The sequence below is a fragment of the Capra hircus genome, chromosome 8 (genome assembly GCF_001704415.2).
Source record: "Capra hircus breed San Clemente chromosome 8, ASM170441v1, whole genome shotgun sequence".
NCBI classification, from domain to species: domain Eukaryota; kingdom Metazoa; phylum Chordata; class Mammalia; order Artiodactyla; family Bovidae; genus Capra; species Capra hircus.
Genome location: NC_030815.1, coordinates 65,182,679 through 65,316,058, shown reverse-complemented (window position 1 = coordinate 65,316,058; position 133,380 = coordinate 65,182,679). Strand labels below are relative to the sequence as shown.

General features: G+C 43.4%; 1 protein-coding gene across 1 annotated transcript; it reads right to left on the bottom strand.

Moving 5' to 3' along the window:
• LOC102189209 (testis-expressed sequence 10 protein) lies at window positions 57,661–114,090 on the bottom strand. The gene is made up of 9 exons (XM_018052248.1): window positions 113,925–114,090; window positions 102,575–102,710; window positions 101,004–101,179; window positions 99,289–99,466; window positions 94,957–95,063; window positions 93,572–93,705; window positions 87,077–87,157; window positions 85,115–85,296; window positions 57,661–60,171 (listed from the first exon to the last, which is right to left on the bottom strand). Exons 4-9 carry the CDS (start codon window positions 99,342–99,344, stop codon window positions 60,015–60,017), a joined length of 717 nt encoding a protein of 238 aa, XP_017907737.1. The 5' UTR covers window positions 99,345–99,466; window positions 101,004–101,179; window positions 102,575–102,710; window positions 113,925–114,090; the 3' UTR covers window positions 57,661–60,014.

Below are 133,380 nucleotides of genomic sequence, written 5' to 3'. Positions count from 1 at the left end.
AATGTTGTGTTAGTTTCTGCTGTATAACAATGTGGATCAGCTATACATACACATATATCCCCTCATTCTTGAGCCTCCCTCCCAGCCATCCCCCATCCCAACCCTCTAGGTCATCACAGAGCACCAGGCTGTGCATATGTGCTATACAGCAGCTTCCCACGGTTTATTTGACACACGGTAGTATATATGTGTCAGTGCTACTTTCTCAGTTCCTCCCACCTTTCCTTCCCCTACTGTGTCCAGAGTCCATTCTCTATGTCTGTGTCTCTATTCCTGCCTTGCAAATATGTTCATCAGTACCGTTTTTCTATATTCCATATATTTGCATATTATATTTTTTTTCTTTCTGACTTTCATTCTATATGATCAACTCTAGATTCATCCACATCACTACAAATGACCCAATTTTGTTCCTTTCTATGGCTGAGTAATGTGTGTGCTTAGTTGCTCAGTCGTGTCCAACCCTGACTCTAGGATACCATGGACTGTAGCCCTCCAAGCTCCTCTGTCCATGGAGTTTTCCAGACAAGAATACAGGAGTGGGTTACCATTTCCTACTCCAGGGAATCTTCCCAACTTAGGAACTGTAACTGTGTCTCTTGCATCTCCTGCATTGGCAGGCAGATTCTTTGCCACTTTGCCACCTGGGAAGCCCATGGCTGAGCAATGTTCCATTGTATATAAGTACCACAACTTCTTTATCCATTCGACTGTCAGTGGACATCTAGTTTGCTTCCATGTCCTGGCTATTGTAAATAGTGTTTCAGTGGACCGTTGGAGTACATGTGTCTTTTTGAACTATGGTTTTCTCAGGGTATATGCCCAGAAGTGGGATTTCTGGGTCAAATGGTAGTTTTACTCCTAGTTTTTAAAGGACTTTCCATACTGTTTTCCATAATGGTTGTGTCAATTTATATTCCCACCAACAGTGCAAGAAAGTTCCCATATCACCACATTCTCTCCAGAATTTATTGTTTGTAGATTTTTTGATGAGGGCCATTCTGCTGGGGTGAAGTGTTACCTCACTGTAATTTTGATTTCCATTTCTCTACTAATGAGCAGTGTTATGCATCTTTTCATGTGTTTGTTGGCTATCTGTATGTCTTCCTTGGAGAAATGTCTGTTTAGTTCTTCTGCCCATTTTTTGATCGGACTGTTTCTTTTTCTATTGAAGTGCATGAGCTGCTTGTATATTTTGGGATTAATCCTTTATGAGTTGATTCGTTTTTCCTCCCAGTCTGAGGGTTGTTTTTTAATCCTATTTATGAGTTTATGATTTCCTTTGCTATGTAAAAGCTTTGAAGTTTCATTAGGTCCTATTTCGTTATTTTTGTTTTTATTTTCAATTACTCTAGAAGGTGGGTCAAAGAGGATCCTAGTGCAAGTTATGTCAAAGAATGTTCTGCTTATGTTTTCCTCTAAGAGTTTATAGTATCTGGCCTTACATTTAGGTCTCTCAATCCATATTGAGTTTACCTTTGTGCATGGTGTTTGGAAATGTTCCAATTTCATTCTTTTACATGTAGTTGTCCAGTTTTCCAAGCACCACTTATTGAAGAGACTGTCTTTTCTCCATTGTTTATTCTTGCATCTTTTTTCAAAAATAATATGCTCAAAGGTGCCTGGGTTTATTGCTGGGCTAGCAATAAACCTGTGATGATATTTGCTACCAATAATTTTTGGGGAACTAATTATTTTATTGAAGTACATGCTCAAACTACCACACAATTGCACTCATCTCACAAGCTAGTGAAGTAATGCTCAAAATTCTCCAAGCCAATGCATGAACCATGAATTTCCAGATGTTCAAACTGGTTTTAGAAAAGGCAGAGGAACCAGAGATCAATTTGCCAACATCTGCTGAATCATTGAAAAAGCAAGAGAATTCCAGAAAAACATCTATTTCTACTTTATTGACTATGCCAAATCCTTTGACTGTGTGGATCACAATAAACTGTGGAAAATTCTGAAAGAGATGGGAATACCAGCCCACCTGACCTGCCTCCTGAGAAACTTGTATGCAAGTCAGCAAGCAAGAGTTCGAACTAGACATGGAACAACAGGCTGGTTCCAAATAGGAAAAGGAGTACGGCAAGGCTGTATACTGTCACCCTGCTTATTTAACTTATATGCAGAGTACATCAGGAGAAACGCTGGGCTGGAGGAAGCACAAGCTGGAATCAAGATTGCCGGTAGAAATATCAATAACCTCAGATATGCAGATGACACCACCCTTATGGCAGAAAGTGAAGAGGAACTAAAAAGCCTCTTGATGAAAGTGAAAGAGGAGAGTGAAAAAGTTGGATTAAAGCTCAACATTCAGAAAACTAAGATCATGGCATCTGGTCCCATCACTTCATGGGAAATAGATGGGGAAACAGTGGAAACAGTGTCAGACTTTATTTTTTTGGGCTCCAAAATCACTGCAGATGGTGACTGCAGCCATGAAATTAAAAGACGCTTACTCCTTGGAAGAAAAGTTATGACCATATTGATAGCATATTGAAAAGCAGAGACATTACTTTGTCAACAAAGGTCTGTCTAGTCAAGGCTATGGTTTTTCCAGTGGTCATGTATGGATGTGAGAGTTGGACTATAAAGAAAGCTGAGCACTGAAGAATTGATGCTTTTGAACTGTGGTGTTGCAGAAGACTCTTGAGAGTACCTTGGACTGCAAAGAGATCCAACAAGTCTATCCTAAAGGAAATCAGTCCTGAGTGTTCATTGGAAGGACTGATGCTGAAACTGAAACTCCAATACTTTGGCTACCTGATGCGAAGAGCTGACTCATTTGGAAAGACCCTGATGCTGGGAAAGATTGAGGGTGAGAGGAGAAGGGGCCAACAGAGGATTAGATGGCTGGATGTCATCACTGACTCAATGGACATGAGTTTGGGTAAACTCTGGGAGTCGGTGACGGACAGGGAGGCCTGGCATGCTGTGATTCATGGGGTCACAAAGAGTCGGACACGACTGAGCGACTGAACTGAACTGAACTATTATATCATTATTTGAAGAACTGGCACCAGTGATAAAGAACCCACCTGCCAGTGCAGGAGACATAACAGACTGGAGTTCAATCCCTGGGTTGGGAAGATGCCCTGGCAAAGGGAAGGGCTACCCACTCCAGTATTCTAGCTTGGAGAATTCCTTGGACAGAGGAGCCTGGCGGACTCTGGCCCATGGGGTCTCAAAGAGATGGACATGACTGAAGCAACTTAGTATACATGCACCTATTCATTCAACCTGTGACTTAGTATCACCTTATTATACCATTGTTTGAAGCAGTGTTAAATATTCCAGAAAGCATTCAAAGTCCCACAAGAGCCCCCTATGCTATAGGCTTCTTTGACTTCCTTAAAAGGAAACATATAAGTAAGCCAGTGAGAAGAAAAATGCTGCTTGGGAGAAGCCTGTGAGTCCAATCGTGCTTTTGTGGTTTAAACATCTGGTTATCCAACCATCCAGGCCGCCTTTGTGAGCCCAGTAACCCTGGAGCTGAGTGAATGATCCCGTGGATTTCTGTGGGCCTGCTGATTTCCATAAGCAAGAGTTGTTTTCTTTTAAAGGGCTGACTACCACCAAAGAACTAATAATGCAGGAAGCTTAAAACTTGTGAGCTAATTTTTTTCCCTTTGTTCTTTCTGGTCATGAGAAAATCTTAAAGTTCATTCGAAATATTTTTGTCATTTGGACTATGAGTTGAAATGCCACAGGGCAAAAACCAGCTTTCTGCTGAAGCTACATTCCCCAGCCTGGCAGTCAGCTGGTTTGTTTTCATTTTGATTACTCAAATACTAGATTATAGCCCATTTCATAAAAGTTTACTTTTAGTAAAATAATGATGAAATACGTTATCATCTGGGATATTATGATGAATAATTTGTGCCCTATGAACTTGAATAGCACAGTGTGACCTTTCTTGGTAAAATCTATATAGCACTTAAATAACATTCATCTGAAATGTCCAAACTTGTTTCTGAAATAAATAGATTTTTCTCTTCATCTAGATGGAATTTCTCATGATGGAACTAGAGAGGAAGTCCCCACTTCCCCTAAGAATGCACTATATTATATTATGTGAATATTTTAAATATATTGCAATTTATAATATATTGAATTCTGAGTTTATTGGGTTATCAAGAAACCTGTGTGGGAGACAAAAAGATATAATTCATTTTCATGTTGGTGAACTTCCCAGAAATAAAAAGTGTTTATAACTTTAGTGATTGAGTATTACTCTCCCAACTCAAGTTGCTCCCAATTTTTTTTTTATTTTAACCACATGTCGGCTGATAGATCATTTAAAATATCTTTGATTTAGATAATGCCATGATTTTCAACATGAAAACTTGGAGGAGTTATAAACCATGAAGGAAGGTGCCATAACAAAGTCCTGCTGTCTTCAAGTTCTGAGTCAGAGTTCACTGTACTTGGGCTTCCCTGGTGGCTCAGACAGTAAAGAGTCTGCCTGCAGTGTAGGAAATGCGGGTTTGATCACTGGGTCAAGAAGATCCCCTGGTGAAGGGAATGGCTACCCACTCCAGTATTCTTACCTGAAGAATTTCATGGACAGAGAAGCCTGGCAGGCTATACAGTCCATGGGGTCACAAAGAGTCAGACAAGACAGAGAACAACACTTTGGCTTTTCACTTCACTTAATGGTATTAGACTGGAAAACAAGAAGAAAGTCAATCCTGAACCCTGTCTCAATTCAGCAGTGAGTGGCATTTATTCACAAGTTCATTAACTAACTGCAAAATAAGCCCCAGCCCTTCCGTCTCATCATGAGAAGCATTTTCAGTGTGTTTTACTTTTGCATCATGCTCGTTTGCCCTGTACACTTCACTACTGAACTTGTGGAGCTCAACAGTGTTTTTCTTTAAATTAGAAACCTCTCAACCCAAAAGGAAGAGAGATAGACTGCACATTGGGACAGAATCCCCTGAGGGTTGGGCCCTGAACTCTGTCTTCTACTGCCACGGCTGCACAGACACCAGGGAGAAAAAGTAAATAATCATTATTAATGTGACCACAAAGTACCACACTTTATATTCTTATAGAGAGGCATCATTCACTTATTTTGGAAAAGGTGTGTTTAATTGGGATAGGAGGTATATGCCAGTGGCTTCTCTGCTCACCTCATTACCGGGTTAGTAACAGGACTGGCTGTTAAGAAAGGACCACCACTCCCTGGGGACGATATATGAAAACTTGGGGCAAAGTGTCTAAGTGGACACAAAAATACCTGCTGTCCTGAGCAAGTATAACAAAATATAGTCGGGGGGCTTAGACAACAAACTTTTTCCCTCACAGTTCTAGAGAGAGAGAAGTCTCAGATGAAGGTAGATCTGGTGTTTGGTGAAAGAGCCCACTTCCTTGTGCATCAGTTCAGTCCAGTCACTCAGTTGTGTCTAACTTTGCAACCCCACGGACTGCAACACACCAGGCTTCCCTGTCAATCACCAACTCCCAGAGCTTGCTCAAACTCGTGTCCATCGAGCTGGTGATGCCATCCAATCATCTCACCCTCTGTTGTCCTCTTCTTCTCCTACCTTCAATCGTCTTTCAGTGTCCTATCTTTTTGCCTTTTCATTCTGATCATGGGGTTCTTAAGGCAAGAATACTGAAGTGGTTTGCCATTCTCTTCTCCAGTTGACTATGCTTTGTCAGTACTCTTCACCATGACCTGTCCATCTTGGGTGACCCTACACTGCATGGCTCATAGTTTTGTTGAGTTAGACAAGGCTGTGATCCATGTGATCAGTTTGGTTAGTCCTTGTGCATAGAGAGCCACTTTCTTATTGTGTCCTCACAAAGAGGGAAGGAAGACAAATATCATACAATATCCCTTATATGTGGAATATAAAGTATGACACAAATGAATCTTGCCTGGAAAATCCCATGGACAGAGGAGCCTGGTGGGCTATACAGTCCATGGGGTTGCAAAGAGTCGGAAACAACTGTGAGACCAACGCTTTCACTTTAACAAAACAGAAACAGACTCAAAGACATGGAGATCAGACTTTTGGTTGCCAAGGGGGAAGGGGTTGGGGAGGGGCTGGAGTGAAAGTTTGGGTTAGTGGATGTAACCCACTAGAGTGGATAAGCAACAAGGTCCCTACTGCACAGCACAGGGATGTGTAGCATGTCCTGTCCTCTTGGATGGCCCCATCGGCCTAGATAGGTCTATGCTCTTCCCTTCCTCAATTTCAGTCTGGGCTACAAGCTGAGAAAGAATTTTTCTCAGGTCAGTTCCATTTGTCTCTTAGTCTCCTGCATTGGCAGGCAAATTCCTTACCACTAGTACCACCTGGGAAGCCCCATTCATATCTAAACACCCAAACATTTCAGCCACATCAGGTTCTATGGATATTATTTACAGACAATGATTTCCCCCACTGATTCTTTCTCTATATAGTGGAGGTTTAACAAGAACATGTGTCCTCCCTACTGTGTTTACCACTCACGTTATTTTCACAGTACAATTCACCCTCAAGCCTGTGGGATCCTTTCGCTAAACTGTGAGTCACTGGAAATGCAGGAGGGCGGGGGTATCAGTCGTTATTGGTTAAGGTAGAGAACAGAATATAGATGAAAATTACTTTTAAAAAGTCCTGTAGGAGGAAAATCAGACTAAAGCATGCAAGACATAAATATACTATGGCCAGTTTGAAAAAATAGGGAGAGTGATGGAGGATTTCATCCACACTTTTATCAGTGTATCTACCAGAAAAGAATGCCCTTCAAGTGTTTGTGGGCTAGCTCCCTGCCTCCCAAATAGCCTTGAGTTGTGTTTATTGTCAAGGTGTGTGCACAGTACATGAGCATTTAGCACACACACTAAAATCACAGCTTCAGGTCCCAAGTTTTGCAAAATGCTTCAAAGTCAATGTGTTTTCCAACTAAAAACAACTTACTGTATCATTTGTTCCATTACTCCCTCTTGTCCGTCGGTCCCTTCCAAAACTCCAGGAAGAAGGCACTGGTGTCCTATAGAAACGCCAAGATGAGAGAAAAGGAAAAGTGTGAAAAAGAAATGCAATTTTATGGAAAGGGTGTTTATTTTAGTATAGGATAAAGTCAGACAACTAAGATCATGGCATCCGGTTCCATAACTTCATGGCAAATAGATGGAAAAACAGCAGAAACAGTGGCTGACTTAATTTTGGAGGGCTCCAAAATCACTGCAGATGGTGACTGCAGCCATGAAATTAAAAGACATTTACTCCTTGAAAGGAAAGTTATGACCAACCTACACAACATACTAAAAAGCAGAGAGACATTACTTTGTCAACAAAGGTCCGTCTAGTCAAGGCTATGGTTTTTCCAGTGGTCATGTATGGATGTGAGAGTTGGACTGCGAAGAAAGCTGAGCACTGAAGAATTGATGCTTTTGAACTGTGGTGTTGCAGAAGACTCTTGTGAATCCCTTGGACTGCAAGGAGATCCAACAAGTCCATCCTAAAGGATATCAGTCCTGGGTGTTCATTGGAAGGACTGATGTTGAAACTGAAACTCCAATACTTTGGCCATCTGATGCGAAGAGCTGACTCATTGGAAAAGACCCTGATGCTGGGAGAGATTAAGGGTGGGAGGAGAAGGGGATGACAGAGGATGAGATAGTTGGATGGCATCACCAATTCAATGGACATGAGTTTGGGTAAATTCTGGGAGTTGGTGTTTGACAGGGAGGCCTGGCGTGCTGCAGTTAATGGGGTCGCAAAGAGTCGGACACAACTGAGTGACTGAACTGAACTGAAAGTCAGACAAAGAAAAACAGAATTTCTAAGGTAAATTTATACTGCTCTCTTCCATGAGTGTTATGAATACACCAGAAATTACAACATGTCATGTACTCAAGTGCAGGTTGTTTCTGATCTTCTCAAAATAATGTGTGAACAATTTTGACCCACAGGTTTAATTCAAGCAGCCAAACCAATCATGAATATGGACACAGCATCACTCACAGGTACTGATCACCATTGCTGGCTTAGGAGGGATCAGTTTGAGGTGTATTGAAGCTGGGAGGGAAGAAGTGAAAGGTGTGCCTGACTTAAGAAGATTCACTCCTTCATTAATTCATTTGATGAATACTTCTGGGTTCCTTTCACCCACTTATAGGCTGTACCAATAGGTGCCAAGTAGTAACAGAGAGATCCAGTTGGGACATAGGTGGTACTCCGAAAATACTTGGCCCTGATGAGAAACTGAATGAAGTAGTCATAGCCCAGGCATACTAAAGAGTTGTCCATCACCCATGGAGGATCTGGTCTCAGATGCTTTCCTGCACTGCTGAGAACCTGAATTTTCTCTGAACTGTATCAAACAAATACCAGGCTATTTGAAACAACATCTGTCACCTGCAACTTAATGGTCTCAAGTTGTTCCCCCATGTAACTCTGTAACCATTTCAGACACCAACCAATCCTTGCCGGACAAACACCCCTACTTCTTGCCAGCTCCAGGTACAATTCTTGACATATAACTTATGTAACTGTGACTTTGCAGTTTTTGCCTTTAAAAGCTTCCTCCATTCTTAGTCCAGCTACAAAATGTGCTTCTTGAATCCATCTTCTCCAGGCTGAGGTCCTAACAAATCCCAAATAAACAGCTCTTTATTTCAATCTAGATTCTACTTCTGAAATTTGGAGTAACATTCCACATAAATGTAATATAGGTGCCCAATCCCTGGCTTAAATGTGCTGAGCCATGGGCTCTTGCACTTTGAGTATGAGTCTTCTCATGCAAAGGGAGAAGACAGAGCCCTGCTGGCTAGCAAGAGAAATGCTGCTCTCAGAATCAGAGGCCCACGGTGAAAGGATCCAGGAGCTGCCCAAGAGCATATCTGTTGTTGAACTATTAGATAACCCTGTCTCTGGCTTAGCTCCAGCCTGCAGGCCATCAGCCTCTTTGAGTCTATAGTTAGAAGCTGCATCAAAAAAAAAAAAAAAAAAAAAAAGTGGCTTGCAAAAAGCCAGCACAATTTCTGACAAAGGAACAAGGAACAATATACACTCACTTTTTCCGCAAATAGAGCACATTTGGGAACGCATGTAAGAATTAAAGATTTTAAAATTTAAAAAAAAATAAAAAATAAAAAATAAAAAAAATGAAAGTGAAAAAAAAATAAAAAAAAATAAAGTCAAATTCAAGTAAGTTAAGAACTAGAACCAACTTTTCAAAGTGAGAGCATTCTTGGGATTAAAACAAAGGAGGGGAGAAGGAAAAAAGATGGATCTATTTGATTATATGAAATGTAATACATTTTATAAGTGAGAAAATATAATACGCAAAGTTAAATTATAACATATGGGGCAATATTTGTAATAGCCAAGAGGGGGGTGTATAAAAAGACCATTCCAATAAATTAAAAGTTATAATGATCCTAATATATAAATGAGCAAAAAAAAAAGGCAAATTACAAAATCTGCACTAAAAATGGCAAATGTGTATTTAAAAAATTGCCTCAAAGGGTTAGTAAAATTAAAACTATAAAACAAGTGTGTTTTTTCTTTCATCAATGACAATGAAAAGACACAAGACACCCCCAGGACTCAGTACTGGTGACGAAGTGCTCGTGAACATCGTAGTAAAAAGGAATAAACTGAAAAGTATAACTGCTGAAAGGAAGTTGGCAATGTACTTGAAGAGTTCCAAGAATGTTTAGATAGTTCTACTTCTGTGTGTGTTGTGCTTAGTCGCTCAGTTGTGTCCAACTCTTTGCCACCCCATGGACTGCAGCCCGCCAGGCTCCTCTGTCCATGCGGATTTTCCAGGCAAGAATATTGGAGTGTGGTGCCATGCCCTCCTCCAAGGGATCTTCCCAACCCAGGGATCGAACCCAGGTCTCTCGCATTGCAGGCGGATTCTTTACTGTCTGAGCCACCAGGGAAGCCCAGTTCTACTTCTAGGAGAGTATAATAAAAGAATAGTGCAAACTTTGAATGATGCATGAGTTATGTTAGAAAACTGTAAATAATCTTGTGCAAAATAGGAAAATGTTAAGTAAATTATGAAAACACCAATAAGATGAAATATTTAAGATGTTTAATGTTTGCATAGAGCATTTCAGTTACATGAGGAATTACAATGGCAGAATGTTAAAAAGAATAAAATTGTAAATAAATATCAACTTCAAAAATAAAAAGAAAATAAAGCTTGAAGTAAATATTTTTAAATGGTATAATTTACTGATGTTAATTTCCTAGTTATAACAAACATAACAGAAATATGTAAGTTGTTAACATTATGGGAAACTGGGTGAAGAGTCATACAGGAACTTTGTTACCATCTTTGCTATCAATGCATTTCAGTGAATCTAAAATTATTCCAAAATACAAAGTTCATTTTTTAAAAAAGTTATCATGTATGGATTACACTTGGCAAAAGAAAATTTCAGTGAATTTTTCTTTATTTCATGTTCCCATCCTTTGGAAATTTTAATGTTTGATCAAGTATTCATAATATGAAGAAAAAGGATTTTTAAAGCCTCAGATTTTAAAATCCTCAACACATCAATTATTGGTGGTGGAGAGACAGAAAAGTGTATTGACTTATATAACCTCCCCCATAAAGTGCAGAAATCAAATGATGATGAGGAAATTGAGAAGCCATAATGACAAAGACACCTAGATGCCTCCTGTCCATGAGAGTCCAAGAGGAGCACTGTGGTGACTTAGTCATATCACTTCCCTAACATGGGCCAGAGATCACCAAGGCTCTATAAACACATGATAGGGGTGAACACCCCCACTACCTCTGGGGCTAACTGGGGAGAGCCCTCTGACCAGCCTGGCCTACGGGAACCTAACATGAATGGATGGAGAGTCTGAATCCAGAAATGTCTCCAAAGAAATGGTTGATTTCAGACACCCACCGAGCAAGCAAACTTCCCAAGGAAGTGCACTCTTTAAAGAATAATTAAGAATTAATAACGGGCCAAAGTTAACATATCTATATGTGCTGACTGCTTCTAAAGGACAAAAATATTTGAATTCTCATTGAATACACTATTCTCATGAAAAGATGCTCAACATCACTTATGTTGATTACGTGATTAATTTCCTTCACCTTGATGTAAAGCCTCACAGTTTCAAAAGAGTCAAAGTCAGAACTAATGAATGTTCATGGGTGCTCCAACTTTTCCTGTGGGGAGTGTTTGAGATCTTCCAAGAATGGCCTTCTTCACTCATATTTTTACAAGTACATTTTTCCCTCTCTAGGCTATGTCTGTGGAATAGAGTCACCAGCCATCCTGACTTATTTCTCCCCCTTTCTTTGAGTTTTTTTTTCTACCAGCTTTATCAAGATATAATTTACACACAGCACTGTATAAGTCTAAGGTGTACAGCATAATGACTTGAGTTATGTACATCATGAAGTGTTTAGCACAGTAAGTTTAGTGAACATCAGTGATCTCATATAGATACATAATTCAAGAAACAATTTTTTTTCCTTGTGGTGAGAACGCTTAAGATTTACTCTTAACTTTTACATGTATAGAATAATGTTAATTTATCAGGTTGTATGTTATATCCATAGTATTTATTTATCTCATAACTGGAAGTTTGTACCTTTTGACTGCTTTCATTGATTTGCCCTTCTCCCAACCCCCATCTCTGGTAACCACAAATCTTCTCACTTTTTCTTTGAATTTGTTTGCTTTTGAAGTATAATTATTTCCTATTGTACAACATAGTGATTAGTTATTTCTTTATATCCCAAACTAATCATCACAATAAGCTTAACATCATTAGTTAATGACAATATTCCCCACACTGTACATTTCACACCCAGGACTCATTTGCTTTGCAACTGGAAATTTGTGCCTCTTAATCTCCCTCAGCTAATTCTTTCCTTTTTAATTCCAAGTTGCAACTAACACTTGCTAGCTTTATGGTTAAAACTCATGGTGGTCCCAAACTTCTTGAGGTGGAAGTGTCTTTATTGATGAACACATCAGGCACCATGGGTCTAGGTTTCTGTGACTATCCTGGTCTTGACATGGAAAGCCTTGCATCCTTCCTTGGGATGTGAAAGTGCTAATTTCGGTGATGGGTGGTTGAGGAGGTTGTAGGGAAAGCTCAGAAAAGAAGGGTTGAAAGTAATCCCATGTTCAGTGTCAAATGGTCACGGCAAAAATTATCCCCCTGACCACTGGCTGATATCGCCACCATGGTGTGCAGTTCAGGACAGTGGGTGATGCACTGCTGCACTGACCCAAGTGTGGAGCCTGAGTGCCACAAGCCTGAGCACTACAGCTTCTCTATTTTGCGTGTGAATTCATTACTGTACTTTGATAGTGCTAGTTTAATTTTTAACTTTATGAATAGTGTAAATATGTTTGCTACTTCTACTGAAATCCCCTGAGAGTGTTAGTCATTCAGTCATGTCCAACTCTTTGTGATCTCATAGATTGTAGCTCACAGGCTCCTCTGGCCATGGAATTCTCCAGGCAAGAATATTGGAGTGGGTAGCCATTCTCTTCTCCAGGGGATCTTCCTGACCCAGGGATCGAACTCCAATCTCCTGCATTGCAGGCAGATTTTTCACCATCTGAGCCACCAGGGAAAGGTTAAGTCCCCTCAGTCAGTTCAGTCACTCAGTCATGTCTGATTCTTTGTGACCCCATGGACTGCAGCACACCAGGCTTCCCTGTCCATCACCAACTCCCAGAGCTTTCTCAAACTCATGTCCATCAAGTCTGTGATACCATCCAACCTACTAGACTTCTATATTTTATTATTTATCTTACAATGATGTTCCTCTCAATCTCTACTTGAACCCAGCCAATCTTGATCTTCAGTCCCCACAAAAACAGCAAAAAATGGGTTAAAGCTGCAAATAAGTAAATAAGGGCATAATAGGTACACCAATCAGGTAAAACATAATACGAAAATGACACACGTATTCAATAGTTTCAGAATCAATCCTCCCTGCCTCCTAAGAAGGAACATGAAGGAGTCTCACAGGACTGAGCCCTTAACCTGTGGGAGCTGAAACTTCTAGGTTAATATTGTCAAATGGAATAGAATCAAAGACACCCACCTGGTGTCAGGGAATTGTTTGGTGGTGTGGAAAACACATACACACATATACACTGAGAGGCTGAGCTACAGATGAAATTATTGACCTTAATACTCAACCCTCTCTATGGTCATGTCCTTTCTCATTCAATTTTGCAATTCCTCCCATAAAAGATGGAGTGCATTTCCCCATTTTTTGATAGTGGACTCAGCTGGTGACTTGCTTTTTTTCCTTCTAGGTCCAGACTCAAGTGATCCCCGTTTTCTGCTTGCCCTCTTGTGTTTCTGCAATTGCCAGGTGAAGAGCATGCCCAGACCAGCCTCCTAATCATAGTAAGAGGTCAGATTCTTGGAGGATGTCCTAAGGCAACCCACAAATTGTTGAGCAGAGTTAAGCCTGACCTAAATGGGCAGACCTCTGGAAAACCTTCTGGCATAAAGGACAGGCATGTTTCTTATCTGCTCTGAGAGTGATCCTTCAAAAAAACGATCCCCTGCATTATTTTTTGACCAACAAACTGATGTAGGGTGGATTGGGCCAGTCTTCACCCAGATTGCTCTCAGATTATTCCTCATATTTTCTTTGCGCTTCCTCTGTGTTACAGGAGGGCTGGCTCCTGCAGGCTGCATTTCCCAGACACCCAGGTTTGGCTTCTGGATGGGTCTGACAGTGAAGACATTGTTGGGAGACTGAGAAGCATGAAGAAAGGAGATGCTAGTGCCCTCTGGCTGCTCCTCCACTGCCGCAGGTCCTGGTGAAGAAGCCCGCCTGTGATGCCAGCTCCCAGCAGTGGTCCTGGTCATCAGGGACCCTCCTTCCTACCTGGGCCCTGTGATCTGGAGTTAGCAATTCCCACTTAACACTTCTGGTGGCCTCAGTGTTCCATCTGGCTTGTCAGTTCCATGTGTACCCTGCCCTTGCAGTGACTCCTTCTCCCCTTTTTCCTTTGGCATGTTGACAAAATTTATTTTATTGACGTCGTGCCATATGTTGGGCTTTTGCTTTGTTTTTCTTTTTGTTCTGCAATTTTGTACAATACGTTCCCATACAACTTAAAGTTACTCCTTAAGGCTGAGTTGGTTTCTGTTTTTTAGTTAGGCCCTTGTTAGGCAGGGTGTGGCAGACTGTTACACAAACAACTCCTGGGAAGAAAGAAACAATAAGGTGCATTATGTCTAGCCCAGGTAATTTAGAAAGACAGCCTTGGAGGAGAAAAGGAATTGACTTGAGACACTGTCGTCCCAGCCTGATACCCAGAATAGGAATTCCCTTGCAGTCTCTATGAAGAGGGCCATCAAATGTGATCTTGGTCCTCACGGGGACAGAACACTCAGTGCTCGTGGAGGCAGCACATTTTCTGGTCTTGTTTTCTCAGTCCCTGATGAGATTTCCCTTATAGCAGGCAAACCCATCCCCCTCCTTGCTACTCTTCACAGAATTACAGCAGGTAGTTCTGTACCTTCTCTTCCCCTCCTTGTCCCAGTATCTTTTTCTTCTTCTCCAACTTTCTATGAAAAGTGTACAGACCTCCAGCATCATGGCGCAAGGAGCATCTGGGAGCATCACTTTTGATGGTTCTTATGGCCATCTTCCCCTGCCAAAGGACTGGTTCAGATTGCAGGGGCCAAGACTTAACCTTAACTGCAACACTTTCGTTGGCTGGAGTCTGAGGTTGCATTAACCGTTGCTGTAGCCACATTAGCTCACTGGTTTATATGTAAATGTTCAGTCCAATAAAAACCCCTGGCAGCTTTGGGAAGCCATGAGAGCTTGTGACTTGCAACACTCGGTAAAAAGTCTCCAGGCTGTTGACTTGAAACAAATACAATGACAGATTTTTTTTTTTTTTTTTTTTTTTTTAGCAAAGATGGGTTTCTTTGGGGTCCACAGAAAATTGCAATTCAAGTTCTGCAGCTATGGTAAACCATGTACAAATACCTAAGCAGCAAAAGAAGGATAGCAATTTTATAGAGAGGAAAAGGAATATAAGAAGTGTTAGACTTTATTTTTCGGGGCTCCCAAATCACTGCAGATGGTGACTGCAGCCATGAAATTAAAAGACGCTTACTCCTTGGAAGAAAAGTTATGACCAACCTAGATAGCATATTCAAAAGCAGAGACATTATTTGCCAACAAAAGAATTCATTGGCTGACTCCTTCCCAGGAACGAAGAGGAGTCTTTCTTCTTCCTAGTAAGGTCTGCTAGCCTCCCAGGACATGAGAATTGCCCTTCTGGTCTCCCAATTCTATTTAATTGAGGTTTCTGTTTATTCACTTTTTATGAAGCTTTGATTGGTGTCTCTGATGTACATTAAATTTTCTGAATGGAAGATGCTACAGCTTCAGTGATCAGAAATAATTTGGGGCTGACTGTCCCACTGATTGTTACATCTTTCAGGTTCACCCTTTTTGTGAGCACCTAGTCCTTTCTTGGTTCTGTGTTTTTGTTGATAAGTGAATTGTTTTATTGTAGGAGCTCTTAAGTTTCCAATATTACATTTTTGGGAAGCTTGGACACTTGGCCAGGGTAGTAACGGTCATCAGCCTGACTAACATTTATAGTTCAGTTCAGTTCAGTCACTTAGTCATGTCCAACTCTTTGCGACCCCATGAATCGCAGCACGCCAGGCCTCCTTGTCCATCACCAACTCCCGGAGTTCACTCAGACTCACGTCCATTGAGTCAGTGATGCCATCCAGCCATCTCATCCTCGGTCTTCCCCTTCTTCTTCTGCCCCCAATCCCTTCCAGCATCAGAGTCTTTTCCAATGACTCAACTCTTTACATGAGGTGGCCAAAGGACTGGAGTTTCAGCTTTAGCATCATTCCTTCCAAAGAAGTCCCAGGGCTGATCTCCTTCAGAATGGGCTGGTTGGATCTCCTTGCAGTCCAAGGGACTCTCAAGAGTCTTATCCAACACCACAGGTCAAAAGCATCAATTCTCTGGTGCTCAGTTTCCTTCACAGTCCAACTCTCACATCCATACATGACCACTGGAAAAACCATAGCCTTGACTAAACAGACCTTTGTTGGCAAAGTAATGTCTCTGCTTTTGAATATGCTATCTAGGTTGGTCATAACTTTTCTTCCAAGGAGTAAGCGTCTTTTAATTGCATGGATGCAGTCACCATCTGCACTGATTTTGGAGCCCAGAAAAATAAAGTCAGCCACTGTTTCCCCATCTACTTCCAATGAAGTGATGGGACCAGATGCCATGATCTTAGTTTTCTGAATGTTGAACTTTAAGCCAACTTTTTCACTCTCCTCTTTCACTTTCATCAAGAGGCTTTTCAGTTCCTCTTCACTTTCTGCCATAAGGGTGGTGTCATCTGCATATCTGAGGTTATTGATATTTCTCCTGGCAATCTCGATTGCAGCTTGTGTTTCTTCCAGTCCAGCGTTTCTCATGATGTACTCTGCATAGAAGTTAAATAAGCAGGGTGACAATATACAGCCTTGACGTACTCCTTTTCCTATTTGGAACCAGTCTGTTGTTCCATGTCCAGTTCTAACTGTAGCTTCCTGACCTGCATATAGGTTTCTCAAGAGGCAGGTCGGGTGGTCTGGTATTCCCATCTCTTTCAGAATTTTCCAATTTGTTGTGATCCACACAGTCAAAGGCTTTGGCTTAGTCAATAAAGCAGAAATAGATGTTTTTCTGGAAAGCTCTTGCTTTTTTGATGATCCAGCAGATGTTGGCAATTTGATCCGTGGTTCCTCTGCCTTTTCTAAAACCAGCTTGAACATCTGGAAGTTCATGATTCATGTACTGCTGAAGCCTGGCTTGGAGAATTTTGAGCATTACTTCACTAGCGTATGAGATGAGTGTAACTGCGTGGTAGTTTGAGCATTCTTTGGCATTGCCTTTCTTTGGGATTGGAATGAAAACTGACCTTTTCCAGTCCTGTGGCCCCTGCTGAGTTTTGCAAATTTGCTGGCATATTGAGTGCAGCACTTTCACAGCATCATCTTTCAGGATTTGGAATAGCTCAACTGGAATTCCATCACCTCCACTAGCTTTGTTCGTAGTGATGCTTTCTAAGGCCCACTTGACCTCACATCCAGGATGTCTGGTTCTAGGTGAGTGATCACACCACCATGATTATCTTGGTCTTGAAGATCTTTTTTGTACAGCTCTTCTGGATTCGTGACATTGTACAGGAGACAAGGATCAAGATCATCCCCATGGCAAAGAAACACAGAAAAGCAAAATGGCTCTCTGGGGAGGCCTTACAAACAGCTGTGAAAAGAAAAGAAGCGAAAAGCAAAGGAAAAAAGGAAAGATATACCTATTTGAATGCAGAGTTCCAAAGAGTAGCAAGAACAGATAAGAAAGCTTTCCTCAGGAATCAATGCAAAGAAATAGAGGAAAACAACAGAATGGGAAAGACTAGAGATCTCTTCAAGAAAATTAGAGATACCAAGGGAACATTTCATGCAAAGATGGGCTTGATAAAGGACAGAAATGGTATGGACCTAACAGAAGCAGAAGATATTAAGAAGAGGTGGCAAGAATACACAGAAGAACTGTACAAAAAAAAAAAAAAAAATCTTCAACATTTATAACAGGTTCCCAAAGAGGCAGGCACTTTATACACATGGTTTAATCCTCTTAATAAACCTATAACACAAGAAATATTACTATCTCCACTTTACCTGTGAAGAAACTGGGCACTGGAGAATGAATTGGAGTGAGGGCAAGGCTACAGGCAACTGGGCTCTGAACCCTGACTCACCATCTCAGGCCACCATAGCAAATGCCCTCCCCCAAGCTCACCCAAACTCAGGACATGAGTATTGTGCTGAACTGAATTCAGTTGATAACATTACCTGAAATTGTGGGCAGGCAGTTTACTTATGGAATTAAATCAGCCATGCAATCTAGGGACCTAAGAGCAAGCACATGGTGGTTTTCTCTTTTTCTAAAATTAGTTCTGAGCTTTTCTCTTTTAGGGATTTCTACTGTGTTTACAAATTATTGAGCCTTATGCTTTCCTAGGCCAGTAATAAATGGAACAAGAGGGAATAATAGAGATTAGAAATGTGTTGGGTGGATCAGGTCTGACAAATAAATAGCTGTATTTTTAATGAAGATGGCATGACTGAAAATCCCATTTATAGTTATCTAATTTTCTTATTTTTTAAATGGATAACAATAATAATAATATAGGGCTCATTTCCAAAACCACTTGGAGCAAATAACATGAAATTTTAAGAAATATTATAGTTATTATAAATTGGTTGCAAAACAAAAATAAAAGATCACCTCAAAAATCAAGATTTTTACCCAGCTGATGCAAAAAAAAAAAAAAAATCCTAATATATTTCTGTAATGTTCCCAGTTGAAAACAAAGTCATTTTTTAAAGGATTGCCAATTCATTCAGAACTAAAAACTTGATTCATCTTACCACAAGATTTGGTTTCTTCCAGTTCACTTTTGAGAAGGATTAGATGACAGTTGTTCAACCAGGACTTTATGTACTACTTGTTCGATGATTAATGGGGTCTTGGCACAAGAGTGGAGTTTTAGAAAAGAAATAGGAGATGCTTTGTTGAATAGACATGGAGCTTCATTGTCCCAGAATGTAGGTATCATTTCAGAAAGGAATCTCTCCCTGAGAAAACGCATTCATGAAAAGTAAAACCATTCAAGGAAACAAAATCTGAAAGCAGTATTAGGAAGGGAAGTTGGCATGCCTACTCCTGAAATCTTAGTTACCACAATGTCAGCTGGCAAGCCAGGGTGAAGTGGGCTGTCTGGAGAAACAAAACAAAACAAAAGCATAAACTGCAAAAGACTAATCATTTTAAGCATCAATTAACCATTTTCTGGATGCTAAAATTGCGCAAAAAGTCTTTTTTAAATTTTGTATTGGGACATAGTTGATTAACAATGTTGTGTTAGTTTCAGGTGTACAGCAAGTGATTCAGTTATACATACACATGTATCTATTATTTTTCAAACTCTTGCCCCATTTAGTTTATTATAAAATATTGAGAATTCCCTGTGCTATAGAGTAAGTCCTTATTGATTATCTATTTTAAATATAGCAGTGTGCAGAGGGTCTTTTAAACCTTTAAAAGATAATGTGTTCTGACCCTATAAGAGTCATAACAGTATTGCCCAGTCTAAGGTTGAGTCATTGGGTAGAGAATTCAGAGGAAAGAAAGATTAATATAAGCTTATGAGATGAGGTGGAGAAGGCAATGGCACCCCACTCCAGTACTCTTGCCTGGAAAATCCCATGGACGGAGGAGCCTGGTAGGCTGCAGTCCATGGGGTCACTGAGGATCGGACACGACTGAGTGACTTCCCTTTCACTTTTCACTTTCATGCATTGGAGAAGTAAATGGCAACCCACACCAGTGTTCTCGCCTGGAGAGTCCCAGGGACAGGCCAGACATGCTCATATGCTCTCAGAGCCCCAAGTCAGATGCAATTTACATGGTCAGGGTTATTTCACCACAGTTGGTGCTGCCTGGTGGCTCAGCCGCCGGCCCCCTTTCTCAGGGTTCAGGGGAACAAAATTACAAGGTCAGCCTGAGGTCAAATGTGCCCTCAAAGAAGAGGGTTCTGCCAACCCCCCATGTACAAGATCACCTGGTATTTTCATCACAGGGGTCCTTGAGCAGAAGGTGGATTCTATTACAGTTTGGGTTGGCTTTGGAGAATAAAACAAGAACAGAGAGGAGCCCCATGTTTCCCTGAACTGGGATGCACTGCTTTCTTCTCTTCCTCATCAGTGTCTATGTCCACTCTTATAATTCTTATCTTTTTTGCACCTCTCCACATCCCGCAACCAAAACCCAATAATCGAAGAAGCAAACTTGAAAGACGATGCTGGGAGAGGGCAACGCACAAACATACCCTGAGGAGTCAACACAGGCTGTGAGTTCCAAACAAATGGTGAGTGTGAGCAATTCAAATAAAGAATGTAAATATGCAATGTTTGGAAGTCTACTGACCAAATTGATAATAGTATTTATGTCTATGGGGAGATAATAAGATCTTTAGCTTTCGGCACTACTAATTGCAATTTTGAATTTTCAGTGTGCATATTTCTTTCACTTTTTTTAAGGGCTTCCCAGGTGGCTCAGATGGTAAAGAATCTGCCTGCAAGGCAGGAGACCTGGGTTCGATCCCTGGGTTGGAAAGATTTCCTGGAAAAGGGAATGGCTACCCATTTCGGTATTCTTACTTGGAGAATTCCACATAGGAGCCTGGTAGGCTACAGTAGGGCTTTCAGCACAACTGATTGCTGTTTTGAATTTTCAGTGTGTATATTTCTTTTACAAAATTTTTTAAAGCAAGTATTCATAATTTATATTATCCTAATGTACCGAAGCAAGTATCCTTAAGTGGCGAGAAGGTGGGGCCCAGGTGTCCCAGGCCCCGCATGACTGATTCGCAAGGAAGCACATGGGGCCCAGCTGAGCACCCAGTATGTGAGCAGGGGGCATCTGTAGCAACTAGTTAGGCATCGCTTGATCCCTGGTGAGGCTGCTGCATCGTGCTCGCTAGAATCAGCTCAGGGCTCCTGGCACATTTCAAAGTCTTTGGCTCCTTCTTCTGGACAATCTCTGCACAGCAACCATTTTCCTCAGTGAAAGCAAGAGGCACATTTCTGTTATACAGAGGCAGAAATCGAACACTGAATAATTCATGGCAGCCCTGGTTATGATACCCTTAGAAATGACCGCTTAATTCTCCAAGAGACAAACTCCATGAAACAGGAGTCTGAGTGCCTGAAGTGCAGAATGTTTCCTTTGGCTGCATCCTTCTCTCCATGGAGGTTCAGAGAACTTTCCAATGCTACTCCAGCAAGCTTCCCAGGTGGCACTAGTGGTAAAGAACCTGTCTGCCAGTGCAGGGGACATAAGAGACTCAAGACCCATCCTTGGGTTGGGAAGATCCCCAGGAGGAGGGCATGGCAACCCATTCCAATATTCTTTTCTTGAGAATCCCATGCACTGAGGAGCCTGGGCGGCTACAGTCCATAGGATCACAAAGAGTTGAACAGGACTGGACCAACTTAGTATACATGCACTCCAGCAAGAGATTAAAACATTTTAAAATCAGTCTTTCTAATTATTATCACGCTATTGAGCTTCAGCCCCAAATGTGAAACCTCATAGCCATGTTTCCTCTTTGCCTACAAGGATGGACAAAAGATACCTGTCCTCACAAGTGTTCACACAGCCCAAACTATCACCTCTGTTGGGGCAGTGACACTAGGGTGAGGCCCATATCAGGCCTCAGTGGAATCCAGCAGAGCTCTAAGCCTGCGGAATGTGGAAGGTTGAGTCATGACCCAAAGGCATCGTAATCCCTGGGACGTGTGACTTTGTTATCTCAGGGGGCAGGCATGATTAAGGTAGGATCTTGTAGGGACTTGACCCTGCAGTACCTGGATTAGCCCCATGCAGTCATCAGGGTCCTCATACGAGGAGACAGAGCAGGAGGTGACTACAGACAGAGGGAGCGACATGACAGAAGGCGAACAACGGGGAGAAAGAGATTTGAAGATACTGTGCTGCTGACCTTGAAGGGGGAAAGGGGGCCATGAACAAAGAATGTGGGTGGGCTCTGGAGACTGGAGAGAGCAAGGGACAGGTTGCCCCCTGCAGCCTCCAGAGAGAGCACAGCCCTGCCCGCCCATTTTAGACTCTGACCTCCACACTGTAAGACAATACATATCTATGGTTTAAACCACTGTAGTAATTTGTTACAGCAGCAATCAGAAACTTACACAGGCATGATAGGGTTAAATGATGGACTCTGTTCAGTGAGGGAAGGAAGGCAGCTGTTTTCCCTTCTCCCCTTCTCAGGGTATCTCCTTGTAAGCAGGAGGCTCAGTAAGAGACTGACATCTCAATGTTATAGCTCCAAGGTCAAAGGCTTGTAACCTCTGGAACTGTAAACATATTCACCTCCAAAATTAACTCCTGAGGTGTGCCAGAGACATCCCAGAGGCAGCCACTTGTCTCTCAAGGAGATAAGAAAAGCTTTAATTGTTCTACTTTCCCATACACGTTTGCATGAAAGTCTCATCTAACTTTGCAATCTATTCATGCTTGCTCTATAATAAACCCTCTGCCTCAATTGGTCTCTCTCTCCTTCGCTCTCTCTGTTTTTCTATCTCTCTCCCCCACCCCTACACTGTACAGGGGATGAGTCTTTTGTCATTGTCTTTCCCCAGCAACTCCACGGCCATACTGTGCTCCTCATTCTGAAGTCACCCAGGCAACATCAGTTTAATATGCCCAAGTGACAAGACCATGGGAAAGTGGTGGGAGGTGAGTGCCCTGGGTGTTGCTGCTAGAACTCTGACCTGAGGTCAGGGGAACTTTAGTGCCCTTCCAGGTTCTGCCAGTCAGAGGAGCAGGATCTTGGAGGAATCTACTCCTTTAAGGATCCCAGGTTCCTAAACTGAGAGAGTTGGTCATTAGCTGGACTTCAGGCCCTACAGCTTTCAGGTCCTAACAGCAGAGGGTCAAGAATGAGAGAGCACCTCTCTCTAGATGCTGGACTGTGACCTTTGTCACATGGCTCCAGTGATCAGACACATCTGTGCAAACAGACCACAGGACAAGCCCAGAGCAGGGGAGGAAATTCGAGGGCCTGGTTATCACACGTGTGCACTGGTTCAGAAAGCCGGCCTGAAGTGTAGGGGGAGGGTGGCAGACCCAGGGACAAGACTAAGAATCCATATGGCTCCAGTCACCCCTGACTTAGACTGATGGGTGGTTGGAGCTGTAGTCCTGCCCACACAGTATCTTCACTTGAAGGCTCACCACAGGAAGTTCACTGTTCTTGACAGTAATTCACTGTCAGGTCAGTGTGGCTAACATCAGAATGAACTTGAAGAAAACATAGTCATTTCAGACTGCTAGAATTCTGAACCTGCAGGAATAAATTAGAAATATAGTTTCTACTGTCTGTTGGCCATCAGAGGCTGGGCACTGTCGACTGAAAAAAAAAAGATGTACAACTTGAGAGTTGCGAGTTAAGTTTTATTTGGGGCAAAATGAGGACTGCAGTCCGGGAGGCAGCATCTCAGATAGCTCTGAGAGGCTGCTCCTAAGCGGCAGTGGGGGAAAGTCAACATGTAAGGTTTTGGGGAAGGGGGAGTTGAATGCCATGAAGTACTCATTTTACAAAAGGCTTTTGTTAGTCATGAGGATCTGATGTCACCATGAAGGGATTTAGTGCTTCTCTAGTATGAGTAGACGCAAGGACCGAGATCACAAAATATGCTCCTAAAAAGATCCAACTATCTAAAGACCTGTCCCACCTGATTCTCTGGAGCACAGAGTGCCTCACTCCACCCTGAATTCCCTCAGGGATTGTTGAAGGTCAACAGCTATAGCAGCATGGGGTTCAGTCTCCGTAGAGGCAGATGGCAAATGCCTTCGTTGTTCAGTTGTTGGCAATGCTCTCAGTAAGTCCCAATTTGTAGTTGACAGTGCCAAGTTGAAGGCAATCAGCAATAGAATGAACTGAAGTGTTTCTCACTGGCACTCATTTTCCTAACATCCCCAAACTGTTATGAAGTATTGCTCAAACACTTCAATTCTAAGATATTCTGCATATATGTATATGCATAACTGAATCACTGCTATATGCCTGAAACCAATATGGCATCATATTAATAAATTAATTATTGTTGTTCAGTTGCCCAGTCATCTCCGACTCTGTGACCCCATGGACTGCAGCACGCCAGGCCTCACTGTCCCTCACGATCTCCCGGAGTTTGCCCAAGTTCACGTTCATTGCATCAGTGAAGCCATCCAGGCATCTGATCCTCTGATGCCCTCTTCTCCTTCTGCCCTTGATCCTTCCCAGCATCAGGGACTTTTTCAATAAGTTGTCTGTTCCCATCAGATGACAAAAATATTGGAGCTTCCGCTTCAGCATCAGTCTTTCCAGTGAATATTCAGGTTGGATCTCCCTTAAGATTTGGCTTAAAGCTCAATATTCAGAAAACAAAGTAATGGCATCCGGTCCCATCACTTCGTGGGAAATAGATGGGGAAACAGTGGAAACAGTGGCTGACTTTACTTTTCTGGGCTCCAAAATCACTGCAGATGGTGATTGCAACCATGAAATTAAAGGACACCTACTTCTGGGAAGGAAAGTTATGCCCAACCTAGATAGTATATTAAAAATCAGAGACATTACTTTGCCAACAAAGGTCCGTCTAGTCAAGGCTACGGTTTTTCCAGTGGTCATGTATGGATGTGAGAGTTGGACTGTGAAGAAAGCTGAGCACCAAAGAATTGATGCTTTTGAACTGTGGTGTTGGAGAAGACTCTTGAGAGTCCCTTGGACTACAAGGAGATCCAAACAGTCCATTCTAAAAGAGATCACTCCTGGGTGTTCTTTGGAAGAACTGATGCTAAAGCTGAAACTCCAATACTTTGGCCACCTCATGCGAAGAGTTGACCCATTGGAAAAGACTCTGATGCTGGGAGGGATTGGGGGCAGGAGGAGAAGGGGACAACAGAAGATGAGATGGCTGGATAGCATCACCGACTTGATGGACATGAGTTTGAGTGAACTCTGGGAGTTGGTGATGGACAGGGAGACTTGGCATGCTGCAGATTATGGGGTTGCAAAGAGTCAGACACAACTGAGCAACTGAACTGAACTGAACTGAAACCAAGATAAGAATGCTGAGACCATCCCCATGGAAAAGAAAGGCAAAAAATCAAAATGGCTGCCTGGGGAAGCCTTTCAAATAGCTGTGAAAAGAAGGGAAGTGAAAAGCAAAGGAGAAAAGGAAAGATATAAGTATCTGAATGCAGAGTTCCAAAGAATAGCAAAAAGAGATAAGAAAGCCTTCTTCAGCAATCAATGCAAAGAAATAGAGGAAAAGAACAAAATGGGAAAGACTAGAGATCTCTTCAAGAAAATTAGAGATACCAAGGAAACATTTCATGCAAAGATGGGCTCGATAAAGGACAGAAATGGTATGGACCTAATAGAAGCAGAAGATATTAAGAAGAGGTGGCAAGAATACACAGAAGAACTGTACAAAAAAGATCTTCAAGACCTGGATAATCACGATGGTGTGATCACTCATCTAGAGCCAGACATCCTGGAATGTGAAGTCAAGTGGGCATTAGAAAGCATCACTACGAACAAAGCTAGTGGAAGTGATGGAATTCCAGGTGAGCTCTTTCAAATCCTGAAAGATGATGCTGTGAAACTGCGGCACTCAATATGCCAGCAAGTTTGGAAAACTCAGCAGTGGCCACAGGACTGGAACAGGTCAGTTTTCATTCCAATCCCAAAGAAAGGCAATGCCAAAGAATGCTCAAACTACCACACAATTGCACTCATCTCACATGCTAGTAAAGTAATGCTCACAATTCTCCAAGCCAGGCTTCTGCAATACGTGAACCGTGAACTTCCTGATGTTCAAGCTGGTTTTAGAAAAGGCAGAGAAACCAGAGATCAAATTGCCAACATCCGCTGGATCATGGAAAAAGCAAGAGAGTTCCAGAAAAACATCTATTTCTGCTTTATTGACTATGCCAAAGCCTTTGACTGTGTGGATCACAATAAACTGTGGAAAACTCTGAAAGAGATGGGAATACCAGACCACCTGACCTGCCTCTTGAGAAACCTATATGCAGGCCAGGAAGCAACAGTTAGAACTGGACATGAAACAACAGACTGGTTCCAAATAGGAAAAGGAGTACATCAAGGCTGTATATTGTCACCCTGCTTATTTAACTTATATGCAGATTACATCATGAGAAACGCTGGACTGGAAGAAACACAAGCTGGAATCAAGATTGCCGGGAGAAATATCAAAAACCTCAGATATGCAGATGACACCACCCTTATGGCAGAAAGTGAAGAGGAACTAGAAAGCCTCTTGATGAAAGGAGAGTGAAAAAGTTGGCTTAAAGCTCAACATTCAGAAAATGAAGATCATGGTATCCGGTCCCATCACTTCATGGGAAATAGATGGGGAAACAGTGGAAACAGTGTCAGATTTTATTTGGGGGGGGGCTCCAAAATCACTGCAGATGGTGACTGCAGCCGTGAAAGTAAAAGACGTTTACTCCTTGGAAGAAAAGTTATGACCAACCTAGATAGCATATTCAAAAGCAGAGACATTACTTTGCCGACTAAGGTCCGTCTAGTCAAGGCTATGGTTTTTCCAGGAGTCATGTACGGATGTGAGAGTTGGACTGTGAAGAAGGCTGAGCGCCGAAGAATTGATGCTTTTGAACTGTGGTGTTGGAGAAGACTCTTGAGAGTCCCTTGGACTGCAAGGAGATCCAACCAGTCCATTCTGAAGGAGATCAGCCCTGGGATTTCTTTGGAAGGAATGATGCTAAAGCTGAAACTCCAGTACTTTGGCCACCTCATGCAAAGAGTTGACTCACTGGAAAAGACTCTGATGCTGGGAGGGATTGGGAGCAGGAGAAGAAGGGGACGACAGAGGATGAGATGGCTGGATGGCATCAATGACTTGATGGACGCGAGCCTGAGTGAACACCGGGAGTGGGTGATAGACAGGGAGGCCTGGCGTGCTGCGATTCATGGGGTCGCAAAGAGTCGAACACGACTGAGTGGCTGAACTGAACTGAACTGAAGTCAATTCCAGGCAATAGGGAACTGGCTGCCCTGGAGCAGACATTCGGTCCTCCGTTATGCAGATATGTTATGTTTTGGAATCCCCTGGTTAGAGGTTTAAGGATAACCAGGAGGGGCAGGGAATCACTTACTCCAGAAATAAGATGTAGTAAGGCCTGGCCCACATGGCACAGCCAGCCTGAGGCCGCTGGGGTTGGGAGGAAAATAAGACCTTAGGACCAGTAGAGTGACTACTAGTGCAGCTGAACTGCCTGAGCTCCCCTGGTCTTCTGGAGAATGTGTGTGGACCACATGGTGTCTCAGTAGCTCCCTGACTCCAGGTCCCTGAGCAATCTTGCCTGGGAACCCATACCAGAGTTCACCGCCAAGGGAGGGAAAGTTAGTCTTCACTGTCAACTACAAATTGGCACTTACCAAGAGCACTGACAACGACTGAACAACAAAGGCCTTTGCCATCTGCCTCTATGGAGACTGAACCCCATGCTGCTACAGCTGTTGACCTTCAACAACCCCTGAGGGAGTTCAGGGTGGAGTGAGGCACTCTGTGCTCCAGGGAATCAGGTGGGACAGGTCTTTAGATAGTTGGATGTTTTTGGCAACAGATTTTATGATCTCAATCCTTATATCTCCTCATCTAGAGAAGCACTAAATCCCTTCATGGTGATATCAGATCCTCATGACTAACAAAAAGCCTTTTGCAAAATGAGTGCTTCATGGTATTGAACTCCCCCTGCACCAAAACCTTATATATTGTCTTTCCCCCACTTCCCCTTTGGAGCAGTTTCTCAGAGCTATCTGAGATGCTGCCTCCCAGGCTGCAGTCCTCATTTTGCCCCAAATAAAACTTAACTCTCAACTTGTACATCTTTCTTTAGTCGACAACAGTGATGACAGGGTAACAGGCAAACACCTGGTTCTGCCTTGAGCTAACCAACGAGTTTTCCTTCTGTTAATGAAACTGTGTATTTGCTTTGGAATTTTACTTTCTTCACCTGACTTTCCTGGTGGCTGGATGGTAAAGCATCTGCCTACAATGTGGGTAAACCTAGGTTTGATCCGGGGGTCAGGAAGATCTCTTGGAGAAGGAAATAGTAACCCACTCCAGTAATCTTCCCTGGAAAATCCCATGGACAGAGGAGCCTGGAAGGCTGCAGTCCATGGGGTCACAAAGAGTCAGACACAACTGAGCCACTTCACTTTCTGCAAAATAGTTTTGCCTAAGACTAACTTTTTTTCTTTTCTTAAACCTTGGCTTGATAATGGCTCAACAAAGCCATTATCCTGTCATTTGTTTTATGGCCAGGGGATGACACACCTCTTCCCATCCTATCTCAAAAGTGCATATTGTGGGAGAAGGGCCTGGTGAAACTCCCTTAGCCTTGAGGTGTCTCTCTTATCTAATTAAATAGCTTTCTAACAGACATAAAACACCTTGCTAAAAACTCGAAAAGGGGCACTCTTTCTGTTCCCTTCTGATGTCTATGTCAGAATCCTTCCCTGTTTCTATTATAGTTTAATAAAACTATGCTACACAAAGAGCTCCAAGTAGTCAAGCCTCATCTTTGACCCCAGATCAAAATCCTCTTCTCCAGAGATCACAAATCCAGTGTAACTGACAAAGAATTAATCTCAAAAATATACAAGCAGCCCATGCAGCTCAATTCCAGAAAAATAAATGACCTAATCAAAAAAATGGGCCAAAGAACTAAACAGACATTTCTCCAAAGAAGACATAGAGGTGGCTAAAAAACACATAAAAAGATGCTCAGCATCACTCATTTTCAGTTCAGTTCTGTCACTCAGTCGTGTCCAACTCCTGACGACCCCATGAACCACAGCACGCCAGTCCTCCCTGTCCATCACCAACCCCCAGAGTCCACCCAAACCCATGTCCAACGAGTCGGTGATGCCATCCAACCATCTCATCTTCTGTTGTCCCCTTCTCCTCCTGTCCTCAATCATTCCCAGCATTAGGGTCTTTTCAAATGAGTCAGCTCTTCACATCAGGTGGCCAAAGTATTGGAATTTCAGCTTCAACATTAGTCCTTCCAAAGAACACCCAGGAGTGATGTCCTTTAGGATGGACTGTTTGGATCTCCTTACAATCCAAGGGGCTCTCAACAGTCTTCTCCAACACCACAGTTCAAAAGCATCAATTCTTTGGCGCTCAGCTTTCTTCACAGCCCAACTCTCACACCCATACATGACCACTGGAACAAACCATAGCCTTGACTAGACGGAACTTTGTTGGCAAAGTAATGTCTCTGCTTTTCAATATGCTGTCTAGGTTGGTCATAACTTTCCTTCCAAGGAGTAAATGTCTTTTAATTTCATGGCTGCAATCACCATCTGCAGTGATTTTGGAGCCCAGAAAAATAAAGTCAGCAACTATTTCCACTGTTTCCCCATCTATTTCCCACGAAGTGATGGGACCAGATGCCATGATCTTCGTTTTCTGAATGTTGAGCTTTAAGCCAACTTTTTCACTCTCCTCTTTCACTTTCATCAAAAGGCTCTTTAGTTCTTCTTCACTTTCAGCCATAAGGGTGGTGTCATCTGCATATCTAAAGTTACTGATATTTCTCCCAGCAATCTTGATTCCAGCTTGTGCTTCCTCCAGCCCAGCGTTCCTCATGATGTACTCTGCATAAAAGTTAAATAAGTGGGTGACAATATACAGTCTTGATGTACTCCTTTTCCTATTGGGAACCAGTCTGTTGTTCCATGTCCAGTTCTAACTGTTGCTTCTTGACCTGTATACAGGTTTCTCCAGAGGCAGGTCAGGTGGTCTGGTATTCCCATCTCTTTAAGATTTTCCACAGTTTATTGTGATCTACACAGTCAAAGGCTTTGGCATAGTCAATAAAGCAGAAATAGATGTTTCTGGAACTCTCTTGCTTTTTCCATGATCCAGCGGATGTTGGCAATTTGATCTCTGGTTCCTCTGCCTTTTCTAAAACCAGCTGAAACATCTGGAAGTTCACGGTTCACGTATTGCAGAAGCCTGGCTTGGAGAATTTTGAGCATTACTTCACTAGCGTGTGAGATGAGTGCAATTGTGTGGTAGTTTGAGCATTCTTTGGCATTGCCTTTCTTTGGGAAATGGAATGAAAACTGACCTGTTCCAGTCCTGTGGCCACTGCTGAGTTTTCCAAATTTGCTGGCATATTGAGTGCAGCACTTTCACAGCATCATCTTTCAGGATTTGGAATAGCTCAACTGGAACTCCATCACCTCCACTAGCTTTGTTCATAGTGATGCTTTCTAAGGCCTTCTTGACTTCACATTCCAGGATGTCTGGCTCTAGGTGAGTGATCATACCGTCGTGATTATCTTGGTCGTGAAGTTATTTTTTGTACAGTTCTTCTGTGTATTCTTGCCATCTCTTCTTAATATCTTCTACTTCTGTTAGGTCCATACCATTTCTGTCCTTTATCGAGCCCATCTTTGCATGAAATATTCCCTTGGTTTCTTTAATTTTCTTGAAGAGATCTCTAGTCTTTCCCATTCTGTTGTTTTCCTCGATTTCTTTGCATTGATCACTAAAGAAGGCTTTCTTATCTCTTCTTGCTATTCTTTGGAACTCTGCATTCAAATAGGTATATCTTTCCTTTTTTCCTTTGCTTTTCACTTCCCTTTTTTCACAGCTATTTGTAAGGCCTCCTCAGACAGCCATTTTGCTTTTTTGCATTTTTCATGGGGATGGTCTTGATTCCTGTCTTCTGTACAATGTCACGAACCTCCATCCTTAGTTCATCAGGCATTCTGTATATCAGATCTAGTCCCTTAAATCTATTTCTCACTTCCATGATATAGTCATAAGGGATTTCGTTTAGGTCATACCTGAATGGTCTAGTGGTTTTCTCCTCTTTCTTCAATTTCAGTCTGAATTTGGCAATGAGTTCATGATCTGAGCCACAGTCAGCTACCGGTCTTGTTTTCGCTGACTGTATAGAGCTTCTCCATCTTTGGCTGCAAAGAATATAATCAATCTGATTTCAGTGTTGACCATCTGGTGATGTCCATGTATAGAGTCTTCTTTTGTTGTTGGAAGAGGGTGTTTGCTATGACCAGTGCATTCTCTTGGCAGAACTCTATTAGCCCTTTCCCTGTTTCATTCTGTACTCCAAGGCCAAATTTGCCTGTTACTCCAGGTGTTTCTTGACTTCCTACTTTTGCATTCCACTCCACTATAATGAAAAGGACATCTTTTGGGGGTGTTAGTTCTAAAAGGTCTTGTAGGTCTTCATAGAACTGTTCAACTTCAGCTTCTTCAGTGGCGCATAGACTTCGATTACCATGATATTGAATGGTTTGCCTTGGAAATGAACAAAGGTCATTCTGTCTTTTGAGACTACATCCAAGTACTGCATTTCAGACTCTTTTGTTGACTGTGATGGCTATTTCATTTCTAATAAGGGATTCCTGCCCACAGCAGTAGATATAAAGTCATCTGAGTTAAATTCACCCATTCCAGTCCATCTTAGTTCGCTGATTCCTAGAATGTCGATGTTCACTCTTGCCATCTCCTGTTTGACCACTTCCAATTTGCCTTGATTCATGGACCTGACATTCCAGGTTCCTATGCAATATTGGTTTTTACAGCATCGAACCCTGCTTCCATCACCAGTCCCATTCACAACTGGGTGTTGTTTTTGCTTTGGCTCTATCCCTTAATTCTTTCTGAAGTTATTTCTCCACTGACCTCCAGTAGCACATTGGGCACCTACTGACCTGGAGAGTTCATCTTTCAGTGTCCTATCTTTTCACCTTTTCATACTGTTCTTGGGGTTCTCAAGGCAAGAATACTGAACTGGTTTGCCATTCCCTTCTCCAGTGGACCACATTCTGTCAGACCTCTCCACCATGACCCAGCCATCTTGGGTGGCCCCACACAGCATGGCTTAGTTTCATTGAGTTAGACAAGGCTGTGGTCCATGTGATCAGACTGGCTAGCTGTCTGTGACTGTAGTTTCAGTCTGTCTGCCCTGTGATCCCCTCTCTCAGTACCTGCCATCTTACTTGCATTTCTCTTACCTTGGACATGGGGTCTCTCTTCACAGCTGCTCCAGCAAAGCTCAGCTGCTGCCCCTTACCTCATTAGCAGAGAAATGCACATCAAAAGGTACCATCTCATGCCAGTAGAATGGCTGCTATCAAAAAGGCTACAAACAATAAATGCTGGAGAGGGTTCAGAGAAAAGGGAACCCTCTTACACTGTTGGTGGGAATGCAAATTAGTACAACCACTATGAAGAACAGTGTGGAGATTCCTTAAAAATCTGGAAATAGAACTGCCTTATGACCCAGCAATCCCACTTCTGGGCATACACACCGAGGAAACCAGAATTGAAAGAGACACGTTTACCCAGATGTTCACTGTAGCACTGTTCACAATAGCTAGGACATGGAAGCAACCTAGATGTCCATCGGCAGATGAATGGATAAGAAAGCTGTGGTACATATATACAATGGAATATTACTCAGCTATTAAAAAGAATGCATTTGAATCAGTTCTAATGAGATGGATGAAACTAGAGCCTATTATACAGAGTGAAGTAAATCAGAAAGAAAAAAACACCAATACAGTATAATAACGCATATATATGGAATTGAGAAAGATGGTAACAATGACCTTATATGCGAGACAGGAAAAGAGACACAGATGTAAAGAACAGACTTTTGGACTCTGTGGGAGAAGGCAAGGGTGGGATGATTTGAGAGAATAGCATTGAAACATGTATATTACCATATGTGATATAGATCGCCAGTCCAGGCTCAATGCATGAGACAGGGCGCTCAGGGCCGATACACTGGAACAACGCTGAGGGATGGGATGGGGATGGAGCTGGGTGGGTTGTGGGGGGGGGGGGTGTTCAGGATGGGGGACACAGGTACACTCATGGATGATTCTTGTGAATGTATGGCAAAAACCACCACTATATTGTAAAGTAATCAGCCTCCAATTAAAATAAATTAATTAATTTTTTTAAAAATCCAGTGTAACACATGGCTCACTGTAGCAACCTTTCAGTGACAAGCCCACCTCCCACCTCTTTCTCCTGTCAACCCTATCCTCTTCCCAGAGGAAATCAGGGTTATCTGTTTTATTAAAGTCCTTCCATAGATATGATTTGCAACTAAAAACGAGTGCAACCTATTTTCGTTATTACAACTGTCTTCAGTTTTTCTTCTGGTTGAATATTCATGTGAAAGTGAAAGGAAAAGTCGCTCAGTCATTTCTGACTCTTTGCGACCCCATGGACATAGTCCATGGAATTCTCTAATCCAGAATACTGCAGTGGGTAGACTTTCCCTTTTCCAGGGGTTCTTCCCAACTGAGGGATCAAACCCAGATCTCCTGCATTGCAGGTGGATGGAGTCTTTACCAGCTGAACCACAAGGGAAGCCCAAGAATACTGGAGTGGGTAGCATATATGTTTCAATATATCTGAGTGTACTTCCAATGATTGTCTTTGTACTGATATCCTGGCTCCACTGTTCCTGGACTAGATTCCTAGAACAAAAATCTTCTACCGTCTCATAAATTTCAAAGTACCTGAAAGCATAGGGCGCACAGAACTAGCAAATTAAAAAAAGCAAATGCTTAACTGAACTTGATTTTTGAATTTCACAGAAACAATGAATTAATTTTTAGTACAATTGTGTCCTATGAGATATTTGGAAATAATTTTACTGCAAGTTTTTTCTCTGATTATATGAGATTTACAGTTACCTCAAAATATGCATTTTATCTGGCAACATTTTCAAGGAAAGTATAACATACTGAGCCATTAATAATTGAGTTTTTCTCAAAACTCATCTTTTGAGAAAGAGAACTGTCAGTCAATAGACAGAAGTGTGTATTTTGTGTCGAACACAAAACACAATTGCAAACATGTAGAAACCCTTCAGACTCTTTGGAGGAAATTGATTTGGAAGAGCCATCATAGAGCATTCACTGTTTAGACTTTTAGTAACGCTAAGGCAGAAGTAAGGAACAAGAAGGCAGAAAATCTTCTCTTTCCTTGTGTTAAAGGGACTAAATATCCTAGAGCCCTGTTTTTTCTAGGTTTTAAAAATCCACTACCCGTGAAATGGACGTGCGCCTTCTGACAATGTCAAGAGTTTATCTACCAATAGCCATTGTCCATTCACACAAACCCACTTCCATCTAAATCCTAGCCTGCAAGCCCAGCTTATCAGCTTGTGAACTTTCTGTTTGCATCACACTCCCTTACTCTTTAGAACCTGGGCTCATCATTGCATATGGTCCCATCTGCATGGAAATCATGGGAACATCTCTTCTAAAAAAATTTGCCCGATTATTTTCATACTGTGAATCAGTCAGTTTATCACTATCAAAATGATATGAAAGAGTATTTGCATTTTGTGTTGTGAGAAGAAGGACTTAAGAATCTTGTCCAGGGAGATGAAGGGTGAAAACCTCAGAGGACTGCAAACAAATATCTCGAGAAACAAGAGCCACTCCCTGCTATAGCAGCAGTGCTGATTATGGGGTGCTGGGGAAAGAAAGAGAGGTTTAGAAGGACAATTTCACACTGTAAAAAAGACTCCTCTTGGTGCTTAAGAAGTTCCTTGCCCCTTGCAAGGGAAAACAGATTCAAAAGAAGATGAGAAGATGAGGTGAGAGTATTTCAAGCAATAGCGTGGTGAAATTTGTATCAGGAAACTCCATTTAGGGACTGAAAAAATAACTTGGAAATATCACTCAGTACTTGAGCTTTTATCATAAAGGAAAACTTACAAGATTCTCAACCTATAACTTCATGCTAGAGGGGTGGTGGGGCAAAATATTGTACCTAGGCACTCAAAAAAGGAAAACTTCCTTGTTGCTTTATCCCCTTGTTAAGTCATTCTATCAGCTACTTATAAGATTCTTACTCATAACTGGGATATGATATTAAATACATCTTCTCAGGGCCACTGATATAGAAATCGCATTGTGGAATAGCTATCCGTTCATAATTGTATAATCATTTTTGTACTATTACAAATGCTACACCTCAGAGACAGATATATTCAAATCAGCCAAAATATAATTTGGGAAGACCAGTCATGGAAGGGAGTATCTAAATTCCTTTAGATGTTACCTCTGACCCTTCCTGCAAAGAGGCTGGGCATAGGTATTGACCACAGAGACAAAACATCTCTGGACATGGATCACAAGCATCAGAAGGCAGTACATCTACCACTCCGCTATGGAATATTAAAGAAACAAAGACATACCATGTTTGTGTCTTGTGGAGTTTTCAGGTCTGTGTAATTGGAAGTTCTTAGTGTTGTTAGATATGGGTGGTCTTCAGAGGCATCTTGTTGAGTGAGAAATGCTCTCATCTTGCAATGGACCAGAAAGAGGATTTGGAAATTATTACAAAGTCAAGTCAACAAGTTGATTCTGCTACTAATTTTTTTTATTGCCAACTAAAATTCTGCAATATATTACCAAAGAAGGGGGACAGTAACATTGCTCTTATATTACTTGCTTGTGTTGAAACTGGACCAGGTTGTCATTTTCCTCATAGTTACAACAAAAATCTTACAAAAGAAACGTTTCTTGAAAAAAAAAGAAAAACAAAAACCCCCAGTATTAAATACACTTAGAAAAAACATTCTAGTAGAGTATATGTGCTTGTAAGAACTCTGGGTGAAGTCAGGAGAAAGTATCTTAAGAGCGTTCCCAGGTCTGAAACTCTTTGTGGGACTCGTTCTCTAACAGAAACTTACAGCTCGTTAGGAAAAAGGAGCTACTGGTTTTTGATCGGCATAAACAAGAAGGAAGGAACTGCATTTGGAAGGTCATGAAAGCACTTGCCCCAATTTGAGGATACTGTGCTTAGGGTGGAGCTCTCCAAAACCCTTTGCATCTAAGGGCATGGGCTTCACGTGTGCAATTTAAAAATCACAGGTGCTCATCTCACAAGAGCTGGTTTTAAGAAAAAAACACCACAAAGTTTCCCAGCAAGGAGACATGGCCAGAGGAGTTTCTCAGGATACCTGACTGTCAATTGCTCTCCTCTCCTACAAGGACCTAATGGGACAGTTCCCCACACGCCCTGTGCCTGTACTCACGCACAGGCTCATTGTGGGGGCTCTCGGGCACTCAGAGTATGTCTTTAAATGGTTCATCCAAGTGCCTGCTGAGGCCATTTGCTCAGGAAAACAGGAGCTCATGCGTGAGTTTGAAGGGTGGGGCCCCAACAGTCAACCTGGCTGGGATGGGGCCTCTCTCATGGAGGCCTAGGTTGTCGGTTAAAGGAACATCAAAGTAAGGGATATGGGGACTCTAAACCCCTCAGGTGTCACACCCTGCACTGCTATTCACTTTGTTGGTTATTTGTGGCCTTGTCCATGTAGGGAGGCTCCCCAGAATGTGGATTCAGGCCTCCATAGAGCCCAGTTCCCTTGCTCTGTTTACACCAGAATTAGTGACCCCACAGGGGAGCAAGCTGCATAGTCAGTTCAGTGACTGCAGGCATACATTTCAGGGTAGTGAGTAAGAACCATTAAACAGGTGCATTCTGTCCACATGTTCTGAGGAGTAGAAAAGCTAGAGGGGAGTTCTTCTGATTCGAAAGCCTTCATCAGGTTCCCAAGAACCAACACAGGTTATAGGAAAATGAGTGGAAAGTGAGTGAAGATCTAACTGTACATTCTCATTGTTTCACGAGTGTCTTCCTTTTTAATGTGGAAATATCAACACATATATTCAAACTGCACTCTTGTCCACAATGGGAGAAACTTTGCTGAATGTAGTAACAGACATCAGTTTGTAGTCTGATGTCAAATCACGATTGGTTTGCAAGTTTAGATGGGGTCTGTACCCATTTAGTTGACTGATGGAATCTGGTATGTAGCCCAATATGTAGGTTGGTTTTGTTTGTGGATATGTGTGTTTAAGGGCAAGTTGTGTTTTTGTGAGGATATCAAAGGTGAATCTTGTATTTGAAGGAAGTTGAGATTTCATACAGGCATACTCAAGGTGTGGATGGTTAGGTATTTGTAAATTGGTGTTTTGGAAATATTTTTACATGTGTTTTTTTCACCCATGAATTTGGAAATTCGTATGGGTGTAGTGGTGAATTTCTGTATGCATAAAGGGCAATGTTAGGAAAAGGACTGGGGTATATTACTTTGGGTATACAGTCTTTTGTGTATTTGGGGAATGTAGGATGATCATTTGCGTATTCAGGATATCATTTGTGTATTGTGCATGTTGTATGGATTTGAGGTTTGTGTGTGTATTTTCAGGAGCTGTCTATGTATGTTTTGCTATGTAGGGGGCAAGTCTGTGGCTATTGTACAGTACTGGTAGATGTTGTATATGCAGGTATGTTTTGTTTGTGTGATTCTGTATTCTTCATGATGGAAGAGAATTTGGGAATGTGGGGTTATGTATATGCTGGTAGTGTGGTATTATATGTGTATTTGGAACAAAGGTTATATACCACTCTATGTTTGCATATTTGTAGTGTAGTGGGTAATTGTGATTGTATTTGGGGCTTGTGGATAGTTGTGTGTATAATGAGTTTGTGTGTGTATTGAAGGGGCATGGTCATTTGCAGGAATATCTGTGGCTGCTATGCATTTGTATTTTTACTAGGGGCCTCTTAGGCTTACATATTTTGAGAAGTGAGTATGTGTGTATCCGATGGTGAGGTAGAGTTCTATATTTCTACAGAGGAGATGAAGGGTTGCATTTATATGTATTACGAATATGTGATATGGTTATTTGTTGGTCTTTGAAGATGTACAAGCTGGCTCCTACTAGCTAAGGATAATTTGGTATATGGAAGATATTTCATAAATGATTTGTTGTAGCTATTTCTCTGTGTCTTATTGTGTATTGTAATTTGTAAGTCCATCATCATGTGCATGAATTATCAGTTTGTTCATAAGGTATGGAATTGTTAGGTATATTCTTAGTGCATTTCTTTGGAGACTCCTAGGATGCAGAGAAGGCAGTGGCAACCCGCTCCAGTACTCTTGCCTGGAAAATCCCATGGATGGAGAAGCCTGGTAGGCTGCAGTCCATGGGGTCGCTAAGAGTCGGACACGACTGAGCGCCTTCACTTTCACTTTTCACTTTTATGCATTGGAGAAGGAAATGGCAACTCACTCCAGTATTCTTCCCTGGAGAATCCCAGGGACAGAGGAGCCTGGTGGGCTGCCATCTGTGGGGTCGCACAGAGTCGGACATGACTGAAGCGACTTAGCAGCAGCAGCAGCAGCAGGATGATTATACATGAGTTTCAAAGTAGGTAGTAAGCAGTGGTCTGTTTGTGTACTAGTGTGAGGGTAGACATATGTATATAGTGTCTTTTGTTGGCCTTTTTTTGGGATCAGTGGGAAGGTTGTATTCTGGAGAGGGAGCATAATGTATAGTTTGGGGCAATCTCTACATTCAGGAGTTGGGAATATTTGCACATGTGTGTCCACAGATGTGTGAGAATTATTTATGTATATTAGTAAGATGCAGAGATTGTTGGTGTTTTTGTGTTTTGTGTGTGAGCATTTAGGGTGTATACACATAGGTGTTATGTAGATTGTGTATTTGTGATTTCTGAGTATATCAGAAGGTCTCTTTGTCTCAAAATGTAATGCCTAAAGATTTTAGTGGTGTTGCTTGTATGTGTATTCTCAGTATTAGTGAGCTGGACATATAAATGCAGTTGACTCTGTAACATCATGGGTTTGAACCACACAGTCCACTCCTAGTGGTTTTGTTTTTTCTGTCTTTTTTTAGTAAATACTATAGTACTGGATGAAGCACAAGCTGCACTCAAGATTGCCAGGAGGAATATCAATAACCTCAGATATGCAGATGACACCACCCTTAGGGCAGGAAGTGAAGAGGAACTGAAGAGTTTCCTGATGAAAGTGAAAGAGGAGAGTGAAGAAGCTAGCTTAAACCTCAATATTCAAAAACTTAAGATCTTGGCATCCAGTCTGATCACTTCGTGGGAAATAGATGGGAAAACAATGGAAACAGTGACAGATTTTATCTTCTTGGGCTCCAAAATCACTGCAGATGGTGACTGCAGTCATGAGATTAAGAGACGCTTGCTCCTTGGAAGAAAAGCTATGACCAAATAGCACATTAAAAACCAAGGCATTACTTTGCTGACAAAGGTCCATATAGTCATAGCTATGGTTTTTCCAGTAGTCATGTACAGATGTCAGAGTTGGACCATAAAGAAAGCTGATGCCCAAAGAATTGATGTGTTGGAGAAAACTCTTGAGAGTCACTTGGACTACAAGGAGATCAAACCAGTCAATCCTAAAGGAAATCAGTCTTGAATATTCATTGGAAGGTCTGATGCTGAAGCTGAAACTCCAATACTTTGGCCACCTGATGAAAGGAACTGACTCATTGGAAAAGACCCTGATGCTAGGAAAGACTGAAGGCAGGAGGAGAAGGGGATGACAGAGGATGAGATGGTTGGATGGCATCACCAACTTGATGGACATGTGTTTGAGCTAGCTCCAGGAGTTGGTGATGGACAGGGAGGCCTGGCATGCTGCAATCCATGGGGTTGCAAAGATTCAGACACAACTGAGCGACTGAACTGACTGACAGTACTAATACGTGATCCATGCATACAGAAGCACTGTATGGAGGGTTGGCACCCTATACTCCAAGTTGTTTGAGGTTCAGCTGTATTTGATAAGTGTAGGTGGTTTGTACCTGTGTGTGATTTGAGTTCCTAGGGCTATTAAGTAAGTATTCTGGTGGATGTGAGGATTCAGTAGACTGTGTATGTTATGTATATGTTCAGAAATATGGAGTATTTGTATTTTAGGGCTGTGGGATTGCGTGTGGGTCTTTCTGGAGTTATACATGAGGCAGTTGTGTACTTGCTGAGCCTGTGTGTATATGTATTCAGTGTGTACATCTTGGTGGTTTATTGGTTGCACGTTTGTGTTTATGGCCGTGTTGTGTGTGTTTATATATACAGTTGTAATAGTGGCATGGAAATATTCAGGGTGAATAGGGCTTTGTCTGTAAAAATTTAGGTAAAGTTGCTCTGTGTGTATATTTATTCAAGATGAGGGTAAGAATGTACGTGTGTGTTCAGAATAGATGTGTATGAACACACATGCACACATCTGTGTATATATGTGTGTGTGTGTGTGTGTGTGTGTGTGTGTGTGTGTGTGGTGTCCTTCTACTTATATATCTGCAGTGGGAGTTGAGGGTCCTACTCTTGATGTAAGTAGATTGTATGCACATGCTCATATGAAAAGATTTGGGATGTGCTGAAACTGGTTCATACTAGCATCAGACAGTCAATGGTATGTATCTCCTCCCAGCTCTGTGTTCAGGGATGTCAAGTAGATAGGTTGAAATTGATCAGGGTGAGAACATTCATGTAGGTACCACAAATAAAGTCCTTCCTGCCTTTCTCAAAGAGCTTTTTATTAAGCATTTATCAGCACATACTGATGTTGTGTTTATAAGTATGTATGAGTCAGCAAGAATGTTTGGGCATCACTGGGAATGTTGTTGGACCCTCATATGTGATTGTGGGTGTGGCTTCTGGGGTTTTGGGCCCTTGTATGTGTGAATGGACCCTCATCATTCTGAATCATAGCATTGTTCCTATCAGGTGGGTCAAAGAATTCCCATCACTGTTGGGGATTCCCAGCAGAAATCATGCAGATGGATGGAGGGATGTCTGTACCTTAGGCTCGTGGGCACTCCTTCAACATTTGTGTGGTGGGTCCTAGAATCTGGGCCCCTAGAAGGGTGGGTCTGGTGGACAGATGGCATACAGAGGAAAACCTTCAGAGGTGTGTTGTTGGTGTAGTGGGCAGCAGTCAAAAGTCATGGTGCTTCCTGGATAAGAAGTCAGATAACCAAGTGTTCTCTCTTGCAGAAAAGCCCCTGCGAGTTGGTTGGACATCTCCAGGTGGTGCTGGCTCTTCTGTGGCACAGCTGACGGGCAAGGACAACTCCATATTGGTCCAGGTGGTGTAAGTCTACAAAGTCATGTGTGCCTAAACACAGCTGCCCCAGGATGCCATGGGCACTATGGAGTATCAATCTGTATCACAGTGATACAGTATCAGCTGTATCCCTAGGTCTCAACCAACCTGTGTATGTGCACTCAGTCATATCTGACTCTTTGCGACCTCATGGACTATAGCCTGCCAGGCTCATCTGTCCATGGTTTTTCCCAGGCAAGAATACTGGAGTGGGTTGCCATTTCCTCCTTCTGGGGATCTTCCTCACCAAGGGATTGAACTCAGGGATCCAGGGTCAATCCACATTGCAGGTGGATTCCTTACTAGTAAGGCACCAGGGAAGCCCTTCAACCAGCCTAGATGTATGGAAGCCTAACATCTCAGGGATACATAGGACCTCTAGGGATCAGTGAACTGACAAAGATGAAGGTGGGTATTTTGCAGAAAGTTTTCACTTTCATCTCAGATTCAAAGAATTTATTAACAAATTGCATGGATTTTGACCAACACCCAGACATAAATAGCACTGGGAAGTCACATGACATCGCACATCTGGAGTCCCAGTTGGAGAAAGTTTCCAGGCAATGCATGTGCTCCATGAGTGAGATTTCAAATGTTGCAATTTGGGATTCCAGTTTATAATCTGAGGACTCAAACTGATACCATCATCAATCTGTGAGCAAATTGCAGCCCTGGTTTCATATTAATGCTGATTGTTTGACATGCAAAACTGGAATGTTGTTAAGCCTGGGACTTAGTTGGCCAGGGACCTCCAGTTCAGTTCAGTTGCTCAGTCTTGTCTGACTCTTTGGGACCCCATGTACTGCAGCACTCCAGGGTTCCCTGTCCATCACCAACGCCTGAAGGTTGCTCAAACTCATGTCCATCAAGTCGGTGATGCCATCCAACCATCTTATCCACTGTCATCCCCTTCTGTCTTCAATCTTTCCTGGTATCAGAGTCTTTTCCAACAAGTCAATTCCTCACATGAGGTGGCCAAAGTATTGGAGTTTCAGCTTCAGCATCAGACCTTCCAATGAATATTCAAGACTGATTTCCTTTAGGATTGACTGGTTTGATCTCCATGCAGGCCAAGGGACTCTCAAGAGTCTTCTCCAACACCACAGTTCAAAAGCATCAATTCTTCGGGCATCAGCTTTCTTTATGGTCCAACTCTCACATCCATACATGACTTCTGGAAAAAACCATAGCTTTGACTAGATGGACCTTTGTCAGCAAAGTAACATCTCTGCTTTTTAATATACTGTTGAGGTTTGTCACAGCTTTTCTTCTGAGGAACAAGTGCCTCTTAATTTCATGACTACAGTCACCAGCTACAGTGATTTTGGAGCCTAAGAAAACAAAGTCAGAAACTGTTTCCATTCTTTCTCCATCTCTTTGCCATGAAGTGAAGGGGCTGGAGGCCATGATCTTAGTTTTTTGAATGTTGACCTTTAAGCCAGCTTTTTCATTCTCCTCTTTCATTTTCATCAAGAGGCTTTTCAGTTCCTCTTCACTTCCTGCCCTAAGGGAGGTGTCATCTGCATATGTGAGGTTATGCAGAAGACAATCTTGAATCCAGCTTGTGCCAATCCTGGCAATCTTGATTCCAGCTTGTGCTTTGTCCAGCCAAGCATTTTACATGATGTACTCTGCATGTAAATTAAATAAGCAGGGTGACAATATACAGCCTTCATGTACTCCTTTTCCAATTTGGAACCAGGCCGTTGATCCATGTCCTGTTCTAACTGTTGCTTCTTGACCAGAATACAGATTTCTCAGGAGGCAAGTAAGGTGGTCTGGTATTCCCATCTCTTGAAGAACTGTCCACACTTTGTTGTGATCCACACAATCAGAGGCTTTAGCATAGTTAATGAAGCCAAAGTAGATGTTTCTCTGGAACTCTCTTGCTTTTTCCATGACCCAAAGGATGTTGGCAATTTGATCTCTGGTTCCTCTGCCTTTTCTAAATCCAGATTGTACATATGAAAGTTCATGGTTCATGCACTACTGAAGCCTCACTTGGAGAATTTTGAGTATTACTTTGCTAGCATGTGAGATGAGTGCATTTGTGCAGTAGTTTGAACATTGTTTGGCATTGTCTTCTTTGGGATTGGAATGAAATCTGACCTTTTCCAGTCCTGTGGTGAGTTTCCAAATTTGCTGGTGTACTGAGTGCAGCACTTTCACAGCATCATCTTTTAAGACTTGAAATAGTGCAGCTATATTCTCACCTCCACTAGCTTTGTTCATAGTGATGCTTCCTAAGGCCTACTTGACTTCATACTGCAGGATGTCTGGCTTTAGGTGAGTGATCACACCTTTGTGGTTATCTGGGTCATGAAGATCTTTTTTGTGTAGTTCTTCTGTGTATTCTTGCCACCTCTTCTTAATATCATCTGCTTCTGTTAGGTCCATACCATTTCTGTCCATTATTGTGCCTATCTTTGCATGAAATATTCCCTTGGTATGTCTAGTTTTCTTCAAGAGATCTCTAGTCTTCCCCATTCTGTTGTTTTCCTCTCTCTTTGCACTGGTCACTGAGGAAGGCTTTCTTCTCTCTCCTTGGTCTTCTCTGGAACTCTGCATTCAGATGGAAGTCTTTCCTTCCCTCTTCGCCTTTCCTTCCCTTCTTTTCTCAGCTGTGGTAAGGCCTCCTCAGAAGCCATTTTGTCATCCCCAAGACAAAGATATGCAAAAAGGGTCCCTCCCCGAGCTCAGCAATTTCAAGACTTGTCCCCTATCATCTATGGTGCCACCAGGCTTGCACTCACAATAGGCAATCAGGGCACTCAAAGTCAGGGCAGAGTTCAGGCAAGTTAGAAGTTAGGTCAGAGGCCTGCTCTGCTCTGTCTCTGAAGCCTGAAAAAGACTATTTATTTAATTTCCCTAATAGTGGGGAGGTTTTGCCCCAGAGAGAGAGTTGAGGTGAGAGAACTGAAGAGACTGAGGAGTCCCACTATGAGGAGATATGGCTCTGATGTTCCCAAATCCTTTAGACATGTTCTCTTTCGCTTTGTGAAGGCTTAGGATTCTTCTAGCAGTGGGAAGCTCATCTCAGTTTCATGCTTCACTGATGGGATGAAGTGACCCTTTTTTTTTTTTTTTTAAATTATTCCACAGCAAGCTGCAAAGCCATCAGATGGAGCCATGTGATCAGTGTGGACTCCAGCTGACCCCATAAGCCACCTTCTGCCTCCCATGCATCCACTCAAGAATTTCGGAACTTTCTTAATGGTGAGTCTTCTTGGCCTTTTCTCCCTCATTGTGAATCCTCCTGCTAACAAAACATGCTGTGAAAATTAAGAAAAGTAAACCTTAACGACAACTGGGGTCTGCAAGGTCTATAGAGAGAGCTCTCGTGCCCTGTCATTCATCCTCCATTACTTCAACATGAAGAGGTCATTCACATATGCCAACAGGAAGAAATATATCTTGCGTTCCCAAACAAGAAGTTCAGCCACATTACCACTCCAGCTGGAGGAGGGAAGACTTCCCTTCTGGCCAACAACAAACCCAGCTAACAGAAAATTATGCAGTTCAGCTAATGAGAAGCCATTGTCACCTGACTGTTTACTTTCCTCCACAGATGTTACACTTGCTCTCTTGCTGATGACTTACTTCCTTGTCCTGCTCTACTTGGCTTAAAAGCCATCAATGATGTTTAACCCCTTGGAGTATATCCCTGTCTTCTGAATGAAATGCTGCCTGGTTCATGAATCATTTACTAGAGTCAGTTTATTACAAATTCAAAGTAAATCTTCAAATGTACTCAGTTAATTTTTGTTTTTTAATATACTGGTGGCAGCAACGGGATCGCAAGAGAATTTCTGATGACATTTGGAGACAAGGAGAAACAACTGTGGTGCCCACACATCCTCTGAGTTCGCTGTCTTTCTTGCCATTCATGGAGGTTGTTAGTAAGCTCCTCTTGGTTTGAGCTCCATTCTCTTTGCATTTTTTCCCCTAATCTAATTGGCTTCCCTTTCCAGGCAGGTTGGCTTGGCTGGCAGATCATTCTGCCTGAGGCCAAACCCACCTATTATACCAAATTTCCAGTGCACAGTAACATTTCTTGGTTGTTGCCAATCTATTTTTGACTGGTAAACCCTAGCTCCTAATTTTGTTTGCTAGATTTCATGTTGTGAATGGCTGACAATGTAGTCTTTACTTCCCCATGTGTTTGAAATCAGTATCAGCCCCTAGATTCTGCACTCAGAACTGTTGGTGAGCAGCCATAGTTCTCCATTTTGCATGGAATCAGTCTGTACTCCTCATTTGTTGGGATTTCCTGGTTCTATGCTTTTCCTCAGTACCAGGTTCTCTGGGAATTGGTTGTGTATGCCAGGCCTTATTTAGCCAAGTGGTAGCAGCATCTCTCAGGTAGTGCTGCTATATTATGGCACAGGTTTGTTTGTCTTGTTTTGGGATGACAAAAGCTAGCTAAGGAAATGGTAGCCATACCCCTATTGAGCATGCCACCTTCTGGCACACCAGCTTATTTTATATTTTATATGTAAGAGCTATAGACCTTGAGGCTGTAGATATCTAGAAAGATGGCAAAATTTTACTGACATTGATCTAGAATTATAACAGTCATTGTTCAGAGTGTTCCAGTTAGACAAGATTTTTCATTTAAGGAAAATTCTAGAGAGCATCAGATCCCAAATTGCACAAGGAGAATGATATGAAAAAGCTTACAGGTTTCAAGATTCCTAAATAAAGGCTGCTACTTTTAAGGACTCAGTACAAAAAGCTAATGAATGCATTGAAATGGATGCATTACTATATGAAGAATATTTAGCTAGTGAGAAGTTGCTATATGACACAAGGAGTTCTACCTCCTGCTCTTTGACAACCTAGAGAGGTGGGATGAGTTGGGTTGGGAGGGAGGTTAAAGAGGGAGTATATATATATGTATATACTTCTGGCTGATTCACATTCTTTAACAGCAGAAATCAACACAGCATTGTAAAGCATTTATCCTCCAAATAAAAATGTTTATAAAATTAAAGAGACAAAAGGTACCTTTAAAAAAAGACTATAGACAATGTAACCAAAGACTTCAATCCTACTGCCCGCCGACCATGTCTTTTTCGACCTGAGTACTCGTATTTTACAAATTCTCTGTCTGAAATACTTTCCTAATCTAAAGAGATATTTAACTATTATCATTTAAGATAACTGTACCTGAGGTTGCAGGCAAGCCCCCTCAGTTGTTCTTTACTCCTTGGTCAGAACTGAACTGAGAGCTCTAGCCAAAGAATTCTTTAAACTTAAGGAGCAGCCCCCAACATTTTTTGAAGAGCTAAGAGTCATTGTCAGGGCCTGTGACCCCAAAGTGCTTGATTTTTCTCAGCTTGCACACATGTTGGCAGAACCAGGGGAGGCCCCCAAATGGATGCAGGAAGCAAAACGCAAAACTGCCAGGAGCCAGCGTGAGGAACTCTGCCCATGGCAAAGGCCATGAGGAAGGAGGCTTCGGCATATGCAAAGGTGGGATTGAGCCTCAGGAAACCCCCTGTTCCCGAGCATCTACCCCCAAAACCAGAGTCTACCTACTTTACTGTTTCATGCTCTCACCTACACCTCTGACTTTATGGGGGGCTGTTCCCCACCGGTTCTCTCGGAGGAGTAAACTTGCAGCTTCAGTCAATAAAAATTCCTGGGTGTGACAAGAGTGTCTCAGGTCAAACCTCTCTGCTGGCAGACTAGTTTGTGTGACAGGATTATCTATACTCCTGCCACTACACACATGATGTTTACTACCTCTCAACCATAAACAGCACAGAGAGTTTGGAGTATTTTGAAAATCTTAATTAGCATAGGGCTTTTCTCATTGTTGAGTCAATGATTGTCACCAGGCCTCCATATCCCTAGGCACCTGCGAATATATTAATCAATGTATTTGGAATATAGAAAAGGAAATATAGTAGTTTTTGAGGTTAGCAATGCTAGACTTTTTGAGTTAATGAATTTTCTCTTTTGTTATAGATCACTGTACTCCTCTTTCTTTGTTATAAATTACTGTGTCCTTGCTATGTAAAAATGTAACTTTATCACTATCTTAAGACTAAATAGATCTTAAGGGGAACATTGGCAAAGGGTTTTCATTTGTTGGGCTGATGTTTGCTGCTAAATCTCCATATTCCCTGCTCTTATAATGAATATAACTAGCATATAGGAGGAATAAGTATTAACCTTTAGGATCAATCATGTTAACCTTAGGCTAAATAAATTCCTTTCTTAGTTATAACCCACTACACCCTCACCCTACAGGAATGCAACTTTATCTGCTACCTTCAGAGGGTGGCACCTGGTTTAAGAAAAAACACTCTTGGAAAAAATAAGTTTTTTGGTTATCAGAAAGAAAGGGTCATAAAATGTCAGCAGGCTTCATGGCCAGAAGATGATGTAAAACCCCAAGACCTTTTTTTCATACATTTATGTGAAGCACCTGATTTTGACAAGGGTCAGGTCTGCTGACCCCCATGTGACTCTGTATTCATCCCTATGTGTAACAAAAGGTATATAAGCAAACCTAAATAATAAAGAAATGGGATCAGTTTCTGGAAAGACTGATTCCCCCGTGTCGTTCTTTCTTTCCCCTTCTGGCTGAATTCGCATCTGCAGCATGGGTACTCAACACGTCTACTTACTTGCCCTGGCTTCTAAGATTCTTGAGAGAGGGAGCCCAAGGTGGGGCACCCCTCCGATATTCAAACAGGCACCGGTGGCCCAGCATAGATGGTGCAAATTCCTTGTCTTGGAGTTTTATTGGTATCCCACGTAAACCAAGTTATTCAGCCTCTTTTTCTCCACTAATATTTCCTACTACACTATCTGTTTCTAATCTCTCTATATATTTGTAATTAAATAAGTTTTTTCCTAGGGCGCTGATTCCGTCTCCCCTTCGAATTACCCTGGATCCACCAGGGCTGGACCCTGGCAGAAAACTCCTAGGATGATAATCAAGGATTGGGAAGAATCCCCTGGGGGAGGGCCTTACAACCTACTCCAGTATTCTTGCCTGGAGAACCCCCATGGACAGAGGAGCCTGGAAGGGCTACAGTCTATGGGGTCACAAAGAGTTGGACATGACTTGAGCAACTAAGCACAGCACAGCCACCTTAAAAGGCTTCCAAAATAACTTTTTATAAGCCATTTCTAAAATCATCCCTGCTCAGACTGATTGATCTATTATTTGATCATAAGCAAAAGAGGGAAAAGTCTGTGCCATTCTACAGCTAGTTTGGAAGCATTCTTTTTACAGCATTTGGGGTTCCATGTAATAAGGACATTCAGCCAACTTTAGCTGCCCTCTTTGTAAATGTAGTATCTTCTGAGATAGTTGTTGTTCAGTCACCAAGTCCTATCTGATTCTTTGCGACTTCATGGACTGCACCACGCCATGGTTTCCTGTCCTTCACTGTCTTCCTGAGCTTGCTCAAACTCATGTCCATTGAGTCAGTGTGCCATCCAACCATCTAATCCTCTGTCGTCCCTTCTCCTCTTTCCCTCAGTCTTTCCCAGCATCAGGGTCTTTCCCTGTGAGTCAGATCTTTGCATTAGGTGGCCAAAATATTGGAGCTTCAGCTTCAGCACCAGTCCTTCCAATGACACCCAGGACTGATCTCCTTTGGGATGGACTGTTTGGATCTCCTTGCAGTCCAAGGGACTCTCAAGAGTCTTCTCCAACACCACAGTTCAAAAGCATCAATTCTTCAGCATCAGCTTTCTTTATGGTCCATCTCTCATCTATACATGATTAATGGAAAAACCATAGATTTGACTATAAGGACTTTTGTCAGCACAGTGATGTCTCTGCTTTGTAATACACTGTCTAGGTTTGTCATTGCTTTTCTTCCAAGGAGCAAGCATCTATTAATTTTGAGGCTGCATTCATCATCTGCATTCATCTTGGAGCCAAAGAAACGAAATCTGAACCATCTTCACTTTTTCCCCCATTTATTTGCCATGAAGTGGTAGGACTGGATGTCATGATCATTGTTTTTGAATGCTGAGTTTTAAGCCACCTGTTTCCTTCAACTCTTTCACTTTCATCAAAAGGCTATTTACTTCCTCTAACTTTCTGTCATTAAAGTAGACCTGCATATCTGAGGTTATTGATATTTCTCCTAGCAGTCTTGAAGCCAACATTTCATGTGATGTACTCTGCATATAAGTTAGAAAAGCAGGGTGACTGCATACAGCCTTGACACACTCCTTCCCAGTCTGCTGTTCCACATCCATTTCTAACTTTGTTTCTTGTCCTACATACAGGTTTCCTGGGAAAGCACTAAGGTGGTCTTTTATTCCCATCTCTTTAAGAATATTCCACAGTTTGTCGTGATCCACTCAATCAAAGGCTTTAGCATAGTCAATGAAGCAGAAGTAGATGTTTTTCTGGAATTCTCTTGCTTTTTCTATGATCCCACAGTTATAGGCCATTTGATCTCTGGTTCCTCTGCCTTTCTAAACCCAGCTTGTACATCTGGAAGTTCTCAGTTCATGTACTGCTAAAGCCTAACTTGAAGAACTTTGAGCATAATCTTGCTATTAGGTGAGATGAGTGCAATTGTACGGTAATTTGAACATTCTTTGGCATTGCCTTTCTTTGGGATTGGAATGAAAACTGACCTTTTCCAGTCCTGTGGCCACTGCTGAGCTTTCCAAATTTGCTGGGATACTGAGTGCAGCACTTTAACTACTTCCTCTTTTAGAATTTTTAAATAGCTCAGCTGGAATTCCATCACCTCCACTAGCTTTGTTCATAGTATTGCTTCCTAAGGCCCAATTGACTTCACACTCCAGGATGTCTGGCTCTAGGTGAGAGATGACATCATCGTGGTTATCTGGGTCATTAAGAGTTTTTTGGACAGAGTTCTATTCTCCAGGCAAGAATACTGGAGTGAGTTGTAATACTCTCCTCCAGGGGATCTTTCTGACCCAGGGATGGAACCCGTGTCTCTTATGTCTCCTGCATCGGCAGGCGGGACTTTACCACTATGCCACCTGATTAAAATAAATAAACCAAAAGAGCTCTCATATCAACCCTGCTTCTCTTAGAGAAAAGATTGTCATCCTGGGGTTAATCTGACTTAACAATGATAAACGCATGCCAGCTGTCATTAAAGTCAGTTTTAACAAAGCAAGGAAACTAGCTGCTTATGAGCAATGAAAAGTATGTCTGTGATATCACTGAAGACCATCTTTGGAAAGGGCTGGATATACAATGTGAAGATTTTGATGATTGCTGTATACGTTGTGTATGTTAATGCACACTTTGATTATTTATGTAAACTTTGCTCGATTCAGTTGTGAAGTCCCTTCTGGTCATATTATTAGGGCATGAGTATACATCAAACACAGATTATATGATATCTTCTTGTAAATTCCACACTATTTGAGGCAAAGTATCCTTTTTTAGCCCTGGAATGAACATAAAATGGAGCACACTGGAGTCTTGGAGATTGTGGGCATTTTAAAGAATTATTTAAATACTGAATCTTCTTTTATAGTTCATCAGTTTAAGCTATGTTACCTGGATATTAGAATTTTATCATATGTTGGAAATACGCATAATATCATTTGAGGGCAATACCGTATTTTGAGAAAGAAATGTGTATTCTTGCAGAGACCAAAAAGGAATATTGCCAGATATATGATTCATTTGAAAAACATACACATTTTCATTGAAAAATAAAGCTCAAGCCTGACACAAACTGTTTTGTACAAAACGCTGCATTAGTTGCACAGCCCCCTGGGAGGTGAATGAAACTCCACACACCTTGTTGCTGCTTTATTTTATTCCTAGAGCCCATTTGCTACAGTGCTTTACCTTGTTTCCAAAGTAAAGAATCTGCATCTCGAGTTCAGATCTTATCCTCCTTAGAAAAGGAGGACAAGATCCTCCTTATCCTCCTAAGAAAAGAAAAAAAATGTGATATTGGCACCATCTGACAGGAAGATGAATAAAATGGGACAAATAAGATAGTTTCACTGGAAGTTGGCAGCATTTAACTCATGTTTAAAATTTGTGATTCCCTAAGCCATGGGCAGAGCTGAAGTTAATGAAGATCTGTGGAGGAAAGACTTTGTAAGTCTGCACATAGAACACTGTGACTCTTCTGTTCAGAGGCAATGGTTACAAAGGACAGAAGGTATGAGCATTTCTCCAAGCAGAGACCCCACCCCACCACCCCCAGCCCCCGTTTAGGACAATGCTGGTGATGTCTGGATGTCTTGGAGTTCTGGGAGCAGGAGTTGGGGCCAGGCACCATCTCTGGTCCTACTCCTGTGCTGCCAGTTGGTTAACTGATATCACACTCACCATGATGGACCTGTCAGTGGGTGGATACTCAGATTCTAAAGAACACCTATGAGGTGTGTGCATGGGAGGTCTCAGACAGAGGTCTTTGTGGGATGCTGAGAGGTATCTGGGTGAGATTTCTCACAGTGGGTGTGCGGGAGGTCCCCATGTGAGGACAGTGTGGGTCTCTGTGTGGAGACTCTAAGTGAGGGGACCTCCATTGCTGGCTGTTCTTCCCCTTACAGCAAGAGAAGGGCACAGGGATTTTTCCCCTTTGGTTTCTTGCTGTTCTGTTGGTGTCACTTTGTGTCACTTATCCCCACAGATGTCTTCGGAGTCAGCTCCCCCAACCGTCAGCACTCACCTCTCAATGCCTCTGAGGACCAGGCAACACCCAGGCTCAGAGTCTCTGCTTTACGGCTCCCTCTCACCTGAGCACTGGAGGCCACTCTGTGTCCTGGGTTTCAGCCATTCCCTTAGGTCCTGGCTGAGACCCCACTGCTGTGTGCACCCTGGGGTATGGGGCCCAGAAGCAAGACATGGCTATAGGTAGAAACCACAACACAAGTACGCCTGTACGTGCTGCCCTGCAAACCTGGTCCTTGTCCCACGTGGGGGTCCTTGTCCCACATATCGGGATCCTTGTCCCACATGTGGGGTCCTAACAGGCATGAGGGCAGGGCCATTCCAGCTGTCACCTGGATCAGAGGCCCTTCCTGGAGCTGGTCTCTCCACAGCCTTAGTGACTATGACACAGAGCCCTGAATCACTCTGAGAATTGCTCTTGTCTCCCTGCTTTCCAGGGCTTCCATCGTGGCTCAGATGGTGAAGAATCTGCCTGCAATTCAGGAGCCCTGGGTTCGATATCTGGGTCACGAAGATGCCTTGGAGAAGGGAATGGCTACCCACTCTAGTATTCTTGTCTGGAAGATTACAGAAACAGAGGAGCATGGCAGGCTACAGTCCATGGGGTTTCAAAGAGGTGGACATGACTGAGTGAGTAACACTTTCCTGTGTAGATGGGTCCTGGGGAAGAAAGCTGACCGCTCCCTTCTCCACAGGTCACTTCCCACCCTCTGAGTAACACATCCTGTCTGCTGGCTTCTTCCCCTTCCAGGCTCTGGGCTGAGCAAGGTTGGACAGGTGAGACTTGCTACAACTCCAGCAGAGCCCTTGGGCCTGTTGAGTTCACCTGTCCTCTGCGAGCCTCATTGGCCCACATGCATAGGTAGAGGTCCCAGACCGTGAGTCTGTCCCAAGCTCCCAGTCCTGTGACAGCTGATTAGCCACCCTGAGGAGAAGTGAAGATTCCTTGCTCAGAGGCACCTCTGCCTCTGGGAGCCTGGCCCTCTGTCAAGGACTCCAGGTGGCCTCCCTCTTTCTGGGCTCTGGGAGCTCCTTGGTCACTGCACCATCTATAGACAGCTCTGTCCCCTGCCTCCTTTCCCTGCATCTGTAATTAGGGGCACAGTGTCCCACTCTCAGACAGTGAGGTGACTGCACACACAGACATGCCCCTACCCACTCTCTGGCAGAGGTGGGTACTATGAGCAGGGATGGCCTCTTCTCCAGGGTGGAGGTGGACTGGCCTTTGGAGGCCTCCATGCTCCACAGCGCACACACTTAGACCTGAGAGTGTGTGGTCCTCATCCTCGCCAGTGCTCCAGAGCACGAGAAAGACAGAGGAAGGGTGACAGGCCTGGTCCAGCTCATTACAGCCCCATCAGGAAGAGGAGGGTCTTCCAGAACAGTCATCTAATCCCACCATTACACGGGGACGATCTCTCACCCTAGACTGTGGGCCAGCATTGCCCCAAATCCCCCTCCTTATTCTGACATGTTAATTGTCCGACACTTTCTGAGCCTGAGGGAAATTCCAGCTTCTGCAAACTCCTCCCCTACAGACTCACAATTTCAAGGTAGAGAGACAAGTGGAGACGACAGAGCTAGATCCTGAGAAGAGGGAGGTCTTTAGGTTTAGTTCACCATGACATATCCTGAATGCTGTTGCTTGTTTCTGTAATACTGTGCTGGTATTATGGACACTGAGGTGCAGGGAGGGAATTGAGGTACGGTTGAGTATCCATGCTTGGCTTCACCTTCCTTCCGTGACCCCGTCCCATATGGAAGTCAAAGCATGCACCTGGGAAGAGTGGACGCTTATCCATTTCCTTTCTCCAAGCAGAGCACAGACAGAGCCCCATTTCTCATGAGAAATAACATTTATTTCAGGAAACTAATTTTGTGGTAGGAAGAGGCTTTTAGCACACAGAGGATGCTCTAACATGAGAGAAAAACGTTTTCATGTGCATGGTCTGCATTTTTTTTGGAGAAGAGTTTTCCTCTCAGGAAAGCTGTGACAAGCATGTTCTGATTGGCCAGAAGAGGTGTATTTCTGAAGAAGACAGTGCCTTGGACAGTGGAGGGGATGGCCTGGGACAGTTGTTACTCTTGATCCATGCTGGCAGGCTCTGCCCAGAAGGGGACCTGACTCCCTGGGAGGGAAGGTCCACGTGCAGTCCCTGGGACTGGTCCACTCTTTGTGGGACAGCTGTGGCTCATGGAGGTAGCACACTGTTTGTCCCCCATTTCCCCACCGTTTTTGCATCATTCTCCTTTACTCTTTGTTGAAGAGAAACTTACGGTAGCAGTAAGCTGGACCTATGGGCCCTGGAGTTCTCCTTTGTACCAATGAAACTCAAGCCTAGGTCCATGGTGAAGCTCCGTCTTCTCTAAGATCTGTCCACCAGCTGTCATGAGAGCCTAAGCCTCAGCAGTCTTGATGTCCATAATCAGACTTCTTTTGACTGTTCTCTGGCTCTGAACAGTGTCTGCTGCAAGCTTGCCTTTTTGCAGGGGCTATTCCGATCTTTTGCTTTATTGGGGAAAATCCACTGCAGAAAGTGCTTAATCCTTTCTCTGAAGTGGTTTTCTGAAGAAACATGTCCCTTTTTCGGGATTAACTGGTGACACTTGCTTTGTAGGGACTCTGCTGATTTCTTTTTCTGGGCAGGATGGCTCATCCTGCAGGCCTGGTAGGACCTCTGTACCGCCAACCACTGTCTATGCTGTCCTAGTTTGGGCCTCCTATTAGTCTCTCTCGCGTCAGTGGAGATGAACTTCCTGCTCTGACTTTGATGTTGGGGCTGCCTTCTCAGGGCCTCCTGCTGTCCCTGGCTGCTCCCTCCACTCGATGTAACATCACATGTGCAGGAATTGGACTTGTCTCCACGGGACAGGGTTCAGAACAGCACAGAGATTCCTGAGAAGACAAGGTGTTTGTGGCAATGAGTATATCCAAATGACAGTCTTTGAGAAGCCTCTCAGTGGCACAGTCTTGAAGGAGCAGGCAAGTGGCCTGGCCCTGAGCCCGTTTCTGCCAGTCTGTGAACCCTTGGAACTTACGCTTTCGAAAATGTTCATCAAAGTATACATCTTCTGCATCTGCGGCAACAGACTTTGTGTTTGAGGAGGGATTTTTATGGGACCTTGGATACCATGATCTCCTCATATATATATTGATTATTTGGTATTTGATTAAGAGACTAGGTTCAAAAGTACCTTTCCAAGTAGTGCCTTTCCCCACTGCCTCTTGTTCTCTGGAAGATTGGGAACATTCATCAAGGTCCATGACACTCTCACTAGAGCAAGTTTCTGGGGAGGCCTGTCCTCCAGATTCCTCCTGTGGCTCATTCATGAACACTGCTGGATTTGGAATGGGCTCCAGACTGCCTTTGTCAGCCTCCACAACAGACTCATTGTGCCAAATTCTGTTCCGTGTGAGGGCCTGAGAAGGTGGCTTGTCTTCCTGTCCAGTCAGAGGGGCCTCTCAGGGCTTCAGGATGTTCGCCAGTTGAGGTTCCTCCCAGAGCCCCCCGGGGTTTCCTCAGTCACATAGTAGAGGGCAGGAAGGGGACTCTCTAGGCTGTGCACTGCCTACATTGTTATCACTTTCTCTCCTGGATGGGGATGAGAATATTTTCACAAGCCCTCTGGTAACTGGGTTTTTGGGTGGTCCCCAGAGTAGCCTTCAAGGTGGACCTTGGAAGGAATATGCAGTGAGTACTCTTCAACTTCAAGCTAAATGTGATCTTGAGGACCTTGGGTAGTAGGACCCATCTGTGCCTGATGCAAAACCTTGTCATACGCACTTCCAGCTGCTATTGAATATAAGGACTGAAGACAAGAGACCTCATGGGAAGCGTTCATGAAGGCTTCCCTATCCTGAGAGGAACCTGCATTTTCTGTACCTGGAGGAGCATTTGACTCTCCAGGAAGGTCTAAGAAGTGGCTGGCAACAAATCTTGAACAGACATTAACAGGGATCCGTCACTCATGCATCTGCTGTCCCTTCCTGCTTATAAGCACCCCCAGGAATTTTGGATGCTTCTTGCCTGGGCTCAACTCTTTCAACTCAGGCTTTGCACTTGGAACCTTCTCTGGAGGGTTAGCTGAGATCATGTACAGATCTTTAAGGATCCTCCCATGCTGCGCTTTATATCCTGGCACAGATGCTTCCCTTGTGGGATCCTTGCTGAGTACCAGGTCCTCATCTTTTGTGCATCTGGATTGCTTTTGCCTAGACCTCCAGAGGGACTTGAGGGCCCCTTCTTTTCCAACGCCTGACAAGGCCTTAGGGAATCGCCCTGAGTCTGCATCACTTTCTGAGACTCTTGCATTTTGCAGGGCAGGGCACTCTCTTATTGCATGAACCTTTTGGCAAGATGATACTCCAGTTTCTCCCAAACCTCAGGGCTGATCAAATCCCTAGGAGTGATAGAGACAGAGATGTGGGCCTGAGAAGACCTGTTCCCCCGGGGAAGACTGGGGGTGACCTGGCTAAAGACTTGCTGAGATTTTTTAACCAAAGAGGATAAAGTTCTCCCACTTGCTAGTTGCTTTTTTTTAAAAGAAAATGATATTCCCGGATTTGAATTGCATTGGGGATCAAAGATTGTGGCTTATTTTGGATTATAGGGCAAGACCTCATAGTACCTACTCTGCAGTTGAGAGGAAGATGGTTGGATTGGGAAAGACAGTGTGAGACAGGCAGTGGTCTCTAACTGAGCCCAAAGTGGTCCTTGATCTTGGGGCATGGTTAGAGTCAAGAGTTGGAGTCGGGCCTGGATTGTCATATGAGCCCAAAATTGTGGTTGAGAGTGAGGCTTGGTTAGAGTCAAGGGTTGCAGTTGGGCCTGGCTCTCTATGTGAGCCCAAAGTTGTGGCTGTGAGTGAGGCTTGGTTGTAGTCAAGGATAGGAGTTAGCCTGAGTCTTTATGGCTGTGAGTGAGATATGGTTGGAGTCGAGGGTTGGGGTCGGACCTGGGTTCCCATGTGAGCCCGAGGTTGTGGTTGAGACTAAGGTTTTATTGGAGTCAAGGACTGGGGTCAGGTCTGGGTCAAGTGAATGTGGGGTGGTGGTTGAGAGTGAAGCATGGTTGGAGTCAAGGGTTGGACTTGGGCCTGGGTCTCCATGTGAGCCTGAGATAGTGGTCGGTGAAAGTGAGCTGTGGTTGGAGTCATGGGCTGGGGCTGAGCATATGTGTCCACATGAGCTGGAGGTGGTGGCTGAAAGTGAGTCATGGTTGGAGTCAAGTGTTTTGATTGGACCTTGTTCTCCACTTGAACCTGAGGTGGTGGTTGACACTGGGGCATGGTTGGAGTCAAGAGTTGTTGCCGGGAGCCAGTGTGAGGAATCCTGCCAGTGGCAAAGGTCATGAGGAAGGAGGCCTGACATTATGCAAAGATGGGATCAGGCCTCAGGGGTCCCCCTGGACATTCTCAAGCATCTACCCCCAAAACCAGAGTCTGCCTACCTTACTGCATTATGCTTTCACCTACACTGCTGACATTACGGGGGGCTATCCCCCACCACCTCTCTCTGAAAAGGAGTTAACTTAGAACTCCAGTTAATAAATCTCCTGGGCATAACGAGAGTGTTTCAGTCCAAAAACTCCTCTGATGGCTCTCTAGCCTGCCTGACAGGTTTGTCCGGCCACATGTGATTGTTCACAGCCTACCAACTGTGACAGGCACGAGATGCTTTAAACTTTCTAAAAACAGATTCTTTTGAGAAGTTAGAAAATTATTAGTATAGTATTAGCGAGTTAGTTAGAAATTATACCGGTGGAGGGTTGTCATTGTTGGGCCAATATTTGCTGCTAAGTCTCCATATCCCTTGCCCCTTATACACATTAATGAATATAACTAGCATATAGGAGAAATAAGTATTGACCTTTGATATTAATCACGTTAGACTTTAGGCTAAGTAAATTATTTTCTTGATTATAGCCCACTGCACCTTTGCCCTGTAGGAATGCAACTTTATCTGGTGCCTTTGGAGGGTGGTGCCTGACTTAAGAAAAATCACCTTTGGAGAAAATAAGTTTTTGGTTGACTAATCGTCATCAGAAAGGGTCATAAAATGTTAGCAGGCCTCTTGGCCAGAAGATGATGTAAATCACCTGAGAACTTTGTATATCGAAAGGAATGCAGAAAGAAAGCATGGTTTCAGTAAGGGTCAGGACTGCTGACCCCACGTGACTTTGTATTTTCCATTTATCTCTATGTATAACAAAAAGTATAAAAGTGGACCTGGGAAATAAAGAAACGGACCAGTTCCTGGAAAGACTGATTTCCCCTGTGTCGTCTTTTTCATTTTCTGGCTGAATTCCCATCTGGAGCGCGGAGGCTCACAGTGTCTACTTATTTGCCCTGGCTTCTAAGACCCACGTGAGAGGGAGCCCAAGGCGGGGCACCCTCTGCTATTCAAGCGGGCGCTGGTGGCCTATGTAGACGGTGCAAACCCCTTGTCTCAGAGTTTTATTGGTTCTCCGTGAAAACCAAGTTATTCAGCCTCTTTCCTCCACTAATTTTCCTACTACACTATTCTTTTCCAATATCTCTCCATATCTTTAATTAAACAATTTTCCTCTAGACGCCAACTCCATCCCTGCTTCAAATTACCCTGGATCTACCAGGGCTGGACCCCGGCAAGTTGTGGTCTAGCCTGAGTCCTCATGTGAGCCCAAAGGTGGTGATTGAATCTGGGTCATGGTTAGAGTTAAGGGTAGGGGTCTGGCCTGGGTTTCCATGTGACCCAGAGGTGATAGCTGCAACTGGGACATAGTTGGGAGTCAAGGACTGAGGCTGAGCCTGGGCTACAGCATGGGTAAGGGCTGGACCAATGATAGCTGTGAAGTTAATTTAGCTTGAATTTGTAACTGTCCAGCCTTAGAGCATTCATTGAGTAAGACAGGGTGTAACTCTAGAGGGGACCCAGGTACTGCGTCAGTAGCCACCAGAGACTCACTGTGCAGAAAGCAGAGACCCCAGAAGAGCTGCCTGCATGTCTTCTGTGGATGGTCCCCCAAAGTGTCAGGATATCAGGTCTTTTGGGGACCAAGCAGCTGTTCTGGTTTGCCTTTTATGTTCCAGAATTGTTGGTGACCCAAGGTGTCCTGCTTGTCAGTCAGTGACTTAATTCTTATCCCCAGTGAAGTCAGATGGTAGCCTGCCTCCTCTTCCTTTTATTTCTCCTTCCAAATCTTCAGTTCCACTCTCTTGGTGAATTCATATCTCCAGCAGCTTCTGGACATGCAGGTTGACAAAAGAGAATCTTCCAGCCTCTACCTGTCTGTTCCTGGGGTGTCCTAACAACAAGGCCTCTGGTGGGTGGCAGTGAAGGTGTTCTTACTGGGACTCCAAGTGTGTCAAGTTGGAGAAGCTCCATGCTCTGGCAGCCCCCTACCTAAAAGACAGGTTTGAAAGAGGACCGCTTGAATGGACAAGCCCTGAGATGGCTGGTCTCCAAGGGGAGCATGGGGATGACCTTTGTGGGATTGTGCCTAGTGGGAACTAAAGTACTAAGTACTAGTCCCAAAGGGACACAACTGGGATATTAGAACCCAAGTACCAGGGTCCAAGGCCACATGATCCATGACAGTGATGCTGAAGTTTATGATAGGGTTTACATTAACAAAAGTGCTTTCGTATCCATTACCCCTTGATGCCCTCACCAACCCCTCTGTGGGGAAGAATGGACAGCAGTCATGGCATAGACGAATATGAGAGAAGTTAAACGGTGTGCAAAAGTAACTATCCTCCAGTTAAAATAATTAAAACAAAAAATGTGTCCACAGTTGGACCTGGAGTCCCATCTCCCAATCCAGGTGCTATTAGCTCAGTGCAGCCCACAGGCACCTGCTGGGCCACACCTTTTTCCAGACCCCTCACAGCTTCATTTGCTACATGGAACCTGGGTAGTATCTGGGTTCTGCTCTTCTTCCAGGAGCTTCCCTGAGGTTTCTGTTTCCCAAGGGACATGTCCTGCCACTGGCCTCTTCTGAGCTGGTGGTCCTGGGCCCTCAGGACCGGAGAGATGGGGCTAACTCCAGGGGCACACATAGCTGAATGGCAGAACGGACCTTTCAAAGCTCCATTTTTCTCCCTACTCCCACTTCTCCCCTTTGGCTCCATTTGATGCTGAGACCCACCCAAACATATGAGGGCTTGAGACCCAATTTTCAGGCTCCCCTCTCTAGACAAGCATCAGACACTCAGTGCCCATACATAATATGATTTTCTGCATTTCACTAACAGAGCTCTGTGGTTTTTCTTTCTTTTCATGCATTTTTAAGGTAGATAAAAATATTTTGTTTTCCTTTTTTGAAGAACATAGGGATTTTGAAGTGAGATTCACCTGGATCTTTTGTCATTGTTCCTCTGCTCAAAAACGCACACATTCTCAGAACAGTGGCTGAATCTGAGCTCTGTCAGGTGGGTCTCTGTTTCCCAAGTCCAGGGCCCCACTCCAAGACTCTCAAGACCTCAGCACTGTCCTCAGATCAGTCCTCATCCAAGATAATTTTTCATGGCTGGTGAAGCAATGCTCACGCACCTGTGCTGTAGTTGAGATTGAACTCAGTATCCAGTCCTTGCACCCTGGTCACTGTGTTTGGGACATACCCTGGAGCCTTCAAACATACCTGGATAACTGGTATCTGAGATCTTTGGAGAGAAATGTTCACTCTGCCCGCTGCCCAGCCTGGGGCACCCAGAGGGTGATGTTTTATTCTTTCATGAGAATAGATGTCCTATTCTTTCCCTTCTCAGGAATCTCTCTAGATGATTCAGAAGAGTAGAAATAATAATTGAGAAGAAGAGAGGATCTTGCACTTGTGGGTCTCCGCCAAGGTTTCCTCACCTTCCTGATGTCTCCACGTTTCCTAGGAGGAGGAAAGGACGGGTTATTCTCGAGGTAGGGAAGAAACAGGAAAAAGAACTCTAGTCCACACAGAAAGGCGAGAATGGTATCAATCGCCCAGGAAGTGGAACACTGGAGTTCAGCCAAATATCAAAAGTGCTTTTCAGAGAAAAGAGAGGATTCTCCATTGCCTGCCTCACACTGCTGCCCTTAGGCCACTGCGAACAGCGTATGTACTTGGGAACTAAAGTACTAAGCCCACATCTTAGAGCTGTGGTCTGGTCACATTTGACTCCTAAGGGTGGGGAGGGAGTAACAGATGAGGAGGCTGGAACATGGCCCCTCCCCAGCCACTCAGCCCTGCAGCTCCTTTCATCCCCCTTCTCTGAGCCTCCCATCCTGCCTTCTCATCCTGTTAGGCAGAGACATTCGTCAAGTTTCAGTTCATTCCACCTGGAACTCACAATACTTGCACTTACTATGGTTTATGTCAGCAGAAGGATACAGACTAAAACCAGCAATAGAATATAGACCAGAACTAGCCAAAAACAAAAGAGATGCAGGGAGCCATATGCAATCTTCCAGATGTCTGGCCTAGTGGGGCCCTACAGACAGTGCTTAGTTCCCTCAGCAAACAGTGTGACAGCATGTGTATAGTGTCAACCATCATCAAGCCTTGAATGTCCAGGGTTTTTACTGTGGGGTAGGTCACATAGGAATGAAGAGCCCATATACTTGACCTTAACTACTTAGTCATCAGTACCCCTCCCTGAGATCAGACTGATACAGCCTTACCAGGCCTCCATGTCAACTTAAAACAGGTGTACACTGTAAATCACATCATTTCCATTAACTATTTGGCAAGACCAAGGTCTCATTTATACAAATATGACCTTATCAAGTAGACTATTCCCAGGATTGAAAAGTGATCTTCAAGATCAAAAGGTCAGTGGTCACTCTGGAATGTGAAGGGCTTGAGGGACCTCAAGCTCACTGACTTAACACTTTGCTGCAACTTAAGAAAGATGCTAGCAACTTATGAAAAATTTACCCTGAAGGCTTCACTATTTCAATTTGCTTTATATTTCATGGCCTTGTAAGTTTCAAATCATTTTTTATCTAATTTTTAATACCCATAGTTGAATATAGTAAAGATTAACTGAATTGTTTTTAAAAATTAGTATCATAAGAGTAAAAATACTTGTGGTTAACCAAAGTTGAAAGAACTCCAGATTTTTTAAAGTATTGATGAGGCTCAAGCAGTTATGTCAAAGGAATCAGGAATTCTCTTGAGTTCTAGGTGGACTGAGTCAACACTTGACTAATGTCTCGATATACAGATGATAAGGCAGGATGGGAACGCTCAGAGGAAGGGAGATGCATGAAGCTGTGGGGCTGGATGGTTAGGGAGGGGCTATAGTCCAGCCTCCTCCTCTGCTACTCCCTCTTACCCCCAAGAGCCCTTTGTGACCAGACCACAGTTCTATGAGGTAGGCCTAGAACTTTAGTCCCCAAGTGCACACCCTGGCTCAGTTGCCTGAGGGCAGCGGTATTATTCAGATGATGCAGAATCTGCTCTTTTCTCTGAAAATCACTTTTGCTTTTGGCTGAACTCCAGTTTCACTGCCTGGGCAGTCATTACCATAATCACCTTTCTGTGTGGACTGGGGCTCTTTTTCCTGACCATTCCCTACCTCAAGAATAATTCATCCTTTCTGCCTCCTAGGAAACATGGAAACATCAGGAAGGTAAGGAACTCTTGGTCCAGACTCAGAAGCACATATTTCTCTGTTCTTTTCTATTATTATTTTCACTTTTCTGAGTCAACTAATAAGACCTTTGAGATAGAAAAGAACAGGACATCTATACTCAAGAAAGAATAGATGAACATCCCTCTAGGGACAAACCAAGCTGAGCAGGGATACAGTGAGCACTAGGATTTCTATTTAAAGATCTCAACCCACGTATCCAGGTTGGTAGATGGCTCCAAGGCAAGTCCAAAACACAGTGACCAGAGGCCAATGACTGGATTCTGAGTTGAATCTCAGACAGAGGACAGACTCCTGAGCACCAGTTCAGCAGCGGTGAACAGTGTCTCAGACAGGAGTGATCTTCTGGCAGTGCTGAAGCCCCGAGAGCCTCAAAGCAGGGGTTGGAGGGCTGGGGGCCTGGTATCAAGAAGCAGAGACCTATCTTATGGAGCTAAGTTTCACCCATAGGTCTGAGTATGCGTGTGTTTGTTGAGGAGAGAAACAGTGACGAAAGAAGTCCAGAGTGAATCTCACATTGAAAATACTTCATTATGGTCTTCAAAGAAGGAAAACAAAATATTTTATCCCTTTTAAAAAAGAGTGAAAGGAAAGAAAAATCACAGAACTCTGTTAGTGAAATGTAGGCATATTCTATGTGAACACTACTGTCTGATGCTTGTCTAGAGAGGGCAGACTGAGATTTGCATTTTAAGTCCTCATTTTCTCTCTCTCAGCATTGAAAAGAAAGAAGGGGAAGCAGCAGGAGCATCCAGACAAATGGAGCTTTGAAATTTGAAAGGTGAGTTCTGCCATCCATCCATGAGTGCCCCAAGTGTTAGTCCCCACCCCTCTGGCCATGAGAACCCAGTTCCACAGACTCTGAGGGGGTCTGTGGCATGACTTCTTCCTTGAGAAACTAACTCCAAGGGAGGCTTCTGAGAATGAGAGCAGAACCCAGATACTTCCCAGACTCCATGTGTAGAATGAAGCTGTCCAAAACGGCATGTGGGGTGCACTGGACCAATAGGGCCTGAATTGGGAGCTGAGCCCTCCAGTACACGTAGGACACATGGTTTTATTTTGCTCAGATTCAACTGCAGACTGGTGCCTGCCCATTCTCCCCATAGGCAAGCTGTGAGGGCATCAAGGGGTAATGAATATGGAAACACTTTGTAAATGATAAACGCTTTCAGAGCTTCACCATCACTGTCAGGACTTCTCCTCCATCATGCGGCCTTGGACACTCATCCTTGGGCTCCAATCTCCCAATGATGTCCTCTTAAAGAGACAGTGTACTCAACTTCCTGTAAGACCCCTAGGCTCCCATGTTCACCATCATGACCTGTCTGCTGATTTCCAGCTTGAAGAGATTGCCTGGAAACCCTGGAAGAGGTTCCAGACCTGAATTCACTTATGGAAAGGTGGAGAATCTTCCCCTTCTTTTCTAGGTGATTCTTCCTCCTAAAGCCTATCGTGTGACCCCAGGGATACTGGCAGTCTGGGGCTGCGCTGAGAGCAGAAGTCCTGGGAGTAAGGCCAACGTCCTGGGGTAAGCAACACCAGGAGCATTGTGAAGTCAACACTGGGGCCGACCCCAGGGACACTGGCAGCCTGGGGCTGAGCTGAGAGAAGTCCTGGGGGTAAGGCCAACGTCCTGGGGTGAGCTACACCAGGAGCATTGTAAAGTCCGCACTGGGGCCATGCAGGCTGTGGAGTGCAGGTGCCCACCCCTGCCTGGTCTGCCCAGCCCTCCAGCCTGGCAGCTCCTGGCTGCAGCTTGTTCCTCATGTCCCCTGCAGACACCTGGGGAGGTTCCCGGACACGGGTGGCTTTCATCAGGTCTAATGTCAAGATTCACCTGGTGAGGTTTGCAAATCAGTGCCCACTAGAGCCCATCAACCATGCAGGGAAGAGGCAGCTCCCACCATCTACCTAGCTACTCTGACCAAGCAGCCCCTACCTTGGGCTTCTACCATTTCTCCAGGCTCAGTGACCTCAGTTTCCATTCCCTCATGCTCATCCCTGAGTATCTCTCCAACACCAGAGCTTTTCTTTCCCTGGACAGCCTTTCAACCTGGCCACTTATACTTTCCCCTTCCCCACCAAGCCCCCTTTATGTGAGAGCCTGCCCTCCACCTCTGACACCCTCCTCTGCCCCACTACCATAAGGCTCCAAGTTGAGTCTCAGTCAGGGTGACTCCACGGCACCCACACTGGGCACCATGTGACACAGGTCATCTCGACACTCCCCTTGGAGACCAGCCATCACAGCTTTGTCTGTGCAAGCAATCCTGTATCAACCTGGCCTGGTGGCAGGAGACAACAAAACCATGGAGCTTCTCCACCTTGACATACTTAGAGTTCCAGCAAGAACACCTTCCCCTCTACCCACCTGAGGCCTCATTTTGGGAGACCCCACAAACAGGCAGGTAGCCTCTCTTTTGTCAATGCAGATGTTGAGAAGATACTGGAGATACTAATCACCAAGAGAGTAGAACTGAAGATTTGGAAGAAGAAAGAAAAAGAGGATGAGGGAGGCTACCAGGTGACTTCACTGGGAAAGAGGATCAAGTCACTCAGTCACAAGCAAGATACCTTGGGTCGCCGAAACTTCTGGAGCATAAAAAGCAAATGAGAACAGCTGCATGGTCCCAAGAAGCCCTGATATCCTGACACTTTGAGGGATCATCTACAGAAGTCATGCAGCCAGCTCTTCTGGGGTCTCCTCTCACAGTGAGAATCTGGTGGCTACTGTCACAGTACCTGGGCCCCCTCTTGGGTTATGGCCTGTTTTATTCAGTGAGCATTCTAAGGCCGAACCATTCCAAATTCAAGATAAATTAACTTCACAACTGTCACTGTTCCTGCCTTTGACTTACGTGTAGCCCAGATTGAACCTCAAAACAAGACTCCAACCATGCCCCAGGTGCAACCATCACCTCTAGGTCACCTCTAGGGTCACATGGAGACTCACGCCCACCCCCAACTCTTGGCTCCAACCATGCCTCACTTTCAGCCACCACATTGGGCTCGCATGGAGACCCAGGCTCCACCCCAAACCTTGACTCCAGTCATGCAGCAGTTTCAACCACCACCTCAGACTCACCTGGAGACCCAATACTGACCCCAAACCTGGACTCCAGCCATGGCCCAGTTTCAACCAGAACCTTGGGCTCACATAGAGATATAAGCCCAACCCTTACCCTGGTCTGCAACCTTGCTTCAATGTCAATCACCACCTGAAGCTTCCATAGAACCCCAGGGCCAACCCCCTACCCTTGGCTGCAACCATGTCCCAGTTTCAACCATCACCTTGGGCTCACATGAATACCCAGGTACGACCTCTACACTTGACAACAACCATGGCCCAGTGACAAACACAACCACCTCGGCCTTTCATACAGACCCCAGCCCATCCCCTACTCTTGACTCTAACCATGTCCCCGTGTCAACCACCAACAGCTCAAGCTCACATGGAGACCCAGGCCCAACCCCAATGTTTTACTCCAATGCCACCTCCTCAGGCTCACATGGAGATCCAGGTCCAACCCAAACCCTTGACTCCAAATGTGTCAAGCATGACCTCAGGCACAGTTACAGACCACTGTCCATCAATCACCCTCTCTCCGAGTCTGACCACTTTCTCAATACCAGATTGGGTCCTGTGAAACATCTTCCCTACAGTCCCAAATAAACATCTTTCATCTCAAACACAATTGAAAACCTGGAATGTCATTTTTGGAAAAAGAAACTAGAAAGAGGATGAACTTTCCCTCTTTGGTTAAGAAATCTCAGCAAGTCTTTATCCAGGTCACTCTCAACCTTTCCCAGGAAAATAGGTCTTCCCAGGCTCACAGCTCTGTCTCCATCCTTCCTGGGGACAGGATCAGACCTGAGATTTTGGAGGTACTGCGGCATCAGTTTTCCAAAAGGTTGCTACACCAACAGAGTGGCCTGCCCTGCAGAATGCAAGCATCTGAGAGACTGATGCAGCCTCAAGATCAATTCCCAAGGCCTTGTCAGGTGCAGGGAGGGGCCCTCAAGGCCCTCCACAGGTCGAGGCAACATCAGCTGGGACACAGAGAAGATGAGGTCCAAGTGCCCAGCACAAATCCCGCCAGGGAGAGCGACACTATGATGTAGGGCAGAGTGTGAGGAGGATCCTAAAAGATCTGGACCTGATCTCAGCCAACCCTCCAGTGAATGACCCCAGAGTGAAACCTGAGTCAGAGAGTTCAGAGGAGGCAGGAACAATCCAGAAGTCCTTATAAGGAGGAAGGCACAGGAGATCCACGAGAGTGAGATCCCTGTTGAATGTCTATATTTCAAGATTTGCTGACAACCTCCTTTTAGACATTCCTAGAGAGACACACACCCCCATGAAGACAGAAAATCCACACTCCTCTCAGGATGGGAAAGCCTCTCTGAACACCTCCCCTGAGTCTGTTGCCCTCAGTTCTGATATTCAACAGGAGCTGAAAACACATATAGTAAAGTTGAAGGGGAGGCACAGGTGGGACCTACTCTTCAAGCTCCTCAAATTCATGCTTAGCTTGAAGTTGGAAAAGGCTCAAGGGTCTACCTTGAAGGCCACCTGTTTATCTGGGGACCACTCAATATCCTTATTAACCAAAGGTCTGGGGAAAGCTCCTTAGCCCCATGCAAGAGAGAAAGTAGAAACAACAGGGGCAAATCCCTCCCTGGAGAGGCCCCTTCCCACTCCCTCACAGGTGACTGAGGAAGCCCAGGGGGCTCTGGGAGGACCCAAACCTGGTGATATCCATAAGCCCTCAGAGGTCCCTCTGACTGGACAGGAAAGCAAGCTACCTTCTCATGCCACCACATACACTTTAGTGACCAGAATTTGGCACAGTAAGTCTGTCGTGGGGACTGACAAAGGCAGCTTGGAGCCCAGCTGTAGTCCAGCAATGGCCAGCCTTGAGCCACAGGAGGAAGTTAGGGGACGAGCCTCCCCAGAATCTTACTCTATCATGACAACTGTGGACCCCGATGAATGGTCCACATCTTCCAGGGAACAAGAGTCTGTGGAAGGAGACCCTGCTGGAAAAGAAACTTTGGAACCTAGTGTGTGGGTCAAATCCCTACTCTTTGACATGAATTTAATGAGTCCACGATCTCCAAGGTCCAGTAGAAACCCAACCCTGAATATAAAGTCTCTTGCCTCAAACCCAGAAGATCTAAATTTTGAAGCACAGTTTCATAAGCTTGAGTGTCAAGGTTCACAGACCAGCAGAATCAGAATCGAGGTTGGGCCACCAGCGTGCTCCATCAAGACTGTGAAACTGGTGTTCTCCTTCAAGACTGTGCCATGGATACACTTCTCCAAGACTGTCACTCAGATATCTTCCTTGCTGCAAACATCTGGGCTCTCAGGAATCTGTCTTGTTCCCAAACCTTGACCAGAGGAGACACATCCACGTCCAATTCCCAGAGGCTCTATGATGTTTCATCAAGTAGAGGGAGCAGCCAGGGGCAGCAGGTGGCCCTGAGGCGGGAGCCCAAATATAAGGGCCAGAAGTGTGTCCCCATTGAAGGGTGAGAGACATATAGGAGTCCCATAGTAGGACAGCATCAAAAAGGATTGGCAGAACGAATGGCTACCAGGTCAGAGGGATTAGTTGCTCTGGACAGAAAAAGGAATCAGCAGAGTGCCTAATAAGCAAGTTTTGACATTTAATCCTGAAGAAGGGACAGGTTCTTTCAGAAAGCTGCTTCAAAAAAAGGATTTATCTCCTTCTGCAGTGGGTTTCCCCCAGTAAATGCAAAGGACTAGAAGAGCCACTGCAAAAGGCAAACCTGAAACAGCCACAGCCCAGAGCCAAGAGGCACTCCAAAGCACGTCGGCCTCGGATAGCAGGGCTTTTGAGGCTCAGACTCTCATGACAGCTGTTGGACAGATCCTAAAGGAGAAGATGGTGCTTCACTATGGATCTCATGCCTTGGAGTTAAATTGGTACAAAGCAGAACTCTGGGACCCATCATGTCCACATTACTGCAACTAAAGTTTCTCTCCACCCAAGAACACAGAAGAGGGAAAAGAGATATAGCCCATGATTACCCAGTTACCCCCATGGGCCATAGCTCTCCAAAAGAGAATAAGTGGGCCAGTCCCAGGGATAGGAAGTGGGCCTCCCACCCAGGGAGCCAGGTCCCTTTCCAGGCAGAGCCTGCCAGTATGGCTCGAGTAAAATGTGTCCCAGGCTGTCCCCTCCACTGTCCAAGGCACTATCTTCTTCACAAATATGCCTCTTTTGTTCAGTCAGAACATGCTTTTCACAGCATCCCTGGTAGCAAAATTCTTCTCCAAGGAAAAAAAAAGCTTATCTTCCAGAGACCCTTTTTCCCCCTCATATTAGCACATCCTCTGTGTGCTAATAGCTTCCTGTTACCACACTTTTTTTTTTGGTTCCTGAAATGTTTTTTCTGAGAAGATCTGGTGGCCTCCCTCTGTGCCCTGCTGGGGGAAAGGCAATGGATAATGGTCCACTCTTTCCAGGTGCCTGCTTTGGCTTCCAGGTGGGATGGGGCCGTGGAGGGAGGTTGACCCCAGAGTGGAGACTCACCTTCACCCCAGTTCCTTCACTGCAACTTCTGTTTCCATCATCTCAGCATTACAGAAACAACCAATAGCATTTAAAACATATCAAGGTGAATTAAAGCTAAAGACCTCCCCCTTTTCAGGATCTGGCTCTGTCTTCGCCTGCTCTCTCTCTACCCGGAAACTGTGGGGCTGTAGAGGAGGGGTGTTCAGAGGCTGAAATTCCCCTCAAGCTCAGAAAGTGTCAGAGACAAACTCACATGTCAGAATAAGGAGGGACATCTGGGGGCAGTGCTGGCCCCTAGAGGTGGGAGAAACCTTGTCCTCGTGTCATGGTGGGATTGATGAAGCTGCCCTGGAAGCCCCTCCTCTCCCAGGAGGAGCTGGAATGAGATGAACCTGGCCTGTCACCCTCCCTCTGTGCTTCTCGAGCTCTGGAGCAGAGGCAAGGATGAGGACCACATACTCCCAGGCTGAGAGAGTGCGGCGGCAATCACCGGGGCCCCCAAGGGCCATTCCACCCCTGTCCTAAAGGAGAGGACAGCCCTGCTCAGAGCACCCACCTCCCCTGGGTAAGTGAGCAGGGTTCTTGGCTGTGTGTGCCATCACCTCATGGTCTGAGGGGAGGATGCTGTGCCCCTAGGGTGGGATACGGGTAAGGAGGCAGGTGGCAGAGGTTTCCATAGACGGTGCAGTGACCAAGAGCCCATGGCATCCAACCACCATCTACAGGCCCAGAGGAAAGAAGTTAGGGGCCCCATGGCTCCTGGTGGCCCCACCCCAGAGCCCAGACAGAGGGAGAACATCTGGAGCTCCTCCAAAGAAGGCCAGGCTGCCATGGGCAATGGAGTCTCCAAGAAGGGGAGCTTCACTTCTCCACGATGTAAATAATCAGATTTCACAGGACAGGGAGCCCAGGACAGACTCGTGGTCTGTGATTTCTATCTTCACCTGCGGCCCAAGGAGGCTCCCAGGGGACAGGTGGGGGACTCAACAGGCCCAGGGACCCGCTCTCAGCCTCACTCATCCCAGAGCCCAGAGAGGGAAGAGGCCAGCACACAGGATGTGTCACCAAGCAGGTGGGAAGTCACCTGTGGAGAATGAGGTTGCCATCAGCTTCCCTCCCCAGGGCCCGTCCACACGGGAAAGTGGGGAGACAAAAGCAATTCCCTAGAACAATTTGGGGCTCTATGTCACAGTCACTCCCATGGTGGAGAGACCTGCTCCTGGAGGGCGTCCCCGATCCAGGAGCCAGCTGGAATGGCCCCGCCTCCATGCCTGTCAGGACCCCCACATGTGGGACCAGGCCCGGGGCTGTGGGGGCAGAGGACACAGGCCTGCTTGTGCTGTATTTTCTCCCTGGAGACTAGTCCTGCCTCTGCACCACGTCCTCCATGGGGGGCATAGCAGTGGGGGCTCAGCCAGGGTCTGAGGGGACGGGCTGTGACCTAGGTCATCGAGTGGCCTCCAGAGCTCACAGAGGGGAGCACAGAGCATGGATCCTGAGCCTGCCTGCTGCGAGGTCCTCTCAGAGGCGCCAAGAGGTGAGCGCTGAGTCAGGGGAGCTGGAACTAAGGCGCCTGTATGGAGAAATGACACAGAGGGGACCTTGACAGAGCAGCAAGAAAGCAGATGGGGAGAGTCACTTGCCCTTCTCCTGCCGTGAGGTGCAGAAAGGACAGCAATGGAGGGTCCCCATGAAGACTACCCACAGAGACCTACACTGACCCCAGACAGGGACCTCCCACATAACCACACTGATCCAGCACAGGGCCCCCAAGAACCCCACACAGAGACCTAGACAGATCCACACTGACCCCCGAGAGGGACCCCGACAGACCCACAGTGTCCCCAAACAGAAACCTCCCACACACCCACACTGACCTTGCACAGAGTGCTCCCAGAGACCCACACTCACCCCAGACAGGGCCTCCCACTGACCCACACTAACTCCACACAGGGATCTCCCACAAACTCACAGCGACCCTGCACAGGAACCCTCAGACCCAACACGGAGACCTCTGACAGACCCACACTGACCCACACAGGGACTCCACTACCCTCACATGGGAATCTTCCACAAATCCACCCTGATCCCATACAGGAGTCAACCACAGATTGACACTGATCCTGCTTACAGATCTCTAAAACACCCACACTGACCCCATAAAGAGACCTCTGCAGACCCACACTGACCCTACAGAGGCTCCACTAACCTCACAGGAATCTTCCACAATCCACACTAACCCCACACAGGGGTCAAACACAGATGCACATTGATTCTGCTCAGGGATCTCTAGAACACCCTCATGCACCCTACACAGAGAGCTCTGACTGATGCACATTTACCCCACTAGGAACCTTTCACAGACCCACACTGACCCCATGCAGAGCCCTCAGACAGACCCACGCTGACCCCACACAGGACCCTCTCACAAACCCACAAAGAGTAATCTCACCCAGAGTCCTCTCAGATCATTATATAGAGACCTCTCTTGTGACCCCCATACAGACCTAACAGGCATTCTTTAGGATCTAAGTAAATACCCTTTGATAGTTCCTTCCTGGCAAGCCTGATATCACTTACCAAACCATGTGTATTGCTGTTTGGAATGTAAATTGGTGCAACAAATATTTATGGGGAGGGAGGTGGAAGGAGGGTTCATGTTTGGGAACGCATGTAAGAATTAAAGATTTTAAAATTTAAAAAATAAAAAAATAAATTAAAAAAAAATAAAATAGTATGGCAATTCTTCAAATAATAAAATTAGAATACTATGTGATCCAGCAATTTCACTTCTGGTCATATAGCAAAAGGAAACAAAGTTTTTAACCCTAAACACTTACAGTATTTTTCTATGTTCTTTGAAAATTTATTCACAGTAATGACTTGGAGAGAAAGTTCCTGTTTGTCATAATGAATTCATAAAGACTACATGATAATATGTGATACACACACAAATATACATACATGACATACACAATGGGATATTATTCAGCCTGAAAAAGTAAATCCTGACATCTGCAAGAATATGAATGAACCAGGAGATCATTATTCTAAATAATATAAACCTAATAGCAAAAAGACACATATGTCAGTTTAGCTCACTCAGTCGTGTCCAACTCTTTGCGACCCCATGAATCGCAGCACACTAGGCCTCCCTGTCCATCACCATCTCCCGGAGTTCACTCAGACTCACATCCATCGAGTCCGTGATGCCATCCAGCCATCTCATCCTCGGTCGTCCCCTTTTCCTCCTGCCCCCAACCCCTCCCAGCATCAGAGTCTTTTCCAGTGAGTCAACTCTTCACATCAGGTGGCCAAAGTATTGGAGTTTCAGCTTTAGCATCATTTCTTCCAAAGAACACCCAGGACTGATCTCCCCCAAAATGGACTGGTTGGATCTCCTTGCAGTCCAAAGGACACTCAAGAGTCTTCTCCAACACCACAGTTCAAAAGCATCAATTCTTCAGTGCTCAGCTTTCTTCACAGTCCAACTGTCACATCCATACATGACCACAGGAAAAACCATAGCCTTCACTAGATGGACCTTTGTTGGCAAAGTAATATGTCTGCTTTGCAATATGCTATCTAGGTTGGTCATAACTTTTCTTCCAAGGAGGTAGCGTTTCTTAATTTCATGGCTGTAATCACCATCTGCAGTGATTTTGGAGCCCCCAAAAATAAAGTCTGACACTGTTTCCACTGTTTCCCCAACTATTCCCCATGAAGTGATGGGACCAGATGCCATGATTTTCGTTTTCTGAATGTTGAGATTTAAGCCAACTTTTTCACTCTCCTCTTTCACTTTCATCAAAAGGCTTTTTAGTTCCTCTTCACTTTCTGCCATAAGGGTGGTGTCATCTGCATATCTGAGGTTATTGATATTTCTCCCGGCAATCTTGATTCCAGCTTGTGCTTCCTCCAGCCCGGCGTTTCTTATAGTGTACTCTGCATATAAGTTAAATAAGCAGGGTGACAATATACAGCCTTGACTTACTCCCTTTTCCTATTTGGAACCAGTCTGTTGTTCTATGTCCACTTCTAACTGTTGCTTCCTGACCTGCATATAAGAGGCAGGTCAGGTGGTCTGGTATTCTCATCTCTTTCAGAATTTTCCAGTTTATTGTGATCCACACAGTCAAAGGCTTTGGCATAGTCAAGAAAGCAGAAATAGATGTTTTTCTAGAACTCTCTTGCTTTTTCCATGATCCAGTGGATGTTGGCAATTTGATCTCTGGTTCCTCTGCCTTTTCTAAAGCCAGGTTGAACATCTGAAGTTCACAGTTCACGTATTGTTGAAGCCTGGCTTGGAGAATTTTGAGCATTACTTTACTAGCGTGTGAGATGAGTGCAATTGTGCACTAGTTTGAGCATTCTTTGGCATATAAACTGCTATATGGAGATGGAAAAGGCAAGAACTGCGCTGTGCACATGGACATACTGTGTACTGAGGACTTCTCCTCAGGAAAGTCCATCTGCCCAGTGAGTAAGGCCTTTTCTGTTTTTCCCTCGCCTGTTCTCAGGGCCTCAGTTTCTCTGGGGGAGGGGCTGTGTTTCCTCTGCTCTCTTTGTGGAGCCCCTGGGACTTCCCATTTCCTCCTCTATGCATCTTCCTGGGCTCCATCCCTTGGCAGTGTCCCCCAGGCCAATTCCCCTTCATAAGTCCCTTGCACATGAAGGCATCGACAGCATCTATTCTTAAGGCATAAAGTTTTTTTGAAGTATAACATACATTCTAAAGAATATATCCATGCTCTTTTCATAAATTGGATGAATTTTCACATAGTGAGGAAACATGTGATCAATACCCCAGAGGCCCCACTCACACCTCCTTCCAGTCACCAACACCCAACAGAAACCACCATCTTCACCTGTAATACCTTAGATTAGATTCTGAATGTTCCATAAAAGAAAGAAAAGAAATGAAGTCGCTCGTGTCCGACTCTTTGTGACCCCATGGACACCAGGCTCCTCTGTCCATGGGATTTTCTAGGCAAGAGTACTGCAGTGGGTTGCCACTTCCTTCTCCAGGGAACTTCCTGACCCAGGGATTGAACCCAGGTCTCCCACATTGTAGACAGACGCTTTACCGTCTGTTCCACTCGTCAATCTTTCTTAGCATTATATTTGGGAGATTCATCCACACTGTTACCTGTTCAGTCTCCTTGCTCTACAGGACTCTACTGTGTGCTTTGAATTCTATGATCAGCTCCACTCTCAATGGATATTTTAGTACTTTCCAAGTTTTTCATTTCATGTCACTTCCAAATGTGTTATCTTCTACTTCACAGAAACCCTTGAGTAGAATTGTAGGAATAAACAGTATGTGTATGTTCAGCTTTGGGAGATATCACCAAGCATCTCCAAAGTGGTTCACCATTTCCACTCATTCCAGCAGTGGATTAGAGTTTTTATTCTCACCAATACTTAGCATTTTCCATCTTTTCTCATTTCAATAGCTTGTTGTGGCTTGCATTTTCCCAATGACTAATTAAACATACTTTCACATATTTATTATTATTGGATATCTTTTTTTATGTAAAGTTTCCTCTCAAGATTTTTCCGCCTCTTATTTTCCTGTTGGGTTCTCTGTCTCTTCCTTTAGGGGCTCTTTATGTACTTCAGATATTCCAGATATTTGTTCACTGTTGGGTATTTGCTTTTGCGTGTGGTTTTTGCTGTTGCATTTGTGTCTGTCTTGTTTTGCCTGTGTTGGATCTTAGTTGTCGCATGCAGGCTCTCTATTGCAGTGTGCGGGCCTCTCTTAGTGGTAGCATGCGACCTCCAGAGCGCATGGGCTCCGTAGTTGCAGCACATAGACTTAGTTGTCCCGCGGCATGTGGAATATTAGTTCCCTGACCAGGGATGGAACCCATGTCCTCTGCAAAGAGGGAGAACTTTTAACCACTGGACCACCAAGGAAGTCCCTTGTTGGATATTTGAATTGTGAACCTTTCTTTACACTCTGTGTCATGCCCTGTTTTAAAGTTGAGAAAACAAGCCAGGAGAGGGAAAGTGGCTACCCTAAAATAAGGCAGCACAGCCTGGGCCCCTGTGTTTTGACTCAAAGCCTAACATGACCTCCACTGCATCCCCCTCAGGGCCCAGGCTCCCAAGCTGGCATCATGTGCCAAGCGCCTCTATGGCGCTTTTTTCTGCTTTGCTGAACATCCATAGTGCCCTTGAGCCCACTCCTCCTCTCATTTCTCCTCAGGCTGAGGACACCACTGAGATGGACCCTCAAGAGCCAAGGCAGCATATGACCCCGCTCTTGCCTCTCTTAGCCTTTCAGTCACCACAGCCTACCTGAGAGACTCCATCTAGACTCATCTTCTGCCATATCACCTGCTCTGGCCCCCATGCTCCAACTCACGCCCCTCTTCTCTCCCTGAAAGTGCCTCCCCCCTTGCACAGGGCACCCAGAAACAGGTCTGAGGAGAGACAGACCACAGGGGCACTCAGTGCTTAGACTGTGGGGCAGAAAAGACCTGGTTCCAGTATTCAGTCTGTCATTTCCTGGGATTGTGGCCTTAGCTAAGTTTTCTCACCCAGGAAATGGATTTGCTAAAGCCTCTTCTTAATAAGGTCCCTGTAGGGGGCTGCCGTCTATGGGGTCGCACAGAGTCGGACATGACTGAAGCGACTTAGCAACAGCAGCAACAGCAGCAAATTTAGAACTGTACTGGCATTCAGGAGGTATTTACCAAGTCTTGGCTTTCAATCTCCTGGCCTGGCCTGTCTCCATCTACCTGGGTTGTACCTGCTCTTCTGGATCTGTGTTAGACCTATCCTCTCACCCAATGAGGAATTCACTGCCCTGGCTCCACTCAGCACCCACACACCCATGCTCAGTTCACTCGGTCTTTTCGGTAGTGCAAAGCACAGCTCACTTTCCATGGGATATACTAGTGGTGGGGCTTCCTCTGCCTTCTGAGACCTCCCGTGGGGTCAGGAGGCTACTGGAGCCCTTCCCATCTCCCCCATTCTGGCCCAGAATCCGCCATAATATCAGCAACCACAAGACTCATCTGCATGAATCCCTGAGGTTTGGAGTGTATAGGGACCAGGCCTTCCTTGGCCTTAAAAGTGCATGGTATGGGTACATTGTGGGGAGAGCCAAGGGCACCTCAGGTGGGGACCCCAGAGGGGAAGAGCTGAGGGGATGATGGCACATTCCCAATGTCCAAGAAGCCCCTGGTGTGACTTTCTTGGTGCTTTGGTGACATCACCTTAAACTGGTGGCTCAGACATCAGAATGTATTATCTTACATGTCTGGATGTCAGAGTCTAAAGTCAAGGTGTTGGCCTGGCTGCTCCCTTCTGGAGGCTCTAGGAGAAAATGTTTTCTTGCTTTTTCTATCTTTTTAGAGGTCCCCAGCATTCCTCGGCTCATGGCCCCTTCCTGCGTCACCAAATCACGTTGCTCCTCCCTCTGCTCCTGTCATCACATCTCCTCCTCTGACTCTGACCTCCTGCTTCCCTCTTTCCTCATGAGTGGTACTGTGTTTATGTTGGGTCCAACCAGATCATCCAGGATAATCTTCCTATTTCCTGATCCTCGACTCCATTACAGCTGCTGAGTCTCTTTTGCCATGTAAGGTAACATAGCCCCAGGTTCTGCTGATGAGGATGGCCGTCCTTGAGGGTTACTTTTGGCTAGCCACACCATGTACGCTTCTCTTTCCTTCAAGTCACCACTTCTCCCACCCCTCCCTCTCAGCTGGAGAGCTTGCTTCCTATTTCACTGAGAACATCGAAACATGTGCCATTCATGTTTGCAGTACAGCAGGCATGTTGCATCTCTCCTGAGCCTCCTGGCCCATTGTACCCAGTCCCTCCTGGAGCTCTGGGTGTCCAGAGGCTCCCTGGCTCCATGTCTTGTCTCCACTTTCATGGCTCTCGTATAAACGTGCAGTAGCACTCTGCTTCCCACTACTGCCCAGTTTCTCTGCCTCTTTTCCCCCAGAGACTCCTCCTAACAGCCCTGAATCTAACCCACTCTACCCAGGAATGTCCCAAGTACCACCAGAGCCACATGGCCAGTGTCCCGAGGAACCTGTCTTGCCAGACACCCGTAGCCCCACGTCCTCCTCTCATTCAGCACTTGACCAAGTCTCACTGCCATTTCCTGGGCACGAGGACCAGCCAGCTACTCCACTGTGCACTGGCCCCCTCCCCTCCCACCTCTAAACGCTGGAGACCCCGGGCCTCCATACTTAGGCTGTTCTTCCCCTCTGCACAGTCTCCTTGATACAGGCTCAGCTTTGACAGGCCTGTTGCCTCCTTCAACATATTGTCCAATACCTGACTGTTTCTTACCGACCTGGCCCCTCCCCGCCCATAATCTCTCACCTCCTCTCCTGTAACTGCCTCCAAACTGGTTCCTTGACTTTCTGGTATGACTTTCTTGGGAATGTGGTGACATCACCTTAAGTGGGTGGCTCAGACAACAGAAACTTATTATCTTGCATTTCTGGAGGTCAGAGTCTAAAGTCCAGGTGTTGGCCAGGCTGCTTCCCTCTAGAGACTCTAGTGGGGGAAACTGTTTTCTTTCTTCTTCTAGCTTTTAGAGGTCCCGACATTTCTAGGCTCATGGCCCCTTCCTCTGTCTCCAAAGCACATTGCTCCTCCTGCTCCTGTCTTCACAGCTCCTCCTCTGACTCTGACCTGCTGCCTCCCTCTTTCCTCATGAGGACCTTTGTTGGGTCCACCCAGATAATCTGGGATAATCTTCCTATTTCCTGATCCTCAGCTCCATCACAGCTGCAGCGTCCCTTTTGCCATGTAAGATAACAGCCACAGGTTCTGATGACGAGGATGGCCATTTTTGAGGGTGATTTTTGGCCAGCCACACCATATACCCTTCCCTCTCCAAGTTGCCACTTCCCCACCCCTCCCTCTCAGCTGGAGAGCTTCCTTCCTGTTTCACTGAGAATATCAAAGTACTCAGACTAGATGCCGTTCATGTTCCCAGCCCACTTCTCACCCCGAGAAAGCATCTTCTATCTCTCTCGGGCCTCCTGGCCCATCCCAGTCAGTCCCTCCTGGAGCTCTGGGTGCCCAGTCTGCCTTGCTCCATGTCTTCCGTGCCCCCTTTCAAGGCTCCTGTGTGAACGTGCAGTGGCAATCTCCCTCCTGCTATTGCCCAGTCTCTCTGCCTCCTTTCCCCCAGAGACTCCTCATAACAGCCCTGGATCTAACCCACTCTGCCCAGGAGTGTCCCCAGTGCCACCAGAGCCACATGGCCAGTGTCCCCAAGAGCCTGTCTTGCCAGAGCCACCCTTGGACCTGAGTCCTCCTCTCAGCACTTCAGCAAGTTCACTGCCATTTCCTGGGCACCAGGACCAGCCAGCTACTCTGCTCTGCACTGGTCCCCTCCCCTCCCACCTCTAAATGCTGGAGACCCCAGGGCTCTGTGCTCAGCCTGCTCCTCCCCTCTGCACTTCTTCCCTGGTTGGTGCAATAGGCTCAACTTTGACAGGTCCTGTTGCCTCCTTCAAAGTATTGTCCCAAATCTGACCGTTTCTTATCACCCTGGCCCCTTCCCACCCACAATCTCTCACTTCTCTCCTGTAGCTGCCTCCAAACAGGTTCATTCTCCACACAGCACCAGTGATCCAAGTGCTAGACTTGACTTAGCAGTTCTCCATGGGCATCAACTCCAACCCCCATCATAAAGGCCCTGGGAACCTGAGTCCTGTCTACCCGCCACGCTTCCCATATGTCATTGCTCTTCCTCCCACCCACCTGGCCATCCCTCCTCTCCTCGTCTGCACTCACTGCTCCCTCTGCTCCAGCATCAGAAAGTTGGGTTGTCCTATTTGGAATCTCAGCTCATGAAAGCTCCATGCTTCCACCCTGTGAAATGTCCTTCCCTTCCTGTCCTGTCCCTTCCATGGCTTACTTCCACATGTCACGTCTGACAATGGCAGCCTAGTTGGATTCTTTACAAAGCTTCATGAAAGAGGAACTTCATCATTTCACCCCTGTGCTCAAGGGCAGAAGCTGCCCTGGATGCTGTATGTGTGTGTTGGACAGGTGCTTGAAGGGGACCAAGCACAGTTATGGCCTGCGCTCCTCTACCCACCTCCAACGATGAAACCTTCCATTTGGCTAATGAAGTGAGGGAGTTTCCACCCAGATGGTCCTGCCCTGACAGCATTTCAGGACTCCAGTAACTCCCAGAGGCTTTCAGGAGACCGTCAGCTGTCCCTGAGCAATACAAGCTGCCTCCACCAGGCCTGGGTATGGGCACTTTCTGAAGAAACTCAACCAAGAAGTTGAAGAGAAAACTAAAGCCCTGACTAAATGAATGAAAGAGGAGGATGACTCAGGTGGGGATGTGCTGCTGCAGCTCAGTTTCCAAAAGCCGGGTATATTGCAGCTTCAGCTGGCCAGTTTCCACTCCCAGACCAGCTCTCTTGGGTTCAAACCCTGTAGCTGTCCCTTCTTTGCCTTAGAGAGTGCTTTCTCCTGGACCACCACTCCCTTCTTGGGCACAGCCTACATATACTGACGGATTTACATTTGTGACTGTTCTGAGGGTCGATCAGGAACTTCCTGAAGCATGATTCCAGTGCTTACTTGCATGACTTAATCAGGCTGGTCTGAGTGGGATGCTGCTGTTTGGAATTTCACAGAGGTCCACCCAAGTGAGGCTGCAGGGCAGAGACTCATAAGCCCCGCTTTGCTACCTGGTCTTCTCAGACCTGGCTCAGTAACCCACCTGAACTTACATTTCTTTCCTAGGGTGATTCTGGGGGGCCCCAGGTCTGTGACTTCACTAGTTCTGGGTTCTGATGGGGCTGGCCAGCTGGGGCTTTGACTGCTGACACCCCATCTACCCTAGCATCTTCACCAACGTCACCAACTGGATCGAGATCCAGAGACTCACACCCCTCCCTGAGCCCACGTCTGCTCTCCTCCACAGACCGTTTCTACAACAGCCTCCTGGCTGGAACCTTCCCCCCTCCCCTCCCCGAGTCCCATCAGCTCTCAGTGCTCTGTTCTTGGCTTTCCTGTCCATCAGCTGCAACCCCCACAAACCAAGCTTGAAAAACCAACTAAAAGACTCATCCTGATCCTGTCTTGGAGCCTTATTGCTCCTCCTGATCCTCAGCATTCACGCCTTCACTTGAGGTTTGTCATCTGACTCCCCAGACAAGGGAACAGGAACTGGCAGGAACATTCGAGCAGGAGGGCAGGTGTGGGGACACTGGAGCCCAGCTGGGGGGCGAGAAGGGCGTCTCCGCTTGCATGCACCACTCCTGCTGTGGGAGTGCACACACTGTGGAGGAAGTACATCAGTCAGCTCCAGCTGCCATGACAAATATCACAAGCAATGTGGCTTAGACAACAGGAATCCTCCTGGCCCTCAACCCTACATGACCGCTCCCTTCTGGCCAGCACCCCGGGCCAGCCTGCTCCAAGGTGTCCACACACCATCAGCAGTAGGAGCCTAGTGTCTCCTTTCTGCTTAGCTGACTCAGGACTCAGTGGCCCTGCCTATAAGCCTTGAAGCAATGCTCTCATCAACCTTCCTGCTAGTCTGCCTGACACAGTCTTTGTGTAGCCAGCAGGACCCCAGGAAGCCTCACAACGCACTTGCCCCAGTCTTCAGAATCCCTGATAATCTGGTAAAGTTCCCCTTTAACACATATCCAATATGGACTACATTCTATTCAAAAGATTCAGGCCAAATTCTTTCCAATCCTGGCACTGCCCACATATCCCGGACTCTCACTGACAGATGAGCACAAATGGACTCACATGGACTTTCACATGGATCCCACTGGCTGGAGCCAGGAATTTGTGCAGGAACTCCCTCTCCAAGATGAGCTTGGAAGTGCATTCCCACCATCCACACATTTCCACAGTCTCTGCCTCTGGGTGGAGTTCTACCACTGAGGTACCACCATGCTTAGCCATGTGTCCACCACCAGCATCAGCCCTTAAGAGCCCAGCAGTCTCTGGAAGGGGAAGACTAGCATTCCCTCTCTTGTTGGTGAACTCAATTATGGATCCTCAGGCAAGACTGTTCAGGGTCCTGGAGTCAGTGAGCTACTACCACACCATGTGGTCCACACACATTCTCCAGATCAGGGGAGCTCAGGCAGTTTAGCTGCACTCGTAGCCACTCCACTGGTCCTAAGTTCTTATCTTCCTCCCACTCCAGCATCCTCAGGCTGTCCGTGCCCTTGGAGGCTGGCCTTCATACACCTTGTTTCTGGAGTTAGGTGGTTCTCTGCCCCTCCCGGTTGTCCTTAGACCTCTCTCTAATCAGGGGATCCCAACACATACCTCATCCACGTAGCAGATGAGCAAGGACAGAGAAGAAAACCTTCCTCAGTGACCAGTGCAAAGAGATAGAAGAAAACAACAGAATGGGAAAGAATAGAGATCTCTTCAAGAAAACTAGATACCAAGGGAATATTTCATATAAAGATAGGCACAATAAAGGACAGAAATGGTATGGACCTAACAGAAGCAGATGATATTAAGAAGAGGTGGCAAGAATACACAGAAGAACTACACAAAAAAGATCTTCATGACCCAGATAACCACAATGGTGTGATCACTCACCTAGAGCCAGATATCCTGCAGTGTGAAGTCAAGTGGGCCTTAGGAAGCCCACTATGGAAGTTCACTATGAACAAAGCTAGTGGAGGTGATGGAATTTAGCTGCACTATTTCAAGTCTTAAAAGATGATGCTGTGAAAATGCTGCACTCAACATGCCAGCAAATTTGGAAACTCACCACAGGACTGGAAAAGGTCAGTTTTCATTCTAATCCCAAAGAAGGCAATGCCAAACAATGTTCAAACTACTGCACAAATGCACTCATCTCACACGCTAGCAAAGTAATACTCAAAATTCTCCAAGTGAGGCTTCAATAGTACATGAACCATGAACTTTCATATGTACAATCTGGATTTAGAAAAGGCAGAGGAACCAGAGATCAAATTGCCAACATCCTTTGGATCATGGAAAAAGCAAGAGTGTTCCAGAAAAACATCTACTTTGGCTTCATTAACTATGCTAAAGCCTCTGATTGTGTGGATCACAAACAAAGTGTGGACAATTCTTCAAGAGATGGGAATACCAGACCACCTTACCTGCCTCCTGAGAAATCTGTATTCTGGTCAAGAAGCAACAGCTAGAACAGGACATGGATCAACAGACTTGTTCCAAATTGGACAAGGAGTAGGTGAAGGCCATATACTGTCACCCTGCTTATTTAACTTACATGCAGGGTGAAAGTGAAAGTGAAGTTGCTCAGTCATGTCCGACTCTTTGCGACCCCATGAACTGTAGCCTACCAGCCTCCTCAGTCCATGGAATTTTCTAGGCAAGAGTACTGGAGTGGGTTGCCATTTTCTTCTCCAGGGGATCTTCCCAACCGTGGGACTGAACCTGGGTCTCCTGCATTGGAGGCAGACGCTTTACAGTCTGAGCCACCAGGGTATATATACATGCAGAGTACATCATGCGAAATGCTCGGCTGGACAAAGCACAAGCTGGAATCAAGACTGTCATCTGAATAACCTCAGATATGCAGATGACACCACTCTTATGGCAGAAAGTGAAGAGGAACTGAAGAGCCTCTTGATGAAAATCAAAGAGGAGAGTGAAAAAGCTGGCTTAAAGGTCAACATTCAAAAAACTAAGATCATGGCATCCAGCCCCTTCACTTCATGGCACAGAGATGGAGAAAGAATGGAAACAGTGGCTGACCTTGTTTTCCTAGGCTCCAAAATTACTGCAGCTGGTGACTGCAGTCATGAAATCAAGGGGCGCTTGTTCCTCAGCAGAAAAGCTATGACAAACCTCGACAGAATATTTAAAAGCAGAGACATTACTTTGCCGACTAAGGTCCATCTAGTCAAAGCTATGGTTTTTTCCAGAAGTCATGTATGGATGTGAGAACTGGATCATAAAGAAAGCTGATGCCCGAAGAATTGATGCTTTTGCAGATTAAAGAGTGAAGTTAAGTCTCAAGCAGGGTATATAATAACAAACCTACACTAGGATATAAGACAACAAAGAGAAAACTTTCAAGACAACAAAGAGAAAAGAGTCAAAAACCACGGAAAAGAACAGACTATCTATGAGACAAGAGGGCTCAGTTAAACAGCAGATCTTTCATTTATTAACAGAGTCCAGGAAACAATACAACGGTTTCTTCAGAGTACTGTGGCCACAGTTTTGAAAACCTCAAGGGGTCGAGCCCGATTTTTTGGTTAGCACTTGTGAAGTTCCCAGTACTTTCACTGGCACTCTCATTATCTGTAATCTCACAATTACCTTGTGTAGGAGGGTAGGAGCAGCCCAAAAGGGAAACTTAAGTACCTAAGGCTCTGGCTGCCAACGCTTTCTTGTGCCTAAGTAATGTCATCCAGAGATAAACATGGTCCTGGTAGTATCAAACTTTCTAATACCCAGCACAAAACAGGCAAAATGTATTAAATACACTGAATTTTGTTCAGTCCAACCACACACAATCAAAGCAGAATGTTCTAAGAAACTAAGAAGACCTCTGAAACATAAGTGTACCACAAAGGGCCTATATTTCAAGTGACAGGAAATGACAAATAGCAAAATACCTATTTCATAAATGGGGATGCTCATTATAAAATTTTTATAACCCGGAGAAGTTCCTTGCTATTTACAAAGGTTTTTCTTGAGCTACGAGACCTGAAGTTTGATGATGTGTAAGAAAAGTACCATCAGATCTATTTATTTTTGTGTAAATTTTACAGGGTAAGTTCAGTTCAGTTCACTTGCTCAGTCATGTCCGACTCTTTGCGACCCCATGAATTACAGCACGCCAGGCCTCCCTGTCCATCACCAATTCCTGGAGTTCACTCAGACTCGCGTCCATCCAGTCAGCGATGCCATCCAGCCATCTCATTCTCGGTCGTCCCTTCTTCTCCTGCCCCCAGTCCCTCCCAGCATCAAAGTCTTTTCCAATGAGTCAACTCTTCGCATGAGGTGGCCAAAGTACTGGAGTTTCAGCTTTAGCATCATTCCTTCCAAAGGAATCTCAGGGTTGATGTCCTTCAGAATGGACTGGTTGGCTCTCCTTGCAGTCCAAGGGACTCTCAAGAGTCTTCTCCAACACTACAGTTCAAAAGCATCAATTCTTCAGCGCTCAGCCTTCTTTACAGTCCAACTCTCACATCCATACATGACTACTGGAAAAACCATAGCCTTGACTAGACGGACCTTAGTCGGCAAAGTAATGTCTCTGCTTTTGAATATGCTATCTAGGTTGGTCATAACTTTTCTTCCAAGGAGTAAGCATCTTTTAATTTCATGGCTGCAATCACCATCTGCAGTGATTGGTAACAGTAAAATCTACCAAGTTTTAAATACACACAACACTTTGTGGGAAAAATCCCAATCAGTAAATTATAGTACATTCATAAAACGGAATACTACAGAGCAAGGGTACCAGACTACAGCCAATCCTGCTTGCAGCCTGTATTCGTAAATAATATTTTATTGGAACACAGCCACACCTATTCATTTATGTATCATCTGATGCTGCTTTCATAGGATCAGGGAGTGCTGAGTAGTTCTGACAAGACTTTATGGTTTGAAAAACCTAAAATATTCACCATCTGACTCTTTACATAGAAAGAAGTTTGCTGACTCCTGGTATAGAGAAACAAAATGAATTACATCCTTAAATCAACATGAGTAACTCTCACAATGATGCAAATCAAGTCACAAAAAAATACATTATGATTCCTTTTATGTCAAACTCTTAAAACATGCAAAACAAAAATTCACTGTTTATAAATGCACATAAAATTTTTAAATAAAAAGGCAGCAAAGTACTAACACAGAAGTGATCTCTGGAGGTGTAAAAAATAAATGTAACTGTGGAAAGGACATGCATAGTGTGCATGCTAATGATGTTCTATTCCTAAACCTGGAATTTAGCTAAATGGATGTTCAGTTTATACTCTTTAAACTATTTAAATGTTTTACACAATCATATGTATGACATATTTCTATGACACTTAAAAGCTCAAAAAAGACTTGAAAGGCAAATGTCAAAATGTGACAGAATGATTTTTATTTTCTTATATGTGATCATCTCTTAAGACTGTTTAATCACCTTCTTGCAATGAACTGTAAGCAGCATACTGAAAAGAACATAAGCATGAGAACACTTTTTGAAAATGAAAGTGAAATCTTCCATACTATCCTAGAAGCTTTAGTCTAAAAATTATATAGAAACAAAAGTAATAATTGAAAAACACCAGCATCTTAGGACAATTTCCTTAAACCCATGAATTTAAAATGTGACTCTGGCTAGTTCTAATGAAGCCCAAACAAAATACAAAGGCTCGTATTAATGAGTCCATTCTTCTTAATTTTTTCTTGCCAGATCTACAGCAAAGTTAAGGAAAGCTGCCAAGAAACTCTATAATACCATTTAACTTTTCAAATTTGTAGCTTACAAGAAAAAACAAAAACTAAGACTGCTATACCACATCACAAAAGAACAAAGAAGCAGGCAGCTAGGGATACACAAACTCTAAAAAAGAATTAGATTTTGGAAATATCTTATGGATTGACTGACTGAAGGGAATTGAACAAGTAGGAAAAAAATTAAAAGTTAAGAGTATAAAACTGTTACCTTTTTCTTAGATGTTCTGCTTCTCCTTTCTCTAAAGTAAGCAGAAAATAAAGCAGACTGTAGCAACAAGAAGCCAGAAACGGCAGTAGAGTTTCACTAAGTACACATGTATGATCCAGGAGCTTACAGATAACACCCAAAACACAGCCAGCCGTGCTGTCAGGAATTACAGTCAATCCAACCTAGGCAGAGAAATATGAGGTTAATGACCTGTTCACAACAGCCCTTCTCCCCAGAATAAAAACAAATACCATCACCTGGACAGTTAACCTCCCATCACTACTGGTGGCTCAGATGGTAAAGAATCTGCCTGCAGTGTGGAAGATCCAGGTTTAATCCCTGGTTTGGGAAGATCCCCTGGAGAAGGGAATGGCAACCTACTCCAATATCCTTGCTGGAGAATCCCACGGACACAGGAGCCTGGCAGACTACAGCCCATGGGGTCACACAGTCGGAGAGGACGTTAACAACTACCCTACTACTGGTGGAAATGAGAATAACCACAACACATGCCACGCCACCCACCGCATCGGAAGGTCCTGTTTCCCTCTGACAACTTAACTGCTACCTGAAATGACCCTGAAAATATTTAAACTCAAGAAATACTATCAATCCAATCCCCCACATCCCCTTCAAGACAAAGTCTCTTAAATTTTCTAGATGTTACAATTTCTACTGTTGGCCAGAAATATTATTTAAAAGGCTTATTTCATGCATCCAAAGAAAATCTTGATACCAACAATCACATTTACATGATCCTGAGTATTCAGACTAGAAAACACTAATCTGGCACCACCCTCATCCCAGGAAATTAAATGCACAAACCAGAGTTCATTTTACAACTTTCCTTCCCCTGCCCTTTGATTTGACCGGTCATTCAGACATAACCAAAGAAAATCATCTGCACTGGAGTAAGGTAATACTATACTTACTCTTGACTGCCTCACTGCCCCAGACCCAGACAGGGGACATCCTGGTACACTGGCTCACCTGGACTCTACTGTACCAACAGCCATTAAGGTGGACTCTAACTTGTAACGATAAGTATACATAGTTAAAATCTCCTGCAAGCAACTGTTGAGTAATCATAGTCTGCAGGCTCTGAGGTCTTAACCTTTCTACCAGGCTGTCTGAAGAAAGTGACCAAGACTGACTGGAATGCTGATCTTGGAACAGTGAATGTAATCAAAGGAGGGCATACATTTCTAGAGTGGAAGTTAAAAAAAAAACAGATGGGGATCTTTAGAGATACAATGTATATGGATTGGAAGTTTAATAGCGGGAAAATAAGGGTACTGAGAATTCAAAGTGATAGTCTTCCAACCTGAGGGAAGTAAAGAAAACGGGGTACACATGTGCCTATAAAATTATCCAAACAAGTGACAGTCCCTTGAAGAAAACCTTGCGGGCTCTCCCTTGCACTGTAATATATCATTATACTAAAAAGTCAAAGATCAAAGTGTAAAGGTTGGAGGAAGTTAAAAGCAAAACCCAGGCATACCTAATGAGAATTCAATACCAATGGGAACAAGAGACACCCACAGGCCAAAAGACAAGTAAGTTTCATGGCTAAGCTCACTGTTTCTAGTGGCCTTGAGCCTGTGAGGTGACAGCCCTACTCCACACCTCACCCCTTCTAGGTATGACACTAAGCACATGTTCACGAAAGCATTTCAAGTCAGAAAGACCCAAGGTATCATTTTAAGGTCATTCATTGCTCATACATAGAGAGTAAGGTCCTGGGAAAAGAGGGGGATTTCCTTCCCTAAGGTCACAGAATTAATTAGCAACAGCCAGCAAACAAACCAAGATTTCTCAGTTCTCATCACAGATGAGAGGCCATGAAATTATTAAGCTTAGATTTCTGGACACACACTCTCTCCCTGATTATGGCAAACCAAATCTTAACCAGTGAATCTCTATGCTTTTCGTGTAACAGAAAAAAATTTTAAGTGTATTTACCAAATGCTTACTGACGGCAGTCTGCAGGACGTCAAAGCTTTGGCTTCGGACAGGGACAACCAATAAATTGTGACAAACTGTCTGTCGGAAAGGAGAAAACCAGTACCAGATCAGAACACTGTAGGTCAGAAACAAGTCCAAAATTTTTTTTAAACCTACTTGCTCTACATATCAAAAAGAAACTCAACAAGAAGTAACTCTAAAGATGCAAATATCAATCAATCAATCCTCATATATATGGGCTAATTTTCCAAGTAATTCATTTACTAAATATTTACTGGGCACTGTGGAGAAGGAAATGGCAACTCACTCTGGTATTCTTGCCTGGGGAATTCCATGGACAGAAGAGTCTGACAAGCTACCAAATATGGGGTCACAAAGAGTTGGACGCAACTGAGTGACTACCACACAAACTGAGCTAGTCTTATCAGGCGCTACACATAGGAGTAAAAGAATGAGAAATTTCTGTCTCACAGCCCTCGGGTAGCTTACAATCAACCAAGGTAGAGCCTACATTCCCATTAAATAAGTGCTACAATAGGAAGGTCTCAGTGATGTAAACAAAGAGCTAACAAAAGCCTTTCTCCCATTTGGTGGAAAAATACATCATTGAAAAAAACATGATCCAGAAAATAGAAATACCACGTGCAAATTATGCTGCCTCTTATTCCCTAAAGGTAAAAGAACAGTCTATAAGGAAGAAAAATATGAATGAGATGGGAATCAGATCTCTAGTATTTTTAATTTCCTAAGATCTCAAGAAAACAAGAAGCAGAATGACAGCATCAAGCCCTTCAGAGAATCACAACACAACTCCAGAAGCCAATGGAACGCAGTACCAAAATGAAGTTTGTAGAAAAATCCCATGGGGAGACAAGATAAGGCTAGTGGAAAGAAGAAAACGACTCTAGGAAGAGAAGGAATCATCAAGATAAATTCAAGAGAACTGTCAATCCTCAAAAATCAACAGTATCTGCATTACGTCTCTATACAATTTCTTGCAGTGATACTACCCAGAGTCTTCACAGGGCAATTGTCTTCACTTTTAAACCATAGGTAACAATGTAAACAGGATATTTTCAATGCCATCTTCCTTCTTCAAAATGAGCACAGTGAATGTTATCTATCATTCATAAAAGGTACATCATATTTGAAAGGCCCATTCAATAGTAAATGATCACTCAATCCCCTCCTTTTTCCTTTCTGCCTCCCTCCCCTCCTGAACAACTCAGTTCTAAAGCGACTGCGTGAGGCCAAGCTAGACATCAGCACTAGAGTCAATAGGCGAGCTTCAGTGGCCCAGAGTCAGTTATCTGTTAACAAATAGAGGTGCTCTGTCCCCAAGAATTGGAGTTCAAATGGGAGAAGAAAGATGCCCACAGGGGAAAAGGGTGGCACCGAAAGGAGACGATCACAGACAGAGGAAGTGACCAAGTAGGTAAATAAGTAAATGGAAGTCGGGTTTCTCACCATCAGAAAAAGCAGGTGCAAGAGGGAAAGGAGAAAACCAGAATGAACCCCATGGTGTTGAATTCCTGATTTCTGTTCACTGATAAGGTCTGGGAACAGCAACATCAACTAGCAATGAACACACTTCTAAGAGTCCAGAATTGTTTCCTAAAATCCATTCTCCACCTAAAGGAAAACTGGGCTTCTTAAAGAAATGCCCGATTGCTGGGCTGGGACAGGGAAAATACAACATGAATCTGAAACAATCTGTGATACAATAAAGGTAGTACAGCTAACCCTTGAACAACATGGGGAGGGGATTAGAGGCATAGACCCGCTGTGCAGTTGAAAATCTGCACGTAACTGAATAGTGGGCTCTCCACATCTAACGGTGTTCGTATCTGCAGATTCAACCATGGGTCCATGTAGTAATGTAGTATTTATTACTGAGATAAATCTGCATGTAAGTGGGCCTGCACAGTTCACATCTGTGTTGTCCAAGGTCAACCGCACTCAGAGAAACGTGAGAACACGTCAAAAACACAAAGATATTTGCTTCCAGGAGGTGACCATGGCAAACATGAACATCACACTTAATAAAGATAATAAGGAATTTTAACCCACTAGAAAGTATAAGAAACCATACTAACAAAAAGAAATAGATGAATAAAAGAGAAGACCAAAAAGAAATGATATTTACACTGTTTCAAAACATCATAAAATATTACTAAAGGGGAAAAAATAGAGTGGAGAAGGTGACCAGCTACCACTTACTCAAGTGGGCAAAGTGAACATCTAATTGGACAAATCAAAACCCTGCATCATCTGACAAGCTGCCATCAGAAACCCACAGCATCACTTCAGCATCACTTGTGACATATTCCTGCCACATCTGTATAACCTGATTTAACCATGAGGAAATAAACCTGAATTGAGAGAAATTTTACAAAATAACTGCAAAAAACACACTTACTCCTTAGAAGAAAAGTTATGACCAACCTAGACAGCATAGTAAAAAGCAGAGACATTACTTTGCCAACAAACATCTGTCTAGTCAAGGCTATCGTTTTTCCAGTAGTCATGTATGGATGTGAGAGCTGGACTATAAGAAAGCTGAGCGCGGAAGAATTGATGCTTTTGAAGTGTGGTATTAGAGAAGACTCTTGAGAATCCCTTGGACTGCAAGAAGATCCAACCAGTCCATCCTAAAGGAAATCAGTCCTGAATGTTCATTGGAAGGACTGATGTTGAAGCTGAAACTCCAATACTTTGGCCACCTAATGTGAAGAACTGACTCATTTGAGGAACTGACTCATTTCCTGATGCTGGGAAAGACTGAAGGTGGGGGGAGAAGGGGACAACAGAGGATGAGATGGTTGAATGGCATCACCAACTCAAAGGACATGAGTTTGAGTCAACTCTGGGAGTTGGTGATGGACAGGGAGGCCTGGCGTGCTGCAGTCCATGGGTAAGCAGAGTCAGACACGACTGAGCAACTGAACTGAACTGATTCTTCAAAAATAAAATTTTAAAAATAAAAAACTGAAAAAAAATAATAAAAAAAAATAAAGTACTTTATCATTTAAAATAAATAAATAAATAAAGAGATCATAAACTATTAAAAAAAAATCAGGGTCAATGAATGATACTGCTTTATCAGCAAAGTCTATGTACTATTCTAAATCCTTTGTTGTCATTTCAACAATCTTCACAACATCTTTACCAGGAGTAGATTCATTTGTTCATTCTTTGCTCATTCATTAGAAACAACTCTTGACCCATTCAAAGTTTTATCATGAGATATCTGCAATTGAGTCACATCTTCAAGCTCCATTTCTAATTCTGGTTCTCTTGCTATTTCCACATCTGCAGTTACTTCCTCCACTGCAGTCTTGGACTCCTCATGAAGGTTGTAATCAACTTCTTCCAAACTCATGTTAATATCGATATTCTGACCTCTCGCTATGAGTCACAAATGATCTTAATGGCATCTACAAGGTGAACTCTTTTCCAGAAAGTTTCCAATTTACTTTGCTCAGATCCGTCAGAAGAATCTCTAATTATGGCAACTATATCTTTAGAAAATGTTCTATTTCTTAAACTAGAGTAATGTTTTATTATTATTCTTCAGAATTTAGTTAAAGAGTCGTCTTTTCAAACCATTCAAAAATTTTATAAATGACAATGAAAATTAACCTTAAAAACTTCCACTGGCTCTGGAAAAGACACTTCCATTTGGGAATGATATCTCTGTCCAAAGATTCCTTTTCCCTTTGTGATCTTTCCCTTTTAACTACTATTTCCATCATTAATGGCAAGATCATACCTTCCTTCAGTGTTTGGAAGAAATGATCATGAAGATACTAAGTGAAAACTGCAAGATCCAAATCAGAGTATGTTGTTTGTGTAAAAGGAGAAGCCAAAAGAATACATACAATCATTTGTGAAGACACAGAAGTTATCCAAAATAATACATTTAGAAACTAAGGAAGGGAAGTGGGTGGCTGGGAGACAGGGAATGGAAGAACACTTTTACTATGATCCTTCTGTTCTTCTAAACTGTACTTTGTGGGACTTTCCTTGTGGTCCAGTGGTTAAGAATCTACCATCAATGTAGGGGACACAGGTTCAATTCCTGGTCTGGGAAGATTCCACAGGGCAGCTAAGCCTGTGTGCCAGAACTAATGAAGCCCTAGAGCCCATGCTCTGCAACAAGAGGAGCCACCACAGTGAGAAGCCTGCACTCCACAACTAAAGAGCAGCCCCAGAGAGTGACCCCCACTTGCTGCAACTGGAGAAAGCCTGTGCATGGCAACGAAGACCTCGTACTGCCATATAAAAATAAATAAATGCTTAAATGTAGTAAGTAGATAAATAAATTATACTTTGTCTAGAAAATCTACTCAGAAAAAACGGTCCGATTTAAATAAAAAACGACTTCAGACTAAGCAGATAAAACAACTAAGCAAACCCACACCATGGACTACTAACTTTTTCAAATGAAATAATAATAAAAAATCAATTTTTACACTAAGGGTGTCAAAAACTACATATATTTCAAGTAATTTCATATGAAAAGGCCAACTTAAAGACAAATTTTATCCAAAATAGAACTGGAATCTTAAGTTCAAAAACTAACAATGAAACTTTCAGATTTTTCCTAATTTATGTCTTAACATTTCAAAGACAGCATCCTTGAAGTTTAATACATGTCCTTGCCAATGTACACTCAGAAACATAACCAATCACATTTTCATGACATGTGTCTTTACACAGATGATGTGATTCTGAAAAATTAAAACTGTCAGAGAAAGATTACTGGAATTGTGCAAGTTATCAAACTAGACACTTAACAAGTCTATGTGTGGAATCTGGGGCCCACTGATCAATCCCCATACCACGCTTTCCCCAATCCATAATGATGTCGTTTAAAAACATTAGAAACAATCTTACAAAACAACTACTAATACTAAACCCAATCTCTTCATGTACTATGGATTAAGATAAAATGCCAGATATTAGATATGCAGGCTGGGTACCTAACTCATTAGTTTTCACTGTTTAAAATCCACTATTTTTTGAAAGCCAATATATGAACATAGTTAGGCACCAGGTAATAAAGAGAAGAAAGTGTCCCTGGCATGACCTAAGTATTGTGATCAGAGTCAAACAAAACCATGAGAGAAATGTGTTAAATGTCTACAAAAGGTGTAGCCCTAAGATACAGGAAGAACAAAAAGATTATTCTGGAAAAGAATGAAAGAAGTAATAAATAGATCAGCTGAATAAAATCAATTGGCATAGCAATAAAACAGATTTAGGTTCTAGAGACTACCCTGTTGAGAACAATGACAAAGGTTGTTTTTTGTTTGAAAAGGCTATGGCCTAGCAATTACGAGTTACAAGAAAAGAATATACAGTCAACACCCTAACCAAAAACCTTATGTATCATTAAAAAAACAAAAAGTTAGCTAGCACAGAACACAACCTCAGAATTTGCAAGAAAAGTTCCAACCAGCATTATTTGGGATGACACAACTGCAATCCTACTGGGCAAGTACCGTTCAATGCAAGGAAAGAAACTGAAGAAATAAGTAAAAGACATTAACTAATATATAAATATCTTACAGACTCAAATCCTTAGGACTAGTATTTATGATGCTTTTACATATTTATATATTTGTAACATAAAACAATTCTGACCATTAGCATAAAAGATCAGCCCTATAATTCCAATTTAAAACACTATTAACAGCTAACCTAGACTTGTAGTTTTAATTTGAATTTCACTATAAACAGTACTGAAACTAAAGATATTAAGATGTACCATGCTTGTAAGTTTATTAAATGTTTTAAGATTTACCATAACATTTATGAAGGTTTGTCTGAAAACTGAACTATTTACCAAATAGTGAATATATTATTTAAACTGTTTTTTAAAGTTTTAAATATGTTTGTAACAGGGATAAATTATAATTAAAATCTCCTTTTAAAACGATTGCCTAAACTTAGTATATTTATCTAAAAAGATTTGTTAAATTGAACTTTAAAATTTAAGGGAAATTTAGGGTTTAAAATGTAACTTTGATAAACTACATACTAATTCTTTAAAACCAAATGAACTTCCAAATAATTTTTTCTGTTTAGAAAAACCCACCTTCAAGGAAACAAAATCCTACTTAACGCTTATTCATCCTTCAATACCTACGTAAAATTCTTCCTTTTCCATGAAGCCTTTCCTCTTTTCTATAAATGGATTTATCCTTTTACTCTACACTAGCAAAAAGAAAATAAAAGTGTTTCTATCATTCAAACAGCTAATTTATTCTATTCTAGTGGCATAACTTTTATGAACATTCTTCTTTTAAGAATCTACATCGCCTATCCAAGGATCACATGCACTTTCAGAACAGGGACTGTGTTTTATACTACTCTAATAAATCTCTAAAAATATCTTACACAAGGCAATGCTAACACATAGTAACTATTGGCGGCTGATGAACTGAATTCTAACAATCTTGCATGCCTTTTCAAATGGACCATTACCTCTGTTACGTCCCAATGGTGTAAAAACTGATCCAAGTCAGTGAGGTCAAGTAGCACAGGGGAAAGCGGCGTCTGGATGACATGAGGCACTCCTCGAAGGCTCTGAAGCCAAGTCAGTTCCTCTTTTGAAAACCCTAATTTGAGTAAGAAAGCCAATTTAAAATAAATCACAAAGCATGTAACATTCTTCAATAATTTTTTAAAAACAGACATGTATCTTCAAGTTAAATTCTTCAAGCTGTTTTCTCTGAATTTCTTCATGGATTATTTTAAAAAATGAAATGCCAGCAATGTAACAAAATTCATATAACTATGTAAACAAAGATGTGACCTGAATCAATGTGTAATACATCAAGAAACAATATTATACCCCTTATACTGAGGACTTTACCACCTTTATACTTAAATAAATGTGAAAGACATAATCATTCTAATTAATGTCAGGTTTAAAAAAGCAAATGAACAAGAGAAACAGCATGCTCCTTCATACATATACCAAACTCTGTATTCTTAAACAACAGCCTTCCAAATGTTTTAAAACTATTCCATCCCTCCTAAGTCTATTTCTTCAACAATTACTGTGTACTTTCTTCTACCTATCCTATTTGTAAGATTTCTGATTCTCTTACCACCTCTATTATACCTAGTCTGACCTACGCAAACAACTTGCCAAAGTCCCTCCGGAAAGACAGCTCTTAGAATGATCAGAATACCAGCACAATGTGGTCTGACCCTAGCTACCTGCTTTGATGTTTTCAGATCACTGCACTTCCACGAACATGCCCTAAGGAGTCATCATCTGGTTTGGAAGCCATATCACACTCCTGATTGATTCCTAATGAGTTTCCTAAAACCACTAAACCCTTTGACAGGTACTACTAATTAAAACATAAAGCCCTCACATCCATCTCAAACGCATACATCCAAAGCTATCAAACAAACATGTACAAGTCTACTTGTTTCTTTCATATAATATTTATCTTGCTACATTCAGCTCCTTATCAGAACCTTTCAAGCTAATTTCGGATTCTGACTTAACATATTTAATAAGTCTCTTAATTTTAAGTCTTCAGAAAATTTCAAACACTGTCATCTTTATCATCCAATTACAAAACAAAACTACTGAAGACAGTACAATCATCTAAAACAACAGTAAAAATACTTACCAATCCAACACATCAAGACTCATTTTACTTTCTTTGAAATCAATGGAAAGCAAAATATGGCTAATTAAAATCTGATGTTTTTCCTAACACACTGAACATTTTAAACATTATGCAGTGAGGTTCAAAACTTAGACCCAAACAGGTAAGACAGTAAATCTTAGGAGAATTTTCATACTAGGTTCTTTTCCTCTCCTTAACTTGGCAGATCAGTGTAGTTACCTGTAAGTGTAGAAAATAAGAAGCTGAAATAGTCCGCATTACTGGTGTTTAACTGAACACTTCCATTCTGTTCTTTCACTGAAGACTTCCATCCAGAAAATGATGATCTATAATAAATGGAGACCTAGTCAGAGAAGGCCATGGCACCCCACTCCAGTACTCTTGCCTGGAAAATCCCATGGACAGAGGAGCCTGGTAGGCTGCAGTCCATGGGGTCGCTAAGAGTCAGATATGACTGAGTGACTTCACTTTCTCTTTTCACCTTCATGCACTGGAGAAGGAAATGGCAACCCACTCCAGTGTTCTTGCCTGGAGAATCTCAGGGACGGGGGAGCCTGGTGGGCTGCCGTCTATGGGATCACACAGAGTCAACACAACTGAAGCAACTTAGCAGCAGCAGCAGCACTGCTAGAAGTGACCAACTTGAAGACTCAGGAATAAAGACAGAATATATGCCTATTTTTCTTTATTGAAAACAAGTCTAATTTAAGAGCTCAGACAAAAATCAATAGTCTGTATCATCTTTACATAAAGCATTAAAGTACCATAATAAGGAAAACACTTTTAACATATATTTATGTAACGTTTCCTTGAAAAGCATAACTGGTCCACATATATGGTACAACTTAAAAAATTTTCCACACCACTCAAAACTCAGATTCAAGGAGCCAAGATGAAGTTCTGCTTTTCAGTAGTAGGTTCAGCTGCTATGTATTTACTACCTCATCTTTATTTTAAAAAGTCTTACCTTGCTTATATAAATGAGCTAAGTTTAAACAAGCTCCTGCTTCCTACCTAAGAAAAAGCATCTTAACTAGGTAAAGAATACTTCAATTTAAAGCCACTCTGTGATAACTATGCATTCCTATACTTTGCAAAGCTTTATAACTAGTCTACTTCACAGTACTGCAGCTAAAGTATTGATAGGGGACTTAAGGGAATAGCTAAACATAAAGCAGCTTCTCATTAAATGAAGATTATCTGGTTCCTGCTATGAGATTAGTTTCCAGTGATATCTTTAAAAACTCTCTTCAAGGTAAGACTAAGAAGGAATACAGGCAAATGTCAACCATGGATACAGAAAAAAAAAAAAAAGAAGAAGAAGAAGAAAAAGCTGAGAATAATCAGATCCAAAAAGCTAAGACTACAATTTTTTATCACAGAAACGTGACTAAATGTCAAGACAAAATTAGTTTCTAATTCAACGAGAAACACTTAAATTTTTTACCACTGAAATAACTGTATTTATTAACATTCTTAAAAGTTGGGGAGTTAAAAATAATGGAAACATTCTTCTGAATCATTCCCACTTAAAGGACTTCTCTTTGCTTAAAGGGCTATGGAGGGAATGTCACAAACTAAGAGGTTATAAGTCGTCAGAGATGCTCAATGGAAATGAGTACAAAATGGTGATTAGAAAACAAACCAACATCCTCTTGAACCCAGTGAAAACTGCGCCACCCAGTGGCTAAAAGGGGTAGCAAATCCATTTAAAAATCTAGTTTGGACCAAAGACAAGCAACGTATCACACTGTCCTTAAAACTACCATGACCATATATACTGGACACACCAGAACACTTCTGAGAATAGAAGGGACGCTATTATCAATCATGCTTGGACAACAGCAGCAAACCAGACCTGCTCCTGGCAGCCTAGCTCACATGTTCACCCTGCTTCGAAACCGGGCTGAATTTCTCAGTAGCCGCTCCCTTCTCTGATATTTTAATCTAACAGTGTAGATTACGTTTCCACATCCATGTCTTATGTTCCCCAAACCAGCTGTAAATAAACTAGGGGCAGAGAGGATAAGGAAGAGTAAAGGTCAGCAGAACAACACAGGTAGATGGAGGGGGAGAAAAACTCAAACTCAAAAAAGCTCTAAGTGGATGGTGAAAAAGGTAGGAACAGCAATTCTAAGTACAGTTTTTAAAAGATAAACTAAACACCAGCAGTTTTAGGTTGATGGGTTTTTCACACATTGAACAAACTGAGATGATCTGCTCTTAGATGAACTCCCTCTGCTAGAGACAACAGTGTGGGAACTGCAACACCCAAAGTGAACTAGATCGTACAGCCAATTAATATAACAGATGAAAACCAGAAATCATTAAAGGAACATTTCAGGAAAATCAACCTGGCAACAGTGCATGAAATATATGGAGCTGAGAAGCAAGACTGCTTACTGTAACGGTACAGGCGGGAGATAATGAAAAAGCTGCCCAGTTTACAGTCATGATCAGGGACAGAAGGGGATATTTTGCAGAAAAAACTTAAGATATGAAATAACCCAGGTGACTTCTAAGGAACCAAACATTATTCTTTAATCCTAAATCTAGAAAAAGTGATGCAATAATAATACCACTGGCCTGGGAAAGTTGAAAAGCCCCCATTTTGTTTTAATTTTTAAAGATATTAGTTTGAATAGGGACAATACATCTACAGAAAGAGAAGTCTGCTAAGACTCTGTGCAAATGCTAAAAGGCAAAATTTAACTTAGTAGACTTTTAACTACATGACAGTTTGCTTTTGATGATTATAAACTTCTATTACCATTACTTGTAAATTAATATTTTCTCAGTACTCGCCACAAATAAAAAGGTAAAAAAAGACTTGTGAAAAAATCCTTGACAAAAGTTATTGAGCATAAGTCAAAAATAGCTGATGCCAATAAAGATACTAAATACAAGTTCTAAAGAGAATTAATTTTAAGAGGTGTTCACAAGCTGCTTTTAAACGAATGTTAAAACAGATCCTCCACTAGTTCTATCATGGGAAAAGAGCGCCCTCTACTGGAAGTTAACAGACATGAAACCACTTAAGTTAAATTGCATTTCTTAAAGACCTGGCATTAAGTAGGGAAGCAGACAAAGAGGGGTTTCACATATAGACAACACATTGCAAACAGCTCTCTTTTGCTAAAAGGAAAAAGTTATTATCAGTTATGAAGCACACTTTGGGTGACAACATTCAAACATACATCCTATCCTGGTATGAAGAGACTGGCAAACAAAGCTAAAGAAAATCTACTAATAAAGTGAGCTACTCCTGTTTAATTGGGACAGAGGATCTGCTCAAGAAGCCACAAAGCAGCTAGTTTTGTGATTTTTTTCAGCTACAGCCTAGATTTAATTCCCACCTAAAACTATCAGACCCTGGCCTTGAGCCACAATCAGTAACAAATGGCTGAATACGAAAGTACTATGCCTGATACAAACATTAAATTTTAAAGGATACTTTGAACTCGCAACATGAAACACTATTAGTTTTAAGACCTTTGAGGATAAAAGGGTACAGTCACACTCTGGAAAGTAGTTACTCTAAAAATTTAACAGAAAATTAACATATGATCCAGCAATTCTACTTCTGGCTATACAGCCAAAAGAATTAAAAGGATTCAAACAGGTATCTGCACACCAGTGTTTATAGCTGCATTATTCATAATAGCCAAAAGGCAGCACAACCAAGTATCCATTAACAGATGAATGTATCAAAATCATGAAGACAAAACAGTGGTAAACAAGGGCTGGGAGAAGGGGAAATAATCAGTACAGAGTTTCAGTCTGGAATGATGACAAGCACTGGAGGTGAACAGTGGTAGCAGTTGCACAACAGTGTCAATGTACTTAATGCCCCAAAACAGTTCTAACTGTACACCTACAACTGGTTAAAACGGTAAGCTTTATGGGATGTATATTTTGCCACACACACACCCACCCACCCAAAGATATTTTAATGATTCCTTGTCGGAGTCCCCAAGCTTCTTTCACCACCTACATTAAACTGAGCTCCCTTCCAACAAGGAAGACCTGTATTACAATTTCATAACACCAGAAGTTTTAAAGCACAGCACTCTCATCTGCCACTGAATCCTTACTATGGCTTACTCCTTATAATTTTAACCCTTGTTTCAATCCACCTACACAAAACACTGTATGTTTCTACCTGATGGCTCAGCAGTAAAGAATCCACCTGCAGTGCAGGAGAACAAGGGTTCAATCCCTGGGTCAGGAAGATCCCCTGGAAAAAGAAATGGCAACCCACTCTGGTATTCTTGCCTGGAAAATCCCATGGGCAGAGGCGCCTGGTGGGCTACAGCCCATGAACTTAGTGACTGAAACCATGACGATGCAAACCACTGAACAAACCACCAGGAGCAGTCTTCCTCTAGTGAACTTCCTCCATCTAGTAATAACCAACAATTTTAACTGCTGTTTTAAGAGCAAATGAAGGGAGGGGCAGTATTTTTAAGTCAGTTCATAAACTGCCAGGGACAGGGGAAGGGTGAGGGAGAAGATTATACACTTGAAATACAGCTCACTTCAGCAGGCTACCTCATGTGCAGTATCCCGATAAGCATGGCAGCCAAATTTGCACTGAGTCTTCCCATAATACAGCAGCGACTTAACCGAGAAAGCACGTCAGCAGGCAGACTGGGTAGAAAATACACAAGCTGGACCAAAAGCTGCTGAGACTCTGCTGGGAGAACCACCACAGCGCCTTCTTGTGGATCTAGTGAGGTAGGACGACAAGTTAAATTTTAAAAGATATGCAAACAAGAATTAATAAAGCAGACTGATCATTTTCACTGTGCTATGTTGAATTCTAACGTATCAATTACATGGAAAAAAGTTTTATCAAAAAGCATATACGTATGGCTTAAGGTACTGCCTAGAATAAAAGACTAAATACTATCATTATTTAAAGATAACATTTAACACTCAATTTCATAACATTCAAACGTGTTATTTGAAATAAAAACTGATGGAGTTAAAGGAATCAGAAACAAAGCAAAACAGTATAAAAAAACAAGCACTTTTGCCAAACAGGGACAATTATAATATCAACCCAATTTAACACCAAAGACTTATTTGAGTATACACACATGCCCCTTCAGTTCAGTTCAGTTCAGTCACTCAGTCGTGTCCAACTCTGTCCATCACCAACTCCCGGAGTTCACTCAGACTCGCATCCATTGAGTCAGTGATGCCATCCAGCCATCTCATCCTCTGTTGTCCCCTTCTTCTCCTGCCCTCACTGCCTCCCAGCATCAAAGTCTTTTCCAATAAGTCAACTCTTCGCATGAGGTGGCCAAAGTACACACGCCCCTACATATAAGCAATACTAAAAAATACAGATTTTATAATACCACACACTAAAAGAAGACACAAACCAATGTTCGTCACCTAATAAATGGATAAATATAAAGTAGTATATCTTCAACAATGGAATGTTACTCAGCATTTAAAAGAAATACAGTACTCATATATGCTACAACATGAATGAATCCTAAAAACAATATGCTAAGTCAAAGAAGCCAGACTGAAAAGACCCACATTATACAATTTCATCTTTAAGAAATGACCGAAATAGGCAAATACAAAGAGACAGAAATGGTGAGCAGTGGTTGCCAGGAGCTGAGGAAGGAAGAAATAAGGAAACAGGGATGGACTAAAATGGTAGAGTTTCTTTCTGAGGTGATAAAAATATTCTGGAATAAGAGAATAGTGACTATTGCACAATCTTGGGATTATGGTAAAAATCAATGAATTGCACAGTGTAAAATGGCCAATTTTATGATATATGAATTGTGTCCCAATAATAAATACTAATTATACATATGTATATATGTCAGTATGTTTTTATTGATATTTTTGCTTAAAGAATGAAAAGGTTTCAGGGGTGAATAAAAAATTAATATATGAAAGCCACACAAGATATTGATAATGATTAAGTAAGTAAAATGTGCCATCAAAGTTTCAAAAGAATTTTGTAAAAACACCTGATCAGTTTTGAATTTGTGAGTTTCATGGCTTAAAAGACAATTTAAGATTTGAAGAAACATCTACAGCCTTTAATTTTCTAAAACTACTGTATTAAGTAATACTATTGAAAATGAATTTACTGGTTGATATTTTGTTCATTTTACCATGGTATAATTAATGTATAATTTGAAGGAAAAGTAAAACCTAACGATCTCCCCTTTGAAACATCGTTCCTAAGTTGGGGCAGACAGATTACTACTTACACAGGTACACAAAACTCTTACCATAGATTCGGAGAGCAGTAACTTGTAAACTTCTGAGCAGCTCTTTATTTGCTCGGGCTGCAGCAGTATGGATAATGTCAATAAGCTGTGTTGAAAGTTCAGGGTTTCGGGAGCCGAGATGAGCAAGCTGCAGTGGTAAACCAGCCAACCAACGTGATAACACTTTACTACGGTATCTAAGGCCATCAAAGAGAAGGGAAATACACCACGTTTATTTAAACATTTGAGAGCCTATAAGATGGCTGGCATCATTTATTCAGCTATAGCATTCTCTAAGGTTACCCCACTGTATTTTTAAAGTTTATGTAATTTGGGGCACTATGTAAACTGTAATTTTATCTTAAAAGACACAGACTCTACTTAACTTCTTGTGAACTATTTACACTAATCTGTAATAATTATTTTACTATACTAAGTCATTGATGCACTCAGTATAGGGTGCCCCACATTAAGTGGCTTCAAACTTGTGTTATTTCAGTTCTTTCATATACTTGCTAACTCTCTAATGCCTCATCTCGGACACAGCAATCACTTTTGCTGTCCCCCAAGAGCTTAGTGATTTACACATGACCTTCGGAGTCTAACAGACCTGAACTTAAGTCTCAGTCTGGCTGCCCTTTAGCAGCATGACACTCACCAACTTATTTAACCTAAGCTTCCTTCTATAAGGCAGAAACCAACAGTACCTACATCAAAGTATGAGAATTACTGAAAAATTAAGAAAAGCCCTGACTCACAGTAAAGACTCGAATATGTTCTAATAACTACCTATGTATGCTGAAGTCCAAATCTCTTATCTTTCACCCAAACATCTCTTCCAGACTATCCCAAATAAATCTCAAACTCACCGTATCTAAAAACGGATTCCTTAGTTCTACTCTTTGTGTTGTCTATGTCACCAGACAGCACCAAACTAAGCCAGAACTTTCTCACTTTAAAATACTCCCATTTTAAAAAATTTATTGAAACATTTTTGACACACAGTATTATCTTAGTTTCAGGAATATATCACATAATAATCTGACAACTGTACATACTGCAAATGGTCACCACAAGTCTAGCAACCACCTGTCCTAACAAAAGGTACTGTAGTGTTACTGGTCATATTCTTTATGCTGTGTATTACACCCCCATGGCTTATTTACTTTGTAAGTAAGTTTGTACCTTTTAATCTCCTTCACCTACTGTACACCTCTCCTCTTCCACTGCCCTCATTCTTATACCATATGCCCCAATATGTCACTAAGGGCCAGAGGTTAAACCTCCATAAAATTTACGGGAAGCAAAAGAAAACTCTGAGGCTGCTACAGGTGGTTCCAACTGTCCTTTAGCTGTTAAGCAGACAAGTGGAAATATATGCTCAAAGAGACTTTTACCTTCTCAGTTATGTGCATATAGGTTACTGGAACTATTATGTATGTCTCTTTATAAAAAAAAATTTTTTTAATGAAACCAAAAGGATAAAGAGAGAGAATTTCTCCAAAGATTTAATCACTCTATCATCTTATTTATACAGATTACAAAGTAACCTGGTAAGAAAAAGAAAAGCAAAATAACATAGGGAACTGTACCGGATTCTGTAAGATCTCAGTTCTTCTTTTTGATAGATTTTACTGAAAAACTTCAGTAACAAAGTCGGAACTGGAATGAGAAGGCCTCTCTGCTGATACAATGTATTAACTGCCTTTATGAGAGACTCTGTAGCCTCTAAAAACAAGAGAAAACAACTGCATGTGAGTCAAAATGTTTCTTTACCAGCACCATAATTCTTCTAAAAAGCACAGAAGCACCTTGTTCCTATGACAAAGCAGATTTTAGCCACAAACTGATGACTACCATCAAAATCCTACATCAGTGGCCTAATACAAAAGTCAAACCAACCAGAGATTACAGTACAAATTTTCCTAAGAGACAAGAAACCTAGGAAAGGACAGTGAAAAACAGAATACTAGGAAGGTGGATAAGCCAGGAACCAACCAGGAAAGCTCTGTTTTGAATGAAAAGAATTAGTAAGTCACACTAAAAACTGACTTAATGCAACATAATTTCAAATTACAAGACAGGTAAAGAGATAAGGATCAATTGCTAGTCAAATTAGATCAGAAAAGAGTACTTCTTCATCCTTAGGCTCAGTGTCATTTCGTCTTAATAAAACTTACCTCCTTCCACTCCAACCATGTAATCTAGTAGAAAACCTACCCATCAGCTTCAGAGTGGACCTACTCACTGAAAAAGAGGTGTTCTCACCAGTCAGGGTTCAAGGAGATAGTCTTTCATGATTATGCTAGCTACCTTTTATGGCTTGAACGTAAATGACTATGTGAAATGTTTAACAGTTATAACTCAAAGTTAGACTCTAAATATTAATAGCATGCATAAGAGCTCCTCTCTTAAATAAGGACAAAGCATTAACACCTACCTCTGTTTGGCTGTATCTGCATTAACCTCCAGGAGACTCCAAGCAACCTGTTCAGCTGCTTACTATTTAGCCTAGAGCCATCTTCAAGGGTTTCCATTACAAATTTCCTTATCCTTTCTATCCAACTGGAATCCTTCTGCAAAGTTGAGGCATTTGCCAGGGAGACCATGATATCACAGTGTTAAATTCAGTAAAAGATGATCTACATTATTCGAGAGAATCGTGTGCCAGGGTCCAGCCCCAGTGGATTCAGGGAAATTTGAAGCGTGGACGGCATAGGCGAGGAAACCTTATTTGTTTGTTAATATAAGAATGTAAGATTAGTTTAGGAAGAAATAGTGTAGTAGGAAAATTAAGTGGAGAAAGAAGGCTGAATAACTTGGTTTACATGGGAAGCCAATAAAGTTTCAGACAAGGAGCTTGCACCATCTACATTAGGCCACCGGCGTCCTTTTGAATATCGGGGGGTGCCCAGCCTTGGGCTCCCCCTCATGTGGATCTTAAAAGCCGGGACAAGTAAGTAGACATGGTGAGCCTCCATGCCCCAGATGGGAATTCAGCCAGAAATTAGAAAGGAGACACGGGGGAAACCAGTCCAGCGACTGGCCCCGTCCTCTATTGTTCAGAAGGCCTTTTATGCTTTTTGATTATACATAGAGATCAATGGGTAACACAAAGTTATGCAGCATTAGCAGTCCAGACTCTTATCAAAACCAGGCTTTTCTCTCTGTAAACCTAATTGTATACACAAGTCTTAGGTGATTTACATCATCTTCTGGCCAAAAAGGGCCAATTAACATTTTACAGCCTTTTTTCTGATAAGGGTTTGTCAACCAGAAGACTTATTTGTGTTGATCCTCCCAAAGTCTGGTGCCACTCTCAGAAAGCACTAAATAAAGTTACATTCTTACATAGCAAAGATACAGCAACTTATAACAAGTAAAAGGAGTACAGTGATTTATAACAAAAGAAAAGTAATTAACTCAAAAGTCTAATGTTGCTAACATCAAAACTACTATATATCTTTTTCCATATCCCATTTACATTGATTAACATCCTCCCAGGTGCCTAAAAGATAAAGAATATGGAGGCCTGGCAGCAGTCATTGAGTCAACAGTGAAAACCCTCTACCAATATGATTTTTAACTCTTTAAAAAAGGCTCTGTATCTTTAAGATGCTTTAAGCTTTGTGCCTCTCATGGTTGGGGGGCTGTAAGCAATTCAAAAGCTGTAAGAGGTCCAGGGGAACCTGTTAGGCAAGCTAGAGAATTATCAGAGGGGGTTTAACTGAAACATCCCTTTCAAATGCAGAAGACTAAAGCCTTGATTTGACTTTTTTCCAGAGAATATCAGGAGAGCAGAGTACAAAAGCTGGTAGATTTTGGGGTTTTGGGGGTACATGCCTGCGAAATATGAGGGGTGTAAGGTCGGACCCCGGGGGCCATAATGGGCCGCCCCTCATCTCCCTCCCCCTGGCGAGAAGTCCCTAATGGAGGATCCTCTCAGATCCCAGGGACCAATGACAGCACACTTCGCTGGTTGCCATGATGAGCCACCCCCTCCTCTCCCCCACCGGCAGGGGAAGTCCCTAAGGAAGGGAGCCTCCTGGATGCCAGGGACCAATGACAGCACACTCCGCCAGCTAAAGCCGCCCCGCCCTAGCTGCATGAACTGCAGCTGCCTCAGCTGCATAAGCTGCCCCACCCCAGCCACATAGAGAAACCTATCAGCTCGAGACACCGCGAACCGGCAACCTATCCAAACCCCCATCCGCTAGCCCAGCCATTCCTCGCAACGTGCATATATAAACAAACTTCCAACGCAATCCGGGCGCGCAGATTTCCTTGACCTGCCCCATTCAGGTCCGGGAACCCCGCCTGGGAGCGCTTCGCCATTAAAGCCTGTTAGACATTTTTTGGTGTACCTGGTCGTCTTTTACCTAACATCTGGCGCCCAATGTGGAGCCCAAGGCGAGGGCCCATCCCGCTAAGAGCAGGATTTGTGGCCCCCTCGGGTCTGGCCCGTGGCGGACCAGGTCACCCCGTCACTCCTCCAGGACCATTCAACCGTCTGGCAGGATACGGGGTAAGTTCCAGGGGTAAGTTCCATCAGTTGGGCTCTGGGGGTTTTTGCTCCCATGGCGATTATGCCTAGGGTCTCCAGGTTCCGGTAAATCGCATCCGCGTCCAGACCCCTCCTCCGCAAGCCAGGCTTGTTTCCTCACCGCTTGTCAATTTGGAGACGTCCATCTTGACTGAGCGGCCTTCTTCTCGCTGGGTTGACGGCCCGTTTGGGGACGCCTGACCGGACTACTCCCAGCCCTGTTAACAATTGGTCCAGGACCTTTGTTTCATACTCGCCATGGGGGCGGCTGCCTCCAAGCCTGACCGGCCCTGGTCTACACCACTAGAATGTTTACTTGCCAACCTCAGAACTCTACATATCTCTGGAGAAATTCGTTCCAAGCGCTTAACTCACCTTTGTTCTGAGGCATGGCCCCAATATTCTTTAGATAACGGCTCACAATGGCCACCAACCAGGACTTTCGATTTTGACATCCTCCGTGACTTAGGTAATTACTGCCGGAGGACGGGAAAATGGTCTGAAGTACCCTACGTACAGGCTTTCTGGCTGTTGCGCTCCCGTCCCACTCTATGCACCCGCTGTTCCCCTTCTGAAATTCTCTTAACCATGGCTCTTTCTAGCCCTACATCACCAGGGAGGCCGTCAGCAGCCCAGCCAGAGACACCTGAGGCAGAAACTTCTGCCCTTACAGTGCCTCCAGAAGACCTAGTGGCCCCCCCACCATACACTCCAGCCCCTGCTACTTCACCAACCTCCCCTCTATCGCTCTCACCCACTCCCTCCATGTCCTCCCCTCCCCCATCGTCCTCACAGCCTAGCCCTCCTGTAACAAGGCCATCTCTATACCCACCCCTTCCTTCATGCCTGGCCTCACCAACCTCCCCTCTATCGCTCTCACCCACTCCCTCCATGTCCAACTGTCCTGTGGCCATGCCTCCCACCGCTCCCTTGGCTGTGTCCTTGTCTCCGTCCTTGGTTCCGTCTCTCCATCCACCCTTTCCCCCCTCATCGCCTCCTCCCCCACCACTTTCACAGCCCAACTCTCCTGTGATTATGCCTCCCGCCGCTCCCTTGGCTCCGTCCTTGGCTCCATCTCTCCATCCACCCCTTCCCCCCTTATCGTCTCCCCCTTCACTGTTCTCACAGCCCAACTCTTCTGTGACTACGCCCCTTGCTGCTCCCATGGCTCCACCTCAATGTCCACCCCTTCCTCCATGCCCCCCCTTTCTGACTCACCAGTCAGCTCACACACAAGATCCCAAACCACTCCCAATCTGCCACCAGCTTCCCTGTTTCCTCTCCGCCAGGTGGCCGGCCTGGAGGGTCTCACCCATGTCCACGTACCCTTTTCACTCCAGGACCTTGCCCATATCGAACAGCGCCGAGGCTCCTACTCAGCCAACCCTTCCAATTACATCAAAAACTTCACCCAGCTGTCTCGATCTTATGCCCTCACTTGGCAAGACATATTTGTCATCCTGGGGTCCACTACTACCCCAGAAGAAAGAAAGGCCATTTGGCCTGCAGCAAGGGAGACAGCAGACCGGAGGCATCTAGTCAACCCAGCTGACCCTGCTCGGCCACCTGGAGTGGCTGCTATTCCAGACATAGACCCAGACTGGGACTATCAAGAGGGACAAAGAGGGAAGGCCAATATTCAATACATGATAGAATGCCTATTAGAGGGAATGGAGACCACCTCCCTTAAGGTAGTAAACCTACTTAAACTAGATGAAGTGACCCAGGGCCCCGATGAAAACCCAGCAGCCTTTCTTAACAGGCTGACAGAGGCTCTCACCACCTATACCCGGATTGCCCCAGATTCTCCAGCAGGGGTTACTACCCTAGCCAACCGTTTTATATCCCAATCAGCTTCAGACATCAGAAAAAAACTTTCCAAGGCTGAGGATGGGCCTCAGACCCCGCTCCAAGACTTGGTAAAAATGGCCTTTAAGGTTTACAATGCCCGAGAAGAAACTGCTGAAGCTAGCTGCAAGGCAAGGCTTAAAAAAAAGCCGAACTCCAGGCCGACCTCCTTGAAAAACACACCCAGGCACTTGTAGCAGCCCTGCGGCCGGCCACAGGACAAAAGGTGGGTCCCCAGAAGCCACCACCGGGAGCCTGCTTCAAATGTGGTCATGAGGGCCACTGGGCCAGCCAATGCCCAAACCCCCGGCCCTCAACAAAGCCATGCCCTCGTTGCAAACAATGGGGACACTGGGCGAGTGACTGTCCCCAGGCGACTCAGACCCCGACCTTACCGGGCCGGGGTCTGGGCCCCCAAAAGGACATTTCCTCTCCACACCCCGCCTTGGAACTTCTCTCCTTTGATCAAGATTGACGGTGCCGAGACTCAGGGACCCCCATAACCCAAGCCGAGCCCAGGGTAATGCTTCAAGTGGCAGGTAAGTCTATCAATTTTTTGATAGTTACAGGGGCGACTTATTCGGTTCTTCCCTCGTTTGGGGGCACCTTACATCCTTCCCAGGTCTCAGTGGTGGGTACAGATGGCACATCTTCATGACCCTTGCAGACTGGGCCACAGCCCTGTCAACTTGACCACTTCTTGTTCACTCACTCTTTTCTGATAATCCCTTCATGTCCCACTCCCTTGCTAAGGAGAGACATTTTAGCTAAACTTAAGGCCACCATTCACTTACCTCTTCTACTTTCCCAATCTCTCACCTTGCCCCTACTCCTCCTCTGCTCCCGTGAAGCCCCAATTGTCGACCCTACCATTTGGGACACTGAAATCCCTCTGGTAGCAACCCATCACACCCCCATCCTGATCAAACTACGTAATCCTTCCCACTTCCCAAGCCGCCCTCAATTCCCCATCTCTCAGACTCACCTACACGGTCTTAAGCCAATCATAGACCACCTCTTAGGCCAGGGCCTCTTGGTCCCCACGGCCTCCCCCTGCAATACCCCCATTCTCCTGGTATGGGAAGCTTCTGGCGGCTACCGACTGGTCCAGGACCTTCAACTGATAAACGAGGCCATAATCCCTGCTCATCCAATTGTCCCCAATCCTTATACCTTACTTTCTGACATCCCTAGCAATATGACTTACTTTTCTGTCATAGACCTCAAAGATGCCTTTTTCACTATTCCCTTACACCCAGACTGCCAGTTCCTCTTTGCTTTCACATGGACCGACCCAGAAACCCGACAATCCTCCCAGCTAACATGGACAGTCCTTCCCCAAGGGTTTAGACAGCCCCCATTTTTTTGGCCAGGCTCTGGCCCGGGATCTGGCTACATGTCCTCTGGCCCCTAGTATCCTCTTACAGTATGTGGATGACCTTCTGCTCTGCAGCCCCTCACAAGCTCTCTCTCAGACACATACCACTATTCTTCTTAACTTCCTTAGCTCTAAAGGATACCGACGGTCTCAACAAAAGGCCCAACTCACCCAGACTTCTGTAACATACCTAGGTCTAAAGATTATTACCCCAACAACTAAAGCTCTAACTACTGACAAACTCAGTCTTCTCCGAGACCTCTGCCCCCCTTCCACTGGGGAACAAATCTTATCCTTTTTGGGGTTAACAGGATTCTTCCAGCACTGGGTCCCCAACTATGCTTCACTGGCTAAACCTCTCTACACAGCTGCAAAAGACACCCCTACTGGACCACTGTCTTCAGAAACAGAGGTCAAAAAGGCTTTCTACAACCTCCACTCAGCTTTGCTGTCCTCTTCCCCACTCTTCCTGCCCAATCCCAACCTCCCCTATCACCTGTATACTGATGAAAAAGGGGGCATAACCTTTGGAGCCCTCGTGCAGCCTGCGGGCCCTGAAATGCTGCCAGTGGCATTTATCTCCAAACAACTAGACCCCACCGCCCGGGGATGGTTCCCCTGCCTACGTGCCCTGGCAGCAGCAGCTTCTCTATACGCAGATGCAAAAAAGCTAATTCTAGACCAACCCCTAACTATATTCTCACCACACCGTCTGGCTGACCTCTCGGCTTCCAGATTCCTGTCAGACCTTAGCGACTCTCGGCTCCAACAATTCCACTTAGTCTTTCTGGATAACCCCCAGGTTACTTGGGGTCGCAGCTCCCAACTAAACCCCCTATCTTCTCTCCCTTTGCTTCTGACCTGTCCTTCAGGCAAGGACAAAGAGCCTCACTCATGCATAGAGGTCCTAGACACTCTAACCTTTTTGCTACTCCACTGCAAAACCCAGACCTCACACTGTTTGTAGATGGCAGTTCAAAACGAGACCCTACCGGGCGCCGGGCCGCTGCATATGCAATTGTGACCACCAATGACATCCTCGAGGCTCGCCCACTGTCAGAGGGAACCACCTCCCAAAAGGCAGAACTAATAGCACTCACTAGAGCCTTACACCTGGCAACGGGGAAACGGGTTAGCATTTATACTGATTCCAAATATGCCTTTTTAATTGCACATTCACATTCAGCTATCTGGAGGAAGAGAGGATTCCTCACCACCAAGGGATCACCCATCTCTAATGCCCCTCTAATCACCAAGCTCCTGGAGGCCATCTCACAGCCCACTCAGGTAGCCATCCTACACTGCAAAGGACATCAAATGACTCATGACACAGTTTCCTTAGGCAACAATAGGGCTGACCAGGTGGCCGGACAGATAGCCTTACAGCAGGGGCCTCTGCCTATACTATTTCTTAAGACCTCCCCTACACCTAACTACTCAAAGGCCAAAATGGAGGCCTTCCTCTCACAGGAGGGCGCTTCCAAACACCCCTCGGGATGGATCACACTCCACGACAAACTAGTCCTACCCGAAAAACAGGCAATGTCCATTATCACCCAGATCCACGACTCTTTAACCACAGTGGCCTGTGATGGCTTGAGACGAGGCCCCTTATCCCCAAACCCTCCAATATGTGGAAAACCCGGGATATTCTTTCTCTGTAATCAGACCACCTTACTACAATGTTTTCCACCCAACTGGACTCAGCCTTGCACCCCAGTTTTCCTTATGCCTTATCTGACCATTCTGACACCACAGGCGATGGAAGACCAGATCCGACCAACCCACCGCCGACGAAGGGCATTGGCTGCAGCTCCCCTGCTCCTCGGAGGAGGGTTATTCACAGCCTTAGGACTGGGGGCAGGAAGATTGGGATCAGCCACACACTTTTACTACAAGCTCTCCGCAGACCTCAATCGAGACCTGGACAAGGTGGCAGACTCCTTGATGGCATTACAGACCCAGATAACTTCTCTGGCAGGAGTAGCTCTCCAAAATCGAAGGGCCCTAGACCTGCTAACGGCCGAAAAAGGGGGAACCTGTCAGTTTTAGGGGAAGACTGTTGTTTTTTCATTAATGCCTCAGGGGTAGTTCAGAACAAGGTCCAAGAGTTGAGAGAAAACATCAAACTTAGACAGGCCGAGTCAGGCGATTCCAACTTTTTGGGATGGTGGAAGTCATCTTGGGCAAAATGGCTTTTCCCACTTCTCGGACCCCTCACCACCTTGTTCCTCATCCTGTTGATAGGACCTTGTGTTTTTCAGATCATCCTCCAGAGGGTCAGGGACCTGACCCAGACGGCTACTGGACGGATGCTGATGGTGGCCACATACTCCAAACTCCCGTCCAGAGACCCTGAGGCCCCCTAAAGGTCACCGGGATCCGGCCACGACCCTCAGCCCCAACAATGCCCCAGTTCAGCAGGAAGTAGCGAGAAACGATAACGGCACCCCTTATCCTATCAAAAGGGTCAGAATGTAAGGTCGGGCCCCGGGGGCCATGATGGGCCGCCCCTCCTCTCCCTCCCCCTGGCAAGAAAGTCCCTAATGGAGGATCTTCTCAGATCCCAGGGACCAATGACAGCACACTTCACCGGTTGCCATGATGAGCCACCCCCTCCTCTCCCCCACCGGTGGGGGAAGTCCCTAACGGAGGGAGCCTCCCGGATGCCAGGAACCTATGACAGCACACTCCGCCAGCTAAAGCCACCCCGCCCCAGCTGCATAGAGAAACCTATCAGCTCACAACACCGCGAACCGGCAACCTATCCAAACCCCCATCTGCTAGCCCAGCCATCCCTCACAAGTGCATATATAAACAAACATCCAACGCAGTCCGGGTGCCCTGGATTTCCTTGACCCACCCCGTTCAGATCCGGAACCCCGCCTGGGAGCGCTTCACCATTAAAGACTGTTAGACATTTTTTGGTGTACCTGGCCGTCTTTTACCTAACAAGGGGGAACCCCTGAAGCCTAATCACGTCCTTACGTTTTGTCAGGCTTCCTTCCTCATGACCTTGTCATGGGCAGGATTCCTCACGCTGGCTCCCAGCAGTGCAATGATTGATGCTAAAAACAAAGACACACATAACTGTTATGTGTTATATCTACCATGCCTACTTCACTTAAATACTTAACTATTCCTCCCAGATTCCCTGGTAGCTCAAAGAATAAAGAGTCTGCCCGCAGTGCGGGAGACCCGGGTTCAATCCCTGGGTTAGGAAGATCCCCTGGAGAAGAAAATGGCGACCCACTCCAGTATTCTTGCCTGGAAAATCCCTTGGAGAGCGTACGCTAGAGTCCATGGGGTCACAAAGAGACGGATACAACTGAGAAACTAACACAAGCCACTTTAAGCAGTAGCCGGTATAGAATGGATGGTAGGAACACCAACCTCAGGGACTGAGCTCTAACATCACTTGAAGGAGGTGAGCCTCAAAAGTTTTCAAGATGAATTTCATATGCTCCAACCACAGGCTTTCAAATTTCAACAAAAGGGAGAGTCTAGTCATCAGGATTTCGACCTAACCTAATTTCAGCTAGTTTGTCTGCCAGCTCACTTCAATTCAGTTCAGTTCAGTCGCTCACTCGTGTCCGACTCTCTGCAACCCCATGAATCGCAGCATGCCAGGCCTCCCTGTCCATCACCAACTCCCGGAGTTCACTCAGAATCGAATCCATCGAGTCAGCGGTGCCATCCAGCCATCTCATCCTCGGTGGTCCCCTTCTCCTCCTGCCCCCAATCCCTCCCAGCATCAGAGTCTTTTCCAATGAGTCAACTCTTCGCATGAGGTGGCCAAAGTACTGGAGTTTCAGCTTTAGCATTATTCCCTCCAAAGAAATCCCAAGGTTGATCTCCTTCAGAATGGACTGGTTGGATCTCCTTGCAGTCCAAGGGACTCTCAAGAGTCTTCTCCAACACCACAGTTCAAAAGCATCAATTCTTTGACGCTCAGCCTTCTTCACAGTCCAACTCTCACATCCATACATGACCACTGGAAAAACCATACCCTTGACTAGATGGACCTTATTGGCAAAGTAATGTCTCTGCTTTTGAATATGCTACTAGGTTGGTCATAATTTTTCTTCCAAGGAGTAAGCATCTTTTAATTTCATGGCTGCAGTCACAATCTGAAGTGATTCTGGAGCCCCAAAAAATAAAGTCTGACACTGTTTCCACTCTTTCCCCATCTATTTCCCATGAAGTGATGGGACCGGATGCTATGATCTTTGTTTTCTGAATGTTGAGCTTTCAGCCAACTTTTTCACTCTACTCTTTCACTTTCATCAAAAGGCTTTATAGTTCCTCTTCAGTTTCGGCCATAAGGGTGGTGTCATCTGCATATCTGAGGTTACTGGTATTTCTCCCAGCAATCTTGATTCCAGCTTGTATTTCTTCCAGTCCAGCGTTTCTCATGATGTACTCTGCATATAAGTTAAATAAGCAGGGTGACAATAAACAGCCTTGACGTACTCCTTTTCCTATTTGGAACCAGCACCCTCCCCTAATTTCCAACTTCTTTCCACCCGCCAAAAAAAAAAGTCAAGAAGTCACACTGTACTCGGCCTTTGGTAATTTCCTCTCTAACACTTTATGCTCACGAGTTCCTCCAAACTCTACCTAGGGGCCAATCGGAGACACCTGACTTTCCAAAGAACAAATATCCCAGACCAGGACCACTCGAGACATCCGATGGTCCAAACCTGCTCGGTTGGTTACTCCACACCTGGACTGCGAGGGCCGATTAAGAGACGACTGCGCATCCTCAACCCCAAACTTTGGTCCCGTATCCCATAAGCAAAGACCCCGTGGTTTTCAAGAAACTATCTTTCCTTCTCCCACAGGGGACGGCGGTCCGGACCACAGTCCAGGAAGCGGGGCCCAATTAACGCACACCGGCCTAAAAGTCTCCTAGACCCGAAACCGCGCGAACCCGCCCAGTCACTTGAAACGCTTCAAATGACCGCGGGGAGCCCGCCCCCTCGCTGCCCCTCTCCGCACCCAGGCCCTGCTCTGTCGGAGCGCCACGACCCGGCCCCGGGGGAACGCAGACTGACCCCAGCCCGCCCTACCCGCCTGGGCCGCGGACCGAGGGGCAACGGCCCGGGGCAACGGCCCCGCGCGCCGTCCCGCGCCCCGAGAGGGCCCGGCCCGACCGGCGGCGACCGCTCACCTGCGGACCCGGCAGGGACCCGGGCGCGGAGGCAGAGGGGAAGAACGTGCGAGGAAGAGCCCAGTGGGCAACGGCGGGCGCCACCGGCCTCAGCCTCTCGCTCCCGAAGCGTGTTTTCAAATCGCCTCGTCCTCACGCGGCCGCGTCTCCTTCCGCCGCCCGGATATCAGGGCCCCTCCTCCGCCGCGCCGCGCTCACGTGATCACGGCCCGCAGCCGCGCGCAGCCGGGGAGGCGGGAGCGGGAGCGGGAGCGGCAGGCCCCGCCCCCAGGAGGAGGTGCCGGGCCCCTGCCGGAGCGCGGGGAGCTTCCGGGAATCCGAGATCGTAGAGCGCAGGCCAAGGACAAAGCTTGGCCCTCCCTGAACTTCCCTGGTGTGGATTTACTGATGGGTGTCGCCCAGATTGCTGCCAGTTGAGGGTTGGCGTCTTCTCACCCTGCTAGAGCACTGTTCTTCAGACCTGAAGCCACATTCAAATAAGAGTATAAGTTGAACTGAATTGAGAAAGAGGAAAAGTTTGGGACTGCAAGAACCCTAGAATTCCTGGGAACTTTAACCTGGATGGAGCAATTAAGAATTAGTGGACAAGAAGGAAAAATACACCTAGCACCTGGAGTCCGAAAGTCTTAGTTGAGGATTTTCTCTAATATTTAGTTTCTCAGCACTAGGTAGGGATCCTGCTGCTGAAATCAAGTGGGCCCAGAGAATTTAAGAGAGAAAGTTGAATGCCTAGAAAAGAAAGACAATGCGTCTTTGAAAGATAGCCTTGCCAAAGATTTGCAGGAGGCGTGGAGCCCCAGATATGGATTTTAGAACTTGATTTAAATTTGTTTCTACAGTTTACCAGGTTATAAGACTTAGTAAAGTGAATAAGGAGTGAGCCTCAGTTTGCTGGATAGGGATTAACAGCAGTGATGTCTGGGAGCTCAGTGGAAGAATCTGGTCCAGGCCTCTCTCCAAGCTTAAGCTTTACATGTTTCTTTGCTTGTAGATGGCATTCTCTCTGTCTTCACAATGTTCTCCTTTCCTGTGTGTCTGTGTCCAAATTTCCTATTTATAAGGACACGCGTCATTTAGGGCGTACCCTAATGACCTCATTTTAACTTGATTACCTCTGTGAAGACTCATTTCCAAATAAAGTCACCTGAGGTAGCAGGGGTTAGGACTTCAACATGTCTTTTCAGAAGGACACAATTCAACCTTTAACAGTCAGTAGAATCTGTGTCCAGGAATGGCTTGTATTTCTGAACATCTTTGGTTGCTTTGTCTATGCTCAGAAGCATATTCTGAGCATAATTCTAACCTAAACTTTGCATCTTCTTTGTTCTGTATACTGGGCTACCAGTTAATATTTGCTTTGGAAACAGTGTACTACTGCTTTTAAAAAAAAAAAAATTGAAGCTCTATTAATCTAATAAATTTGATTTTATAATGTGTTAATTGTTCAGTTGTGTCCAACTAATTGTGATCACATGGACTGTAGCCTGGCAGACTCCTCTGTCCACAGAATTTGCCAGGCAAGAATACTGGAATGGGTAAGCGGTTCCCTTCTCCAGGAAATCTTCCCAATCCAGGGATTATACCTGGGTCTCTTGCATTGCAGGCAAATTCTTTACGATCTGAGCCACCAGGGAAGCTTTTATAATGTCAAGACAGATAATAAAAGCGTAAACATGTTAACTTGGCTCTTACATTTCAGGTCTACTACTAACACAAAACCAGAGACTCTCTGAAGAAATGTGAAAAGGAGGAGTTCAAATTTGCTACAATGATCAGGGACTGGAAAAGTGCATTCTCTAGGAATTAATTGATACATTATATGCAGATGACTTGATACACTGCCTGGCACACAGCAAGCCTTCAATAAATGGCAACAGATTTTCCTGTTGATGATGTGTCATTAGACAGTGTTTGTGCAAAATGAAAACTTTTAGTCAAGTTTCTTAGATCAAGGAACCAGTTCTGACTTTAAATGGTACTGGCACAAAAACAGAAATACAGATCAATGGAACAAAATAGAAAGCCCAGAGATAAATCCACACACCTATGGACACCTTATCTTCAACAAAGGAGGCAAGAATATACAATGGATTAAAGACAATCTCTTTAACAAGTGGTGCTGAGAAAACTGGTCAGTTCAGTTCAGTTCAGTCGCTCAGTCATGTCCGACTCTTTGCGGCCCCATGAATCGCAGTATGCCAGGCCTCCCTGTCCATCACCAACTCCCAGATGTCACTCAGACTCACGTCCATCAAGTCAGTGATGCCATCCAGCCATCTCATCCTCTGTCGTCCCCTTCTCCTCCTGCCCCCAATCTCTCCCAGCATCAGAGTCTTTTCCAATAAGTCAACTCTTCGCATGAGTTGGCCAAAGTACTGGAGTTTCAGCTTTAGCATCATTCCTTCCAAAGAAATCCCAGGTCTGATCTCCTTCAGAATGGATTGGTTGGATCTCCTTGCAGTCCAAGGGACTCTCAAGAGTCTTCTCCAACACCACAGTTCAAAAGCATCAATTCTTTGATGCTCAGCCTTCTTCACAGTCCAACTCTCACATCCATACATGACCACAGGAAAAACCATAGTCTTGACTAGACAGACCATAGTTGGCAAAGTAATGTCTCTGCTTTTGAATATGCTATCTAGGTTGGTCATAACTTTTCTTCCAAGGAGTAAGCATCTTTTAATTTCATGGCTGCAGTCACCATCTGCAGTGGGATTCTGTGTTGAAAGTCAGAAGGTACAAGCACCAGGTTAATGTTCTTATTCCCAAGGATGATAGGATGGTAGCTCAAAAGTTTTAACAAATGATACTGCTCAACACCTAACAATCCACACAGGGGCCCAGCTTCAAAATACCAGGACAGCCAGCCTAGTGCCTCCCAAGTGAACATCAACCCTGAGGAAACTAAGATACAAGGAAGTGCATGTAAAAATAGGTAACTAGAAACTCTGAATCCGGATATCAAAACCCATAAATTTACAGGGAAAGAAATGAGACTGTCTTCCTTATTACACTCAACTAAAGAAAATGTTAAAATTAACACATGGCTGTTACAGAGCCTGGGGCATTATTTCCAAAATATTATCCCTTAAAACAGCATTTTGCAATTAACATACGATAGTCAGAAGTTTACTTTTTTAAAACTTTATTTCCATAATTTTATGATGATTACACACACACATGCACAGCTATTCTATATTTGCCATTACTTTCTGAAAACAGGTGATTAAGCATGAGTGTCACCAGCAATATTTCAACATTTTTCCATGGTTTTGAAACTGTATGGGTTAATTTTTTATTTTTTCTAATGTGAGCAATGGTTTTTTTCTTACTTCTCTGCATTCTATAAAATAAAATAACAAGCCTTGATTGTTCCTGCTGTGCTTATAGTAAATATGTGTGAGAATGGTTAGGATAGAGAGGAAAACCAGCCCTCTCATCTGTGGAGACAATAGCTGGTGCTTTTCACTATGCAGTAAGAAACTACAAAACTTTTAGCTCTGAGACTTCCACTGCTAAGACTCCATTCTAAAAGAAAAACCAGACACACAAACAGAGGCTTATGTATAAGCTATGTACAAGAATGTTGGTCCCACCAATGTTTACAGAGTGGAAAATCAGAAACAGTCTAAATGTGCAGAAGTTAGGGAATGGTTATAGAAAGTATGGTAAATCCTTAGGAAGGACTACACTGAAAACTTTTTTTGAAGTATTTTTGGGACTTCCCAGGTGTTCCAGTGGCTAAAACTGCACTCTCCGAATGCAGGAGAGCATGTTCAACCCCATCTGCTACAATTAAGATCTGGCACAGCCAAATAAATAGGTAAATAAAAATTAAAAATACTTTTAAGAATATTTAGGGATATGGGGAAATCTTCAGTGGAAGGATCGGACCAAAAAGTTGGTCAGAGAACTTTTTTTTGGTAGATATATTCCAGCTAATAAATGAAGAAGGAATGAAAGGATTAAAACATCACCATTTTCAAAAGCCCTTAGTAAACAAATGGTAATGATCATGAACAGCTTCTTAAATCACGGAGGGTGAAACAAACTTTACGTACCTTATTAAAGAATGCAATACTATCTTTAAAAAGACTTACCAAAAAATTCAAAGTTGAATATGATCAAGCCTAGATCTATGGAATGTATGTAAATTAAGGGCAGAAACGACACCCTGGCAATGTAATCAGCACCTCCTGGATGCAGGAAACAAGACAAACCACCTGATTTCTTCTGGGGAAAAGCTGATTTGAAGGAATAAAAAGAGACTGAGTAACTCTCTTGGTAATTGTCACATTGCACTTGAAATGATGGGGGTTATTTCCAAGTATCTCTTCATATTGGTTTCTGACATAATTCCACAGTGATAAGAAAACAGACCCTGTGTGATTTCAATGCCTTTAAGACCATGAAATTTTTGCACCTTGTTTTATGTCCCTGGATAAGTTCCAGTGTCTCCTAGTTTACAGTCTATGGGAGCTTGAATAGAATTTGTGTCTTACTTTTCTGTAAAAATTGTATAAATCTTAATTATATTGAATTGGTTCTTAGTGTTTTTCAGGTCTAGTATATCCTTCTATTTCTCTATATATTCATTCTCTTCATTTTTGAGGGTTTGATACTAAAACTCCAACTAAAAATCTTAATTTATTTTCTTAAAAAATAATTGTAACATACAGTGTAGCTATATGTAATCTTGTTCTGTATTTTCCAAGTATCCTGTAAATGTGTTATCGCACTTTCATAATTTAAAAAATTAAAATAAAAAACTACTATGTATAAAATAAATAAGCCCCAAGGATATATTGTACAACACAGAGAATATAGTCATTATATCACAATAACTTTAAATGGAGTATAATCTATAAAAACACTGATTCACTATATTGTAATACTGAAACAAATCAACTACGTGCTCCTGCGTGCTCAGTCTCATCAGTGGTGTCTGACTCTTTGCTACCCTGTGGACTATAGAACACCAGGCTCTTCTGTCCACGGGATTCTCCAGGCAAGAATACTGGAGTAGGTTGCCCTGCCCTCCTCCGGGGGATCTTCCCGACCCAGGGATTGAACCCAAGTCTCCTGTGTCTCCTGCATTGCAGGCGGATTCTTTCCCGCTGAGCCACCAGGGAAGTAAATCAACTATACTTCAATGTAAATACCCTCCCCAAAAAAGAGATTGAGTAGGAAGCTAATGGAGAAGGCAATGGCAACCCACTCCAGTACTCTTGCCTGGAAAATCCCATGGATGGAGGAGCCTGGTGGGCTGCAGTCCATGGGGTCTCAAAGAGTCAGACAGGACTGAGCGACTTCACTTTCACTTTCCATTTTCATGCATTGGAGAAGGAAATGGCAACCCACTCCAGTGTTCTTGCCTGGAGAATCCCAGGGAAGGGGGAGCCTGGTGGGCTGCCGTCTGTGGGGTCGCACAGAGTCGGACCAGACTGAAGCGACTTAGCAGCAGCAGCAGCAGCAGGAAGCTAAAGATCAGAGAATCTTAAGTGATACATCAACCAAGAACCCTGATTTAAACAAAGAAACTAAATTAGATCTTTGATAATATTAAGGAATCATGGGTAATGAAAAAGGAATTTTAATTTTTTTTTTAAAGACTTACTGCCTTTTAAGAAAACATGCTGAAACATTTATGGATGAAATGATGATATAAGATTATTTGCTTTGCTTTGGTTTAGGATTTGCTTCAGTCATGTCTATGAGGGGTTAGGAGGTAAGGTGGATCGAGCAGAAATAGAAAAAGTTTGTCCATGAGCTGAAAGCTGTTGAAGCTGGAGGATAAGAGAATATGGAGATTTGTGTTCTATTTTTTGTGTGTGAAAATTTCTATACTATAATCTTTAAAAAAAAAAAACTAGTAGACCCATTGGTTTTTTTTAAAAAAGTAAGTAGGTCATAAGAGAGTAAGATTTCCAATAATGAATAAACAACCTACAAAGAGCTATATAATGGTTATCCTACTGGAAATTTTAATATAAATAAACTCACTTATTTGGGAAATTTTCTTTCAGGTTATATGTTGTATTTGGAAAATATAACAGTCATACCCAGGGGCAAGTGACAAGACTCATCTGTGCACCTGGGTCTTCGCTGCCAATGCCTGTGACACTTAAATATTTTACCATTACCATGCTACCATTCTCAGAATATAAGACAAATCTTGCCTAAATCACTGTCACCAACCCCAGAGGGTCCTAGTCCAGAGCCTTCAAGAAGGTCTTCCTCCAGAAATTAGACATGGTCCTTGTGTAGTTCTGTCCTCTAGGATCTTTCTCCCAAGTAACAAAAGAACAAGAGGAGAAAGGCAAAGACGTTCTGGATTTTTTAAAGAATCATCTGGGTGGATCAAGCTGTTTCTTTCTTTCTTCACTGCACATTTACAAAGTCCCTCACCTGCGACAAGCTTCAGTGTCAGGTCTTGGTGACACATTCCCACTCAGAGACTGTCTCCTGGGGGAGATAGAGAAGTAAGCAGACAGGTAGTAGTAAATAGCTTCTTAATCTGAATTAGATCAATTTAATTTGAAAGGGGAAGTAGGTTTACAGCAATCCTTTTTCTCTTCATTGCCAGATTACCTCATTGCTTTAAAAGAAAATGAGCTCTTCCTCCTCAAGTGTTTGGCAAACGATAGTGAGCAGATTTGTGTAAAAAAAAAAAAAAAAGTATACATAGTCAATTAGGGATGGGTTACAAATTCCTATTCGGGGAGTGTCCAAATTGGGAACCTGGGAGTAGGGTGGAAAGGAGATTTTCCCCTTTGAATACTTTATGCCTTAAAAATTTTGAGCCATGTGAATGTATTGCTTAATGTAATTAACTAGTTAACTTGTTAAAGATTAAACATATAAATAAAAATAAAGATTAAAATGGAGACCATAATGCCTAATAAAGGATAAAGAGATTAACATCACAGGGCCATTTGTTCCTAATGTAAAAACTAATACAAATCACTCTATTGAGAATCAAAAGGGCCATTATAATTAAGTGACACATAATATCAGATTTTCTTTTGCAAAATAGGTCCTTATGGGCAAAGTTGGTGAATTCTGAATAAAATCTCTAAGTTAAATAACACTATTGTATGAATATTAACTTCTTGACTTTAATAATAGTACTGTGGTTATATAAACATCTTTTTTAAGAAACACACATCAAAACATTAGGGGAAAGGAGCTGTCATATCTGCAACTTTCTCTGAAAGAGTGGGGATGAGGCATATAGAGAAAGACAGAGAGAAAATAATAATAATAAAGTACACTCAATAAAAGTGAATATTCACTGGCAAAGAGGAGGAGCGCCTGGAACTGTCACGCACTAACAGTAGAAGTAAAAAATTATGACTATTTTTGAAACCAGGCAATGCTTTAATAATGTTAAGCATAGACTTATCATATGACCTAGCAATTACACTACTAGGTATTTACCCAAGAGAAATTAAAACATAGAGAGCCAAAACGTGTGTATAAGAATGTTCATATCAACTTTATTCATAATAGCCCAAAGTGTAAACAATCTCCATGTTCATCAATAGGAGAGTGAATCACGTTCATCAATAGGAGATGAATAAACAGATGTTTATCAATAGGAGAGTAAATAAACAAATGTATTCCGACACAAATGTTTCACAGACATTACTTTCACAAACAGATGTATCCACCTGCAAAGCAGGAGACCTGGGTTCCATCTGATCCCTGGGTTGGGAAGATCCCCTGGAGAAGGAAAAGGCTACCCACTCCAGTATTCTGGCCTGGAGAATTCCACGGACTGTATAGACCATGAGGTGACAAAGGGTCAGACACTGAGTCACTTTCACTCCACTTCATTCACACAGTAGACACGGGAGATGATTCTCCATGGGTCCCTTGTGTTTCCACACATCTTATGAACAGAGGCACTGACGGTTTTGCTCCAGACAATCTTCTCAAAAAAACACCTGCATAGCAGATACCCTTGGAAAATACAGTTTCTCCATCTGGAGCAGAGGGCAAGTGTTTTGGAGTCCAGTACAGTAAAGATAATATCTCCTTCCAGGAACAAAGGTTGGGCAGATTTTCTTGCAGCCTCTTATTAAAGACTGAGATTTTTCTAAGCTTAGGGTTCCTCAGCTATGACTCAAGATTTACTATGTGTGGACATTTAGGTTGTTTTTATCTGTATAAGTTTATTGAGGCATAATTTACATGCAACAAAATCATATTTGAACTGGTACAAGCATGAATCCAAGGCAGCCTAACTTGTTTGCTTGCAAATAGGATAAAATCTCAGATTCTTCACATTCCGTGACAGTGGAATGCTGCTCAGCAATGAAAAGGAATGGATCACTGAGACACACAGCAGTGCAAAAGAATCTTGAAAACATTATGCTGAGTGGAAAAGCCGAGCCCAAATCAAATATAATACTGTCTGACTTTATTTATTGAAAATTCTCCATCAAGCAAAATCAATCTGTATTAATAGAAGTCACATCAGCAGTTGCCTGAGACAGGGGATTTGAGGCATGTTGACTACAGAGGTAAAGGATGAAGGATTTTCCTAATAGTCCAGTGGTTAAGAATTCTGCTTGCAATGCATGGGACACAGGTTCAGGGAACTAAGATTCTACATGCTGTGGTACAACTAAGCCCATGCACTGAAGATACTAGGTGAGGAAGAGCCTGCCCGATGCAACTAAGACCCGAGGCAGGCAAATAACTAAGTATTAGAAAAAGAGGTGAGGGAGGAAACTTTCTAGCATGGTGGGAGTGGTGGAACTATTTTGTATCTTTGTTGTGTTTGCATGGATGTATACATTTATTGAAAATTCTCCATCAAGCAAAATAAATCTGTATTAATAGAAGTCACATCAGCAGTTGCCTGGGACAGGATATTTGAGCCATGTTGACTACAGAGATAAAGGATGAAGGGATCTTTCCAACCCAGGGACTGAACCCAGGTCTCCTGCATTGCAGGTGGGTTCTTTACTGTCTGAGCCACCAGGGAAGCCCTTATAAAACACCTAAGCATCTAAAACTTTGAAAAATTATCAGGAAGTTTAGGAACAGCAAAGGAACACGTGCCACATTCACAAGATCATCTCTTGAGGCTTATTCTTTCCATTTGTACATAAGGGTGAAGTACTAGATTCTAAAACTATACATGTGTACACTATGATATAATGTATGGTAAGGACATTAACTATACTTCTCTATATAAGCTATACCTGGAGAAGGCAGTATGTAGTGAGTGAGCCCAGTGCCGCTGGCAGGCTACCAGATAAAATTCGCTGCACCATCATTTGAAAGTTGTACAACTTTGAGCAAGCTGTTTTATGTTTAAGTCCTTTAGTTTCCTCATCCATAAAATGTGGGTTATATTAGTACCTATTTTATTACACCATTGTGAGGACAAAATGGGTATATATAGACAGAAAGAGAAAGAGAGAGAGTTGGACATAGTCCCTATTGTAAAAGAGGCAAAACCTGACACATCTTAGTTTTTACCTGGGACTATTAACAAAAAGACAGATTAACAAGAGAAAACCAGTTTACTAACACCTACAAGCAGACATCACACATCATGGGTTAGAAATCTAAACAAAAAATAACTCAAAATGACAGCTTAGAATTCCTGCTTACAGAGCATCATCAGCAAGGAACAATAAATTTGTAGAGAGATGACAGGATAAAGAAAAGCATAGACTTCCAAGGTCAGCCAACTGTGGGGAAGTATTGTGTACACAGGAGGAAACTAATGGAGCAAGATTCGTGGCTTCCTCTGGGCTGATAGAATGGCTTCTTTCCTCCTGGTACAGGGAGGGACCCTTTCACGCGGGAGTTTGTCTCCTACTTGCACAAAGTAAAAGGAGGGTCAGAACATCCAACTTGCATCTGCTGTTTCTTAAGTGCCTTTAATCAACATGACAAAGGAGTATATTTTGGGGTGACGAATTCCGGTTTCCTTCACTGTTATATAACATGACAATGCCATGGTAGTAGGAAGTAGAGTAACAGAAATTCTCATATTTTGCTGGGAGCTCTATAAAATGGTATATTCACTTTTGAAAACCATTCTTCATTTTTTTAAAATTGAGCTTAATGTATACTTACTGTATGATGAAGTAATTTCACTTCTAGGTATTTCCAATTCTAGGTATTTATGCTAGAGAAATGAAAACTTACATTCATGAGAAATTTTGCTCAGGAATGCTCATCACAGCTTTACTCATAACTGGAAATAACCCAAATGTCCATCAACAAAAGATCAAATAAACAAATTGTGATATGTTCATACTCAACAATACAAAGGAACAGCTGAAACACACAATAACATGGATAAATCTCACACATTATTTTGATCAAAAGAAGCTACATACTACAGAGTACATATTGTATAGTTCAATTTTTATGAATTTCAACAATGGACAAAACTAATTCATACACTAGTTTTTAAAGATTGAGTAGTGGCTGCCCCTTACAGGGCTAGAAGGAGTGACCTGAAAGATACCCAAGGGAACTTCTGAGGTGACAGAAAAGATCTATACTTTGATAGGGATGTAACTTGCACAGAGACATACATTTGTCAAAGCTCATCAAACTATATTCTTAAGATGTGTGCATGTCACTGTTTTAATAGCTAAGAATTCTATCTTTATGGAACAAGCAGCTAATTCATCTCTTTTATTTAAAAAAATATTTATTTACTTAACATTTATCGATCATTTACTGTATGCTAAACAGTTCTTTGTTACACTATACACTGTATATATACTATACACTATATATATACATATATACACACACACTATGCTGTCTTGTGCTGTGCTTAGTTGCTCAGTCGTGTCTGACTCTTTGTGACCCCATGGACTGTAGCATGCCAGGCTCCTCTGTCCATGGGGATTCTCCAGGTAAGAATACTGGAGAGGTTGCCATGCCCTCCTCCAGGGGATTTTCCCAACCCAGGGATCGAACCCAGGTCTCCTGCATTGCAGGCAGATTCTTTACTGACTGAGCCACCAGGGAAGCCCATATATATATATATATATATATGCACCATACACTTTGTATATACATCTCAGATACGCAGATGACACTACCCTTATGGCAGAAAATGAAGAACTAAAGAGCCTCTTGACGAAAGTAAAAGAGAAGAGTGAAAAAGTTGGCTTAAAACTCAACATTCAGAAAACAAAGATCATGGCATTTGGTCCCATAACTTCATGGCAAATAGATAGGGAAACAATGGAAATAGTGACAGACTTTTGGGGGACGGGGGGCTCCAAAATCACTCCAGATGGTGACTGCAACCGTGAAATTAAAAGACCCTTGCTCTTTGGAAGGAAAGTTATGACCAACTCAGACAGCATATTAAAAAAAGCAGATACATTACTTTGCCAACAAAGGTCCATATAGTCAAAGCTATGGTTTTTCCAGTATCATCTATGGATGTGAGTGTTGGACTATAAACAAAGCTGAGCACTAAAGAACTGATGCTTTTGAACTGTGGTGTTGGAGAAGACTCTTGAGAGTCCCTTGGACAGCAAGGAGATCCAACCAGTCTATCCTAAAGGAAATCAGTCCTGAATATTCATTGGAAGGACTGATGCTGAAGCTGAAACTCCAATACTTTGGCCACCTGATGCAAAGATCTGACTCATTTGAAAAGACCCTGCTGCTGGGAAAGATTGAGGGCAGGAGGAGAAAGGGATGGCAGAGGACAAGATGGTTGGATGACATCACCAACTCAATGGACATGAGTTTGAGTAAGCTCTGGGAGTTGGTGATGATGGACAGGGAAGTCTGGCATGCTGCAGTCCATGAGACTGCAAAGAGTCAGACACGACTGAACTGAACTGAACTGAACTGAACTAATACATTTTGTTATAAGCACTCTCATATAACTTATAATTAATCAATGGTTTAGGTGTTCTTATTATCATTATTATATAGCAATGTATAATATAAATTAATAAAAATGAATTATTATAATAATATATTGGTTTATAACAAATTAAATAACTTAACCAAGTCCACACTACTAGTGAGAGATATTACTGGGGTTAGAACACTTATTGCTTGCAATGCTATCCTGTCTGCCTTACTTCAAACTGAGTTTCTGATGTAATCTTATAACTAGACCAAATCATGTTAACTGTAGTTCAGTTACATGTATTTTTAAAAATTAGAGACACATGTACCACAATGTTCATCGCAGCACTGTTTACAATAGCTAGGGCATGGAAGCAACCTAGATGTCCATCGGCAGATGAATTGATAAGAAAGTTGTGGTATGCATACACAATGGAATATTACTCAGCTATTAATAAGAATGCATTTGAATCAGTGCTAACAAGGTGGATGAAACTGGAGCCTATTATATAGAGTAAAGTAAGTCAGAAAGAAAAATACCAATACAGTATATTAACGCATATATATGGAATTTAGAAAGATGGTAACGATGACGCTATATGTGAGATAGCAAAAGAGACACAGATGTAACTTTTGGACTCTGTGGGAGAAGGCGAGGGTGGGATGATTTGAGAGAATAGCATTGAAACATATATATTACCATATGTGAAATAGATTGCCAGTCTAGGTTCGATGCATGAGACAGGGCGCTCAGGGCCATTGCACTGGGATGACCCTGAGGGATGGGATGGGGAGGGAGGTGGGAGGAGGGTTCAGGATGGGGGACACATGTACACCCATGGCTGATTCATGTCAATGTATGGCAAAACCCACTACAATATTGTAAGGTAATTAGCTTCCAATTCAAATAAACTAATTTACAAGAAAATTATTGTTTGAACAATAGGTGAGACATGGAAAAAACCTAAGTGTCCACTGACAGATGAATGGATAAAGAAGTTATGGCATATATATTAAACAAAATATTATTCAGCCATAACAAAATGAGGAAAGCCTACTATTTGTGACAGCATGGATAGAACTTGAAGATATTATGCTAAGTGAAATAAATCAGATAGAGAAGGCAAATACTATACAATCTCACCTTTTTGTGACATCTAAAAGAAATATGAACAAAAACACCCAAACTCATAGAAAAAGAGATCTGACTTGTGGCTAACAGAGGTGGAGTTTCGAGGGGCAAGGAGCTATAGAACGGTAGTGAAAAGGTACAAGCTTTCAGTTGTAAGATAAACAAGTACTAGAGATGTAACATACAACATGATGACTATGGCTCACACTGCTATATGATACATGAGAAACTTCTTAAGATGGTGGATCCTAAGAATTCGCACCACAAGGAGAAGCTCTTTTTCCCATTTCTTTTCTTTTATTGTATGTGAGAATGGAAGTCAGTTGAACCAATCGTGGTAATCATTTCACAACATATGTAAATCAAATCATCATTCTGTATGCTTTAAACATACAGAATAAAACAGGAAATTTTTAAAAAATTGACATAATTGCAGACTTCTGACTTATAGAACCAAGATTACAAATGGATATTTTTATAAGCCACTATGCTGTTCTCGAGAAGGCAATGGCAACCCACTCCAGTACTCTTCCCTGGAAAATCCCATGGACGGAGGAGCCTGGTGGGCTGCAGTCCATGGGGTCGCTAAGAGTCAGACATGACTGAAAGACGTTCACTTCTTACTTTCATGCATTGGAGAAGGAAATGGCAACCCACTCCAGTGTTCTTGCCTGGAGAATCCCAGGGACAGGGGAGCCTGATGGTCTGCCGTCTGTGGGGTCACACAGAGTCAGACACGACTGAAGCAACTTAGCAGCAGCAGCAGCATACTGTTCTCAGTCGCTAAGTTGTGTCAGACTCTTTGCGACCCTATGGACTGTAGCCTACCAGGCTCCTCCATCCATGGGATTTTCCAGGCAAGAATACTGGAGTGGGTTGCCATTTCCTCCTCCAGGGGATCTTCCCAACTCAGGGATCAAACCCACATCTCCTGCATTGGCAGGCAAATTCTTTACCACTGAGCTACCTGGGAAGCCATAAGCCCCTATATATTTGTAATTCGTTACAACAGCAATAGAAAACTAATACAGAGGTCTTGCTTTTCTTTAGACTGATCACCAGCCACCGCCAAAGAACTTTCCAAGCAAGATGATATGATAACACTCAAACATTTAATAACATGTGATACCCACATTAGATGTTAAGTATATTTATCAAAAAATAAAAATCAATTTACTGACGGATCTTTTGATGAGGAGCAGTTCAGTACAGTTCAGTTGCTCAGTCGTGTCCGACTCTTTACAACCAGACTCTGATGCTGGGAGGGATTAGGGGCAGGAGGAGAAGGGGACGACAGAGGATGAGATGGCTGGATGGCATCACTGACTCAATGGACGTGAGTCTGAGTGAACTCTGGGAGTTGGTGATGGACAGGGAGGCCTGGCATGCTGCGATGCATGGGGTTGCAGAAGCTAGTCAAACTACTCAAATGAAAGGGAGTTTGTAGTAACAATAGGAGAGGAAATTCTGGACCACCAGCACAGCTAAGGAACCTAATCATTCCACAAAAGAAAAAGAATCCAGTAAGTACTCCTGGGGGTTTCCTTCACATCTTCAAGCCAGAGCACAGTCAGAATAAACATGAAAATAGATCATTGTCAACAAAGTAGTTAAAATTAAGGGCTTAATTTCCATGCACACTCTGCACATTTATGGTTCATTTGATAAAGCCTTCTATGTGTTGTGTGCTGTTGTTCAATTATGTAGCCCGCACACATCATGGGATTTTCCTGGCAAGAATACTAGAGTGGGTTACCAGGCCCTCCTCCAGGGGGATCTTCCTAGCCCAGGGATTGAACCCGTGTCTCTTATATCTCCTGCATTGGCAGGTGAGTTCTTTACCACTAGAGCCACCTGGGAGGCCTAAAGCCCTCTATGTACCTGACTGTATAGGAGCTGTGTAACTTAGGATTTAAACAAGTATCTACAGCAGTGGCAATGGTGGGACACAGAGGAGGTGGGGTGCAGAGAGTTCATGAGTAGTAGAATTCATGGGTCTCCATGATGGATTGGGTGTAGAGGGACAGAGAAGGAAGAACTGCATGATTCTCAGGATGTTAGCTCCTCTGTAAACTCCAGGAGGACTGCCAAAGTCCAATTTCCTTTCCTTCCTCAGCCTACAACCAGCCTACATTTCCCAGCCTCTGCTGGGTTTGGTATGGCCATGTGAGGATGTTCTACTCTATCATGTGATTCCACTTATATGAGGCACCTAGACATTACTTTGCCAACAAAGGTCCGTCTCGCCAAGGCTATGGTTTTTCCAGTGGTCATGTATGGATGTGAGAGTTGGACTGTAAAGAAAGCTGCGTGCCGAAGAATTGATGCTTTTGAACTGTGGTGTTGGAGAAGACTCTTGAGACTCCCTTGTACTGCAAGGAGATCCAACCAGTCCATTCTGAAGGAGATCAGCCCTGGGATTTCTTTGGAGGGAATGATGCTAAAGCTGAAACTCCAGTACTTTGGCCACCTCATGCAAAGAGTTGACTCATTGGAAAAGACTCTGATCCTGGGAGGGACTGGGGCAGGAGAGTAAGGGGACGACCGAGGATGAGATGGCTGGATGGCATCACTGACTCGATGGACGTGAGTCTAAGTGAACTCTGGGAGTTGGTGATGGACAGGGAGGCCTGGCGTGCTGCAATTTATGGGGTCGCAAAGAGTCGGACACGACTGAGCGACTGAACTGAACTGAACTGAGAGCAGTCAAATCCATAGAGACAGAAAATAGAGTGGTGGTTGCTGGGGGTGTGGGGTTGTGTGGAGAGAAGGGAATGAGGAGTTATTTCATGAGTATAGAGTTTCAGTTTTGCAAGACAAAAATCATTCTGGAGATTGATTGCACAACAATGTAAATGTATTTAGCACTACTGAACTGTACACCTTAAAATGATTAAGATGCTTTGCATATTTTACCAAATTAAAAAATTAATTGAAAATAAACACAAATGCAGTTCTTTAAAGGAGAGCGCGTATAGGAGAAAATGACTCACAGGTGACATTTCAGGAAATTTTCCTGACCAAGCCAGCTCAGCTGTGATTGTTCCTTTCTGTACCTTATCTATTTATTTTGTATTGAATCACTTTGATCTTTTGGATAAATAACTGATTTTTGTCATGCTTTTGCATGAATTTAGATTATGTCCTACGTGTTCAGTCAGTCCTGTCCAACTCTTTGTGGCCCTGTGGAATGTAGCCTGCCAGGCTACTCTGCCAATGGAATTTTCCAGGCAAGAATGCTGGGGTGGGGTGCCATCTCCTCCTTCAGGGGACTCTTCCCAACCCAGTGACTGAACTCTCGTCTCTTGCATTTCGTGCATTAGCAGATGCTTTACCACTAGCACCGCCTGGAAAGCCCCATTAGTTAATAGATTATATGCCCTTTCAGAATAGACATTCTTTTCCACTTCTCTGTAAATAGTAAATGTTTACTTTAGAACTACACAGATTTAGGAAATTCAACGTTTTCATTGTGAATTACTAGAAAGAAAGATTAAAAACAAAACTAGTGGATGCACCGACTGCAAGTTCTGTATTTTTACAATGTCTAGTCCAAGACATCCTATCAAGGTCTTCTCAGCTGTTATTCAGGATCACGGTAAACAGAACAAAAGATATAATTCACACACACGAAATCTTAGCTCTCCCTCACACAATCAACTAGTGTGATTCATAAAATTACTTTAAGATGGTCTTGGAGAACAGGTTTATTTTCTCCGGCTGCAACACACAGCGTGTGGGATCTTTTCTGACCAGGGATCAAACCTGCACCCCCTGCATTGAAAGTGCAGAGTCTTAACCTCAGGACTGCCAGGGAAGTCCCTGGAGGGTGGGCTTAAATTCCCCGACTTTTGCCTGCAACTTGCCTGAGGCTTGGTTGAAACAAGTGTCTGCCCTCTACAGTTCCCTTCCCCTCCTTTCTCAGACATCAAATTGTGTTCCCTTCAACTCGGGTCATGGAGGAGCGTTCAAAGACTGGGTAATACTCATATGGGTGCTCAATGCTGGCTGAAATTTTACTTCCTTAAATAAACAAAAAAAAAAATACTATATTTAATAAGAAAAATTCAACACAATATAGAAAAGAAGGGAGGAAGGAAATTGGCATTTGCTGAATGTGTACTTTGTGCCAAATTTCATGTAAGAGTCTACTTCAATATCAAGTTATTGTTCTATTACTTTTAACCTTAAGATTAGAATGCCTGTTTTTTTTTGTTTGATGTAGGAAATTTTATCTGCTCATTCTATATGTATGAAGGGAAATTAAATTTATTCATAAAATTTGTACGATTTACCTAGCTACTATGACTTCACAGATCCTGGTTATAATTAACATAATCAATGTAAGACTATTTAGACTATCTCTTATTGAGGAAAAAGGCACTTACATTTCTTTTAGAATCAGTTATGGTTCACATAAAAATAAATAGTGATTACAAGAGAAATATTTTTAAAACACATTTTAGAACTAGACTTCTGTGACTGTTTCCTGAACCCCAACCCTCCCTAAGGCAATAAACTTATCTATTAACCCTTATTTGAAATTTGTTTAATTATTTCATCACAGAATTCTTGTAGCAAGTATTTAAATGAAGTAGGAATATTGCCTTTCACTGAAATGTATGTGCCAATTAGGTGTTATGGGGTATGCTAATGCAAATGCAACTTATTTTTTGTTACAATTAAATATTTACCATAAGGGAAATTTAAAATGTAACTTGGAAAAAAAACCTCCTAAATGGAAACTATTTGTGCAACAATTTTCTAGAACTTCCCTCCTCAGACTAATAATCAACACAGTAGTGCACATCTAGAACAGCAGCATCCCAACTTCTTTCTGGTGCCTTTTGGGAATCACACAGCTGCATTTTTCACTTAGAAATCCCATTAACCCAACTATACTAAAGGATTTTTACATTGTCCCATTTCAAGTCCCTTGCACATTGTACAAACATTCACACAATGAACAGAGTATATCTGTCTTAAATCTCATTTATTTGGTCTTCACAAAGCAATCATATGTGGTATATTTACTAATGCCTGATAAGGCATTAAAAATTTTTTTTTTGAAATATTTATTGATTTGGCTGCACCAGGTGTTAGTTGCAGCATGCAGAGTCTTTAGTTGGAGCATGTGGGATCTTTTAGTTGTGAAATGTGGGCATTTAGTTGCAGCACGTGGCATCTAGTTCCCCATCCAGGGATCGAACCCAGGTACTCTGCACTGGGAGGATGGAGTCTCAGCCACTGGACCACCAGAAAAGTCCCTAAAAAGTATTTTTTGATTATTAGATATTATAGAGAATCACTCATGGAACATATTTATAGACTAGGCTTGCATGAGGTGTACATTAATTCTGAACACCTATGAGCAAATACAAATCTAATATATTTAAAAATCGATTTAATTAAAATTGCCCTTGTGCCCAAAGGGAAAAAGAAATTTTCCCATTTTCCTTCATTTTAGCATTTCGTTTTAGAAAACTTGAAGCTGTAATTGCTTTCTCTGTCTCCTGGAGATGTATGTAAACCTTTTTTAGAACTAAGTGACCTTCTTGCCAGTTCAGCATCTCAAGAATCTCTTCTTTGGAGCCACCTTTTGGAAACTGAACCTCCAGAAGCACAGTTTCCTAGGTACCTGGACTGACCGGGGATGCTTGGCTACCAGATGGGACTTCTCGCTTGCTGAAAAGATATGAGAAAAGAAACGGAATTTTTCCCCTTTGGTAAAGATAGTTAATGTATGCTTATAAAAGGGTGAAAATTCTTTTTGATTTTACATCTTTTTAGTCATTAACTATAATAGGCATGATGTAATGCTTACTCAATAATAAAACTTTTTTCTTTTTTGAGTACCTTTGTGGAAATGTTTCCTGGGTTGTGAATAAATTTATTTAAAATTATTTCCTCAACACTCATGTGCCATTGACTAGAGCTCAGTTACAAGGCCACAGCTACAGAAGGACTAGAGAGAAAATAGTTAAACTGTGTGTCCATGTAAATAAGGGAAGGAAAACTTCATGACTGAGGTCAAACAGATCGCTGGCTGTGAAGCCTGGGCAGGGGTGGGGTGGATGGGTGGGTGGGGAAGCTGCAAATTAACTAACAATAGACAGATTAACAAAGAATAATTTATTATACTCAAACGAGTACAAAAGAGTACTCAGTAGTTACTAATTCACTGAATCAGTTCAGTTCAGTCACTCATGTCCGACGCTTTGCGACCCCATGAATCACAGCACACCTGGCCTACCTGTCCATCACCAACTCCCGGAGTTCACTCAAACTCATGTCCATCGATTCAGTGATGCCAACCAGCCATCTCATCCTCTGTCATCCCCTTCTCCTCCTGCCCCAATCCCTCCCAGCATCAGAGTCTTTTCCAATGAGTCAACTCTTGCCATTTTTATGCCCAAGTCGCGAAACTGATTGGTTCTCCTTTCCTGGGCTTGATTCGAATTCCCC

What these genes read in the sequence shown, in the direction of transcription:
- LOC102189209 (XM_018052248.1), bottom strand. Translation starts at nt 99,344, where the DNA reads ATGGGAAGACTCAGTGCAAATTTGGCTGCCATGCTTATCGGGATACTG. An exon ending in ATCGGGATACTGCACATGAG is followed by an intron (nt 95,064 to 99,288) that starts GTAGCCTGCTGA and finishes CATTTATTATAG; the next exon opens with ATCATCATTTTCTGGATGGA. An exon ending in CTTATTTTCTACACTTACAG is followed by an intron (nt 93,706 to 94,956) that starts GTAACTACACTG and finishes TACTCAAATTAG; the next exon opens with GGTTTTCAAAAGAGGAACTG.